Source organism: Telopea speciosissima, chromosome 1 (assembly GCF_018873765.1).
Source record: "Telopea speciosissima isolate NSW1024214 ecotype Mountain lineage chromosome 1, Tspe_v1, whole genome shotgun sequence".
Lineage (NCBI taxonomy): Eukaryota > Viridiplantae > Streptophyta > Magnoliopsida > Proteales > Proteaceae > Telopea > Telopea speciosissima.
In genome coordinates this window covers 83,991,003-84,122,156 of record NC_057916.1, presented here as the reverse complement: position 1 = coordinate 84,122,156, position 131,154 = coordinate 83,991,003, and the positions used below count along the sequence as shown (strand labels likewise).

The 131,154-nt window shown below is 41.5% G+C and overlaps 3 protein-coding genes across 5 annotated transcripts; 2 read left to right on the top strand and 1 right to left on the bottom strand.

The window, feature by feature from the left end:
* Nucleotides 1-19,691: 19,691 nt before the first annotated feature.
* On the top strand, nt 19,692-55,153 carry LOC122668257 (cyclic nucleotide-gated ion channel 1-like). Its single transcript, XM_043864849.1, has 7 exons — nt 19,692-19,858; nt 33,074-33,638; nt 35,062-35,274; nt 45,139-45,416; nt 52,692-52,803; nt 53,947-54,183; nt 54,286-55,153. Exons 1-7 carry the CDS (start codon nt 19,830-19,832, stop codon nt 54,976-54,978), a joined length of 2,127 nt encoding a protein of 708 aa, XP_043720784.1. The 5' UTR covers nt 19,692-19,829; the 3' UTR covers nt 54,979-55,153.
* A 24,807-nt stretch (nt 55,154-79,960) lies between these two features.
* On the top strand, nt 79,961-84,575 carry LOC122659438 (endoglucanase 6-like). Its single transcript, XM_043854550.1, has 8 exons — nt 79,961-80,225; nt 80,435-80,647; nt 81,043-81,243; nt 82,017-82,106; nt 82,234-82,398; nt 82,946-83,230; nt 83,325-83,673; nt 83,772-84,575. The coding sequence occupies exons 1-8, from the start codon at nt 80,013-80,015 to the stop codon at nt 84,101-84,103; spliced, it is 1,848 nt and encodes a 615-aa protein (XP_043710485.1). The 5' UTR covers nt 79,961-80,012; the 3' UTR covers nt 84,104-84,575.
* A 2,148-nt stretch (nt 84,576-86,723) lies between these two features.
* LOC122659444 (spermine synthase-like) lies at nt 86,724-123,340 on the bottom strand. 3 transcript variants are annotated; one of them, XR_006332519.1, is made up of 12 exons: nt 123,231-123,340; nt 121,964-122,184; nt 121,799-121,843; nt 115,138-115,214; nt 114,894-115,016; nt 111,104-111,208; nt 110,920-110,992; nt 110,697-110,768; nt 109,887-110,082; nt 109,183-109,312; nt 93,328-93,521; nt 86,724-86,809 (listed from the first exon to the last, which is right to left on the bottom strand). XR_006332519.1 is itself a non-coding variant. In XM_043854558.1 (11 exons), the coding sequence occupies exons 2-11, from the start codon at nt 122,151-122,153 to the stop codon at nt 93,423-93,425; spliced, it is 1,110 nt and encodes a 369-aa protein (XP_043710493.1). In that variant the 5' UTR covers nt 122,154-122,184; nt 123,231-123,340; the 3' UTR covers nt 93,290-93,422. The 3 variants fall into 3 exon arrangements, 2 of the variants coding, with proteins under 2 accessions (XP_043710493.1, XP_043710499.1); XM_043854558.1 differs by lacking the exon at nt 86,724-86,809 and having other exon boundaries at nt 93,290-93,521; XM_043854564.1 differs by lacking the exons at nt 86,724-86,809; nt 123,231-123,340 and adding an exon at nt 122,630-122,695 and having other exon boundaries at nt 93,290-93,521.
* Between the last annotated feature and the right edge of the window lie 7,814 nt (nt 123,341-131,154).

Sequence of the window (131,154 nt, the reverse complement as noted above, 5' to 3'; positions counted from 1 at the left end):
TATTACATATTATATGGAAGATGGGAACCTTGAGGTTTGAACCCTGGTAGGGTGGGTTTTTATGCTCCACATATCTATCGATTGCGTTAGGTAGATTTTCTCTTCTCTTATACTTATTACCCTATAAAGTGGCTCCTGCGTCTAGACGCAAGGTGGGGCAAAATAATCGCTCTACTCTTCATGAAAGGTAGAAATCCCGCCCTTGTGATGCTTCCGCGCATGTTCCCATTGGCCCTATGCTAGCACAAGGGTCATGCTCCTAGACAAAAAACCTTTGCCCTTATAATAATTGTTCAAATTCTCTATAAACGTGGGAGAAGGTTTTCCGCACACTAGTATGGAGAGGAATTTGTATGCTACACCAACGGCAATGCAAACAATAGCATCATCCACGTGGGTCACACATGAATCAAAACAGGAGAAAGTGTATAAGCCCCACATCTCATTATGTGAGAGGACGTTCACTGGAATTTGCACTCCAACATCGCAAGCTTCATACTTCCTTAAAACCTTGTTAGGAAATCACTCCCGTGTACCCTTTCTTTCTATGCATATGTACTATGGGAATCAGTTTTCTATTCGGGAGTGTGGCCTACGCCTGCACTCCCATGTGTCTATATCTCTCATCCTTGGCAAAGATGTCTTTTCATATAGGGAGGAGAGAGATAGACTCGTGGGAGTGCTTTTTCCCAAACATTACATAGGGATACAAGGTGGGAGTGTTAGCGTAGGCCACACTCCCTGATAAAGTTATTTTTCCCATGTAGTATATAGGGATACAATTCCAACAATCTCACTAGTTTTTATTTTCTTTGAAAAAATATATATATATATTTTCTCTCTTTAACCTTTGAACTTGAAAAATTCAAAAAGTGTCCTTATTTTCATGTATGGGAGGTTGAAGTGATAGGCATTTGCCATTTTGAATTGGCAAACAAATTGACGAGGCATAAAACACCTCGCCTGTTAGAGGCTGCCACGTGGCCGACCCGACCGCTGGCCGGGAACCGATTTGGGCCCGAAGAGAGATTGGGCCGACCCCATCTCCGATAAGTCACCCGACAAGGCCGGACTCGAGCGAGCTAGCCGGTGGTGAGGCCGAGCCCATACAAGTCGACCATAGACTCCGAGCCGAGCTCATGGCCGAGACCAACCTCTAGGGCCTAGCTCCTTGCCAACCTCCTCCTGTCGACCCCCGAGCCTACCTCCGAGGCCGAGCCCTCCTCCATTGAGGCTCCCATAGCACCCCACCGGGGATCTCCGGCCACGCCAACACATCCCGAGAATCACGGGATAGGGATCGAGCCACGATCCCCGCGCAACACGGAATCGCACTCTACATGGACTCTTTCCTTAATAAGAGTCCGACCAAAAATAACTCTCCACTCCGCTCTACGCGAGAGAACCTTCAAAGAAGGACTCCTACCATACTAGGACTCGCCAACCGTCTCGTCTCCTCCTCACTCTATAAATACCGGTATGGAGCACCATTCATCATCTTGCTTTTACTACACGATTACGCTATCGCGCTAGAGACCGACTTGAGCATCGGAGAGTCCTAGGCCGGAGCCACACCGACCCTCTTGTGCTCATTGCTTGGTTTTTGCAGGTTCATCCACGGGCGAACCAAGTACCAGAGGTTTTCACACGCAACAGATTTGGCGCCGTCTGTGGGAACAACATCGAAAGCATCGTCGTTTCTACCAATTCCCGAGCAATAATAATGGTGCACACGAGGTCGGGCAAGCATGGCTCGACTTCCCGCACGGAGGAGCCGCCACCGTTGTGCGAGCGAGGCGATCACCGCCCGAAGCCTCTCGGCGGGGATAAACAGAAGACCCCCTAGGGCGGGTGGTGCGCAGCCCATCACGGGCACCATTCCCCCACCGGAGAGTGGGAATGGGGGAGGTGCGCTAACCATGGCCGAGGCTAGCCGGAGTGCAGGAGCCAAGCTTGGACCGGAATGGCCTACCAAGACTGCCACCCTTGCCGGAGAGTTTGGACCCGAAGCCCCGGCAAATAATCGACAGTTATGGATTTGCAACTCGCAGATGCTCCACACCAACGAGATGCGCGCACCTTCATGAACCGATGGCCCGAGGTGGGCTGATGGGCCAACCACTGCCGCGCCCCGGCTCCGATACGCACGGAGAGAAACTTGCAAGCAAAATGGTGGGCGCGTGAGCCGAGCCGAGGTTGAGCCGTGTCCTCACACCCGCTCGTCAAAGACTCCACCTCCGTGCCCTAGTAGAGGCGCTCGGCGGGATGAACAAGAGCATCGCCAAAGCCCACGAACAGGCGGTGAAATCGAACGCCGCCTTGTAGCGAGGAGGTCGGTATTTTCGGACGGATCGAAGAGGACGAACAGCAGAGGAGAGTTCGAGAACAAAGGAAAGAGCCGGTTGAAAGGCGCACGCCGAGACAAGGAGAAGGGTCTCGTCATACTCCCCGGCGTCAAAGCTCACCTCCCCGAGAAGAACAATAGGGGAGCCCCCGTGGGTCCAACTTCCAGGAGGAAAAAAGAACGAGAAAGGATGGTGAGGACCGAGCTGACCAGAATGGCCGACCACAACGGGACGACCGACCCTATCGACCCTGGGCCGAGGAGCCGGTTGGCCGAGCACCTGAAACCGAGCTGGAGAAGCGACTAGGAGACTTGGCGGAACAAGTGGAGGGGTTGAAGAAACAAGCGACCCCGAACACCTACTCTTTGGTCGGATGTCACCCTTATCCTCCCGAGATCATGACCGCACCGCTACCAAACGGGTTCAAACCTCCCCCGTTCGACCGATATGACGGGACGACCGGCCGGCGGATCCCATCAACTACTTTAATGCGATGATGACCATGTACGGGAGCGAGATCGTTTCTTGCCGAGCCTTCCTGCATCCCTTAAGGGCGCGGCGACCTCATGATTCTCCTGGTTGCTTGCCGAACTCCATAAAAGCTTCGCTCAACTCTGCCGAGCCTTTGTCACGCACTTTGAGTAGTATGAAACACAAGAAGACAACGGTCAACCTCCTCGGCGTGAAGCAAAGGCCCGACGAGTCGATCCGAGCATTCGTCTCCCGCTTCAACAAAGAATCCTTAGACATCAAGGATTTGGATGAGGCCACGGCCCATACGGCTATGAGCAACGGATTGGCCGACATAGACCTTATCAAGGACTTGGCCCGAAAGCGCAAGAAACCTGGCCGAGCTCTTGGAGAGGTGCAACGAGTTCGCAAATATGGCCGAGGTCCTCCAGTGCCCTAAGGGAAAGCGAAGGCGCGTGTGACAAGAAAAGGCCGACAATGCATTTATCACGGGAAGACAAAAGGCCCGGGACGGATCACCGAGCTGGGGTCGGATTGAGCTTGGAGCCCCGACTACACTCCATTGAATGCCTCGCGTAAGGAGATCTTGATGCAAATACAGGATGGGGGTACATCCGTCGACCCCGACCGATGCAAGCGGGGTCATCTCGGAATCCCAACAAATATTGCCGTTCCCATAAGGACACCGGTCACGACAGTCAGGAGGATTGCTATCACCAAAAGAGAAATCTAAGAGCTCGATAAAAGCGGGCCACTTGAAGCGATATGTCAAAGGAGGCCGAGAAGATCGTGGAGGTCTGCGGCCAAGACCGAGATCAAAGAAGAGCCGAGCCTAGGGCGGAAAACATGCGAGTTGAACGAGACGATGATAAAGTCCGAGCCGAGAATAAGGAGGACGGATCCGGGCCGAGCAAGGTGACAAGGAGCTCCCATATACACTATCCTCGAGGGGCCGGGCAAGAGACTACACGAAGGCTAAGGCAAACGCGCGATTCATCGGAGTGGCCGAGATGCCCGCCAAGAAACTCAAGCCGGCGGCACGATCTCCTTCACCGGCGACCTCGAAGGTATAAGTTTACCTCATGATGATGCTTTAGTGGTGCAGGTAGAAATTGCGAATCAGCCCACCGTGTGTTGGTCGATACCGCGCATCCGTGGACCTTATGTCACTAGAAGCGTATCGACAATTTGGCTTTGGCGACGAGGCGCTCAAGCCGAAGGCACCTCGCTTCACGGGTTCTCGGGAGCTGCTGCGACCATCAAAGGCTCGATCGACCTGGGTCACAATTGGGCAAGCTCCATGCCAGGCGACGATCCAAGTCAAATTCATGGTGGTACGGTCGATAGTGGCTTTCAATGCCATACTCGACCGTCCTTCATTGACCGCCCTCCAAGCCATCATCTCCCCGACACACTTGAAGATGAAGTTCCCCACCAAGAACGATGTCGGCGAGGTCTGAGGCGACCAGAAGAAAGCACGGGAGTGTTACGCTACTTTCGTCAAGCAAAACAAGGGTAATGTTCGAGGAATGGCCATGTGCGTCGAGCATCTCCCCGAGGATCGGCGGATGAGCTTATCGAGAGGAGAGGACGACCGATGGAAGACGACCCCACTTCATCTCGGCGAAGATGACCCGGCCAAGGTGGTCCAATCGGATCACTACTAAATGAAGATCAAAGGAATCGGCTCGGAGTTTTCTTAAAGGCGAACGCCGATGTCTTCGCCTAGTCGGCCACCGACATGTCGGGCATACCCGGGCATATAGCGAGCACCAACTCCACGTAGATCCGGGTCAAAACCAATCGCGCAAGAGAAGGAACTACGCACTTGATTGATAAACGTAATCAAAGAAGAGGTGGAGAAGCTTCGCGATCGAGGATTCATCCGAGAAGAAAAATTCCCGACCTGGTTGGCTAACGTCGTCATGGTCCCTAAACCGAATGGGAAGTGGAGAATGTGTGTCGACTACACCGATCTCAACAAGGCTTGTCCAAAAGATGAGTACCCATTACCTCGGATCGACCTCTTGATCGACGCCATGACAGTCACGAGATGCTTGAGTTTTATGGACGCGTACTCTGCGCTACAACCAAATCATGATGCATGAGGAGGACGAGTCATACACGCATTCGAATCGACCAAGAAAACTTATGCTACAAGGTTATGCCGTTCGAATTGAAGAATGCTTTGGAGCAACATACCGCGCCTTGTGAACTATATATTCCGCGGGCGAGATCGGAAAGAACATGGAAGTCTACGTCGACGACATGTTGGTGAAAAGTTTGAAGGCCGAACATCACTTGGCCGACTGAAAGAAGCCTTTGGCGTATTAAGGAAGAATCAAATGAAGCTAAATCTCGCCAAGTGTGCGTTCGGCGTGACCTCGGGAAAGTTCCTCGGCTTCATGGTCTCTGTCGGAGGCATCGAAGCCAATCCGGCAAAAATCGAGCCATCCAAGAGATGAGCCCTCCAAGGACGATCCGAGAAGTACAAAGGCTAAATGGACGTGTGGCGGCACGCACGATTCATGTCGAGATCAGGCGACAAGTGCCTACCATTCTTTAAAGCCCTAAAGAATATCCGAACCCAAAGGACTTCATTTGGTCGGACGAATGTCGAAGCTTTTGAAGAGCTGAAGAAATATTTGGAGAACCCGCTCTTCTCAACCAACCAAAAGAGGAGCTTCAAGTCTACTTAGCCGCTACTCCCGTAGCGGTCGGTGCGGTGTTGATCGAGGAAGAGAGTCGAACTCAAAGGCCGATATACTACATCAGCCACGTTCTTGTCGATGCCGAGACAAGGTACTCCGGGTTCGAGAAAGTAGCATTCGCTCTTGTTACGGCTGCAAGGAAACTAAGGCCGTACTTCCAAGCTCATGCGATCGCTTGCCGACCAGCCCACTCAAGAAGATATTGCACAAACCCGACATTTCGGGACGCTTGATTACCTCGGGCGGTTGAGCTAAGTGAATACGATATAAGCTATCGTCCGAGGACGGCGATAAAAGGACAAGCCCTTGCCGACTTCATCGCTCAAGTGCACGGGCCCGAACATGAGGTCGGAGAAGAAAAGACATCGAAGAGGTCGGGGCTACGGCCGACCCGATTTGGACCATGAATGTCAACGGCTCAAGCAACTCGGAGGAAGCGGGCCGGCCTAATACTTGTAAGCCCCGAAGGGTTTCGATCCAATATGCCCGAGGTTCAAGTTTCCGCCTCGAACAACGAGGTGAGTATGAAACCCTTATAGCCGAACTTTGAGTCGACAAAGCTATGGGCATAAAGCGGTTGAAAGTGCGAGGAGACTCCCAACTTGTGGTCAACCAGGTCAACGGAGACTATGAGGCGAAAGACGAAAGGATGATAGCGTGCTAGCAGAGCCCGAGATCGATTTTCGAGCTCGAGCACTTTGAGATGATTCGAATACCGAAAAGAGAATGCCGTGGTGACTCCTTGTCCAGGTTGGCCGAGGCCGACCTCTAATATCTGAGCCGGTCAGTATACATAGAAATATTAGAGAAGCCCTCCTTACAAGAAGAAAGCGTAAAGCACATTGAAGCGGATGGGCCGACCTGGTTGGACCCCATTGTCAACTACTTGGAGAATAACCTGCTCGGGGAACCGAGACGAAGCAAGGAAGGTCAAGATCCGAGCTTCCAAGTACTCCATGATCGACGGAGTGCTCTACAAAAGAGCAATCTCGGCCCCTCTTCTCCAATGCCTGGGACCAAAGGGGGCCGAGTATGCATTGGCCGAGGTGCATGAGGGAATATGCGGGAGTCACATGGGTGGCCGAGCTCTTACATACAAGATACTTCGGCAAGGATTCTATTGGCCAAGAATGCAAAAAGAGGCCATAAGGTACGTGAAGACGTGCGAGAAGTGCCAACTGTTCGCGCCAATCCCAAGCCGACCAGCAACAAAGTTAACCTCAATGTTGAGCCCAATCCCATTCGTTATGTGGGGAATGGACATTCTCGGAGATTTCACCCCGGCATCGGGAAACGAGAAGTACGTGGTAGTAGCGATCGATTACTTCACCAAGTGGGTCAAGGCCGAGCCCTTGCCACCATCATCAAGAAATTCTTCGAGATAAGGTCATCTACCGGGTTCGGACTCACGAAAGTTCTCATCACGATAATGGCACGCAATTCAATAACCTGGCCTTCCGGAGTTCTGTGAACACTTCTATATTGACTTCCGACCCATCTCGGTAGCTCATCCGAAGCAAATGGACAAGTAGAAGTGTTCAACCGAACATTACTCGTCGGCATTAAGAGAAGGTTAGATGAAGCCAAAGGGAGATGGGTGGAAGAACTCCCAAGTGTCCTATGGGCATATCGGACGACATAAGAACTCCAACCGGGAGAGTCCATTTCGCTCGCTTATGGGACCGAAGCCCTCGCCTCGGTTGAAGTTATGGCCTCATCGTGCGAGTGCTCAACTTCGCCGAGAGCCAACCTTGACTTCCTCGATGAAGTCCGAGAAAATGCCCTACTTGAACGCGGCGTACCAGCAGAAGACGGCAAAGTACTATGACTCAAGAGTAAAAGAGCGGCACTTCCGTCAAGGGGACCTTGTTCTAAGAAAACTCAAGCATCTCACCGAGGAAGCGTGGAAAGTTAGCACCAAATTGGGAAGGCCCGTACATAGTATCCAAGCAAATTCGCCTCTGGGTATCGCTATGCAGGACTCGGGGAGCAAGAAGGTGCCGAGACCTTGGAACTCGGAAAATTTGAAGAAGTTTTTCAATAATCGAGCATGCTTGTATTCGGCTTGATTCAGACATTTGATTCAATAAAGTCTTTCTCCACCACTTAACGTATTTACAAGCTCCTAAGTCAAAGTTGTAAAGATCGGTCCTCATAGACCGCAGCCGACCTTAAAGATCGACCCTCATGGGTCGGCAGAAAGTCGTAAGACCGGTCCTCATAGACTGGCCGACATAAAAACCGACCCTCATAGGTCGGCAAAGCAAAGTCGTAAGACCACCTCATAGACTGGCCGACCTCAAAGACCGACCCTCATGTGGTCGGCGGTAAAGTCATAAGGCCGGTCCTCATAGACACGGCCAACCTCAAAGACCGACCCTCATAGGTCGGCGGCCAAGTCGTAAGACCGGTCCTCGGATATCCGGCCGACCTCAAAGGCCGACCCTCATAGGTCGGCAGCCAAGCCAAGTCGTAAGACCGGTCCTCATAGACCTGGCCGACCTCAAAGATCGACCCTTATAGGTCGGCGACCAAGTCATAAGATCGGTCCTCATGGACTCCCGCCTCTGAGCCTCGAAGACCGAGCCCTCCTAGGTCGGCGGCCACTAAGTCGTAAGACCGGTCCTCATAGACCTGCCCGACCTCTCAAGAGCATACATCCCCATTTGACCGAGCCTAACAAAGTACAAAACTAAGCTAAGGCATTAGGCTCAGCCAGGAAGGATACTCGGCCACGCGTCCGCTTATATGATAGCCTCTCCAATCGAACCGAAGGGAACGGCGAATTAACCAACCAAGGCGAGGATCCTATTGACCTCGGGCATGGCATGGCCGAGCCGCCGATCACATGAGGCATGGGTAAAAAAAGAGACGACGTTCCTAAGCTCGGCTAACTGTGAACGACTCGACGCTTGGCCACATTTACAGCAAATAGAACAGAATACACAAGGAAAAGAAGGCTAAGGGCGCCGAGTTAAAATACTTAGACAAATTAAGCAAAAATAAGTTGTTTCATTTATTATAAGCCGACTGATCGCACGGTTACAAAATGGGCAATCCGCCCCCAAAAATAAAAAATAAAAAAATTACATCTCGGTCTCCTCGGCGTTGGACTTAGAGGCGACCTCGAAAGTGTCCACGAATAGGCTCGGCAGGGGGGTCTTGTGGTCCGGCTCCTAGAGGGAAGACGTCGGCCGGAGCAGGTGCCTCAGGCGAGCACAGGTGACCTCGGCTCCTTCCTCATCTCCCATCTCCCCGGCGAAGGTAGTCGCATCATCATCAAAACGGAGAGATTAAGATCGAGGTGCGCCGCGCTTGATCTCGACCAAAAGCTCGGCCCGCCTCAAAACCTTCGGCGTGGGGAGGCTTCGATCTCATGGCGGACATCGGCGTACTCCTCCAATTGAAGATAGTTGTTGATCGCCTCGCTCCGAGCCGTGGCCGATCTTCCTTGGCCTTCTCCTTCACCTCGGCAAGCCGAGCTCGCAGAGCCCGGACCTTCTCTCTCTGCTCTGATCACCTCGGCCTAAGAGCTCTCCACTTGGCCTCGGCGGCGTGAGCTTCTCTTGGGTCTCCCGCGCCCGACGGCATCCTGGGCATCCTGATAAGCCTTCTTGCCTTTGGACGTCCAAGGAATAGTTCTCGGTCGAGCCGCTCGGCGGAGCATGGTCTCCATTGCCTTGGCGAAGCCCTACAAAAAAGCATGAGAACAAAAATCAAGACAAACTACACGAGATCATATCTAATCACAAAAGCCGACAAGGAAACTTATCATGTTGAAATCTTGAAATAGAGTGGAGAGGAGCTGGGCGGTCGGAGCGCCTCGAGCTTCTCCTTGTCGGTGGAAGCCGACTGCATCCGCTATTCTTTGGCGTGAGCGGCCGACGTCAAAGCCTAGTCCCACAGGAAGAGACGCTAGGTCGGCCTCACAGAACGCGTTGTTGGCGAGGCCCTCCCAAGATGTATCGGGAGATGTTGGTGGGAGAAGCCACGGGCGGAAGGCCACCACTCGTCGAGTTTCTGAGAGCTTCGACGCTTGATGTCTCTCGGCGGGCTCCTCTCGCCTTTTCGGTCTTTCCCCTTCTTCGGAGACCCGGTGGGCCGTATTCTTCTCGGACTCAAGGCCACCACGACATCCGATGGCCCCGGCATCACGGCCTTGCCCTTGGGGGCCTTGGAGGACTCGCCAGGGGCTTCTTCTCTGCATTTTCTTCTTTCGATCCGCAATGGTCTCGGCCCTTAGCCGAGCTGTATCCATAGGGGAATGTGGCCGACCACTGCAAAGAAACCAGAAAATAAAAAATAAGTCGAGAAAGGAAAAGAAAACCAAGTAATGGGGTCAGGCTCGGACAACGAGACGGGCTCGGCTCGGGCTCCTACCAGGTCATATGCCACCTCACGAGAAACCCCTCGTCCGAAGCTTTGGAGGACATCGAAGGGCGAACGCTGGAGGATCAGTCGAGCGAGGTCATCTCGTTCTCGGTCGAAGGTAGTACCCTATTGGCGTAGTTCGAGTTCATCTCCTTCCACTCGGTTCGGAGAGGGCTGTTGGGAATGGAGCGAAGAAAAATGAGGCTTCTAATACTTATTGAAGGTCGGCGTGCCGACAAAAATTGTGGTTGCCCGAGCCGCACTCTTCCCCGATCGGCGGCAGTAGTACCACCCCTTCTCGGGAGACTTCTTGAAGAAGAGCCGAGAAAAAAGTGCCACGCTCGCACCTCGGCCCATCTCGCGAACAAGGCGTAGAAGCCGTACGGCCAGCCAAGAGTTCGGCACCGGTGACCGGGGAGACAGTGGAAGTGGTTTAAGATCGGTCCACCAGTGAGAACGGGGAGCTGAACGCATACTTGAAGGGTGTCTCGTCTGAGCCACCTCGCGGAGCTGATGAAGCGAGGCCATCTCCCGGGTTAGGAACTCGGAGGCTGAATGTCCTCGGGGATGGCGTGGAGGTCATCCTCGGATAGTCGAGGTTGGCCTCCGTGATCGTGCTCGAAATGGTGCCGACACTTTGCCTTCCTCGAGCTCGGGGCGTCGATGAAGCGAAGGCGGCCGAGCGCCAACCCCCATCTCGGACGAATCTCCCTCACTTGATTCCTCGTCGGATGAGGGCGACCCGAGTTCTTGGCACTGGTCCGCGGCTATGGATTGGGCCGCGTGGTCAAACTCCAGGAGTAACGGGAGGCTCGGCCACCTCGGCACGACGAAGCTCCACTACATCGGGCTCATCGAGGTCGAGCCCACAGTCTATGGTGGGAGAACGAGCGGGGAGCTCTCGGCTCGGACTCGTGCCCTCTGCAGCCACGGGCGAGCGGCTCGCCCATGGGACTACTACCAGCCCGACATGCGGGGGCGGAGAAGACTTACTTGGTTGAAGAAGAGCGGCGCGAACGAAGCAACGGCCAGTCGATCGCGACGAACGAAGCAGCGGTGAGTCGATCGCGAACAAAAACGTCGAGATCTACCGAGTTGAAGGATCCAAGCTTGCGAGAAGTCAATAACTTAAAGCGATGAGGAATGAATAGTTAGGAGTCGCCTATTTATAATCCTTGGGTTTTATTGATCCAACGGCCGACGAGCTCGATGATTCAACGGCCCCGATCAAAGGGCGTTTGAATTCCGAGCTGCCGCCATAATGACTCTGCGACATGGCATCGACACCTAACGCCGGATCGTGCAACGTCAAATCCGCGGCAATAAATAAGCTCGGCTCAACCGCAAGAATCTTCCGGATAAGCGACCAGGAAACTTCACTCATCGATGCACGGCCGACCCACGATGAGTGGGGGGCTGTGATGAGGCATAAAACACCTTTGTTAGAGGCTGCCACGTGGTGACCGACCGCTGGCCGGGAACCGATTTGGGCCGAGGGAGATTGGGCCGACCCCATCTCCGATAAGTCACCCGACAAGGCCGGACTTCGGCGAGCTAGCCGGTGGTTGGTGAGAGCCCATCTGAGTCGGCCATAGACTCCTAGTCGAGCTCATGGCCGAGACCAACCTCTCGGGCCGAGCCCTCCTCCATTGAGGCTCCCATAGCACCCCAGGGGATCTCTCGGACCACGTCAACACATCCCGAGAATCACGGGATAGGGATCGAGCCACGATCCCCGCGCAACACGGAATCGCACTCTACATGGACTCTTACCTTAATAAGAGTCCGACCCCAAAATAACTCTCCACTCCGCTCTACACGAGAGAACCTTCCGAAAGAAGGACTCCTACCATACTAGGACTACGCCAACCGTCTTGTCTCCTCCTCACTCTATAAATACCCGGTATGGAGCACCATTCATCATCTTGCTTTTTACTACGCGATTCTGTTGCGCTAGAGACTGACTTGAGCATCGGAGAGTCCTAGGTCGGAGCCACACCGGCCCTGTTGTGCTCATTGCTTGGTTTTTGCAGGTTCATCCACGGGTGAACCAAGTACCGGAGGTTTTCACATGCAACACAAATGAAAATGGATTGGGACAAAATTAGAAAAATCTCACCAAGTTTGGAAAATTTTCAAACCTTCATTTTTCCCTTTAACCTTCTAACTTGAAATTTTCAAAAGTTCCCTTATCTTGTATATGGGAGGTTGAAGGGATAGGCATTTGCCAATTTTAATTGGCAACAAATATTTTTTTTTTGTTTGGTAACAAATGAAAATGGATGGTGGACATTTACTTAATGAAGTTCACATCCTCTCGTTAGTCGTCAATCATAATTTATCATTAGAAACACAACAAAACAATGAATGTGCAAAGACCCACAAGACGGTCACGTAGTCATGTTTCCTGAAATTTTGATATTTCATATTTCAGAAATTTCATATAGAATAACTCCTACAAAACAAATACATCCCTCCATTCATTGTTACAAAAATAAAAAAAATAAAAGAGAGAAAGTTCTCTATCCGGGAGCATGGCCTACACCAGCACTCCCATGAGTCTATCTCTCTCCTCCCCATATGAAAAGACACATATGTCCCCTTGTTTTAAGAAGAAGAGAGATAGACACATGGGAGTGCTGGCATAGGCCACACTCTCGGACATAAAACTAATTCCCAACCGTGCATCATCCACAATCATACACAAACACATTGCATGGAGACAAATGAGAGGTTAAAATGACCAAAACCCCACCATGTATTTGACAAATGATTTGATCTATATGATTCTTTTCAACTATATTTAATTTTACATCTCTTAAACCCGATGACATTAGAGAGTTAATCCCATTTTAACCAAAAACAAAACAGAGAGTTAATCCCATGACCACCTTGCAGCCTACTCGTAAATGAATCAACATGTTATTAGCTATTTTCGTTCATCCTTTGATATCGAGATAGATAATATATCTAATGTCATTTTTTTTGGGGTAAAGTGGTAAACTCTAATAGTATTTATATAATAACCATTTTGAATTATTAACTATCTTAAATGTTTTTGTTTTTTTTTTCAATTGAGTTTTCTTTCACATGTTCTTTCTTTTTGTAACTAGTGGTGTAACAAAGTGATTGGAATTATTAATTCCAACCACTTATTCTATGGGTCGAAATTACTTTCCTTATGTTAATACCAAAGTTCCTATTAGGCCAAGAGGAGTCCAAGTAATAAGACAAGTAGAAGAAATAGAAATAGCAAAATATAAGGAATAATTATTTTTGGTAGAATTTTTGCCAACTTAAAGTTCAATTAACGGCAAGTTGAAGAAAGTGATGCTACCAAACAATAATACACGAACCAGGTTGAGACACACCAAATAGATGTTATTCTTAAGGTCTAAAAACGCCCCCTATGTGAATGCAACCGGGGTCTCTTGCGCTTTCACCTCCAAGATTACTCAACCTCAAGTCTACTGACTATTGCACAAAAGTATTCGACTGCAGCGGGAGAGGATAGCTAGGCTTACAGAACAAATTGAAGAAGCTCTTTAATGCAACGATGGATGGTAGTGAGAAGCCAAAGCACAACAGAATTTCAAACAGAGGAAGAGAGAGAGAGAGAGAAACCACAAAATGGAATGCTTTGGGTTGTCCATTTCACCTCTATTTATAGTGGTGGATGCATCCCTTTCAAGCACCCCATGGAATGGGTGTCCATTGACTTGAGTAGACAAGATTAAAAGATTCCAATCCAAGCACTTATATGTAAGTGTCTCTTGAAGATATCCCATGGTGTAAGTGTGTCTCTTGGTTCAATGGATTAGATTAAAATATTCCAATCTCAGTGATATGAATGCACCTATACAAATGGATATGTCTCTTTAAAGAGACATGTCCCTTAGCAAAAAATCTAAACCAACTTTGAACCAAAGAATGACCCAAGATCGGGCCAACTTTGAACCAAAATTAAATACACCACATCACACTACCACGACTCGGCTCAACGCGTGCATGCATATGCCTCTATCAATTCTCTTCCACTTCCAATGTGGAACTAAAAGAAACACAGTTGTTTTTTAGCTCACACTACCAAATGCAGATTTAAATAGAGGAGGGATAATGTTTTTGAAACTTTCAAAAAGATATTTTAAAAACATAAATACAACACTTCCTGATCATGTTATGGGGATTCCTCTTTCAGCAAGGGTGAAGTGAAACTCAAATTTTTTTTTTAGTTTGCTTCCATACCACTATGCTTAGTGAAATATAACACGTCACTGTTTGTCACATGATAGTACATATGTTGGTTCATGTGATAGAAGACTAGACAAGTATCTCATTATAAAATCTCACCTTAAAACAAGTAGGGGAAGTAGCAAAAATTATAAGAGATGCCATTTTGTATTTTATATTAAGCTTCATTAAAATTTTAGTAATTTTACAAACACTTTTAATCAAAGTTTGAGCAATTTTCTTTACTTACTTTAAACTAAAATTTGACCATTGAGATGTATGTGAGGTGATTGAGGTCCTCTATTCTGTACTTCATAGACTAACCTGTGTAGTACCAAATGGTAAATCATGAAATTTACACTTCATTAAACATAGTAAAACCTAAAAGGAATTTTTACTTTTTTAAACTCAATCACTTCTCCATTTTATGTAAAATTTTACAAGGTGAAATGGACTGACGTAAGCAGTGGTGAGACTGGTCAATTGGCCATCCCTTTTCCAAGTGAATCAAAAGCATAAAAGCCTAGGTTATACTGAATAGTCAACCAAAGAAACATTTGATAAGCCTAGGTTAACCTTTTTTTTTTCAATAGAAACATTGGATAAACCTTTACATAAATAAATAGGGCATGACACATAGTTAAACCAGTGTAAACTTTGAAGTAGGTGTGTCCACAGGTCGGGATGGGTTGGGCTTACATTAAACCCTAACTCAGCCCTAGGAGCCTTAACCTAAACCTAAGCCCAGTCCGACCCTGCCAGGGCCAAGCATACCCTCAACCCAGCCCGACCTTGGCAGGGTTTTCCCAAGTCCGGCCCGGCCTGGCCCTATTGGCCCTGAATATCTTTATCCACGAGCTTGTGGAACTAACAAAGCCAACTTAGTCTACCCACTTAACAAAGCCCAAGCTATAAAAAAACATAATTTTTCAAAAACAAGTTGTTACTAGACTCAAACCTTTGACCAATTAGTCATGGTAGAAGAATTTTAACTGTTGTACCAAGAGCCTCTCTTTATATATTTTCTAAAGGGTGAAGCTGTTTGTAACCAAGGCGGTTACAATGGATTTTTGTAACCTCTTATTTATACCCTTACCCACATCATTTTACATCCTTTAGTAGATAAGGTCATTTTGGTACTTTCATTTTATCTTCTCCCCCTCCCTCTCTCCCACTCTCCGGTGATATTTTCTCTCGCTCTCTACTCTCCTCCCCTGCTTTCCAACCTCGCTCTACCCCGTCCTCAACTCTGCAACCCCACCCCCACCTCCTCCCTTCAGTCTCACTCTTCTTTGTCCAACGCTTCACCCTCACTCACCTCATCTACTATGCAAAATCAAAGCCAAATCGACTATTTGACACTCTCAACAGATTCATATTATTCCCAACTTGAACAATCTATTCTGGAATGGAGCTAATAGAGCAGCAGCTGAAACAATTCGACCGCTCTATTCGAAGCATACCCATATAGGTCGCGATCAAGGGAGGATCTTTGACTCGTTCGCTAAGAACTTCTATGGTCCTGGTGGTTCCTGCTGCATATTGGCTGGTAGAGATGCGAACTGAGGTCTGGCCAAGATGAGTGAGAACGAAGATGACATCTGTGCTTCTCTTGATGGGCTCTTTGACAGAGAGATGGGAGAGCGGCAGATGCATACAATGATTAATCAAAGCTATGCCTTCACTTTGAAAGAAATCAATTGTTTTGATGCGATCTTAGCAACCACCCAAGTGAAGAACGCAATCCAAGAGGGCACATTTACCTTCCATACTCTTTGATTTGGAAATCTGCATCTGCAATTGGGAGAATAAATGAACAGCATGACCTGACGGAATCGTTTATAGCTTTGGTCCAAACCCATATATCATGCTAATCCGGGATGATGAAAACAGAGTGCAGTAAAGAAAGCAAAGCCGCAACTTCAACAACCTCATCAGAGAGAGAGCAAGACAGAGGGAGCAAATGGGTAGGACGTTGTCACCTCTACCATCATAACCATCTCCCTGTAGCCAGCATCATCTCCTGCAACACCTTTGGTAACCCCATCTCCCTGCTACCTGCATCATCTCTCCACCTGGATCACAACCCGCACGGCCACACGTCCTCCGCCCTGCACGTCTCTCGCCTCCACCTCTTGCCGCCCATACCCATTGAATGGGTTCCCCATACCATTCCGATCAACGAAATTTAAGAGGAAGGAAAGCAACGATTTTACAATAGTAGCCCCTTTAAATCATTGATACACCGCTTCATAGGGGTTAAAATTGTCCGGTTACAACTTTGTTTGTAACCTTCTTGGTTACTAATAGACGCACCCTTTTCTAAATATATAATATATAATATAGAGTCGGGTTAGCCCTGCTAGGGTCGAGGCCTCAACCTAGACACGACCCTGCCAGGGCCAATAAAAACTAAACCCAGTCCGGCCCAGCCCTGTTCGGGCTCAAGGCGGGTTCGGGTTGAACGGTTTTTTTTTTTTTTACACCCCTACTTTTAAGTTTATGCTTTTGTAGCCGTTGGGATTGGGATCTGCGAAAAACAAATATTCGGGACAAAGGGATATTTTTTGTCAAACAGAATTTTTGCTGGGCTGGTTTTGACATTTGACTATCATAAACCACATAAACCAAAGTGGTAAAGTTTAGTCGTGATGGGTCCCACTTCTTCACGCAACCCTACCCCATGTGGACTGTGGACCCCACTGTCATAACTTTGTTGTCTGCGAGTGAAGTGTGAGTGTGAGTGTGAGTGACGCTCTATCTGTGCGTGTGGAAAACTGGAACGTCTAGAACACGACCAACCACGCTTCCAAGCCGTACACGGATTTGCTGCCCTAGAAGTCTCGAGGAAACTCCCCCCCATATGACTAAGCCTCCTGTAGTAAAATGGAAAGTCTTTATGTAAGAGCATGAAATTGCCGAACTTGTTTCTGTCTGTGTAGCAGTTGCAGTTGTCCATCTTTGAACGCCAAAAGAAGCACTTGTTCTTACCATCCGCCATGGTCCATTGATGAGTAGGTGAGTACCAAGCATTTCATTTATAGTTCGTTCTGTTTTTTATGAGTAGGAGAGTGTATGGATTGAATTATTCCCACCCAAACATTGATTGAATTTGGAATCGGTGAAGGATTTGTTCAAGGTTCAGGTTTTTAGGATTAAACGGTGAATCTTCTGTATAGTTCAATTCAGTACATCTAATGTGCAGTCTAATACTCTATTTTAAGTTCCGATAGAATTCGTCACTTACATCCTCCACAGGGCACCTCTTTTCCTTGTTCTTCAACTTCTTATTATTTTATTCTGATGGATTATTGTATAGTAGTGGAGTTTGTGGTTATCATATTCATCTGGGTCCATAATTTGAAATATCACTTCGGAATATATGTTTTGGTCGGGCATTATTTTGGGAAATTTGTCGTTCTCATTCCCAGCTTCTCATTTCAACGTGTTTATGGAGAACCCTGGATCTTGGCCTTCTGTGTTCTAAATCTCCTGATCTGTCTATATTTGGATACTGCATCAATGATGCTTGTCTAGAAGTGAACAGTGTGACCTCTTGAAATTAATAGGTACACCCACAGAAGTAGTCCGGAATTTTAATATATCTTCTGCTGTAGTGTTTTTATAAGCACCCCCACCCCCTCAAACACATATTTCTATTAAAGGTTGTGGTATGGGTTAACCAAATATCTCTACTTTTCCATTCAACCTGCAATTATGATCTTAGGAATTGCTTGAACGTTGAGATCCTTTCATGGTACAGTAGTACAGTTACAAGCTTGTTTTATTTAATTACATAAACATTGATCATTCAAATTCTGTGGTTGGGATTTTTCATGTGAACTCCTGTCGATAATTCACAGAATTGATTGTCAAGCTGACATATGTGATGCACATGCATCAAGGTTTGCTAGCCCTGCATCCTCTTCAGTGGGAGATCCCAAGTACACTCTACCTAAGCCAAAAGAAAAAAAAAATGTATGTTTAACTTTTTGGGGTGCTTGAGGTTCGAATCCTGGTAACTCATGGTTGTACCAGTTTATGGGGGGTCTTATAGCCACTTTGGAAGAATTAAGAGTTTTTTTTTTTTTTGGAAGAGTAGGTGGTGTTTTTATAATTTTAGAAACTTGGGTTTTAGCAGCTCACAGAATTTAGTTGGTATTAGGAAGCTTTTTGCTCTCCAGGAAATCTACAGTTATGGAGTCAATTAGGAGAAGTTTAGTTTCTAATTTTCTACTAGACACTTATTTCTTTTTAAACCACATTGTTCCCAAGTTTTGGTGTATCGTAGGACCCGATTGAATTCAATTTAGAAGAGTTGCTGCCTCTCTCTTATTGCTCGTATAGGTGTTGCTGTGGAGATCCCTAGTTCTCAGGAGTAGCTGGTGCGAGAAAGATTACTTTGTTGTAGCTATGTGATTGAGGTTCTTCTTTTTTCCTGAGCAGGATGGGGAATATTCCAAATGGTTTATAAAGAAACCCTCCATCCCATAAATGCCCTCACCCATTGACAACCCCCATGTGAATGCATGTTTGATTCAGTGTCACTGCTACAACTAGCAAGTGACCTTACCAGGTGAGCTAGCTGGTATCTTCAGAGTGATTAAGGTTTGAAGTTTGAGTTACACACATGCTGTTTCCAAGATTTACATTACAGAAAGCCATTGTTTGTGTGTATCATTTGACAACACCAGCTCCCCCCCCCCCCCCCCCCAAAAAAAAAAAAAAAAAAAAAAACTCAGCCTTATCCCAACTTAATGGGGTTGGCTACATGGATCCAAACAAAACAAAGTAGGGGAAATAGAGTTCTAACAAAAAATTGAAAGAAAAATTGGGAAAAGAGGGATGGGGAAAGAGATGAGAAATGAAAAAAAAGCAAAAAAGACAAATGAAAGATGTTATATAAAAATGAAAGATGTAAGGTAGTATGAGGAAAGAGGCACAGCCCAGCACATCAGGAGATTCTCAGCTAAATGGGATTTGCGACATGGATCCTTGCCCTCCAATAGGCTCTATCCGTGGTGATACTTGGTACAAGACCTAGACTATGCATGTCCTTCTTCACCACTTCTCCTATGACCATTTAAGGTCTGCCCCTAGCTCTTTTGGCTCCTTCAATCAGAATCGTATCACTCCTCCTTACTGGGGGCGTCCCTAGACCTCCGTTGAATATGACCATACCACCTTAAACGACTCTCTTGGAGCTTGTCATTGATCGGGGCAACTCCCAAGTCCGATCTTACATGTTCATTCCGTACTTTATCCTTCCTTGTTCCCACCACTCACCCTCCCCCACCCCCCCCCCCAAAAAAAAAAGAAAGAGTAACCATATTGGGTCCATTACTCACTGAGCTTCGGACCTGTTAACCTAATCCTACATCAGTATTTACAATTTCAATTCTATAAGCTGGACTACAGCTGTTACTTGCCATTGATGTATTGTGCATCAAAGTTATATAGTCTGATCAATTGCATTATTGCTCCTGCATTCTTGAGGCTTGTTTTATTGATTTTAGATCTTAATCTTTTACGAAGATGCTAATTTGAAGTTAGTCTTTTACAGGGGTTGACATTAAAATTTTTCAAAGATACTTAGACTACATCTACCTGATGGAAAAGGATTCTTATCTTCCTTGAGGGAACTCAAGATTGATACTCTCACATTGGACAACTTGTTCCAACTTCCAAGTAAGCTGAAATTATGAATTACCGACAAGAGAAATTTGTGAGGTTAGTAAACTTGAGACTTTGGATGTTTCTCTTAATGCTCAATTATTTATCTTTCTATTAATGACATACTGTGTCGTTCTGTGTTTTCAGTTTCCTTATATGTGGCTTTGATTGCGATGTTTCAAGTATGAAAGGCTAAACATTTTAATTCCTTCTAAATTGACTGAACTAGCATGGAATATTAAAATCATGATTTATCCTTACCAAACTCAAATACTATTGGCCATTAAATGGGTGCTTAGTGATGCATTACTTTTTTTGCATTTAAACTGTCAAGAGAAACATTTAAGGAATTTGAATTGAAGTATTAGAAATGAATAACTTTTACTTATCTTCCCCCTTCCCCCCCCCCCAAAAAAAAAAAAAAAAGAAAAAAAAAAAAAAAAGAAAAAAAAAAGAAGGAAGAGAAATGATTAACTTTGTTGTTACGACAACCAGTTTGAAAATTATTTCTTATTCATAACATTCTCATAATCTGTAAATGCTTGAGCCTTAAAAAATTACTGTCTCTACTCTCTACTAGTAAGCAGCAATTCAAGAGTGAGTTAATTAGTTTCTGGCTTGAAAGGATAATATAGTTTCACCACTACAGGGAGGGTTCAAGAGTTAATAAAAAATGCTAAATGTAACATGTCTGAGATTGGGGTTTTGAACTACTAGGAGTTTTTAATGATTGTTGATTGTTATGAAGAAACAACAATATATCACAAAGCAAAATAAAAGAATATTAGAAAAGGGAGAAAGAAATAACTTATTATCATCAATCTACTATTTCATTAGAATCAGTCAAACACTTGAATGCATTCATTTGGGGAATTTGGGCATCAGTTCTAAATCAGCAGTAGTCGAGAAAAATTTATTTGTTAACTTAATTGGAGAATGAAGTGCGGAGACTTTTTTATGGAGATCTTGCAAGTAGACTTTGCTGTTACTTAAATTTTCAGCATTGAGGTCTTCTGTTATTGGAGGGCTAACTGAAACATCTGTGATAACTCCAAAATCACGCAATGAGTTTCAACCACACATGCACAAAAAAAATTACTTAAACAGAAGTGGTGGGAATAAGTAGAGATACTCAACTTCAACTTCTAAATTTAAAACAACATTAACTCAAAGTAGGAATATGACTAAGGTTACCAAATAAAAAATGTAAATCAGAATTAAAGAAAAAAAAGGGGAGAAAACTAAAATATACACCAGGGAAAACTTATAAATCCAGAATTTCCAATAAAATTTTTACTACCTCAGCTGCCTTGTGTGAGCTCTGATTAAGAGTTGACCTCTGTATTTGGTGTCTGGCCTGACAGAACTGTTACTTTTGGCTTGTGATGTCTGTCAATTACATTACACTCATGCCCTTGCATGAGTTTTTTTTATGCCTTTGTATGTACTTTTTCTTGTTCACATGACTACGTAAGTTTTAAAAATCATCTAATGGAGTAACAAACAAATATCATTTGTTTATGTGAAAAAGTTTTTGATCTTCTGCTTGTTGGTATAGTTGCTACTGCAGTGTTCTTTATTTAATTATTTATAATTTTTTCCTTTGCGGTGGCTGTTTTGGTTCACCCAACTCCCCCGACCACACCTATTTACCGCTTCGTAACATGTGTATATGGTGTATGAAAAATGGAAAATTAGCAGAAAAGAGGCAACTATAGATGGATATATTCACTTAACTGATGGATGCACAGTTCCCGTACAACATGCTTGGTTTAATTAATGACTGTCTGATGTGGGTTAGGTAGGAACTCTAGATTCAGATTTCACGCCCCCTCTTAATAAGATCCCAAGTAAGCCCAAATCAGAAAAGTCAACAATGAGGTAAAAAGTCAACCTTATTGGATGGGGTTCAAATTATGGTCAGAGGTAAGTTGATGTTAGGTCAAACTCTTGAAAGACTGCAATGATTCAACAGTAAGATTTAACCCAATCATTCACCCAAAAAAAGATTTAACCCAATTAGAGAAATAGTGAAATCTGGAAAATTAAATCAGAATATGCAAATCTCTAATTACTTTCAATCTGAGACTTGGATGAACACTGAAATCTGATGGATTGTAGTAACCCAATAGAGGAACAAGTTCCAAAAGATGATGGTAATCTAAGGGTTGGATTAAGACTAATTAGAAAAAGAATCAAATCTGGAAAAATAAAAGTACAGAATAGGGAGATTTCAAATTACCTCCGATTAGAGGTCCTGATCAAGCTCATACCCTGGTTGAAGGTGATGTAGATTGATGGATCAATCCCAGCCAAGCCTTTCTGATGCAGTTTAAGGAGGAGAACTGTTCACGTGGTACTGTTCACGGGAACAGTGGTCGTGGTACCGTTTAGTTTCAGTTATGGGCTCCATAGGGACAGCTGGAGTGCAATATTGCATGCTGCCAATATCATATTTTAGTTTCTATTTCAGTACTTACTATTTTCTTGCATTGCTATTGAGTCAATAGCTAGAGTTTCTATGTTTATGTTAGTTTTTTTTTTTTTTTTTTTTTAAGTTTTATTGGCAGCCAAGCAACCTACCCATGCTATTGGGACTTGCTAATTTTACTATGTTAAGTGATGAAATGGGTTGGAGAGAATAATGACTTGTGTCCTTTTGGATCACAGCCAAGCTCTATCTATAATAAAGGAGAAAAGAACGAATTACAAGTATACCCTTGGGGCAGAATATACCTACGAGTATACCAAAATACCCAAATTTCAACACTCCTCAAGTTGGTGCATATATATCACACATGCCCAACTTGCATAAAATAGAATGAAACACCTTACTACTAAGCCCTTTAGTGAAGATATTGGCCAATTGATCACCATATTGAATAACTGGGATACATATAACTCCTTGATCCAGCTTCTCCTTGATGAAATGGCGATCTATCTCCACATGCTTTGTTCGGTCATGTTGAATAGGATTGTGGGCAATACTAATTACTAATAGCAGATTTGCTGTCACAGTACAACGTCATGGGTGAATTGGAACTAACACTAAGGTCATGACGAAGACCTTTAAGGCCTTAAGCCACAACTCCTCACATATGCCATATGCCATAGCATGGAACTTTGCCTCTGCAGTTCACCGAGCAACTACAACTTACTTCTTAATACGCCAAGTCACAAGGTTACTCCTACAAAGGTACAATAGCTGGATGTGGATCTTCGATCATCTAGAGAGCCTGCCCAATTGGCATCAGTGAAGGCTTCTACATGCATGTGACCATGAGGAGAAAACATAATGCCTTTTCCTGGAGCTGGCATCAAGTACCTTAGAATACGATACACAACATCCAAGTAGGTAGTGTATGGGTCATGCATATACTGACTGTCCAGACTCACAACATGAGCAATGTTTGGTCGAGTATGGGAGAGATATATCAACCTTCCTAATAATTGCTGATAGCCTTCTTTGTCACTGAATAGTAAAGAGACAGAGATTGAAGAGAAAAGAGCTATTGATGAAGCTGTGAGATACGGCAACGGTGAGATACCGTGGGTGAGAAGCCCTGGGTGGGAGGATGATGGGCTGAGATAGCTGATCTATCCTTCCTTCTATATTCCTTTCTTCTTCTTTCCTATACTTTGATGTTCTTCTTTCATATGTAAACAAAAAATAACAAAAAAAAAAATTCAGTTTCAGTTATTTAGCCTTTTCTTTTATTTTATGGGAAATTTACGTCTACCACCCCCCTGGGGTTTCAAACAATTACATCTACCACCCTTGAAATTTCATCTATTTCATTAACTTCCCTTGTATTTTGAAAGATTCTTACAAATATACCCCTACCATTAGATGAGAACAGTTAAGTGATGATGTCATCGCCCAAATATTAACTAAATGCAAATAATACCCTTAATGAAGGTGTTTTTACATATTTACCTCCATTTGTTTGTAGCCCTAACCTCCTGGTTAATTTCTGTCTCCTCTCTCATTCCTTCCTCTTCTGCTGCTGCTCCCTCTACGGCTATCTTTTCCTTCCCTTCCTTTTACCCTTTTTCTCCTTCAACCTCTGGTTCAGTCATCTTCTCCATGTTTTCTCCCTTATTCTCCTCTATTTACGGAGACACCATTTGGATCAACCACGCTAAGGAGATGATTGTTTAAGGTGATTAGCAGGCAAAGGTGGAGCTGCCGGAGTTGCAGCGGGGGAAGGGGGGCATTTCCCACTCTACAAGTTACCGTGTGTTAGATACACGCGGATAGCCTTCTTCTGTTTCTCACATGTCTCAAAAATTCCCAACTTTGACTGCTTTTCCTGTAATCGATGTCGCCTTGTAGTGTTCTCTTCTTCACTTGTTTTATTTCTGATCTCATTCATGGCGACATTTGAAGCAGACTGGTCTGAGCTTCCAAAGGAACTCTTAGGTTCAGTCCTACAACGTCTTTGGTAGTTTTCTTGGTCTTTGAATGGGACTCAGGAATGGATAACGTTCTCTTCTCTACTTCTGGATCCTTCTATTGGTGTCTATCCTTTAAGATTTTTTCTTTTTATTCAGGTTGGACATGTCAATGCATGAGAAAACATTTCAAAGTTTTCTTCTGCTTCAACGATTTGAGCTCTGCTTCAGTTCCAACAATATGTTTGCAGAATAATGGGTCATTGAGCTCAGCTTCAACAGAAATATGAAAAAAAAAAAAAGATGGAGAAAGGAAAGAGAAACACAGAAGAGAAAACCCAGGTTTCCAGCAACAATAATGCTCTTCGATTTTAATCTTTGGGCGATTTGCTCTCTGGACGTCTATTTCTGTGCTCTGATTTTCTATCTCTGAGCAATTTCAATCTAAAGAGGCTGCTTTGAATCTCAAATATTTTGATTAAATTAAAACATGTTAATTTATCATGATTTTAAATGGTTTTTTTTTGTTTATGGGTTTTTCGTTAACGGGAAGACAAAAATTGTGTTTGAGCATGGGAGGGAGCAGGAGTGGGGCTGGGGAGATGGGATTGCAATGGCAACATGGAGATTGGGCTGCGCTGGCAAACAAGAATATGGGTGGGCCGGTGGTGTGGTAAAATTGGAACAGAGGACGGTGATTCTGCAGGGAGGGGGTGGTGATGATCGCAATGGGAAGAGAATGGTGTGGGATGGGGCTGCATGGCGGTGATGGTGGTAATGGTGGGTGGCAGTGGTGGTGGTGGTGGTGGTTGGGTATCTACATTTGTAAAAGAAGAAGAAGACGATTTGGGGAAGAGGAGGGCATTGGGTATCTACATTTGTAAAAGAAGAAGAAGACGATTTGGGGAAGAGGAGGGCATTGGGTATCTACATTTGTAAAAGAAGAAGAATAAGACGATTTGGGGTTGGGGAAGAGATTCATCACATCAGATGCGTTGGTTCCTCTTTCGGTGTTGCAGAGTTGATTGTGATGTGTCTTGCAGACAAGGCCGCAAGAGATCTGCAAACGGGGTGGCGGGGCGGGTGCTCTGATGGAGCCGGGGGGGCTGCTGCTATCGAAAGGGAAGAAAGGAGCAGGGTGGGGGCAGAGTTGCAGGATGAGGAAGAAGAAGGGGGTAAAAGGGCAAAATTGTCATTTATTTCCAAAACTAACATAGTTAGTACTCAGGGGTACGAAAGTAATTTTTGAAATTCCAAGGGTGGTAGACGTAATTGTTTGAAACCCCAGGGGTGGTGGACGTAAATTTTCCTTATTTTATTGATCCTGCTACAATCGATTTCCCACTGGTTTCCCTGGTTTGAGGTCGACTTTTGCATTACTTTGCAACCAGCCTAGCTTTATACTGATCCATTGTTCCATCGGTTCTCTGTTTCACTGTATATACCCATATGCAGCCTACAAGTCTCTTGCCTGGAGTAAGAGAGACTAGATCCCATGTATCATTTTTTTTCCCAGGGCCCTCATCTCCTCTGTCATAGCCTCTTTCCATCTCGAATCTGCCATTGCATCCTGCCAAGACTGGGGAATAGCAATAGAAGACAAGGAAGACACAAAAACACGATAGGAAGAAGAGAGGGAATCATAAGACACAACATGCGAAATATGGTGTTGAGTACAACTTCTTTTTCTTTTACAGACAGCGATAGGCAAATTCAAAGAATCAACATCACTAGGAGCAAGAGGATTACCAGGTTCAGATGAGATGATGGGTGGTCCTGGGTCTGAGGAGAGCGGTTGGCTTGGTAGAGCAGCAGTGGTAGTGGTAATTGTTAGAGAATATAGATGAAGAAAACCAGAACCGAGAATGGAGGAAGAAGAGAGAAAGAGAAGAAGATGAGGAAGAGGAGAGAACTGTTAAACTTATCAGTCTCCCTCATAATGCTTGTATTTATAATCTCAAATTACAAATTTATAATAGAAAGGGGAACTCCTAATCAGATTAGGAATTCCTAATCATGATAGGATTCCAAGTTACAATAGGAAAAGAACTAGAACTAACAACTCAAACTGAAACTAAGACTAACAACTCATAGTAGAATTAGGACTTGACATAATTAGAAACTAGGACTCCAACTAGGACTAGGAAAATAGAAGAAACATATATCAACCAAATCACTGTTCACGTGAACAGTGTCACATGAACAGTACTTCAACACTCCCCCTCAAGCTGGATTATACAAATAAGTAAAGAAAGAAGATCCAGCTTGAACTAAAAGGAAAAAAAAGAACTCCATAATAATGCAAACACTCCCCCTCAAGTTGGCACATACAAGATATCAATGCCCAACTTGAACAAAATGAGAAGAAACTAAGTTGCAGCAGAATCTAGCTTGATAGATGAATGTAGCTCCCAAATAAACCTTCAAGAACTTGAAATAATTGATCTTCAAAACCTGGACAGACATGATCAGCAAACCGGGACTAGAATTTCTTTCAAAAAAATGCAGCTTTTAACGATCTTCAATAGCTAACCAGTGATGAATCTCAGATTGTCATAATGACATAAAATTTTGAAGTTAAATAACTAGAGCAGCAAGTAGCGGAAACGAGCTGAATTAGGCAGCGGAAAAACACTGTATCAACCCAAATAAAAGTCCTCAAATAGGCAACAACCAAATATCTTCAATACTCTTCAATACTTCAATCTCCCCCTTACGGCAAACTCAACCCAATAACGAAGGATACCCAATGGCAATGGTGGAGAAAACTGATCTTTTATGTTTTGCACCAATGTTCCTGCAAGTTTTGCGTTCTGCAATGTCTGCAGGTGTATTGTACATAATCCCCCCCTCACGTGTAGTAGTACACGTGGACAAATAACGGAGATTATGTCAGAGATAGTGCAAAAGTATAAACTTCCAGAATTCTCCAAAGGTGCTATAGGTATGAAAAAAGGAAGGAATGGCAAAATTGTAATTTATTAGAAGTTTCCAAAGGTGTTATGGGTAAATACGAAAGGTATGGGATATGAAGGGAATTAGAATTATTGAAAAAGAACGGTGTTGAAAAAAAAGGATGGCATGGTTGTAAGTTGGTGGAAATCCACTTTAAAATACAATCCAAGCTAAAGGGCAAACTGGTAATAAACCAGAATTTTCAAGGGTCAATTGGGTAGTCAAATAGGGGAATGGCAGAATTGTAATTTAAATGAAATCCATATATATATATATATATATATATGCATAAGCAAGGCCAAATTTAAGGGAGGAGTGGCAATCTGGTAATAAATTAGAATTTGCAAGGGGTCAATTTGGTAGTTAAAGAGGCAATGGGACATGATGGGAATTAAAATTATTGCAAGGGGACAAACTAGGAAGGGACAATAACTAAAGGATATGTTTGAATTAAGGGTTAAAGGAGGGGCATATATGGAATCACAGAAATTAGATAAAGACATGTAAGGGGGAGTCATCTCCTACCTCTTGATAGAAAGGAGAAGGCAGAGAACTGGAACCAGCGTATATCGAGAGAACTTCTCCATTCAACCGCCAATCACCTTAGAATTTTGGGTGGAGAATCGCAACACAATGCCATCTTGAATGCAAGCAACAAAAAGTTGAATAACAAAGGTAAGGTTGAACAAAAAATTCCTGAAACCAGATAAAGCGGTAGTTATGGTTTCAGGTCTGATTTCAAGGACATATCTCACAACTCCCTTTGAGTTTCGACCTAAAACTCAGTATACTGGGTCGCCTCCAAGAGAGGTAATGGTACCCCAAGCCGCGGGAAGAAAGAAGATGCAACTAACAGGATCAACTCGATTCTGTTGATCGACTATTACTGCCACAAACAGAGCACAGTAAAATTGCTGATTCAGCAACAAATCGAGTAATGACAGCAGATCAGCAAATAGCAGCAATCCATAGAAGGAAATAAATCGTAACTTGCAATAGCAGAATAGCAGCGGAATAGAGTAGCAAATACATATCGATGGAGCACAACATTAGTTCTTCAGCAGAAATTAATAGCAACCAGATTCAGTAATCGATGCACACCCAACTTTAGGTATGATCTTCAGACACTATTTCAGTTGTCATCGAAACCAGTATGTGAAACCCTAGTTCCTCTTCGTCTTCTATGAACTAGGGTTTCCTTCTTCAAACCAGAATTTAAAATCGACTCTCAAAACAGCAATCTTGGAGAGAATCAGCCACTGGTAACCTAGCTCTGATACCATGTTAGAGAATATAGATGAAGAAAACCAGAACCGAGAATGGAGGAAGAAGAGAGAAAGAGAAGAAGATGAGGAAGAGGAGAGAACTGTTAAACTTATCAGTCTCCCTCATAATGCTTGTATTTATAATCTCAAATTACAAATTTACAATAGAAAGGGGAACTCCTAATCAGATTAGGAATTCCTAATCATGATAGGATTCCAAGTTACAATAGGAAAAGAACTAGAACTAACAACTCAAACTGAAACTAAGACTAACAACTCACAGTAGAATTAGGACTTGACATAATTAGAAACTAGGACTAGGAAAATAGAAGATACACATATCAACCAAATCACTGTTCACGTGAATAGTATCACATGAACAGTACTTCAACAGTAATGTCTGTTGAATCTTTGCCAGATCGAGAGCGAGTAAACACCTACTGTTTGTCAATATATAGTTGTTCCCCTTGAACAAAAGGGTATACATCAAGCTCAGGAAGAGATAAGGAGGGGCTATCAAGAGGAACAATCAACAGCACATCGTCACTAGAATGCTCCCCCTGAAGAGGTGACAAGGAAGAATAATAAGCAGCAGATTCATGGAAGACGACATCCATAGTGACGAACATACGACGAGAAGGTGGATGGTAGCACTTATAGAACTTTTGAGTGGCAGAGTAGCCAAGGAAAATGCACCGTAGCCTTCGAGGGTCAAGTTTGCTAGCAAGACGATGATTGCGTGCGAAACAGACACAACCAAAGACCCGTGGAGGAAGAGTAAAAGAGGACCGGTGCTGGAGAACATCCAAAGGAGACCGGGAACGCAACACGCGAGAAGGCATGCGGTTGATTAAGTAAACAGCAATAACTCCAATAGTGTTTAGGGACATGCATTTCAAACATTGGAGCGCGGGCAACCTCCAACAGGTGGCGGTTTTTACGTTCCGCAACATCATTTTGCGCTGGAGTATCCACACAACTAGTCTGATGAATGATGCCCTCAGCAGCTAGATAGGACTGAAGAGACCCTTCAAAATATTCCCGACCATTATCATTGCGGAGAACCTTCACAATAGCACTAAACTGGGTTTTAATCATACGATGAAAAAGTTGAAAGCAATGAAACATCTCACTCTTATGACGCATTAAATAAACCCAAGTAGTACGGGAATGTCAATCAATAAAAGTTACAAAATAACTATAACCAGAAATAAAAACACAACGAGAAGGACCCCAAATATCAGAGTCAATTAAAACAAAATGTTCGGTACTCATATTCTCTGCAAGAGGGTAAACAACACGAGTTTGCTTGGCAAAAACACAAGCATCACAAAAAAATTTGTTAGGAGTATACTTCTGAAGTAGACTAGGAAAAACAAGAGATGAAATCCTAAGAGGTGAGTGACCCAAACGCTGATGCCATCGATGTAACTCTGATAAGGCGGAAGCAGAAGTAGACAAATCCAACTGATGAGCCTGAGGAGCAAGAATTGAAGCTGAAGGATGACTGTCCTTGAGCAGATATAGACCACCAGTCATTCTACCATTGCCAATCGTTCTCCCCTTCACCAAGTCCTAAAACACACAATGAGATGGAAAAAAAGTAACCTTCTAATTTAAGTCCCGAGTAATACTACTAATAGAAAGAAGATTTGTAGAAAATTGGGCACATGGAGAACAGACGATAAAGTTAGAGAGGTGGAACAGGAAATGGATCCTTTTCCAAAGACGAGGACAAAGAACAATCAACAACCCGAACATGTTCCTTACATGAACCTGGATAGAAGGTAGAAAATTGACTAGAAGAACCAATCACATGGTTTGTCGCACCAGAGTCAATTATCCAAAGATGTGGCAATAGCAGAAGTACAATGACCAACAAAAGGGATACCTGAGTGCACAAAGTTGGAGGCAGAAGAGGTCGAACTAGAGGTGGCAGAGGCAGCAGGAGACCGAGCTGATGAAGAAGTGGGTTCTAGCCTAGACATCAGGCGATGGAGAACGAATAGCTCATCCTGTCACCTTCGGTAGGTGCAGGAGTTACCTCAGTGTGGTGAGCATGAGCAGGGTCTGAACCACCACGTCCATGTCCTCGACCACGTCTACGTTTAGCGGTGGAGGTGGGACATCCATGTAACTTCCAACAATACTCCTTCGTGTGGTGCATGGTTCGAAAACTCGTCTCGACCAGGTCGAGATCTCAAGATCTTGTTGAGACCGGGCATTTTTTTTGGGTTTCAAAATGATGTTTCTGTGGGCAGTTGGGCATTGTTGGCTCCTAAACTATAAGGGAAGCTTGTTTTAGGCTTAATAAACAAATTTAAATCTTCAAATTGAAAAAAAAACACCCAATTTGGTGTTTTGGATTTGCACCCTTGGTTGGCAGTAAAGGCCAAATCCTTAATGTAATATTGCCTATTCTACACATTGTTTGAATGATACTATGCTAGGAGACATAATTGGCAAGTAAAACAAGTAAATTATGCAATAATGGATGACGACACATAATATTGAGAAATTATTTAAGAAATAGTTAAAAGACTTAAAGTTGTTACTACAAACCACAAGATACAGTGAAGTGTTCACAAAGCATATTACATAGACATCCAACCCAAGTAGAATGAATAATACATAAGCCATAGACACCTTACTACCCTAGTCTTCCATGTCTCAACTCCCAAGTCCCAACAATACAATATTATGAGTACTAAGGAGGTCAAGATTCTTGAAATATTCGAGATTTCTCCGAGATTCTCAAAATATTCAAAATTTCTGTCAAGTTATTTGAAACTGTGTTTGTGTCTCGTATGTCATCTCGTCTCGAGATTCTCGAGATTCTCGAGATATTGCCGAGTTTTTGAACTATGGTGTGGCGTTCCTTCCCACAATTCTCACATTTCATAGGGTCATGAATGGGTCCATCCCGATCAGATGAAGGACGACTGGTAGAGCGAATACAAGCATCTCTGGACTGAGAACCAGAGCCAGTGTGGAGAGCTTCTCTCTCCTGAGAAACAGGCCAAAGCATGGCTGTCTGCCGGCTCTCCTCAAGCTGAACAGGAGCATAGGACTGCTCCAAGGAAGGGACTGGATCCCGACTGAGAACCTGAGACCGGATATAATCATACTCTACATTCAGTCCTGCCAGAATATCATAAACACAGATCAGATCTTCACGTTTCTTGAAATTGGTAGCATCAATAGAGCATGTAGCCTGAAAGGTCTCATAGAAATCAAGCTCTTGCCACATGCTGCGCAGCTCAGAGTAGTACTGGGACAAGGACATCTCCTTCTGGGTGGTTCCATGAATTCTCTTGCGCAACTCATAGACTTGAGCAGCATTTCTAACCTGAGAGTAGGTTTCCTTCATTCCTTGGCTGCTTTCCAAATCTTCTCAGCAGAGTCCAAGAGAAGGTTGCGACGAGCAAACAAAGGTTGCATAGAGTTAATCAAGAAAGACCATTTCTGTAACGAAGGACCACCAGTCGTAGGCTTCACAACCTCACCCGTAAGGTATCCGTTAAGACCACGGGCAACAATGGATTGGAAGCAAGAGTGTGACCACATCAAATAGTTGCTATCTCCAACTTGATGGAGCTAATTGGAATCAAAGGAAACCCACTAGTGGTGTTGCGACTCACTCCTTCAGTATTGGTGGATGTGGTACTTTCGCCAAACATGATTGCCGATCAAAAGGAAATCCCAACTGCTCGCTACAGAAGTGGTAAGGTTGAAAAAATGGGTGAAGCAAAGGAGCATCACAGGAAAAAACTCCAACGGAAAAGAAATCGCTGGTTTAAGCCATTTGAAGCAAACCAAACACAAAAAAAGGACCCTCTGTGGGAAAAAGAGAACCACCAAGGGTTAGATTGTGTAGAAGACCCCCGGAGAAGAGGAAGAGAGCTTTAGAAGAAAGAGGAAAGGAGGTCGGAGCTCTAGTGGTGGAGAAAAGAGAGAAAGAGTAGTGACTTGTGTCATTTTGTATCACAGCCAAGCTCTATTTATAATAAAGGAGAAAAGAATGAAATTACAAGTATACCGTTGAGAAGTTCTATGGCCCTGGTTGTCTACCTAATGGACAGCTGCGTCAGATTTATCTACCCGTTTCAAGGGAAACCAGCTTCATGTTCCATATTTTTAGCCATTCATTTGGAGACAGTTAACAAGAAACAAATAACTGAAGAACTAATCACAACATGAGCATGTTCTGTTAGATTGGTCTGTAGTGACTTTATGTAATTATGTCAACATAGAGGGTCTGATTTTGAATATTTTATGCATATTTCTGATTATCTGTGCATGTGACACATGCAAGACTGATACCGTCCAAGGATACATTACCTTGTTAAAGATCTAATTGGTAGATGGCACAACTGTTGTCAATAGGTACATTTCTGGGTTATTTGCCATAATTTTCTCCTTGCCCATCTAAAATAATGCTGTAGATCGAGTGGCAAGGGTTATGGAATTGGCTTTATATTTTATTTCTGCTTAGGAGTTGTTAGAGGGATGGGGGGAAAATAATGTGGTCTCCTTCCTAATTTTTTTGGTTATTTTCATGTGAGGAGTGCGGTTTGATGATAAAGTAGTCTACTAAAATAAATTGGTTAACCTGTTTTTCTTAGATTGCATGGTTTTCTGACCATGTTTTTTTCAGGTTTCAGGATTGTAGTTCAGAGAGATCTCCAAGCTCTGAGAGGCAATTTTCCGCAAAATATTCAGGAGGAATTAGAACAGCACTTAGCTCAGTTTCAGAAAGGATTCAAAGAGGGTTTGAATGGGCCTCTGAAGGGATTAAGAGCCTTAGGAAATTGTTCAAGGCCCATTCTCTAGATGATCCATTGATAAAAGACTCTGGGTCTAGGAAGAAAATTCTGGATCCACAGGGGCCATTTCTTCAGAGATGGAACAAAATATTTGTTTTGTCATGTGTGATTGCAGTGTCCTTGGATCCGTTGTTCTTTTATGTCCCAGTGGTTGATGGTAAGAACCATTGTCTTGGCTTGGATAGGAGGTTGGAGATAACAGCTAGTGTTCTTCGTTCGTTCACTGATATTTTTTATATGCTTCACATCATCTTTCAATTCCGTACTGGTTTTATTGCTCCTTCTTCTCGAGTATTTGGAAGAGGTGTTTTGGTTGAAGATCCATTGGCCATAGCAAAACGCTACTTGTCATCGTACTTCCTAATCGACATTCTTGCAGTTCTTCCACTTCCACAGGTACAAGAATCGCTCCAGCTGTCAACAAAACTGTGTATAAAATTTTACTGTCGTTTTGGTTTATAACTGTAAGGTTATGATTTATTAAATATGTTGGTCGTTAAATAAGTGCTTATGTTGGGATGGAAACATGCATTTAAGGATCAAGATTGTCTCAGCTGGTCATATTGGGATTGGCTGGGTCCCATCCCGGTTGACTCGGTGACTCGGGATCAGAGCAGGATTTGAAGTGGGCGGTCTGATCTCCGAGTCTCTAGCTAAATCCTTGGATTGGAAGCTGGGTAAGTTTTCTGGACCTGGACTTTACCCTACAAATGGGTCCCATCATAGAGATCCTTCTGGGGTTGTTGGGATGGCAACAGGATGGATAAACCATCCAAGCCTTCTAAAATATTGCAAAACCACAACTAACACCTCCCCCCACCCTGCACCCCCACAAAAAAAAAAAGAAGAAAAAAGAACGTGAATGGGGCTCACAAGTCACAACTTGTACCTGGTAATCAGAGTATATGCTCATGTGGTGAAGCAGGGAGGGGTGGGTACTTAGGGTTTTTCAAATGCAGACTGACCCTAACCTGATAAGGGTCACTCCATAACTGAACCATTAGGGGGCAGTGTAGGTACCTGCTTAAACCTTGTTCCATTTTATTCTCCATCCAATAGAGTGGATGATGAAGAACTTAGAATCTTCTTGGATCTCTCAGGTGGGAATCACAGGACGTTGGGCCCTCAGTCCTCACATGTACCACTTGTAGGATATAGTGCTATTTACTGTATCTAGTGTATGTAATGGAAAAATAATTTCTAAAATTCATTGTTAGATGCTTGGAAAGCTCCTCTTCTAATGAATATCTTAAACAAGTAAAAAAGCACTTCTGTTGTGCATGAAAAATTTGGGAGTACGGGTGGTAAATGGTAAACATTTATAGCCATTAGCAAGTATTTTCTATTCATTTAAAGGAGTTTATGAATAAAACTCCTGATTTCTTCTATTGATACTATGTATTAAGCCAAGTGTGCCTTTACTGTGACTTACATGATGTATTGGCTCCAGAGTTTTCTTTCAATTGTCTCACTTTTCCACCTTCTTTCTCTCTTCTTTTGCTTTTTCTCTCAAGCTGCCATCTACATGTTCTCTTTGACTGTTCCCCGCTTTCCTCTTATGTACAATGATTAACTTTTTAACATAATCGAACAGAAGAATAGCATTGCAGTTTCTTGAGCTGTAGACTTCAAATTTCTGTAGGTTGATTTTTTTATTGGAAAAAATTCTATACATGCGTTTTTATTGTAACTGAGATGCATTCTTAGTTTTTCATTGTTACTGTGATGCTTTCTTAAAATTTTCCTTGTGACTGATGCATTCTTTTATAGAAGATGATATCACCCATGTAATTGAGGGTTGACTGTTTAATCTGTTCAGGTGGTTATTTCGATTGTCATACCAAAATTGAAGGGCTCAAAATCTTTAAATACAAAGGACTTGTTGAAGTTTGTTGTTGTGTTCCAGTATGTACCAAGGATCCTTCGAATCTATCCACTCTATAAAGAAGTGACAAGAACTTCAGGCATACTTACCGAGACAGCATGGGCTGGAGCTGCTCTGAATCTTTTTCTTTACATGCTTGCTAGCCATGTAAGTTTTCTTATCCATCCGGCCTTCTTCTCTATGTGGTGACTATATGATGGAGCCAATCAAACCCTAGATTTCTATTTAGAAATTAGGGCTATGAATGGGGCAACGAGCCCAGGTTTAGGGGGTTTATCATATGATTCCAGGTCTGGAAAGCTTGCTGGTAGGTATAGTTCCAGGAGCCTGCAATTGGAAATAGAGGGGAGAATAAAGAGGAAGAGAGAGGAGATGGGGAAGAATGGGTGGTCGATGGGGAGTGAAAAGAGGCGTGAGGAGAGAGAAAGAAAGCAGTCCAAAAGGCAAGAGAGTGACAGCCGATAGGAAGGAGAGAGCAAAGAGAGGAGAGACAAGAGAGAAATATACCAGTTCGATAAGGAAGAGAGGGATAGATCTTTTAGGGGGAGAAAAAGGGAGGGAGAAAAAGGAGAGAGAAAGAAGCCTTCTCTAGGCCAAACTCTTCAATTCAAATTTTTTATTCCATCACACACGTTGGGGAGGGGGTGTTACATGTATTTATAGAGCTCAAAGACTAAAAACTAGAAACTACCTAGAAAGGAAAAAGAATATTCTAGCACTCCAAATAATAGAAACTTCCTAACAAAGAGACCAAAAATAGTAAAACTTTCTAGACTAAATTACTTAGCCCCAAGACTACCTAAAGATATATCTAAAAGAGGGTCCCTCACTCAAGATTTCTAAATTAAAATATTAATTTTGTAGACCCTCTAGGGACCTACAATTTGGGCCTTATAATTGGGCCCATTACAAATAAAAATACTTAGCTCAAAAGTCTATAACTAAGTACTAACAAAACAAGCCCTAATGTTGCACTGTGACTGCATTATTATCACTTTACTGTAAGTTTATTTGACCTTCTCATTGTGTGTATGTTTGTCAATAGGCTTAACTATTTTACATTCTCGAGGTCTTTGTAACAGGGGCATTGAGATGGGTCTTGGGTTGAGTAAACACAGTGGGGATGGACACAAGTAACTCTTCAGTGGTGTTTGTATCCATCCATCAATGGATGTAAAGTCAAGTGGTATAACTAGATTTTATTCAAAGTATGAGAATACCTTATTGAGATTGAATAAAATATAAACGGTAAAGAAATCATGGAGTTAAAACTTGGGCAGCCTGCAATAGGTGATGGTCCAGGCTAAGCTGAGAATTCCAATCCTCAGTGAGACTTACACAGGTTTTGAGTTCTCCTGGTTGGCACTTGGCTTGGCCTGGTGCAGTTATTTAACATGTACATGGGAAAGGTTATTTGGTTTTTCCATTTACATGCCCCTTGTGATGCAGTTACCTTAGCCTGGCTGGACAGAGATGACCCACTTTGCCCACTTTGGAGGTCCAAATCAAGGACTGGTCCTACACCAGTTTTCTGGTTTGGCAAGGGCTGGGAGTTTACTTAGGATGCAATCTCTCAATTTGTGTTATTTTGTTGTTGAGTGGGTAGATTATGTAGGAGTTATTTGGTACTTTCTTTATTTGAGAAGTTTCCTAGATTTCTTAGTTTCCTTTTTTAGTTAGTTTTTATTGTTATGGTAGAAGTTTTTCTTTACATTCAATGTAATACAGTAGAAGAGATGAGAATGAAATTTTGATTTTGAAATTTTTTTTTTTTTGATGAAAGTGTGATCACACAAACCACACACCAATCCCAAAAGGTTAGCCGACTTTTAGGACCGTGGAATGAAATTTTGATTTGATAGAAGGTTTTGGCAGAGTTGCTGTACTGTGAGTTACTATTGGTTGGCATGATATTACTCTCCCCGCTCTTCCTGGTTCTTCTTCTCACTTTGTTTTCCTTCCGTCATTCTCTCTCTTTCTTCCAATCGGGTTGTTGTTTCCTTCTTCAGGTAGCCTCTCCTGATTCTTTTTCTTTTCCATATTTCTTCTGTGATTATCTTCCCTTATTCCTGCTTTCCCTTCTCCTATTTATCCTTGTTCCCTGTCGCTAGCGGTATTGTTGGTTGAGAAGCAGATCGCTGGAACTCCTCGGTACCTTCAAGTTGTGGGATGATATTTGGGGGTTTGTTTCTACTCCCAAGGGTGACCTGAAACATAGGAAATACTGCTTGAAAGCTCCTTCTATACTGAGATCGAAATCAGAGATTGCTGCTGGTTTTTTTGGTTACGCTAAACCTAACTTGCAGAATTTATTCTGCTTTGATTCTTGATCCTTTATTTGCTTTTGGTGTGAGTTTGATGAAGAAACAAATTTCGAACCTACCCTTAAATTTTTCTTTGATTTGGGGTTTTATTGAGAAGCTGGGTTAATGGGGAAGAGCTCCTGGAATCCGCTGGTTCTACCTGATGCAAGCAGACTGAATAGGTATTTTGTGACCTGGGTTCAGCATCAAATTGGTATCAAAGCAAATTCCTGTAGCCATGTTGAGTAATAATGAGCTTCTTCAATGGGTTACCTCCAATAAAGATGAAAGTGACTCGGCCATTGCCGATCTCGTTGAATGAGTGATCACTTTTGAAGTTACCACCAACTCACTACAGGGTAGTGTCAACGTTCTTAATAGCAATGTCAGCTCTCTACAGCAACGTATTAAAACTCGGGTCTCGGTTCCAACTCGGCCCTTGGAAAAACCGAGTCGAGTCGAGATCTCGCCGAGTTGGAGTATTTTTTTTTCCAACTCGAAGCCTCAACTCGGTGGGTTTTAGACCTAGTTTGGGTCTGAAACTTGGTATTCAGCCTATTTTGGGCCATTTAAACACAATGGCACTATCATATTTTGCAAAAACAAAGTCCAAATGTGAGTTTCAATTCGGACCATAGGTTGGTAGACGATGACGTGCTAAAATACCGTACTCTACACATAATTTATTAATAGAAAGCAAGCAAAACATTCAATTAATAGCTAAACAACTTAAATAAGAATTAGAAATGTTAAAGTGATACATCAAACTGTTTAACAGTGTTACAACTATCATCACTTAAAATGACTTTGAATCAAGTATTCAGTCCCCGTAATCTTCCCATGACATAGTGTTGCTGTAATGTTGCATATAGTGCTCCACAGCAAGCATATAAGAGTTCTGTCGAGTTAGGTAAGTAAATACATAGTAGATGGGTCATTTCCATGGGTCAACCTGAGATCTTGACCCGAGATCTGAGATCTCGCTGAGATATGTCGAGTTCTGTCTAGTTAGGTAAGTAACTACATAGTAGAAGGGTCATTTCCATGGGTCAACCCGAGATCTCGACTCGAGATCCGAGATCTCGGCGAGATATTGCACTTTTATGTACCGTATGCCATCTTGTCTCGGTTTCTCAGAAAACCGAGACGAGAGCCGAGATCTTGCTGAGTCGAGACGAGTTTTAGAACTATGCTCTATAGACAATGATGGTATCTTTGCAGGCATCCATTGACATGATGACGCTTAAAAGAAAGGAAAGAATCCGATGCTATTTTGGTTATTCTTTCAACTCTGTCTCATATAATTCGCTAAATGTAACCCCACTGCCACCACCACCACCACCACCACCATATGGAGTTGTTTGATATGATGAGTATGAGCTGAAAAGGGAGTGAAGCTGGATGTCCTCAATTTTTTTGGGGATAACAACCCAAAGTAGTACCTTGACTTCACAGTTTGGAGATCTTTTTTAGATGGTATGGCCTGACAAAGGCCAGAAAATTGTTGTTTGCAGAGGGTAAGTTGAAAGGCACGACTCAGGTTTGGTGGATAAAAAACTAGCAGTAGAATCGGGCTCGAGGTCTTAGGCTAGTTACTACATGGGCTGAGATGCAAGATGCAATGGACCGAAGATTCCTGTTGACTGACTACAAGCAGCGTGTGCACTTCAAATTTGTACAGTTGAGACATGATAGTATGTCAGTTGATAAGTATGCGGCCAGGTCCACTCGTGCCGAGTTTGAGTGGGACGAGGAGGCTTGGTCGCGCAGTCCCGCAATGACTTGCACCCACAGATTAGTGCTGCACTTGCAGGCTGCAGCTAGTAAACTGCCTACTATGGAGGATGCAGTTCAGGTGGCATATCAGGTTGAGGAAAGTCTGAGGAGACCTTACACTCGGAGAACTTTTACTGACACATATTCCAGAGGTGATAGCTCTCACCCACAACAGTCTTCTTCTCAAGAGAAGTCAGTTTCAGTTAGTAAACAACAGGCTAGTGGTTCTTCAATGGCACTTTCACCACTGGTCCGTCTTTACTCCCCACCTCAACGAGAGGTTCAGACAAACGTTACTCTCCATGCGCGGTTATGACAAGACTTCGGTGATGCCGGAGGCAGCTATTCAATGCTTCATGTGCAAAGGGTACGGATATATGTTTGCTCAGTGCCCTAATCGGTTGGTAGCTTACATTAACAATGACTCTTTTATACCGTTTGCACCGGAAGAGCAACTAAAGACAGGGACAGTACATCTGGAGGCTGAGTGTGAGGGTGAGCCTAGTGAGGTCGAATGATGGTGATAGTGACTGTGAGCGTCAACAGTGCTATGTTATTCGTCCTCGCTTGACTACACAGAAGGTTCTCGACGAGTAGGATTGGCATCGTAATAAATTTTTTCAAACTAGGGTGTGATGCAATGACAACTTGTGTACTATGGTGATTGACCCTGGCAGTTGCACCAACGTCGTTGCTGAAGATGTTGTTGCAAGTTAGAATAGAGCCTTATCTGAATCTCTACAAGGTTGCGTGGGTGAACAACACAAATTTAAAGGTTAATGAAAGGTGTTTGCTCACATATTCCATTGGTGGACTGATTGATCAGGTGTGCTATGATGCCCTCCCTCTTGAAGTCTGCCACATTCTTCTAGGACGCCCATGGTTGTATGACACGAAAGCCAAGCACTGTGGTTATGAGAATACATAGTCCTTTTAGCATGATGGACTTGCGATGAAGTTTCTTCCGGCGAAAGATCTTCCATCTATCAAACTCAAGTGGACGGTTGGTACATTTCTCCTTTGGTGAGTTAACTCGGATGGCATTCTTGGACCTTGTCCCAACTCGACGGAGTCAAATTCTTTTCAGAGGAGGCGAGCGATTGCAGTTGTCTTAGCCTGGCTGGATAGAGATGATCCACTTTGGAGGCCCAAATCAAGGACTGTTCCTAAACCAGTTTTCTGGTCTGGCAATGGCTGGTAGTTTACTTAGGATGCAGTCTCTTAATTTATTTTATTTTATTTGAGTGGGACTAGGTAGATTACGTAGGAGTTGTTTGTTACTTTCTTTATTTGAGAAGTTTCCTTTTTTAGTTAGTTTTTATTGTTATGTTAGAAGTTTTCCTTTATATTCAATGTAATACAGTAGAAGAGATCAGATTGAAATTTTGAGCTGATAGAAGGTTTTGGCAGAGTTGCCGTACCTTGAGTTACTGTTGGTTGGCATGATATGTCTCTCCCCGCTCTTCCTGGTTCTTCTTCTCACTTTGTTTTCCTTCCGTCATTCTCTCTCTTTCTTCCAACCGGGTTGTTGTTTCCTTCTTCAGGTAGCCTCTCCTGCTTCTTTTTCATTTCCATATTTCTTCTGTAATTATCTTCCCTTATTCCTGCTTTCCCTTCTCCTAATTATCCTTGTTCCCTGTCGCTAGCGGTATTGTTGGTTGGGAAGCAGATCACTGGAACTCCTCGGTTTCTTGAAGTTGTGGGATGATATGTGGGGGTTTGTTTCTACTCCCAAGGGCGACCTGAAGCATAGGAAATAATGCTTGAAAGCTCCTTCTATACTGAGATCGAAATCAGACATTGCTGCTGGTTTTTCTGGTTACGCTAAACCTAACTTGCAGAAATTATTCTGCTTTGTTCTTGATCTTTGGATTTGCTTTTGGTGTGAGTTTGATGAAGAAACAAATTTTGAACCTACCCTTAAATTTTCCTTTGATTTGGGGTTTGATTGAGAGGCTGAGTCAATCAGGAAGAGCTCCTGGTCTCTGCTGGTTCTACCTGACGCAAGCGGACCTAATAGGGTATTTTTTGACCCGGGTTCCACATCACCTTGGGATTAGGATGTTGTGTATCTTAACCGTGGAACAGGCAGCCCAAAATAATGTTTAATGTTTCCCATGTTATCATCATCTTCTGGCAAATTGCATGGCAAAAATGGCCTCCATTGATGTAGTTTAGCGTAGAACTAATTGGGGATTTATGTAATTGTTTTTTTTTTTTTTTTTTTGACAAATAGTGTTAGAGTCAAAGTTTGTTTCAGTTTTAAGATAGGAATATAGGATTAGGATTAGGAGTTGTTTTCCCTTTATATACTTGGCTGTACCCGATGATTGAGGTTGGATTTTTAGATTGAAACTTTAAGAAACTGCCCTGAGCTGGTGCGCAAATCTCCTCTGCGATTGATATTTTCCCCTTTCTGATATATTCCCTCCCTCTGTTCTTTCTTGTCATTCTTCGACTGATATTTATTCCTCGTTCTATCCTCTTCTCCCTTGTCTCTTCCCATCTTATTACTGATGCAAAAGTTGACCTTGAACCAGGGAAACCAGTGGGAGATCGATTGCAGCCCGGATCAACATAACAAGGATGAACAAATTGAATAACTGAAACTTGTATTGTTTTTTTTTTTTCCTTTCTGTTTACATATGAAAGAAGAACATAGAAAAGGATAAGAAGAAGAGGATATAGAGAAGATAGAAGAAGAAGGGGGTAGGGGATGGCTTTCTCAGCCTGGGTCTCTCACTTGAAACTATCCCAGCTGTTGAAACAAGGATATTCTCCCATAAACGATGGCAACATGGCCTGAAAATTCTATTTTCCAAAATCTGTTTTTATTATAAGAGGGGTTGCCTATTTAACGGAATAGGTCAGCTTACAAAATTGGAAAATTAAGAAATAGTAACTTTTAAAAATAGAAACCTAATGAAAATAGAAACTAGGCTTTATAGTTCTGCCAACATGCAAGGAACAAAATTAGAAACTAGTAAATATAGTAACTACTAAAAAGAAAGAAACAAATTTAGAAACTACTAGATACCTAGACTTAATAACTATGAAACTATTACAAAAATAGAAACTAAGTTTGTTGAGAAGTGTACCACGATAGAGGGAGTGTCCCTATTGTGGTTGAGTCCATTGTGGTTTCCTTTATTGTTTTATGTCTTTAATTGTTAGGAGTCAGTTTCCTAGTCTAAGTTAGTTTCCTTATTAGATTAGTTTCCTATTTTCTCTCCTTGGCTAACAAGGAGTTAGTTTCCTTTTTCTAATGTAACTTTCTATTGATTTTATTGTAAATAAGACAGAGGGAGAAGAGACTACACTTACTTTACTTAGAGCTAACATAATCGGCTTCCCTTCTCTTCTTCTCTCTAAAGTTACTGGTTACAGGTCCTAGGTTTCCTACAAAGTTAATAGCAACTTCTAATAGAATATTCCACCAACATCCAGCAGCTGTCCATATCAGCCCCAAATAACTGTTCACGTGAACAGTAACTCGGGTATTGTTCATGTGATCAGTAACTTTAAAAAAAAATAAAAATAAAAATATTTCTGTCTTGGTCTCTTATCTTCTTCATGCTTCTCTCTAGGCTGGGGCTGCCTTAGGTGATGCTCCATTGAACCAATAAAAACTTGCCACACCATCAGACCAGGCTGCCTCTCACAGCAGTCGAATCCCACAACCTTGCTGGGCTGGTTTTGGGGTTGTTCCTGTGGGTACTATGGACTTGTGATCTACATCAATTACTGTTTCCTTTGTTGTTAGTGGTATCTTGAGGTTAGAAAACGACATCCAAACTCCCTAATTTCTGATCCTTTCGGTCTGAAATTCAGGGAACAATATCGTTTCCCAAGGTGTCTGCAAACCTAGGAGATCGGACCCGAAACCTCCATTGGTCCTGCGAGTTACCGTTAGAAGTTGGTTCAGGCCATTGGCTCTCCTCCATTGCTCTATCTTTGGGGCAAACTTCAGTTGGTCTTCAGTCATCGGTGAGGGAGGATTGTTTGACCGAAATCTTAAGTTTAAGTGGTGCAGCGGTGGTGGACTTCTCACATTCAAAGCTTCCCTGGTCCACTGCCTGGTGTTCTATCAAGAGGAAGAAGAAAGGTGGTTCTTCTGTTGCTTTCTAAGGACCTAATTTCTGCTTATTACAATTAAGCTCCCTAGCCCTTAAATACTTTATTAGGTTTTCCCTTTTTTTGTTTGTTTTCAGAAGTAGCCTTAATTAGCAATTTAAATCCACATTGTCCATAAAGCATCTCGTCTCTTCCTAAGGAACCCTATATTGTTCACATTATTAACCAGATTGCCATTCCCCTTTGTAAATCCAATATATTTACAGCATTGCCATCACATCTCATATCTGAACTATTTTATACTTGTGTGGGTCCATAAGTGAACCCAACAGGGTTTCCGAACCCCCAAGGAAGGAACTTGTGCGGTGTCGTTGGGTCTACACTGTCAAGTATCTACTAGATGGTTTGTTGAGTAGATTGGAAACTCGCTTGGTTTCCAAAGGATATACTTAGACGTATGGCGTTGATTATTTTGAGACCTCCAGTAGCTCGTCTTAACTCTGTTCATGTTCTGATATCCTTGGCTGTTAATCTTGACTGGCCTCTGTTTCAATTTGATATAAAAAATGCTTTTCTTTATGGTGATCTTAAGGAGGAGGTGAATATGGAACAACCTCCCGGGTATGCTGCTCAGGGGGAGAATGCATTAAAGGTTTGCTGTCTTCACAAGGGTATTAATGGGTTGAAACAGTCCCCTCGTGTTTGTTTGACCATTTCAGTAAGGTCATTTGTGGTTATGGGTTCATGCTGTGCTTCTCTGATCATTCTGTATTTGTTTGTCGATGTGGGTCCAAGGTGGTAATTTTATGTTTGTATATGTAGATGATATTATTATTTCTGGTGATGACTCTTCTGAGATTGAGGATGTCAAGGTGTATTTGCATTGACATTTTTAGATGAAAGATTTGGAGATGCTTAGATATTTCTTGCGTATTGAAGTTATTCGTAGTACAAAGGGAGTCAATCTGTCTCAGAGGAAGAATGTGCTCAGATATCCCAGATCTGAATCGAGTGAGAAAGAAGAAGGTGAGATCAGAGATTTCAGAGGAGAGAGAAGAGTTCACACAACCTGGTTCGTACCATTCTGGTAACATAAACCATCAAAATTCTTTTCATTCCAATTGCGTGGTTACAAACTAGTACTTAAAGAAGAAAATAAAAGACAAATAAAAGAGCCTTAATACTAGTACTTAAAGAAGAAAATAAAAGACAAATAAAAGAGCACTAATTATTAACTAAAACTAAATGGGACTCTAACTTGGACTCTAAACTGAATTAAAACTTGGATTCAAACTCTTTCAATACTTAGCCTATGAAAACTAAAACAGAAAATTTCAAGGTAAACTCAACTAATTAAAAACCTTAATAAATAAACTGGAAAAAGAACTGTCCGGGAGTGTGGCCTACACCAGCACTCCCATGAGTCTATCTCTCTCCTTCCCATATGAAAAGATACCTCTGCCCCCTTGTTTTGAGGAGAGAGATAGACACATGGGATTGTTGGCGTAGGCCACACTCCCGGACAGAAAATTACTCCCCTAAATAAATAAAATAAATATCTTACTGAACCCAATGACCAATTGGACCCGGTTCATCTTCATATGGATCCCTCAACGGTTTGGGCCGGTCCAAGGAATTGCACCTGCATCATAGTATTATCCAGTTTACAGGGCTGTTTTAGTTGCCTTTTCAGGAGGTGCCGACTGGATGATCAGATCTTTTTCTAGATCAGTGAGAAGGATAAGTAATTTCTATCTTCATATATTGACTTTCTCGTTGGATATGATTGCAACGAATAGCAGGATTTTCTTTTCTCACAGGAATCCTTCTGACTTTTATGTAACTGAATGGCAATCAGGTACTTGGGGCCTTTTGGTACTTGTTTTCAATTGAACGACAAAATACATGCTGGCGAGAAGCTTGTCCGAAGAACCCTGGATGTGAAATTCGTCGTTTGTACTGTGGTGATGGTATCAATGACATGTCATTTCTAAATAGTACTTGTCTTCTTACGGGTCAGGATCCGCACTTTGAGTTTGGAATATTCCTTGATGCTCTTACATCCGATGTGGTGGAATCAAATGATTTCCCACAGAAGTTCTTTTACTGCTTTTGGTGGGGCCTGCGTAATCTGAGGTTTGTGCAAAATCATTTTGTTTCCTTTTGCTTGGTTTATTTCTCCATTAAAAGAAAAAGAAGAAAGAACAAACTTCTGGTGGATAACTTTCCAACTAAAAACTTTACATCTAAAAAAATTGCCAAGCATTTGTTTGTTGGGTAAGAGGCTTGTAGGAGTGTTGGCCCCATTGCAGAATACTTGCAGTAAAGGGCGTAACCGTGTAAGTTTTTATCAGTCAGCTCAGCTGTGCATAAACCACTTACACCCTTTGGATGTATAAAATGGGCCTGGTGGGGGGGGGGGGGGGGGGTAGGTAGGATGAACCCAAGGTTTAGGCTAAACACCCCTCGGACAGGATCCCAAGTCACCCAAACCAAAAAGTCGACAAAATTCCAAATCAGATGGTCAGATTGGAGCAAAATTCAGGTCTAATTCTGTTTTTAAGGTAAAAGGAACCTTTGCTGAAAGTTTCAGGTCGATCCAATGGTTGGATAAGATTTTATTAAAGAATCCTAGTTGGGTTAGGATAAGGGTATAACAGTCAATTCACAAATCAGAATACTAATTAGACAACATAGTTATAATCCCCAAACAAAATTGATGTTATGGTATCAATTTCAAACAAATCTGACCTGTAATTATAAGAGCATATTTTAATTGCTTATGCAGTAACAAATATCATAAGAGCATATTTTATGATACTTTATTTTAGACACACATGGGATAACAATGGGGACGTATTAACCCTTTTTAGAGCAGTTATCTGTGTGTGCATTATGTTAATACAGGATTCCGTTATATCCTGAATTGTGTTCCTCGTATCGTCACTGGAAGCATGCTGAACATTTACAGCAAAAACTTTAAGAAATGAATTAATCTCGCTATATTTACTGTTGCTAACCCATCTTTTATTTCAATGTTTAGATGGTATGGCAAAGTTCATAATTCCAGATCTAACCATCTGATTTCGATCATATTTTGAGAAGTTATTCTAAACCATTAAAGTGACATCCAACCAGAATTTCATCCCAATCAGAGTTGTTGATTGTTACTTGTTGAATTTCTTCTAAATCTGGTATTTTCCCCTTCACTGCGATTCTGGTTTTCAAATGATTTTCTGAACCTAGTTCCTTAGGCTTCTAGAAACCCATCACTGGCAGTTTAGAAAGGTGACGCAGGTGGAAGGTTCAGATCTGTAATAGAGTGATCAGATCTAGTATATAGGGAGGTTAGGGATAGGATAAAGGGAGAAGACGAGGTTTCAAGATCAGATTTTGATCTTGGATGAAGAGAGAAGAAGAGACGGGGGGAATGAGGGGAGTATCATGAGAGAGAGGAGAAGACGTTGAGGAGAGGGGAAGGGTTAGAAGGTGATCAAACACACCTGCTGATTTCCAATGAAATCCAATATTCAATTCATTCTTCAAATCTTCCTTTCATTGTTGGATTACATGAGTATATAAAGAAAATAAAAATGACTCTTGGACTCGAGCATTAATCACCTAGAAGCTAACTCCAATAAAGCATTAAATTACCTAGAAACTAATACCAAGTAAAATTAATTACTTCACACAAACTTTTGGATGCCTGCATAGAAACTTAAAAGACCCAACTTGAAAACTTAAAAGTCTAATTGAAGCACCTAGAAAAAGAAATCAATTCATTAACTAAGCCTAGGAAAATGAAAAGATACGTTGGAATATTAAAAAACAAGAAAATTAAACTCAGGTTTGGTGGCTCTTTGGAGTCGGCTTAATGGGCCCCACCAGCAATAATATCACAGGTACTAACCCTGGCCAGCTTAACCCACGGCTGGGCTTAATTGGGCCTGGTTCTTGGCCCTTTGGGTTGGTCTAGTTCTAATATGGTCCATGTGGACCAAAACAGCATGAGGGATCTTCTTCAGGCTTGATGCTGCATCAAAAGGTCTTGATAGGATGGATATTTACCATAGTTGTCAAGGTGTCACCTCGACAGGCGTCTGGTTGCCTTCATCGGGCAGCCTAGACCCAACAAAAAGGAAGAATGTAAAATATTCAAATAATGAACTATAAATATATAAATTATGAACTATAAAGTATATAACTATATAACAACAACAACAACATCAACATCAACATCAACATCAACATCAACATCATAGCCTTATCCCAACTTAATGTCGGCTACATGGATCCTAGAATAGACACAAGCAAAAATAAATAAATAATGGAAATAAAGGGGGTGGGGCAAAAACATCGACATAAACTCTAGGTCATCTACCATAGCTACGAACCGCTTCTTAACAACCCAACATTCTGCTCTAGATCTCAAAATGGAGTGTGAAACAGAGGGCAATGTCACATCATCAAAGTCCAGCTAAAAGGGGTCGACCGCATGGATCTTTGATCTCCAATCAGCTCTATTTGAGGTCATACTAGGGACAAGGCCTAAGCAAAGCATGTCTTTCCGCACCACTTCTCCTATGGTTATCTTAAGCCTTCCCTGGTTCTTTTGGTTCCCTCAATTAGGATCAGGTCACTCTTCCGAACTGGGGCATCCGGAGGCCTCCGTTGAACATGACCAAACCACCTCAAACGACTCTCTTTAAGTTTATCTTGTGTTGGAGCAACTCCCAAATCAGCTCTAAGAAGATCATTCCTTTATCCTTTCTATTTCTCCCACACATCCACCTCAACATCCTCATCTCTGCAACACCAAGTTTATTTATATGACACTTCTATACAGCCCAGCATTCCGACCCGTACATCATAGCTGGTCTAATGGCAGTCCTATAAAGTTTTCCTTTAAGCTTCAAAGAGATACAACGATCACACAAAACTTTGATCACATCCCTCCACTTCATCCACCCTATTTTAATCCTTTGGGCAACATCATCATCATCTATGACACCCTCCTTGTTTACGATTGATCCCAGATATCTAAAGTGATCACTTTGCGAGATCTCCCTCTCATCAATATTCACTTCCTCATTATCCAACCCAGTACTGCTAAAGTTACACACCATATATTCAGTCTTAGTTCTACTTATCTTTAGACCTTTTGATATCAAGGTGGTTCTCCATAGTTCCACTTTGGCATTAATCCCTGCGTTAGTCTCATCTACCAATACAATATCATCTGCAAAGATCATACACCAAGGTACCTCATCTTGTATGCCTCTGGTTAAGTCGTCTATGATAAGCGCAAACAGGTAAGGGCTTAAGGCTGAACCTTGGTGTAACCTAATTGAGATTGGAATTCACTACCTTGGCCCCCCATCGTTCTAACGCTAGTCACCACATCAGCATACATATCTTTAATTAGGTCCACGTATAAACTAGACACCCTTCTCTTCTCTAGAATATATGGTGCTATAACTATATAACAATAAAAAGACATTAATTAGAGTAAATTACTCTGACCTCCCCTGACCTTTTTGACAATTCAGTTAACCTCCCCTGCATTTTTAACAATTACTCAAACCTCCCCTACTTTTCAAACTTAATTTCAATTAGCCCCAGTCCGTTAACGGTGTTAGTAAAAAACCTGTTGTGACCAAAATGCCCTTACTTTTGACCAACATCAGCTTACCCTTTCCCTTTCTTCTTCTTCTTCCTCCTACAAACCCACCTGCCCCCACCCCTCTGCAACCCCATCCATGCAGGCTGCAATCCCCACTCTCCTCTTATTTTTCTTCTTTCTTTTTCTTGCAACCTCACCCACCCTCACCCCTCTACAACCCTGCAATCTAAACTCTAATCCAATGAATAGCAGCATTAACAATTGGCATTCATGAATCATAAGAGAAGTGTAGGTCTGGGACTGGGATATCGTCTCCAAGTTTTCTCCAGTTATTTGAATTCAACGAGTACACCATGACATCGTTGTGCTTAATCCAGGATCCATTTTTATACTCAAGATAGCTTTCAACAATCTTAATGACCTTGTAGTCTTTACTCATGGGATCAAACCCACATCCGACCAAAGTGCCACTGTTGTCGCACTGATGATATAATTGATAACAGGGAGAATGTGGAAGCTCCTTGACTTCTCAAGTGGCTGGATTCAACAGTTATATGGGGTTGTTGTAATGAATCACGGTGGGCCTTAACAACAAAAAACATAACAACCCATTGCACGAACCCAAGACTTTGATTTCACGCCAGCAATCCCCCAATTCGGTAGAGGTTAAGAAAGGCATATCAATAAGTTTATGACATGAATTGTCCTCTACTGTATAAATGGCTGTTCTATCGGTTAAGATGAGAGAATTAGAATGATTTTTCTCTGTGGATTGATTGTTGTATAGAGTGATGAAGAAAGAATCACTACTCCAACGTCGCCAATCTTGGGATATGCACCTCAATCAAAGCAGAGACTTCACGGGTAACCTCCTCGATTTCCATTCCTGTAGTCATCAATCATCGCTCATCCAAGTTACATTTTCCCACTCACGAACCTTAGACTTGGATAAAATAGAAGTCTCAATTAATTTTTAGCTCCAAAATAGCTTGGAAGCCTAAAAACTTACAAGTTAACCTTAAATCTTACCGATAATAAAGGCGGTAGATCTCCATCTGCCAGTATTTGATCTGTTCATTGGACGGCCTTTGTAGTCAATGACACCTTCCACCATCTCCGTCTCTCTTAACAGCGGTGCACTCGCATCGCTTGTCGACGCTGTTGCAGATTCCGCCATTTCTTCTTTCTATTTGCAGGTTAGGGTTGAGTTGAGAGGTTCTGGGAGGTAGAAGATGACGATGGGATTGAGACTAGAGTTAGATATTCATTAAGGGCAATAGGGTAACTTCCTAATGGGAAAATAGGTATAATTGTCAGGTTTCCTTCGTTTTTCAAATTTAGCCGTTAACTAACCTTAAAATACTAATGGACTGGGACTAAGTGATACCAAGTTTGAAAAGTAGGGGAGGTTTCAGTAATTGTCAGAAACGCAAGGGAGGTTCGCTGAATTGTCAGAAAGGTCAGGGCAGGTTGGAGTAATTTACTCCATTAATTATATAACTAATGATCTGGAATGTAATATACAGTTCTCGCATGGCTGTTTTGGTTCGACCCCCAATTAGGTGACGCCTAGTTGACCATGACTACTATGGTGGTTCCTCTCGTCTTCTTATGATAAGTTTGCTTGAAAGTTACTCTTCGGTGTGGTTTAGGATCTCCGATGCCCAAAATATCAATCAAGTGAGCATACATTTGATGTTTTTGGGAGATCAAAATGTAAAATTTGGAGGTATCAAGAAGAAAAAGTTTCTCTGTAGTATCTCCTTGAACTTATTTCGAGGCTGGGGCTGGTCCAATTTTATAAAATGGATCCCTCCTAACGGTTCTGTTGCAGTTCAGATTGTTCAATTGGGCTTTAGAAGACTTTATTTTGGCCCATGGATGAGTTCTCTGGGCCTTGGGTTTTTTATTTTGGGTTTATTAATATAATGAGCCTCTTTTATAAGCCCGTATTGGGGGGTTCTTGGCTCTGATAACAAATGATGCAGTGCTAATCTTGAACCAGTGAGATCCAGTGAGATATCAGCTTGTGACAAGATCGCAGATAAAGAATGAAACTAGATTTTCGAATAATTTTTATAACAGAGAATCAAGGGATCAGATTCAGCCAAAATTCTGGTCAAAAGGCTCTATTGGTTGGAAGAATATAATATAAAAATCAGGCTTGATCTAATGGTCAGATTCTTAGGTTAGACTTGAAAATTGATTAAAACTGAAATCAGACTTGTAGTAGGAAGACAAGAAATCAGTTTCAAGTTTAAACTTTGAAACCCTATGAAAGGTTTAGAAACAGAAACCAATTGCTAAGTGTGGAAGCAGAGTTCAAATTCAATGGTTAGATTTGGAGTTTCAGAAAATTCCTAGTTGGAGTAGGAATTCAAGAAACCAGAAAAAGATGGGATATCTATACTCAGAATAGAATCAGCACTTTGAGAGAATGGTAAATAGATTTTTAGCAACTCATATCAACCAATCAAGCATCAGATTAAAGTCGATATGACTGCTCACCAGACCATAGTTGTCAAAGTGTTGCCTAGGTGTCCGGGATGTTGGTCAACTTACCATAGTCATGAAAGGTGAGCACCTTGTTGTCCTGGCTGTCGCCTAGGCTTCTCCTTGGGACGCCTTGGAGCCTAAGCGGTTGCCTTGGCATTGCTTTTTTTTTTTTTCTATCTAAAAAAAAAGATGAATGCTTTTTCTAACCATCTCATTTGTGTGTGTGCAGATAGTATACTTAAGGTCAAATTCACAGAATCATGTAGTTTTTAAAAAAAAAAAAAAAGAATCTAGAATGAAATGAAACCCTAGAGTACCCAATACCCTGTTTTGTTGACTTCTTGTTCACTTTTTCGGTGTTCACCCTTCAACGCACACTGCAGCCCTTTTTCTTCTTTTCTCCCAATTATCTCTTTTCTGTTTAATTCCTGCTGAATGCTGATTGATGATTAATTGATTTCAAGTTTTAATAATCTGATTTGCAGTTTGCAATGTTGTATGAGAAAATGATTGAGAGTGACTATCTATCTTTGTATTTGGTATTCTTAGTATTACAAGTTATATGTTATAGCATACTAATAATGGGATCATGGGATAGAAAGAATGGGGGCGGGAGGAATAACGTCTAGGCGCCTTGTCTCCTAAGCGCCCCTCCACTGCCTTGGGTTGCCTTTACGCCTTGATAACTATGCACCAGATAAGTATGCATGGTACCATAGCACACGAACTCAAAAGTTCAATACAAAAAGCCTTAAATTCGTATAGGATTATAACTCTATTTATAAAGATCAAATAAACTCACTTTAGAACTCCTAAACCACATAAACAACTATCCCTTCAAGTTACCTAAACAAAAACCAACTTGAACTGATCAAACACTTGCTATAGAAGACTCCAAACAACATAAACTACCGTCTAAAAATAATATATAAAGTACTTAACCAAAAAGGACTCTAATTTGACTACTTAACAGCACATGGAACCCACACAATCTTATCCATGTACTTAATCCCGTATTTAGAGCTAAGAACCCCCCCCCCAATATGGGCTTATAAAATAGGCCTATTACATCTGTTCGTGGCCAAAATAAAGTCTTTGGAGGCCCTATTGAACAATCTGAATTGCATCAGCTTCACTCCACTGGCATAGACTTACTATTTAGTTGATGATGGCACATTTTAGATTGTCCGGGGTTCCTTTAAAGCTCTCAATGTTAGTTGCTGCACCATCACATTTTAGAGCAGTCATTTTTGAGCTAATGTGTGATCTCTTCTGCTTGTATTGTTTTACAGTTCTCTTGGGCAAAATCTGGAAACAAGTACTTATGTTTGGGAGATAGTATTTGCGGTCTTCATTTCCATCTTCGGTTTGGTTCTTTTTGCGTTTCTCATTGGCAATATGCAGGTTACTACTGAACTATTCTCTGCATCTTCACTATTTAGCTGGTTTAAATCAGCAAATCCATTGCATATTAGCGACTTGAAATTAAGATATATTGGCATTTCCTATTTGTTAGTTTGTAGGATCAGTTGAAAAATCAGTAGCAATAAATATATTGTGAACCACAGTAGGACAAATTCCTGGTCTCCCATGTATGGAATGTTGGCCAATTTATTTTTGTAACTGGTTGACCTGTTTGACCGGTTAAAATCAATAGTTTAAATAACTGTAAAATTGTTGGTTTCCCTGTTTCCTATTTGCGCCATGAATCATACTAGCAAAAAACTTATTTAATGCATAGGCATGCTATAAATATGATCTTGGGCAATAATGATAACACCATTATTGGTATTTCTGTTATATAGAAATAAGCATGCATGTGGCTGACCACAGGCTCTTGTGGATAATATCAAATTACAAATCTGCTAGGAGTCTTCTGATTTACATTGGCCAAACCTTTGCTTTTGTTCAAAAACGTAATATCTGAAAATCTACTGTAATAGTAAGAAGTGATACAGAGGATGAGTTTGGTCTGTCTTCTAAACTATTGCATATTGATTACTGATTCTGAATGATACACACCATGATACATACTTGCATTATCATATCATGATTCTAAAATAGTAGTTGATGTGGCTGACATGCATCCATATGTGATTAGCATTGATGAATCTTATCACTTCAAAAATTGGCCCCTTGAAATGAGGTTGCTTATCAATCTATATCTTAAGTTATGTATGTGTGAAGACAGCATATGAGGTTATACCTTGCATATGTCATTTACATGGTCATTATCCAAATTTTCCAATCACAGTATTAGATGTGGATACAGGGGTAATACCTTGTAGATGTCATTTTCATGGTCGTTATCCAAATCTTCCAATCACAGTATTAGATGTGGAAACAGGGGAGAATTGTTTTGAAAAATTCATTAGATTGGATGGTTGGGAACTCATCAATTTGTTCTTTTAGTATCATTTGGATGGTCTGATTCTGTATCCCACTTTTCATGCCCTTGGTTCATGATGAAGAACCTCTGATTATCTTCTCATAATACTGCCTTTCACCCTTCTGTATATTAGAACTTATGCTGTTATGCTGGTACAGACATATCTGCAGTCCACTACTGTTAGATTAGAAGAGATGAGATTGAAAAGGCGAGATGCAGAGCAATGGATGTCCCACCGTTTGCTACCTGACAGCCTCAGGGAACGGATCAGGCGTTATGACCAGTACAAGTGGCAAGAAACGAGAGGTGTTGATGAAGAGAATCTGCTCTGCAACCTTCCCAAGGACCTCAGAAGGGACATAAAACGCCATCTCTGCTTGGCTCTACTCATGAGAGTGAGTGCTCTCCGTATATTTCTTAGAATTCTTGGAAGTTTTGGTACTGGGAAATTCATGTACTCTTGTTTCTTGGTTCTTAAATCTCGTTGTCCTCCTTAGGTGCCAATGTTTGAAAAAATGGATGACCAATTACTGGATGCAATGTGTGATCGCCTCAAGCCAGCACTCTACACAGAGGACAGTGTCATTGTTCGTGAGGAGGATCCGGTGGATGATATGCTATTCATCATGAGGGGGAAGCTATGGAGTGTGACCACAAATGGTGGAAGGACTGGCTTCTTTAACTCTGATTTTCTGAAAGCTGGGGATTTCTGTGGAGAAGAGTTGCTGACATGGGCGTTGGATCCCCACTCATCTTCCAACCTCCCGATCTCAACCAGAACAGTGAAGGCCCTGACTGAGGTCGAAGCCTTTGCTCTTGAGGCAGAGGACTTGAAGTTTGTGGCTTCCCAGTTCCGGCGACTTCACAGCAAGCAGCTCCGACACACTTTCAGGTTCTACTCGCATCAGTGGAGGACATGGGCAGCCTGTTTCATACAAGCAGCTTGGCGCCGCTACTGTAAGAAGAAGCTAGAAGACTCTTTACGTGAGGAGGAAGATAAGTTGCAGGATGCATTGGCCACGGGGGCAGGGAGCTCTCCAAGCCTTGGTGCTACCATTTATGCTTCACGGTTTGCTGCTAATGCATTACGTGCTATAAGGCGCAATGGTGCACGCAAAGCGAGGGAGAGATTACCACCTATATTGCTTCAGAAACCTGAAGAGCCTGATTTTACAGCTGAAGATCATTAACTAGGTAATATCATCCTTGGCCATACTTGGTCTGCTATATTTTTGTGTTTAACGTGTAAAGCCTGAGTAACCTGTTAAAAGCGCATGTAAAGCCTGAATAGACGCATCATGGTTTCAGTGAACTAGTTGTGTATTGTATATAATTTATATACATTATAAGAATGTCCCACTGTTGTATTTTCCATTTGTACACTCTTGCAATTGTGGGTATTGATCTGCCTTACATAAGTCTCATGACATTGTTAAGTTTGTTGCAGACCATTCAATGGTTCCCCTGGCACAGGACCGTTGTATATTTGTCATGCTTAATCGTTTCTGCCAGTCCGTCTGTCTTTTCTTCTCTGTGAATTTTCCATGTTAGTTGGAAAGGGATAGGGTGGAAAAGAACTGTACGTATCCTTCGGAGTTGGAAATTGGGTTAAGGCCCTGAGAAGTTGTAATTTCTCCTAACAGTGCCAGAGCTGAAACTTGGTATTAGAAATCGGATCAAGCTCCACCTGAGATGATTCAGGTTGATCAACACGGTCCATTTCATGTTTGATTTTCCCTCAGAGAACCAGCTTAGTTGGTGGATACTGATCTTGATATGTATTGCCCAATGTGCCAATTGTGATGCTTGAGCCTAGGCCAGAGGGCTCTGGGAAAAGTTGTTCTGCTAACCTAAGAAGTCTCAGAAAATTGCTATTTTCTCAAGATGAAGAACCTAAGAATGGTGGTTTGCTCTGTTTAGGCTGCCCAGGTGTTAACCCTTCGAAGGTTCTATGTTTTGATAGATTTTTTCGCCCTCTTCTTTGATCTTCAGTCCGGAAATGGATCTTGGTGCCTCATTGGTTTATGTGCCCCTCCTGTACCCTTGGCTAGAGCTTCTTTTTGGACCAATCCATCTTCTTTTCTCTCTAGTCTTACTTTCCCTTTTGTTCTCATTTGTGATTTTAATTAAATATTCTCTGATGAGGAAAAACTTGGGGGAAAATGTCTATATGCCTCTAACCCCGTTGTTGATGGCCTATTAAATCTTATCTCTTCCTTTAACCTTAGAGAGGTCCCTCTACTGGAAGCTCGTTTCAATTGATCGAACAAACAAAAAATCCCTAATCTAATCTGTGAAAAATTCGATTGGTGCTTTTTGCACCCTTTATGCCTTGAAGGTTGGCATAATATCTCCCTCAGCCCACTTCCATCTTTTAGTTCTGACCATAACTCCTTGCTCATGGATGCTTGTAAACCTTCCCCAAATTTCAAATTTTGTTTTTTTTTTTCATTTTCAGACTTCCTGGTTTTCACATCCTACTTTTATGGACTTTTGTTCCACTCATTGGACCTCTCTGATCCTGATAATTTACCTGGTAAATTAAATGCTCTTATGTTTAAACTTAAAAAAAAAATTGGAATAAGAGTGTTTTTTGGGTCATATCCTGATTTTAAATAATCTCTCTTTTACCAACTAGATACCCTAGAAAAATTGGAACCTACCCTTCATGTTTTGAAGCTTATTGAGGATACTAATAATACCCTTCTCTGGTTGTTAGAGGCTGAAGGGATTTTTTTAGTTTTAAAATTCCTGTCACCTATATATTTCCCTAGGTAACTGTAAATACCAAACCATTCTGTAGCCAAAATCTACTCCCATACTCGATCTATAGATGGTATAAAGAATGATGATGGTTGTGGACCTTGTGGCTAACACCCCCTTTAATGGCTAGAGTCTTCTCTCAATATTTTGATACTCTTTTTTTACTTCTGCTAGGCCATTAGACCCTTCCTTCATTGCTACCCTTTTCCAATCACTGATCTCTTCATCTGATAATGAGGCTTTAGTTTCTATCTCTTCCCCTGCGGAAGTGAAAGACGGTATTCAGTATTGGTCCCTACAAGACTCGGTCGTGGTCACGATGGCATCTCAACTATTTTCTTTCAAAAATTTTGGGACCTTCTTTCTTTGAGTAGTTTTAATTGTCTCTTACTTTTTTGTTCATGGGTCTCTTTTATCTTAATAAAAAAAAAATGTTCTCTCCCTTGATGAGTGTAGAGCTCTATTGGCCTCTGCGCTATTTCTTATAAAAGCATCAATAAATTGCTGACTAAGCGTTTACAAGGCTTCCTTGATCGATTCATCTCCCAATTTCAGGTAGCGTTTGTAAATGGTATGCAAATCTCTGATAACATTATCATTGATCATGAGATCCTTCACTACATGAGGAAGTGCAAAGGAAAACAAGCTTGGGTTGCAATTAAGTTATATTTATCTAAGGCTTATAGCTGTGTTGAGTGGGTTTTACTTTGTGCCCTATTTGATTTTCTCGGATTTTCCCCCCACTGGCGCAATCTCATTAACTGCAGTGTCATATTCTATCAAACTGAAGGGGTTTGTTTTTTTATTTTTTTGAACCTTTCAAGGACTCAAACAAGGATGTCCTGTGAGCCCCTATCTTTTCATTATCGTTATGGAATGTCTCTCTTGTTTATTATAGAGATTTAAATCTCTTTAAGAGTATTAAAATTTCTTGTTTTGGATCAGAAGTTACGAACCTTTTGTTTGTGGATGATATATTTATTTTCTACCGTGCAAATCTTGAGGATATTGACACAATTTTAGCAATTTTGCTCCTTTTTTAAAATCTCTCTGGTTTAGCTATTAACTGCTCCAAGAGTGAAGTCTTCTTTAGTAAAAATACTCCTAGTGCTTTAAAGTCTCAAATCTGCTCTAAGTTGGGAATGAAAGAAATGTCTCCTTCCTCTCTATGCTAGGCTCCCCTTTATGCTCGTACTGGAATTGAAAACAATCTCTCCAACCTATAGTTCATAAAATCGAGTTAAAACTCTCTTCTTGGAAGGCTTCTTTATTGACCCAGGCAGGTAGATCTGTTATTATCAAATCTGTCCTTCGCTCAATGCCAACATATCTCATGTTTAGTTTTCTTTTTCCCAAAACTGTGTGTCAGCGCTTCGACTCTATTAATGCTCGTTTCTGGCATGGTATCCCTCTTAATGACAAAAAACTTTCCTTAATATCTTGGACATCTATGTGTAAGCCTAAAAACCAAGGAGGTCTAGGTTTTCGTCTTAGCCTTACTCATAACCAATCCCTTCTCCTCAAGCTTGGATGGAAGCTTTTAACTCAACCGCCTGCGCTTTGGTGTAGAATTCTCAAATCTAACTAGCCAGACGTTCACCAAGAAAAAAAAAAAAAAAAAGACCCTTGGATATGGAATAGTATAGCACATGTTTTACCTTCCCTGCGCCAGTATGTCTACTGGAAAGTGGGCACCGGAACTAATATAAATTTTTGGGATGACCCATGGATTCCTAAATGGGATCTTTTCTCTCTTAATTCCACCATGACTCCATTGTAAGTTTGTAACCCCTCTCTCGAGTCTTAGACCCATGGATTTTACCTTCCCTCCGCCGGTTGTTTGTTGGAAAATCGGCACCGGAACTAATATAGCCTCAATGAAGGTATCCCAACTAGGACTATACTTAATAGATTTATTCCTATTGATGTTAATTGCATTTTTTTTTTGTGGTGAAAAATCTGAAACCCCTTGGCATCTTTTTCGTTTTTTACCCATTCTCTAAACGCATCTAGGCAGCGGGGTTACTAGGCCTACAAACTGAATTCGTCTTGGACTCTTTTCTTTTTAATCTTTTATTTTCCCTTATCATGCACCCATCTTCTTTGATTGTGGATAAGATTTTTTTTTTTTCTTTTCGTTTTTTCTATTACATGTTATTTTATCTGGAACATGAGAAACTCCATTTTATTTTGCAACTCCAAACCGAATCCCTACAAGATTGCTTCATAAATATAAATAAAAGGATTTCTGATTCGCGACTGGGTTTATTTGTTTTCCATAATAAATAATTTATCTCTGCATATTTGGATTTTGGTCATGCATGGACAACGGAAGAAGCAGAAGCAAAGAGGCTCTTGCATGGATTGCAAAGACTAGGAGATCACAAATCAAATGGCGTTTTCATCTAGAGTGATTGTACAAATTTGGTGTAGTGGATCGAGCAAGATACTCAGGAGTTGCTTAAGGAAATCTTTACTATTTTGTGGGACATTAAGGCTGTGTTTGGTATGCATTCTTGAAAGAATTTTGGGTAGATTTCGTATTTCTCGGATGATAAAAATAGTTGTTTTTATCATCTGAGAATACGAAATTGACCTAGAATACATCTCAAGAATACATACCAAACACACCATAAGACTATTTTGAACAATTTCTCTAATGTACATGTAGTTAAGCAGGATAGATACTTGATACCTCCAGCTCATGATCTTGCAATCCATGCAAGACGAACAAAAAAAGAAATGTCTTTGGATTTTTTCCTAGTTTTGTTTAATTTAAATTTCTGTTATGCATAAAAAAAATAAAAAAATAAAAAAGAACCTAAGAATGGTAATGGAACATGTTCAAAGGGGGTGGGTGGTAATAAAATCCCATAAACCTAGACCCGCTCCAAACCCGGGTCCGGAAAAGGATACATTATTTACTTGGATTGCAGAACACAACCATTATCCGGTGAAACTCGACAAATAAGGGTGAAAGTTTTTCTTCACTGTGGTTGAAGAGAATTTAGCAATTAGGGTGTCACTATTCCTCTATCCCTTATTGAATGAAATCCAAAATGTCCTTGGCAATATGCCAAGCATGGTTCGTAATCTCGGTATTGGTAATGGTATTGGATTGGATTGATATTGCCCAAAATTGGGATCAGATCGATCTCAGCCGATACCAATATTGAACCGATTCAATACGATATTAAGAACCATGATTCCAAGAATCTTATCCAACCACCGGACCCATGGAAAGAGATTATCTCTTCATTGTCGGTGGGGGAAAACAGTCCACAAGTAAATATGATCAGGAATTCAAAACATGGAATCTTGCTCAATCCCGCGCGAGAGAGGAGCTCAATCCCACTTATGGACCTCACATTCTCTCTCCTCAACAAATGCACCCCCTATTGGATGATTTGTCACCCTCCCTTTCTATTGCTGCAAAACTGCATTCTAGCATTGCATGAAACCCTCTCCCTCTTTTCGGGAAGAGCGCGCTCTGTCAGATTCATCAGATGGATTCCCCCACCTCCTTTCTTTGATAAATTCAATGTAGACGGTGCGAGTAAGGGTAACCTTGGTTGTGCCGGAATTGATGGTGTCTATTGCAGCTCGGATAAATCCGTCATTTGTTGCTTCGCAATTGGTATTAATTTTGCGCTTGCTGCTAAAGCCCTTGCAATCAGAAAAGCCATGACTATGGTTCTTTCCTTGAACCTTCAAAAACTCATCATCGAGAGAGACAACCTTCTAGTCATCAGCATCCTCAATAAACTTTCTGTTGTTGTGCCTTGGAAGATTGCTCTTATCATCGTAGACTGCTCTCATCTTGCGCTTCAGTTCGAGGATATCCAATTTAGTCATACCCTTAGGCAAGGCAATTCTGTAGCAGACTGCTTAGCTTCTTTAGGAGTTTCAGGTCAACAAGATCTTGTTTGGCATCATCGCTAGGGCTGTAAACGGATTGGATTCGGCTCGGATAGTGCTATATCCGCATCCGCATCCGATTAGATATCGGACGGATTCGGATAGTGCTAAACGGATACGGACACGGATACGATCGGATATTTTATCCGTTTATGTGTACATATAGCTTTTCGGATAGCTATAGCCTATCTGTATCAGCATCCGTTTAGCTTTCGGACGGATTCGGATAATGTTAAATGAATACGAAAACAAATTTCGACTATTCATTTACACCCCTAATCATCGCCCCTCCCCCCACTGTTTAGGCATTCTCTGATGCTCTCGTCTGGGACATTGTTCCAGCATTAATAAATTCTCCTTACCCAAAAAAAATATGAAACCCTCACCCTTTTTTTGCTTTTCTTTAAACCCTCTAAATTTGGACAACCACCGTGTGATAGATAGATAAATTTGACAATATAATTCTTTATAGGTCCATGTATGTAAATTTGAATCACCCACAGGGAACTCAACTAGCTCACCCGCCCAGCTTTATGATGATAGGAAGAAGTATAGAGCAGGACCGCAACAGTTGGCAACTTGCAATAATACACACTCTCTCCATTTATTGTCATAAATGCCTCCTGATCCTCTTTCCCTCATCTGATTTAGTGGGGCGCCCTAGTTAGCTCCCTACAAAGCCACAATCTAGCCACAATCTCTGGTCACATAAATTTGTAAAGACTCAATTAGATATAATGGACCATTTGAATGATTAACAACTGCCTAAGAGTTATCAGCATCACATCTACAAATTTTAATTTTATATTTGGGAAAGAGAACGCCACCTGGTTGCGCAGCACATGCCGCCCTTGTACCCTAACACATGGGCTGTGATATAACCGTCGCACCCCTTGGAACCCTGGAAATGACTAGAGGTGGGTGATCATTTCGTGTGCCCTTGTGTCAGGCCTGGTCTGACCTGATTATTAAATGTGTAGGGCTTAAGCTTGACACGTTTAATAATCAGGCGCTCCCAATGTAGGGTTCTAGCTCATCGGGCACCCGATCAGACTGATCGATTCCAAACCCGACTTGACCCGCTTGGTTATAGCCCGACCTAGCCTAACCCATTTAAGATTGCTTGAAACTCCCATTTCACCCTCAAATATATTGTCTACTAATTAAGCTGAGTGGATGAGTAGTTGAGGGTAGAACTAGAAAAATGTTTTGTACAAATTAGAGAAATTGATTATTATTTTTAAGTTTTGGGTTGATTGCCCCGTATGTAAATTATATTGTTGAATCATTGCTAAGCAACGAAACAAAAGAAAAAGGCATCATAGGGTGTTCTGGTGATTTTACTATTGATGCTTAAAAAAAAGGAAAAATTTCTTAGATCCACTAGATAAAAAAATTAATTATAGGATAAGTGGGTTTTAAATTCATTTTACATTCATTAATCTTAATTTTGAAAAGATTTACTTAATACCCAGAGTTAGTTATTGGTCATGCCACCTAAGAAGAAAAGCCTAGTGAACTTTCAAAATTACCCCAACTTCACCTTAGCGGCTTAGCCGCACACTTCGGCTTCTGTTCACCCCTGAACTCTGTAACTCACACGCTGCTGTGCCATCTCTGTATCTCTCACCGAACTCACCAACGTTCCCTCAAGAATAACAGAGAAGAGCTTTCTCATTAGTTCTTCAACCTTTATAAGCCAGTCAAGCGTACATGTTGTGGAGTTATAAGCCACAAGCCAAATCATTTTTGTGTCCAAATTTGCAAATTTGAAAAGAAAAAAAAAAAAAAAATTAAAACCACAAACCTGCTACATACAAAATTTAGAGAAGAACGCAAAAAAGGGGATTTACATTGAAAAGGTTCACCAAAGTTACTTATTGCTCAACGTATATTCTATCTAAACCATACAAGAGAATAAAAACAGGAAATGAAATCAGAAATCCAAAAAAAAAAAAAAAAAATCTGTTAAAAAAATCAGCTAGCTTGAAGATGACGAGGGATAATGAACGGAATCCGTCCAGACATTGTCGGAAAACCTGAGGCACCATCAACCCATCATCACAACCATCATGATCACGACTCTGTTATAGATTTATGAAATAATTCATCTATTGATGATTATCGAAAAGTAGAGAAAACGATGTAGAAGATGGAGAAGAAAGTGAAGATTGCGAAGCAGCAGTGTAAGGTGAAGAATATAACATCTGCTCTAACAGACTCGTGGGCTGAAAAATCTAGAGAGCTCTGAAGCAACTGTGAATATTCATAGTAATCCCTCGTTAAGTCAGAAGTCTAACTGATGCTAAAGCACTGGAGACTACATAAATTGCTTATGCGTTTGAGAAGAAGGCAAAAGGGTCGCTAGAGAATCCAAAATGGTCAACTGGAGAAATGGGCGTTGGAGTACTCAATCTAACGTTTTTTTGGAAGTTAAGCTTTCCCTCTAAATCTAAGAGTTGCCTATTTGCCCCATGGCCTTTGTCTCACTCTTCTGTATCTGCTCCTCTTCCTCTCTCCCTCTCCTTCTTCATAAGAAGTTCTGTCTTCTCTAATAGTGGTAATGGATGCCGCTGCAATAGTTGCCGTCAAAGAGCTCTAACCTTCTTCTTTCACTGTAAAGAAGAAAATATGAGAGAGAGAGAGAGAGAGAGAGAGAGAGAGAGAGAGAGAGGTCTAGAACACCCTTTCCTGTTATCTCTAAAGTTGGGCGGTGCTACAGTGGATACGGTAAGATCCAGAAGGGAAGTAACAACAAATAAAAAAGGATAATTCGATAGTGTTCAATCTAGTACAAGTGAAGGGTTGGTGTTCTTATCGTCAGAATTTATACTAGTATTTAGATTCTAGAATTAATAGCTTATCAAACTAATATGTCGCCTCTAGTTTATACGTTTACACCCTGTACATTTTACTGGGTTACAATGGGGACGAAGAACTAATGAGAAGCTCTTCTCTATTACATGAGGAAACGTCGGTGAGTTTAGAGAGAGAGAGAGCACAGGAGCGGGAAAGTTGCTGAGGTCAGGGGCGAATAGAAGCTAAAGAGTGCGGCTAAACTGAAGTTGGGGTAATTTTGGAAGTTCATTAGTTTTTTCTTCTTGTGGCATGACCAATAACTAACTCTGGGGATTAAGTAAATCTTTTTAAAATTAAGACTAATGGATGTAAAATGAATTTAAAATCCACTTATCTTGTAATTAATTTTTTTATCTAGTAGATCTAAGAAATTTCCCCTAAAAAATGATTGGGACCTTGTGTGCTATTTTAAGTGGTGCTCTTACTTTACAGTTACACCATAAGATAAATTTATGAAGGAAGACTTAATGATCAAATTATTCTTTAATTAATGGATTGATTAATATGAATAAATACTAACCATCATCCTATTAGTTCGATTAAACCCGTTTAAAGGCCGTTTAGAATTAAACAGGCCCATAGCCTGGTTAAGGCCTGGTAATAGTAGCCCGATTAAAGTCTGAGATCTACAAGGTCCGGCCCAATTAGCTAAACGGGCGCTCACGGTGTATGGCTTGATATTAGTGAAGCCTGGTTAAGTCTGACCGAGCCCGACCGGTTGACACCCTTACCTCTATATCACAATATACAATTTTGTCTTATAATTAGAAAGGGCAATGGAAAAGAAAAAAAATAAAGAAAAATAGGTATGCAAGGACATTATTTGTGTTTACCTAAAGAAGAAAAAATGGACATTATTTCGTGGAAAGGTAGAGCCCAAGTCCCTTCATCTAGACTCGGGAGTTTATGTTTAGTATTAAATGAATGAATAGAAAAGAAAATGCATAAAAAAAATAAAAATTTTCTTATAAAATCTTAAAATTTTGTAAATAAATGAGAAAAAAAAAAAAAAAAAAAAAACAAATTTCATCATTGTCAAAGTAATTTATAATTTGATTTTTTTTTCTCTAGCTAGGTGAATAATCTTCACATAAAATTTTCTATTAAATCTTTTGAGAAAAGAAAAAGAAATGAATAGAAAATCCATGTGAGAGGATATAAGTTACCTCATTTTCTTCAGAGATGATTCACTAAACAAGTGGTACAGGAAAACGAACTTGATAAGGTGCAACAAAACGATATCGTATATAAAAGAACGTCAAGAACTCAAGATCATTTCATGTTAAAAAGAGAGATAGACATGGATGTGTTGGCTTGATCAAGTTCTCGAGCATACGAGAATGGTTCTCGTAGCAGAACCTGAGCTGCACTCTTGGCATACCTTGCCTCCAGAGTTTTAAGAACCTTTTCTTTATTTTTATTTTTATTTTTATTTATTCATTCATTTATTTTGTTTGAGATTGGATATATATATATATATCTACAAGGGTTCCACCAAAAAAAAAAAATTTTAACTATAGAAGGGGAGTGACTTGGGGAGGGGGTAAGGTACTAGCCAGGAGATTAGAATTTGAGACCTCCTGGGGAGCATGCGCATGAAATGCATCATAGCTCACCAACTGAGACCATGCTTTGTGACGTCAATGCCCACACATAGGATGGATGAAATGACCATCCTACCCGTATAAAATGAAAAAACTCATCCATGTTGGATGTCATGACGTGTATTCTCATTGCCTCCCATGTTGGTCCAGGCCACAGAGCCTAGCAGCAATCCCTCTCCCTTCTATTTTCTATTCATTAATTGTCAGGTCTGATTGACAATGAGAACCGAACGTGGAGACTTGATATCCTAAACGATATCTTCCACCCTGGGGACAGAGAGGAAATCATCAAAATCCAATTGAGCCTATTCCCTCAGCAGGACAGGCAGATTTGAGTGGCGGCTCAAAATGGTAGGTATTCGGTGAAGTAGGCTTACAGATGCTTGTATGAGCACCAGTCCAGCCAACAGGAAGCTAAAGGTATGCCCTCTAAGCAGCATCGGTGGGATGAAGTGAAGGGAATTACTTGGAAAGCTATTTGGTCTTCTTCAACGCTCCCCAAAATCAAGTCTTTCCTCTGGCATGCCTGTGCGCATGGTCTACCTTCAGCTGCAGCTCTTCTTCACCGAAATATTCCGATTGATGCCATATGTCAACGATGTGAGATGGCGGAAGAAACTATTGATCACATTCTTGTTCATTGCATTTTCGCAAGGGCAATTTGGTTTAGGTCGCCGCAGTCGTTATCCATCCCTGATCACAACTATGCTTTCCACAACTGTCTGGAAGCTTTGGCTACAAATGATGCGTTAAGTTCAGCAAATCGAACGAAAGTGAGGACCATGGCATCTTTTCTGGCCTGGCATATTTGGCTAGCAAGGAATGAGCTGATTTTCAACCAAAAAGTTTCGACTGCTGAGGAGGTGATTCGAGCTGCTGTCCGGGCTTTCAATGAATATGACTCCGAAACTTCTAAGCCCCCGTCTCAACCACACACTCAGCAGATCCGACAAGATACTTCCGGTTGGAAACCACCACCTCCTCATTTTGTTAAGATTAACTCTGACGCCTCAATGGCTAAGGACGGGCAGGTTGGTGGGCTTGGTTTCGTAATTCGCAATAACGATGGTTCGTGTTTGCGAGCTGTTTCCAAACCGGCCCATTTCCACAGTGCTCTTGTTGGCGAGGCGCTGGCCTTGCGGGATGCAGTCCTCTATGCCTTGAGTGACTGTTTAGACAAGGTTGTGGTAGAATCGGACTCGTTGCAGCTAGTTACGCTTATCCGAGACACATCCACCACAGTGCCCTCCACGATTGCCAGCATCGTTCAAGACATCAGGCATACGGTTACGTATTTTGAGCAGTATGATATAACCTATATTTATAGGGAGAATAACAGCATGGTTGACTCCCTATCCAGGGAAATGCTGTCTTGTGCGTGCGAAACGATTTGGTCTATTTTCAATCCTTGGATCCAGCATCTGTGTAGCTTGGACTCCTCGACTGTTACGCGCCCCCCTTGAATGAATTTATCCTTTACCAAAAGAAAAAAAAAAAAATAAAAAAAAAATTGTCAAACCTCCAAACAAAACCTACTATTTTGTGGACCCCAGGTGATGGACTGGATGTGTACAATCATGCCACGTGGATACACCCGCATCCCAAATCCAGAAATTATTATTAGGACATGTGCAAGCGAGGCGAGCCATGTTTGCTCAAGACAGTTTAGCTGGGATGTAACTACCTCTACCGGAGGTACAGGTGTACCTCAGGCATGTGAAAGACGTGATTAGACTTACCTGGCCGCGTGCTGTCTTACTATTGGGCCGTTCCCCTGAGCACACTTGCGAATGAGGGTTTTGCTTTGATGAAGTGATCACGTGGTGGGGAACCACGGATATTGTCAGAAAGAGAGAGCAGCGCCAATTCACATGGCCAGAGATTTATAACTCAGTTCGCTTGACAGGTGTTCAAAAATTTTCCGGGTTTCTCGGCCACAGACCGCCGTGGATTGCGACCGCTTCACAAAAGTCTCGAGTGCCACTTTGGCACGAGCGCCTCGTGGTGGGACCCATCCGCGAAGCGCTATTCGCGGGAAGACTGACGGCTCGGATGGGGTTAATGGGCTGGAATGGGCCTGGGCTAAATAAAACAGTAAATTCCTTTTTTCAAACCAAATTCTCTTTGTAAGTTCAGTTCATGAATTAACAACCAAAAAGGAAAATTAAAAAATAAACACGCTGCATGTCTGGGTAATGTTCAACACCTGTCTCGACCCGGCTTCTCTCCATCTCGAGCTGGAAGACTTCCTGCGCGGCATTGAATGGCCACCGCACTTTTGTATTCGGCTTCTCCTTCAATTTGGCCATCCAAATGGTATCTTCCAAAGAAATGGCATCTAACCTAAGCGAGACCGATGAAAAATTCTCTCTATTTTAAGCAGTCAAAAACTTACTCTACTCCCATATAAACATAGTTCAAAGTATTGGTATGGTATACGATATCCGATATCGATTCTATAACGGTGGTATCGATACATGGAAAGGTAAATTGGTCCAAAATAAGCAAGATACCAATATGTTGAAGGGGCAAAATGATTAGATCGAACCTAATACGATTGATACACATCGGTAGCCAATATAGGTGCCAGACACCGATACCTACGATCTTGCATATAATACAAGAGAAAGAAAAATGGATTTTCATTCATTCAAGTGCACCTTTAAAATGCATAGGACCTACAATTGAGAAGATAAATATGTATTGGGCAATGCACCATACTTGAGAGAATACAAATTCAAGAAAAAACGATCAAGTAGTTTGTAATCTCGGGGTTAGTCTTAGAGCAGTGTATTGAATCGGTCTTGGTATTGGGCTGAATTTGGATGTATTTGTCTATGCTTTTTAATAAAAAAAATTAATTTTTATTACCTTTTTACCAATGGATTGGTATTGGATCGGAATCAATCTCGTCTCAGCCAATACCGATCCAATACCTTATACCACTGTGGCAGTGGCATATGAAAGGTAGTAAAGCCTAATACCATACTCCCTGTACGTGCGACAGTACCCACGCGGAGATCCTGGCAGTTAGTAGGGACTAGGGACTTGGAACGCTCTGATACTGATGTGGACTTTTTGTATTTCGAGACAGTTGCTTTGATTAATGGTTTAAAATACTTAAAAAGGTCGGATTAGTTTATTTTATTAGATTAGTTTATTTTATTATATATTTTTTTTTGGGATAAAGAACGTTAACTGGTTGCTGCGCAAGGACGGCGTATACCTGTGCCGCACACAAACTAATCGGGGCACCCCTGGAAAGATGGAAAAGACTAAGGGTACGCCAGTCATTCATGCATAGTTGTGTCTGAATGCATGTACACACCGCGCTGCGTGACCAATCAGCGTTCCTTTTCCTTTCTTTTCTTTTTAAATGCGAGGGATTAGTCCAATAAATATTGTAGATCCTTAAAACTACGTTTCTTAAACATGAATGGCAGTAAGAATAATAATTTTCTTAGATTTTCATTTCGGGCTTCCAACCAAACAACCGTTATTGAGCCGTTTCGCAGCCAACAAATGGACGTGCTCTCGTGGTAGACTAGTAGGGAGATCGTATCGGAGTATACAAACAGGGAAAATTATCTTCTCCAATTCCCTATAGCTAGGCAGTGTGGCTGAGCATGCTAGTGTGGATGTCCGACATGTGGCAGCTTGAACATCCAACGGTTCGAGCTTATTAACGATGTTGAGCTTAGATCGTTGGATGTCCGAGCTACCACGTGTCAGATAATAGAGTAATCATTTCTGTCCCCTCTACTAGAGGAACTTGGGAAGATAAAGCTGCCCAAGAAATGGAGCAGATAAATGTCCCTAGATAGATAGATAGATAGATAGATAGATATATATATATAGAGAGAGAGAGAGAGAGAGAATGATACAAATATTAGGTCTAAACGGCAAAAGTTAATTAAGTTGATGAATTAAAAGAAGTTGTAATAAGTAGCGTTTATTGCAATTGAAAAGTGGCCGACCCTGGCTATACCCCAATACCCAAAAAGTAATTGGAGTCATTAGGGGGATCTTAACAGGGGCCACATTAATTGAGGTGCACTTTTAGGATCCCTTACCCTCTAAATCCCCTTTTCACTTGTAAATTGTCCATACACTTATGTTATATGTTCATGATATATTTCTCAAATTAAAATAATTAACTAAACCCCGGCCATTAGTGGATCATTTGGATAATTAGTTGAGAAAAGTTTAGGTAGCACGTATGGTACGATAATAATATTAACAATACTAAAATAAAAATAAAAACCACAGTATCCGAATTGAATGGATGCATCACTACTAGCTACTGTAAAAGAGAAACCAATTGTAATTATTTAAAGGCAATACAATGAATAAGCCAAATATTTCACTTACACCCACAATTTAGCATGAATTATCAATCAGGACAATAGTAATAGAGGATGTAGATGTTAGACACACATTAGCCATGGGAGCATGGTTCGTGATCTCGGTATCGGTTGGATGGGATTGGATCGGGATTGGATCGGCCGAATCGGATCGGGATCGTCAAAACTCGAGCAAATATGACACTTTTGTCATTGTTTTCTTACAACAAATAAAAACTACTTTTTTACATTTTTATCCATGTTCGTACAGTTGGATCGGATCAGTATCAGGATCAGTCTCGATCGATACCAATCCAATCCAAACAAAATCGATCGATCCGATCCGATACCTCAAACCATGCATGGGAGGGAGGTGGGTACAAGGTGAAACACCTCAAAGCATGCATGCAAGTATTGTCCTCCAAACCCTGCTTGGTGGGTGAGAGAGAGAGGCCATGCATGTAATGTCCTCCACACCCTCCTTGATAAGAGAGAGAGAAAGAGAGATGTCCTCCAAACCCTACTTGATGGGTGGGGGAAATGGGGTCCCCTGGTACAACTCACAAGGTGATGCTCAATCATTCTCAAGAGGGAACATGCAAATATAGGGTTAGATCTTCCGGACCATGCAAGTGTCTCTGGTTGGATCCATGTGCACGTGTGATGGTCCATTAAAAATTTTCTATGCAGTTGTTACCGTGTGCATGTCCATCAAAATAAACTTGGATCTCTCTTTTTCTCTCTCAAATCGTTTTGTTTTAATGCTTTAGGAGGAGAGGGTTCTTTGAACAAGCAACATAGATTCTCTAATGAGATATAGTTCCGTAAGAGAGAGAGAGAGAGAGAGAGAAAAAAAGGGAAAGAGAGGATGCTAATGTACCTTTCACGGACCTGGTTCTCCTCTAGCCATGGCGGGAATTGGAAGATTCAACCCATCAAAAATAGGGGGTTTCGGTCATTTTATAGAGGACCCACCTATAAACCCATATTTTTGCTGGGCTGGATCTTCCAACTCCCACAACGGCTTGAGGAGAACCGAATTGGCTTTCATGACTTAATTGATCCCAAAAACCTTAGAATACCGGAATCAGAATTTATCAATGATCAATTCCAATCTAATTAAATAGACTGTTTCGAACCGATCCAATTTCCATATTTTTTTTTTTTTTATTTGATACAAAACCTTGCAGTGGTGGGTCCATTTATTTATGCTGGCATGTGGCTTTTGTTACGGGAGGATCCCAAAAGTGTGTCTTTATCTGCGCCTAAGAAAACACTTCCCTTAAATCTTTTACTTCTCCCTCAAGGATGTCATATGATGTGTTCCTTTACCTTCTTGGGCTCTGGCATGGAAGCTTCAGGCCTGACTGCGCATATCTTCTTTTCTTTTTTGGACTTTGGATGGTGGATATTGGATAGGATTTCCTTTACTTATATTCAGATTTAGATGTGTTTTGCTAAACTCAAGGCAATGACTTTGATTCATTCTCACTATCTTATTTTAACATATATCTCATAGGATCTGCGGTTAAAACCCTTCATAAATCTATCTTTTGGGGGTTGGATTGGTAGATATAAATGATAGTTGGAAAAATCATTTTTTTATTATTTGATTGGTCCTTTTCAAAACCTGGTGAGTCATCGTGAATCAAGTTTTTCTTTTAACAAAAAAAATGTTAAAGTCATGTTTTTCTCTTATTTATTTAATGGGAGAAAGAACGCTACTTAGGCGCATGCGGTACACTGTCTCTGTGTCCAGACATAGGGGCATGTAAAATGACCATCACACCCCATTAGGAGGCGGAATTTCCTACGAGTGTGATGGTCATTTCACACGCCCCTATTTCTAAGCCCAGGGCAATACACCACATACACCTAGGTAGCGTTCTTTTTTCCTTCTCTTTTTTTTGATAAAGTTCTTTTTTCTTTCTCTGAATGAGGAGGGATTGAAGCTATGGTTGATTCACAATGATAAGAAAGAAAGAAGATAATATTGAAGACAATACACAAAAATTCTATGACCTTTATCTGCTTTATTTCCTCAGCAGGTCCATTTCCCCAAGTTCTTTTAATAGAGGAGGCAGAAATGACCACCCTACCCCTACTCAAACACACTGCACGGGTGGGGTCCACCCTCCTCTCTTAGAGGATCTTGGGGAAATGGAGCGGACAGAAAATGGAGTAGATAAAAATACAAAATTCTAGTGTTTTGTTTAGTTGTAGACCAAACTTATGGTCTATGAATAATATATGATCAAATAAAAAAAAACAAAAAACACAAACTGGGTGAGTTTTACATGCCTCGAACTAAAAGACCAAGTCAATTAAAACTTAGACTGACTCAGACTTGATCTAGTCATTTTTTAAGCCTAGGCTAACCTTCATGATTCCTAAACAAGTTTCATATATAAGTAGGGCGGGAGATCGCTGCTAGATCATGTGGCCCCTGTGACAAACACAGGGAGGGTGAAATGACTACCTCAGCCTCGTGAGCCCACCCCTGTTGGATGCCTGTGCACAAGCTCCAATTGGTCCATGTGCTTAATATTTGGTATTTCGTAATTAGAATTACCTTAGTCCTACAATTATAGGAAGAGGATGGTTGTCAAATTATTGTGGGTGATTATTGAATCTCGAGGAAAAAGATCTCCAAGCACGTGGTGTTAGATGTTTTTTCACATCTTCTCACATTTTGATATAGTCTATTCTATACTGACACTCTCTTTCCTTTCTACAAACTAAGCAAATTCCCCCTCCCCCCTTCTTAGCTAGTGAAGGCAAAATTCTGTCAAAAGACCTTTGTACAACTAGGTGAGACATTCACCATCTACTTTAGCTAGCATCTTCCATTTATTTAAGAAATTAATTTTGAATGGATTTACGATTGCCCATTTACATCCTTAATATTATCTAAACCATGCTCCCAAAAGTTCCAAATTGCTTATAGTGGCAAGCAAGTGACTGGTTTGTAGTTAAAACTCCATGAATCATAAAATAACTTAGTGGACTTACTCTGTGCATATTTGAAAGAAAAAAAATTAGTAGATTTTATTACAATAAGTGACAAAATTAAGAGGAACTTTTCCCCTTAATCCGCTGCAAATTGAACACAAGTGGTCGACAATGGAGATCCATTCTAGAATCCAGAGTCCACACAGAAACTTATTTTTTTGCTTTTCTTCTGTTTCTTTGATCTGAGTTTCCTGTAGACAGTTTTAAAGAACGTTTGAATGTATTGACGCTCCTTCAACAGACCCGCCAAAAAAAACAAATATTTTTTTTTTCCCCTCTTTCCCGCTTTAAGGATCAAAGACACATCCAACCCAATCTCCTCCATAAAGGTTTAGTTGGGTCTCCTCCAATCAAGGAAGAAAAACGATTCCTTTTTCTTTTTCTGGAAAGAGAAGAAGAAGACTAGTAGACGAAGAAAAAAACAGAATTCGCAGAGGCTTGCTTGTAAGTTATAACATGTTGGTGTGGCTCATATTTCATAAATCTTAATCTACTGACAGCCGGTTGCGGAGGAAGTGTGAACATTGCCGTGGCCGTGACAGAACCGGCGTCTTCCGGTCATTTCGGGTGATTGCCCCATTGACTTGTCCGACGTGTCAAATTGTTTTTATTCTCTCTCTCTTCCCGGTAAACATAAAGAAGTTAAAAAAAAAAAAAAAGCTCAAAACGATTTGGGCTTTTTCTGTCCCCGGAGCGAAGGCCGTTAATTGCGGTTGTGGCCTGTGGGAATAGAAAGAGATTTTATTTGGTGCAGGTGCCGGGTGGGGACACACACACTCTCTCTCTCTCTTTACAGTCTTACTGTTCTTTTTGACTTCAAAATTTCTGCTTGAAATCTTCCTGTCCAAATAAAAGTTGAAGGGAATGGGTCAAATGGGCAAAAGGAAATGAGTCCAGTGACAGTGAGGACAAAAGAAACATTTTTTTTCTTCTTTGAATTGTGTGTAAAATTGAGAATCCCTATCCATCCATAACAGTTCAAACTTCTTCAAACCCCTTTCGCTAGTCCTGCGTCCCTGACTCCCTCCTATCGCCAGCTCGGGGTGCTCGCCCGTCGGTGGAGTCTTTATTTTAATTTTTAATAGAGGATGGTATTAATAAGGTATGAACGAGCTCTAAGAAAAGTAAAAATGGAGTATTGGAAAATGGAAAATTTAAATAAGGTGGGGACTGAGAGGGAGGTGTGCAAAACTTTTAGTGCTCTTTGTCGGGTTGTCGGCGGTGGAGTTTTGGAATCTTCCACCAATCGGATCGTACTCTCTCTCTCTCTCTCTCTCTCTCTCTTTTTCTTCTTGTTTAAAATCTCTGACCCCAACCCAGTTAGTTGGGTGTTTGTTCGTTCGATACTTCCCCATCTCATTCCATTAGATTCGTTTTCCCACAGCAAATCTCCTCATCTAGTTCACCTCACCGCCAGACCCTATCTATACCTTATCTCAACCACCAACAAATGAAATGAAAAATCTCTCGCTCGCGCGCGCGCGCGCGTTCGTGAATGCATTTAACGCAGAGAGATGCTTGCGTTTGTCAGGAAGTTTAAAGTTTCCCCATTAAAGACACGGGGAGAAAACGAGTACAACAAGTGAACAAACACAGAAAAAAGGTTAGGGTGGTTTAAAAATTTTCAAGGGAAAATGTTCTCACTGCGCCTAGCTAGACACATGAATGGGCGAAATGACCCCGCCCCACCTCCCTTGAATGATCGAAATGATTGTTGCCCTATTCTGTTTCATGTGTTTGGGCGCAGTCTGTACACCGGTGAATGAGCTCCCAAGCAGAGAACATTGTACCTATTTTAAAATTCGGACCTGACTTTTGATTTGATATGATTTCTATTCCAATTTTCAATTGATTTCATGAAATAGTTGACGAATTTTTTGTCATTAAATTGAAATTGTTTTGGTTGTGTCCATTTGGTAGTTTAGTTTTTGAGAATAGGTTTTCTATTTTCTTTGAGAGGGTGGTGATGGGACCGAGGGCAAAGGCGGTGATCGAAAAAAGGGTGGTGGTGGTGATGGTGTGAGTGTGACCATTAGGACGAGAAGACAGATGATGTTTTATTTTTAATATGCAATTATAACTTTGCCCATAAAATTAATCATGTGCTCATTAAAGAGTAAGAGTAAAAATGAAACAGCTCCTCAGCTATTTCTATTCCATTTTATTTATATTTCACTGAAATAAGGTGTAAAAATCAAATCAAACAATTTCCAAACTAGAAATTATCCCATTAAATTAAAATAGAAATCATACCAAAACAGGCCCAAATTTATTGAATGGACCTCACGGTTTTAGGTATTGGTCTTAGATCCACCTATTTGGATTGGTATTGACGATCCATATCATTGGAATGGTATAGACCAAGGGTAAAACTGTCAAAAAAATGATTTTTAAGAAAAGCCAAGGCAAAAATTGTCTCTTCCGCCGAGTCCATCCTTATCGACATCGTATTGGTTTCCAAGGCGAATGATCCCTGATTTGATACCGTGCACTTAAACCATGATGGCCTATTTGGTACGGAATTGACCTGAGCCTAATCCAATTAAACCAGAGTCTGCTCATGTTGATTACGTCAGGTTAAACTAAGCCTGGCTATCTATGAGATGATTCTAATCAGAATTGATAGAGATTGATCCCATTGAAATGAGCGTACTAACATAACCGGGGTGGGGTGGAGCTAGTACTGCCGACAAACAACTACATAAAATTTGGACCAACACAATGATTCCTGTCTCTTTATTGCCATTGGATGTAGGGGTAACCAACTGTTCCATTTTTGTAATTTACAAGGGGGAGGAGAGGTATTTATGGAAACAAAAAGGACAAGTGGTTGCCACTCACATGTACGTTCACCTGCACATACATGTAGATGATCCATTCTCCATTACCCCCTCACATGAAATGACTTCCTCATTGATGTGCTCGATCTCCCATGCCTAGTCTGAACCAATTAAATCGGACTTAATCGGCTCAAATCAAAACCAAAATAAAGCTTATTGGACCGGCTTCAGATTAGGGTTTTGCAGACTGAACACAAACCGAACTGCATTGAAACCAATAAGAGTAAACTAGGTTGAAACTGATATAACCTGACAATAAACCAATAATAGTCTAAAATTCATAAAAATGTTCCCTTGATTTTAGATAGTTGATCAACAATTTTAGCTTTTGTTTGCAATCTGGCTCCAAAGGTCGTAGAAGAATCTCCTTAAAAACATGTTTTTTCTCATACTTTGAATTATACATGTCAAATTGAACATGAATCGAAGCAAACCAGAAAAGCGAACCCAAACCGGACCAAAACCAATGAAACCTTAGCGAATTGGTTTTGGACTCACCCATTCTCCTAGCAAAACCGATGAAACCGAACTAAAACCGGCCTAGATAGACTGATTGACACCCCTACCTATGATGCTTGCTCAAGAAGCCTCTCCTATCTTATTTGCTCAATCAATGAGTCCTTGGAATTAAACTTTTTCCATGGTGAGAACCATTAATTTAGTTCATGGTACCGTTATCGATTTCAATATTGGTATCGATCACTACTGTTTTGATTAATACGGATCGGCTATATTGGGTTGGATCGAAAGATTTTGGTACTTTTTTATTATTTTATCCTCGATAATTTTTGTAAATTGATTCAATATCAATCGCGATCGACACTGATACAGATTCGCAGATCTGATACCGATTCCTTAATTGATGGTGAGCACTAGGGCTGCAACAGGGTCGGGTTGGGCCGGGCTTTATAGAATCCTAGTCCAACCCTAAGTCCCCTTAGCTAGGCCCAAGCCCGACCCGACCCTGACTCAGGGCCAGAAAAATCCAACCCTGACCCGCCCTCAGGGTCGGGTCGGGGCGACCCTAATTGGCCCTGATCATGGGGAGGGGAAAAGAAATGCATGGGTTGGAATGGATTGGGAGGAACTTATTAATTTTACATAAAATAACAATATAATAAATTATATTATAACACTTATTGTCTTCATATATAGTATATTATATAAAAAAATGTGGGTGAAATTTAAAATTCATAATGTATAATTTATGTCAATAAATATTTTATAGTATAACTTAAATCAGGGTCGGGCCCGGGCCAGGCCAAGCTTAGCTTGAGGCCTCAACCCTAACCCGACCCGACCCTAACTCAGGGCCAGAAGTTTCCAACCCTGACCCGCCCTCAGGGCCAAATATCTCAGCCCAGACCCTGTTCGGGCTCAGGGCGGGCCAGGGCGGATTCGGGCTGGCAGGGCCAAACTTGCACCCCTAGTGAGCACCATACGATACTCAAACTAAATAGTATCGAAGTAGGCTCAATCAAGAGTGATTTATTAGACATAAATAGAACCAATAAGGTAGTTGGCATTCATGCATGGAATCCTCAACCAATTAGGGGTTGTAGCTTATTACCGTTTTCTAATTTTTCAATACTTTGTTTTCCACTTAGGCTAGATCGATATATAATAAGGGTACATCTACCCACAAAATTTTAGCCCCACTGAACATGGAAAATGTGTTATTTTACTTTAGGGTGCAAGCGTAGCAAGACCCTGCGCTCACTTATATAAAGGATATAAGAAATTACAATAACTATAAAAAGTTAAGGGGAAAAGATTCTCACAACATATTTTTAGTGAAATTGCACGTGGGAACCTCCCTCCTGGATTGGGCTCCTCTATGGCGTAGGGCTACGCTGCATATCTTGTGGTGTGGCACCACAGCTTGCCATATGGACGAGTTCCCCTTTGGACGGCCTGAATCGAGCTGAAAACCCAGATTTCAAAATCCAGAAATCCTCCTATACGGTGCATGTGCACCACGCTCAGCTTTCCCAAATCAATCCAATCCGTCCAAAGGGGAACCCATCCATGTGGTGATCTATGGTGCCATGCCACAAAATATGCGGCAAACCCCTGCACTGTAGAGGAGCCTATTCCCACCCCTCCTCTCCACTAGCTTAGATCATTGTTCGCCCTCCCCTTAAAAGATCCTAATCATATTTTATTTTTAGGTAATTTCTGTAATACTTCCCTCTAACACACAAAACTATACATGGGCGTCAAAGGGAACAAGAATAGCAACGGTCATTACGCACATCCCCGTGGCTAGGCACAAGAATAGCGCATCTCATGCACCTAAGTAGTGTTCTCTTTCCCTTGAAAGAATGTGTCAATGTTTTTTTTTTTGGTGGGAGAATGTTTCAAATTTTAAACACCTATAGAGGTGACATTGAGATATTTGGATGAACGAACTTAAAAATTGTGCAACTTACAAGTATTACTTAATTTGTTTTGCCACGTATTTATGAGGTACTTTTTGTCTCTATTATTATTAGCTCATGTAGCCTTGTATTTCAAGCAAGTGCTTGTGCGAACCCTAGAATAATTCAAAGAGAAAGAGAGAAAGAGAAAAAGAGAGAACAGGGCATAAGCATGGGATCCCCAAATCCATATCCGTTAGGATCGCTTTCCTCTTGGGCTACTGATGTCCATATAAGACATTTTCATCGTCAAATGCCCATAATAACCTCCTAGGGCCAAGGTTTTAAAAAAGGGGTTTTTATTTTTAAGGGTAATGGTACCGGATCAGGCATATCAGTCGATCCGTATCAATATCAGACGTGTCCGATATTGATAATGATCGATCCTATATCGATGGTACGGTTTTTTTGTTTTGGTAATGTGGAACGGTTCTAATTAGGGGTAAATATATCAAAAATATTTTTTTTAATTAAAATTGAAGGCAAAACCCTCCGATTTGGGTTGATACAACAATCCATGTCGATATCGTATTGGTCGAGATGGATACCAATCCAGATTTCATTTTTTAAAGCCACATTCAAGACTTGTTTAGTACCATTATTACTTCGAAAAATACAAATCGTGAGAAACCTGTACACTCTAATCATATGCATTCGTGGTTTGTAATTTGTGTAGGTCAATATCGATACGTATTGAATTGTATTTTATCGGAAGAAAAAAAAGAAGATACGTATGAAATTGTAGGGAAGCTTATATGGGAATGTGGCCTATGCCAGATTGCCAACGCTTCCATGTGTTTATCTCTTTCCTTTTCAAAATTAGGGGTTAGAAGTGTCTTTTCATATGGAGAAGAGAGAGATAGACTCCCAGATAGATTTCTTTTTCCCTAAAGTGTATTAGTGTGATTCAAGTAGTCTATACTTTAGACCATGAATTGCAAGATTTTTACCCCATATCAAGTCATCAAGACCAATTCAACCGATATTTCACGATATTGTGATTGATATAGTCAATGATCAAGGTATCGGTTTGATAACGACTACCAAAATTATTGGTACATGCCAGCTGATACGACTGGTAAGATACATAAACCTAAATCCATGAAGAATGAGTTTCATTTTCCAGAATACGTGGGTTACACCATGTGATAGAGGATCATACACACATGACCGGATGAAATAGCTAAAATTACAAATGATGCCATATTATATTTTATATTTATTTTCTTTTGAAGGTATTTTGATAAATTTACTAAAACTTTGAGTCATAGTTTGAGCAACTTCTTTTTTTTTTTACTTTGGAGTTTGGACTATAATTTGGTCATTAAGATGTATGTGGTGTCCCCTATCACATGGATTAACCCATGTACAAGGACAAACAGGGCATGGTGACCATGGTTTTAGTGTACGGTATCGGAATGGGTATCGATTAACCCAAAAACCGATATGGTATTGGATTGGTATCAACATGGATCGGATAAATTTGCCCTTTGTGTCTTGTTCGTACCATATCATCTATATGATATTAACACGGTATCAAGGTCGATCACTTATAAAACTTATACATATCGTCTAATACGAGCGATCCGATACCGATACCTCAAACCATCATTGATGATGCCCAAAGGACTCCTTTAGTAGTTAATGTGCATGTCAAAGGACATTTGGGTTCAAGGCCAGAGCTCGGGGGCTATTTAGGTACTTCAAATGGGAACACCGAGAGACAGTTTCTCTTTCTCATGAGTTTTTAATTTTTGGGAGACTCTGCAACTCTTTTTTCCTTCCTGTTTAGGTAATTTTTTTACTTTAAGATACTCGCCGAAACCTGCAAAGCTTCTCTATAATAAAAAAGATAGGGAGACGGTTATAAAAATTCCCACAATAAGTGGCAGTAAATTCTCGGGGGAGGAGCTAATTAAAAACGCACCGACCCTTTCTGCAAAAGCACAAACGACCCACATGACTCTGTTCTCTCTTTCTCAACCGTTTTCGACCTCTGGGAAGGAAAATGCATAAGAAATTAGTTTCATCTGTGAAGTGAAATTAATTTTTTTGAGTGAAAAACCTAACAGTTATTAATCTCTGCCAAGTTTCTAACCTCTTTGGAGTGGGGACCATCCTTATTCCTTCCCTCTTCCATATATAGAGGATTGAGTTGTTCACATTTCTCCACCTTCTCTCCCCTGTTCCTCTCTCACAGAAACTCTGTTCATTGTCTTCCTTTCTGGGTTTATCAGGAATTTTAGCTGGTAAACCACACCGGCAACATTGCCATTGTTCCTAATCAATCTACCATTCTCAGTAGAGTTTTGTAGAGAACTTATGGTTTTCCCCATTTTGTTGTAGTAATTGTTGCAGCCCAGATCTGTATTCCCATTTTTTTTTCCTTTAATTACCCAGCAGATCAGGTTGCTTCTGCATTTGGATTTTGCTCTTTCCACTTGAAATTATTTCATCTAGATTGCATGGAAAGTTTTCTGAGACTCACTGTCATGGCTCCTCTTCTTCTGCAAGTACTACTTGTTTGTCTTCCTTGTGCTCTTGCTGGGCATGATTACAGTCAAGCTCTGAGTAAAAGCATTCTCTTCTTTGAAGCCCAAAGATCAGGGTACCTTCCCAGTAACCAGAGAGTTACTTGGAGGGGTGATTCTGGTCTGCATGATGGGAAGACTAATGGGGTTAGTTCTCGTTTTTTCTCAGAAATTGTTTCAGTCTTTCATTTCTGCTAACCCTTATAGCTAAATAAATATTTAAGTTCTTTAATAGTTCTGCATTGTCTGCAAATGCATTTCTAGAAGTCCGAATTCTTGATCCTTTCCAGGAACAATTCTAATTTTAAGTTAATGTTCCTTCATCGTTCATTGCTCATTTAGGGTTTGTATTTCAGGTGGATCTGGTGGGAGGTTACTATGATGCAGGAGACAACGTGAAGTTTGGGCTCCCCATGGCCTTCACCATAACAATGATGTCCTGGAGCATAGTTGAATACAGAAAGCAAATGGCTGCAAATGGAGAGCTTGGCCATGCCATGGAAGCTGTTAAGTGGGGAACTGACTACCTCATTAAAGCTCACCCAGAACCCTATGTCTTGTACGGAGAGGTGGGTTCTTGTATCTCCTTATCTTCCACTTTTCTGGAAAAAAATTTCATTTTTAAGGAAAAAAAGCTCTCCAGAAAACCTGTACAAGGAAATTTAATTCTTCCTAAGAGCTTCAACTAAAAGAAGATCTGATGCTACTGTGATAGCTCAATTACCCTGCTTTTATTTATTTCATCTGGGTTAACCCTTTTAATTAATTGAGAGTCTGAAATTGAAAACTAATTCTATTACAGATTATAATAGGTTCTGTTATGAATTTGTCTTTTTTTCTCTAAATGAAAAAAAAAAAAAAAAAAAAAAAACCTGAAAACAGGAACATGGTGGGTTGATGTTGATGGTGATAGTGATTGTAGAATGTTGGTGAGATTATTAATAGTTTTTTATTATGGAAACAGGTGGGAGATGGGAACAGCGACCATTACTGCTGGCAACGGCCGGAGGATATGACGACAGATCGGCAAGCATACAAGATCGACGTGAACAACCCGGGATCTGACCTCGCCGGAGAAACTGCAGCGGCAATGGCTGCCGCTTCTCTCGTCTTCCGCCATTCTGATCCTTCTTACGCCAACGAGCTACTCACCCATGCTAAGCAGGTCCCCAGTTGTTACTCTAGTTTTCTAAGTCCAAAGTCCAGAGTCCAGAGTCCAGAGTCCAGACCTCTTTTCTCTTTTCACTAAGGTCGGGGTTCAGGCGCAGGTTAGCACAGCCTAACTTGCTCAAGGCCGATTCCGATTCCGATTCCGATTCCTATCCCGATTTGGAGCTCTGATTGTAAATCATTTCTTTCTAGGGTTAGGGCCCAATCCGGGAGCTTCTGGACGATTTCTGTTCATCCCGGATCGGAATCGACTGAAATCCGATCCAGAGTTTAGGGGATTGGAATTTGGCCTTTAGGTTTTATTCGTCTCCCAACAAAATGTGTAATTAATGTCGGTGAGCCGTTCCAGCGGAGACTCTAGTGAGTAGCCGGGGGACCTCTTCCACTTCTCACGGATCGATCGCGGATCTTAACCGTCCAAGTCCGTACTTAATAAAGGATCTTAGGTTCGTTGAAATTCCGAGTGGTCCATACTTTACCCTACCTTCGACGTGACCGTACTGTCGGTGGAGATTTTGTACGGGGTAGGCATGTGGATAGTCTCCTTCTGGAGTGAATCCTGTCCTCCACATTGGAATCTAATTACTTTCCAACCCCCTCTAAGTAAACCTAGTTTTTATGAATTTACCTAACCTCCCAAGGGATTTCTCAAGGAGAAAAACTCAACAGGAGACTGGCCCACAGTCAGATTTACGAAATTACCCTTCATTTTATGGTCCTTTTCTCTTTAAGTTTTTAACATGAATCTTTGAATAAATACAAATGCAGCTTTTCGAATTTGCGGATAAATACAGGGGCAAATACGACAGCAGCATTCTTGTGGCACAGAAATACTACAGATCCTACAGTGGCTACGCCGTATGTACCTCTTTTTGTCATTTATGTAATAATAATAAAAAAAAACTTCGAGGACCCCAGCCATCATGTGGCAGGCCTTGCCTGATGTTTGATCACTGATCAATTGAGTGGTGTGATTGTTGTGTAGGATGAGCTGCTATGGTCTGCCGCATGGTTGTATCAGGCAACCAACGAGGAGTATTACCTTGACTACCTGGGACAAAATGGTGACTCTTTGGGTGGGACCGGTTGGTCTATGACTGAGTTCGGATGGGATGTCAAGTACGCTGGTGCCCAAGTTCTGGTTTCCAAGGTATGTATGTTCTCTTCTAATAAATAATCATCAATTTCCATTATTCTCATGGCTTGAGGTATCGGTATTGGTATTGTATGATTTGCAAGTGACCGAGCCTGATGCCGTGCTGATACTGCATCGCATCGCATCGTTATTATCATGGTATAGATAAGGAGGGGTAAAATGGTCTGAAAACCCATTTTTAATGGAGAATAAGGGGTAAGATTTTTACAACACGGCCGAAAACAATCCTATATCATATCGGTTTTTAGGTTAAACGATACCATGAACTAAAACCAGAATCCAGACCTCTGTTGCTGAGCTGCCCGACAGGACTCTGCTGCCTAGACATGGTGCTTTACGCAATATCCACCTTACCCTTGCCTAAACGCTTTGCCCTAATGGGGGTAAGGCGATCATTGTGTGCAGCACGGTCTTGCCGGGCAGTTTGGCAATAGAGGATCCAAATTGCTAAAACCATGATTATTCCATTTGGGGAAGAGATGGGATCATGGTTCCAAGTATTGGTATCAACCGAAACTGATACGAACACACCAATTTGCAGTTCCTAATGGAAGGGAAGGGAAAGAAATACGCGTCGGTGTTCGAGAGATACCAGCAGAAGGCAGAGTACTTCATGTGTTCTTGTCTTGGAAAGGGAAGCCGTAATGTCCAGAGGACACCTGGGGGTCTCCTCTTCCGGCAAAGATGGAATAATTTGCAATTCGTCACCAGCTCTTCTTTCCTCCTCACCGTCTACTCCGACTACATCACCTCCGCCCGTAAAACTGTCTCCTGCTCTGCCGGCTCTGCTTCGGCTTCCGATCTTCTCAACTTCGCCAGGTCTCAGGTAATCCATCAATGACTATAACCAGAGGTTTTTTTTTTTTTTCATTCAAGTTTTTAAGCAAACATCTTAGACCCCTCTACCTTTTGTATCACAGGTGGATTACATACTTGGAGACAATCCAAGAGCCACAAGTTACATGGTGGGCTACGGAAACAATTACCCACAACAGGTTCACCACAGGGCATCTTCCATTGTCTCCATTAAGGTCAACCCAACCTTCGTTACCTGCCGTGGAGGCTATGGCACTTGGTTCAGCCGCAAGGCCAGTGATCCCAATCTCTTAACCGGTGCCATCGTTGGTGGCCCTGATGCCTATGACAACTTTGCTGATCAAAGAGACAATTACGAGCAGACAGAGCCTGCTACATACAACAATGCTCCCCTTTTCGGTGTTTTGGCGAGACTTAGTTCTGCCCATGGCAACTACAATCAGCAATTACCTGGTAAATTTGACATCTTTTTTTATTTTTGTTCTTTCTTGATTTAGTTTTAACTATCTTAATTGGATTGATAAATCATGGATGTGTTCAATGATCCACAGAGGCTTCTCCACCAAAGGCTGTTGTTACTAAACCAAATCCAACTGCTCCATTAACAATTGAGCAAAAGGCAACAGCTTCATGGACCTCAAAGGGAAGAACCTACTACAGATACTCAACAGTGGTGACCAATATGTCAGGGAAGACGGTGAAGGACCTCAAGCTTTCCATATCTAAACTTTATGGTCCTCTTTGGGGCCTTTCAAAGTCCGAGGATACCTATGGATTTCCATCGTGGCTCAAGTCTTTAGCTGCCGGCAAGAACCTCGAATTCATTTACATCCACTCGGCATCTCCCGCCGATGTATCAGTCTCGGGTTACACATTGCAGTAGAGAGAGAGAGAGAGAGACAAGGAAAAGAAACTCACAAAAGAGAAGAAAAAAAAAAACAAGAAAAAGGAGTGATTTGCTTTGGTTTTACATCTGGTTATAGACTAAGAAATTGTGCAGGTACATTGAGATAGAGAAGTGGACAGTCCAAAAAGGGTCCTTGTCCTTCTCTCTTCTCTGTTTACAGATTATGAATCCTTCTTTTGTTGTGGGGTTTTTAGTTATGAGGGTTTTAGCTGAAGCTTATGTCTTCAATAAGAATTGAGGACCAGAGGGGAGAAAGGAGTGAAGAGACAGAAAAAGGAGTGCTCATCCTCTTTCTCCTCCACCTCATTAGTCCCAGTGAGAGAGAGAGAGAGACTTTGTTTCTTTGTATTTAAAACAACTTCACAGGTTTTTGTGTACTGGTTGTATGCTTTACAACTTTTATGTTTGTCATTTCAAATGAATATAGTTTGTGCCATGAAAGCTTCTTCTATCTAGTCTTTTGCCTTCCCTCCCCACTCCCCAGATTCCCAGGGCCCTATTGAATAACTTTTACTAATGAGGAAGGAAAGCTATACAAGCAAGCAATTAGCAGGTCTAGCAACTCACCAAACAAAAAACCCCATGACCATGGCCACCATTGGAAGGAGATGAGGTTCAGTTGGGCTGCCATGTGCCTTGCATCTCATCCTTCACTCATCTGATGTCATATTATCTTGTCACTGCTGCGTAAACCTCCAATCCCAATTGAAACTCAAAAGAATGTAGACCTGTTACTGAAGCTTTGATCTCTGCTTCTATTAAATCTTATTCATATCAGGCAGGCTTGTGCAAGGATTTGATGACGAGCTCAGTTATGCTCCTTCCTAACTTGCCTCCTATGTCTACAGGTTCAGAATTCACAATGTTGGGAGTCATAGAGATATAGTCCTACATCGGTTATCTGGGACCATAAATATGTCTTAATATATACCATTTGATTATTTCTACCTAATGCTTTAAGTTTTGGGTTAGATCTCAGCCCCTCTCCAAGGAGCCCAGCATGCCCAGGGGGCATCCAGCCGGAGGACTGTGCCACACATATCCCTGGGCGCTGAGCTCCCTGGAGAGGAGCCGGATCTGGGTTATCATGGGTAAGATATAGGAGTTGAGTTCCCTCTCTATTGGTAATGTGGCCCTATGATTAGAGTCTTTTTTAGTCGTTACACTCTCACCTCTTATTTACGAAGTCGAAACTACCCCTTCCTAATGCAATCCTACAATATCGATGGCCATGGTGAAAGAATTCTTCCTTTCAATACCGATCTTAAGATATATAGGCCACCAAGATATGCTCATCCTAATGGTCTTTTATAATTTAAGGATGTGTTTGGTTGTGTTCCTTGACATATTTTGGGGAAGGGAAAAGTGAGAGATTATTCTTAGATTTGTGATTTGCATGGTAGATAGTGGCAAATAACAGACGAAAGAAAATGCAGAGAGTTTTCCTAAGTCGTCGGCAAAGGAAAACTACTCATCTAATGTTATTAATTTTATGCTTTGTCCCTTATAGTACAAAGTCAATAATACCTTCCCTACTGTTCACAATACCTTCTACAGGCCATTTGAACCCCTCGGCCAAAATATTGTGGATGAAGGAAACTGCTATCGATTCCCCTTGAGCCGGATCAGTCGGCAGATCAGAATCAGCCGAGGCTGATATCGATTCCCCTTGATCCGGATCAGGCCGATTCTATATGATAAAAGCCCTGGATGCCTAAAATATATCAATTGTAGGGTCGATTAGGACAGATCCAAACCCCAATTCTGGGTTTTTAGACCTTGTTTGCTACTCTGTATCCTACGCTACCGCCTGCCCGTGTGGCCGGCATGCAGCCTAACACAGGCAGAGTCAAAATGAACACCCTATACACTGCCCGAGCCCCTTGCCGAGGTGGGTATGTAGGTCATTTTGCCCCTGCCGGTTGTTGATGGTAGGATGTACTAAAGAAGAAAACGGGTTTTGTTGATCAACCCATATGGGGAAAATCCATTACATCACCTGAATGCCAAGTCCTAGACGATGCCTACATTTTTGTTTTTCATGAAATACACCATTTTGAAATGAACTTGTTTACTGTGTTGAAGGTGTGCTTGGTGGCCTTGTAGAATTGATCATTTTGGTATTTGTAGGAAAAATATTTCATACTCTCCATTGGATGGATGGACACACCTAATCGTGCCCTGTGGAAAGGATGATGTGGCAACTAAAACTATTTGATATCTAGAGAATAGTTTGAATTGGCCACATGAATAAATTCAAACATAAATTCAATCAATTTTCTTTGTCAATTATAATCTCATTCACCGTCTTCAATGACCAGAATTTGTTTGGTAATTTATTTTACCACTTGGCCAACTCTTATTTAAGCTGAAACTTAACATGTGAGCAAAGGACATTACTGTCTACTTACCCACAAAATCCCACCACCATTAGTCCTGCCACAAGGAAAAACTGTATGCCCACGTTGGCTCCGTTTGGTTGCAAGGGAAATGTTTTTTTTTTTTTTTTTTTTGGGGGTGGGGGAGGGGGTGGAGTGGAAGGGATAGATTCTACAGAAGAAAAAAAAATCACTTTTGATGTTTGGTTGATGTCAAAAAACAAATCCAGTTTCACATGCAAAAAACATAACAAGAATATTGTAGGATCTCAAATAGGTCATGACATTTACACTAGCGGTGTAAGTTGAAATAGTTATATTGACAAAGAGAGCCAACCAATACTTACAAGTTTAATCGAGGAGGAATCGGATCAATTTATCAGTTTCTCAAACTAATTTGTTGCTAATCTTAGATTCTGTGACCCAACCAACCCAACAGTTTCATTCCCTGGCCTGGTTCTGGACTCAGATCTCAGATATTCTGCTCTGGATTTCGCTTACCTCTCTGTACAGCTCTAGTCCTAGTGGAAAGGGCCCATGAAGCACAAGGTTGTTTAGATCTTTCAATCACCACCTGCATTCAAACTTATTACCAATGGATTCAAACTTAGAAATCAAATTTATGTTTCTTATAATAATGTAATTACAAGACAAGAATGATGAATCAAGATCCTAAACCTATAAACTTATTTTAGTAGATAACAAATAATTTAGGGCATAGTGTAAGATGTAAAATAAACTACAAAAACAAGCTCCAAAAGAACAAACTAACCAGCACAAAGGCAAAGTTAACATGCAACCATATATGGTGAGTAGTGTTTTTAAGGCTAAACTGAAATGGGGCCATGCAAAACTAAAAATGACTCTCTGCAAGTTATGAAATTTTCAGGTCATTCATGAACACAGATGAGCTAGAGTTGAAGTATATACGGAAAAATCTCACCAAGAATTGATTCGTAATGATAGAACTTCAAAAAAAAAAAACTAAAAAATAGAAATTAAAATAACTAAAAATGTTAACAGCAAGTGAAGAATTTACCTGGTTATCCACTATTGTAGATATCGTTCCACCATCCATTCAAATGGAATCTTTCTTTGAATAAAAGGTTGTAACGAATTATTAATTGTTGTCTAGAAGTTTTGCTAGGTTGACTACCGACGAGCACTACTCTGATTTTTTTTTAAACTTCCTCTTATCTCAAAAAAGAAAAAAAGAAGTTCAATAGACAAATATAATGGTCAAAACCCACCGCAAATAAATTAATCCTCAACATCTACTATATGGACAAATGTTTAATACAAATGATCAGGTCGACGCCCTTTGAAATGATTTCAATACTGGATCTTGGACATATAATAGCTCCGAATCCCTAAATTACAAAAGAAATTTTTTCAACAAAAGTGTGAAGGAAAGATTGGTCGACGAAAAACAGAGAGATCCATATACAACTTATACACCACCCATCCACTCCCTACATTAAAAAAAAATAATTAGAGTAGTGCTCATCGGTATTCAACCTAGAACTCGAAGAACCTTGAAACCCTGAGACGGCAACTGTAACTCTCAAATCATTATTAAAAAAAAAAAAAAAAAAACAAATTTAGGCCACAGATAAGCTAACCAAATCTGGGAATCCTAAAAACGCTAGGTCACAAAATTCACAGGCCATGCTCAACCAAGACGAATCAGTGACCAACATCGTGTCAAGAACCAGAGCTTGTATTAAGAAAAATCAAACCACAAACATTTACCAGGAAAAAAAAAATCCAGACAAATCAAATCATTTCCTGCTGCAAAACGATGAATCAAAACCAAGTCAATTGAATGAAAACCCTGAACATCGAATAAAAACTGAAATGAAATTACTAAAATTGCTACTCAGGTCGATTCAGACCCACATAATCGAAAACAAGACCACGGGAAATCGATGAATTCTACACTACAGAGACAACTGACGACACCACCAAAATTAGGGTTTCAAAGATAAGGCTTTTAAATGGAGTTTGGGTTCTCTGTTCTGTCCCTCGTATACGAATCTTTCGGGGATATTTTCAGACCGTACTATCTAAACGCATTGATATGTCCGAAGATGTCACCCGCCAACAGAATGTGACACGTGTATATAGAACGAGCCGAGGGCACATAAGTCAGGCGCTCGCTAACCAGGCACATAAAGAGTGAGGTCTTGGTGAACACCTGGCCGCGCAGGGGCGCAGGGCGCACGTGCGAGGACGGACCTCACGTGGTTGCGAGGAGTCGCCAGGTCGACTCTCTTGCGAGAACGACCTGACCCATATGGGAAAGGGGTGACCTGAACACTTCACTCTAATTAATGCAAAGCCTGCCATGAACTACCGTGGCCCGAAAATATCACTCACATGTCGCCTAATGAGACGCAAAGGGGATCAAGGGATCAATGCTATCCCTAAAATCATTCTTAAAATCTCTCACTCCATGCCAAGGACTCTACATTCCTATCAAGGCACGATTCTGCCCACCGTCATCTATAAATAACGGGATAAAATCTTTCCATAATCATCTGATTTTCTGCTATCATTATCTGTTGTTAAGAGTTCTGACTTAGACATCGGAGTGGAGTCACCGGCATAGCCTAGTCTTCTCTTGCTAATTCTGTCTTGTAGGAACAGGACGCTCTGGTACGGTTCTTGACGCAACACACATGAATTTAATGGCTCAAAATGGATCCTATCACGCTTCTATTTCATGATTTTCATCCATTATCTATATATTGCGTTTGGCCGGCCCAAACCCAGCAACCCAACCATTTCACGAGTTCGGCCTAGCGTGCCTAAAGTTTCTAGCCCAACTCGATCTTGTCGCACTCCTACCCAGTGACCGGTGTTTTGGCTTCGGCCTAATGCTTTTATTGCACTCATGACCGTTTGCCCTTGTGAAATGATCAAAACACCCCTTGTTTTGTTGGGCTGGACCCTCCAACTTCCGCCACGGTTGGAGGAGGGCCAAATTGTAAAAGAAGGGATCGAGGCCAGGGTGGATTTTTAAAGATCGATTCGGTCGCCAATCGGATCCAGCCGATTTCAAACCAAGATAGAATTGGGATAGGCCGGAATTGGTTCAGAAGTTGTTGGAATACGTCAAAAACAAGCGGAACCCTGGAATCACTATACAGATAGGCCAATTTAAATGGCAGAATCAGGATCAGCCGCAAGAAATTCTGATCTGAATCGTCATATTTGTCCAATCCAATTCTAATTTTTTAAACCATGGTCGAAGTGGGTTCTAAACCTAAACTTGCATATTCCAAGTAATCCGATTCCATGCCTCTTGAATCTCAAAGAACCCAATCCACAAGGATTCAAACCCAAACCATGTTAGTGAATACGCACCATATAATTGAGGGGATATGGGGAAGCGTGTCTGGCGCAGTGGCAGTGACCATCTAGTTGTGTATGGTGTCAGCATGGATTTAGTGCACGGTATCGGCCATCCTGAAAACCGATACGATTCCGATATGCATAGACAGGCACAGATTGGCCGATATTAGACAATTTTGCCCCTAATTTTTCCAAAAAATTGGGATCAGTTTTACTCATGGTCCGTACCATTCCATTGATACAGTATCAGACTATCAGTCAGGTATTGGGATCAAAAGCTAGCAAAACGTAAAGGACTTCAAGCTTTCCATATCCAAACTTTCGTGGCTCAAGTCTTTGGCTGCTGCCAACAACCTCGAATTCATTTACATCCACTCAGCATCTCCTGTCGATGTATCGGTCTCAGGTTACACATTGCGGTAGAGAGAGACATGGAAAATAGACAAAAGAGAAGAAAAAAAGAGTGATTTGCTTTGGTTTTTCTTCTAGTTATAAAATTATAAACTAAGGCCAAATTTGATATGATTTCTTTTTCAATTTTGGATTGACCTTTCATGAAAAATAGATCCGAGTCTATTGGTACTGTGGCCTTATGATCGGAGTGTTGTCTAATCATTACACTCTCACCTCCTATGTACAAAGTCGAAACTCCCTCCCTATTGCAATCCTACAACATTAATGACCATAGTGAAAGAACTCCTCCTTCACTGTGGGTTAAAGGAAACCTGATCATAAGATATATAGGCCACCAAGATATCATCCTAATTGTCTTTTAGAGTTTTAGAACGTGTTTGATTGTTTTCCTTACCATTTTTTGGGGAAGGGAAAAGTGGGATGAATTTGGTTTGCAATTTTTTGCGAAAATTCTAGCTTCCGAAAGAGAGTGAATTTAAGGAGACATCATCGTTAACGAATAAAAAAAGGGGAAAGAGAGAGATCATCTTTAGATTTGTGATTCGAATTGTACCTAGTGGCAAATAACAGACAAAAGAAAATGCAGAAAATTTTCCTACTCTGTGGGTGAAGAAAAACTGGATCCAGATCCTCTATTGTCGAGCTGCCCGGTAGGACCGTGCTGCCCAGACACGGTGCTGCGTATAATGATTGCCTTACCCCCACTCGGGCAAGGCATTTGGACAGGGGTAAGGCGGACATTACACGCAACACCGTGTCTGAGCAGCACAGTCCTGTTGGGCAGCTCGACAGTAGAGGATCCAAATTAAGAAAAACTACACTCATCTAAGGTTATTAATGCTATCATCTGGGCTTATAGTACGAAGTCAATAAAAAGACCAAACGAGTTTTATGGGTGGGGCAAAATATTTTATAGGGTAAATTACAGATCACCCCTTGATTCTTGAAAAAACTCAAATCACCCCCTGATTTAGACCCCAATATGTCAAATTAGTCCCTGACGTTAGTTTTATGCTGTTAAGCGATGATGTCACCCAATTAAATAAATTTAAATCCCTAAATTACCCTTGACTAGTGTAGATTTACTATTTTATCCTTGAATCTAAAAACCCCAAATTAATCATCTTCTTCACATGACCTGCAACTCAAAATCCATGAATGTTCTCCATAGAATTCTTGCGCTGTCAACCATAAATCCATGAATGTTATTCCGAAATATTCTGAAGAGAGATCGATTAGGTCTAGTGGTCTGCGAGAAACTTCTGTGAAATCGCCCAATGGGTCAAGAAAATCTACAAGCCGAGATCTTCCCATGTCTAAGAAGATAACCGAGGTACTCTAATGACGAAAATACACCGGCATTTGTTGACAACAAGGCCGGGCATAATCAGGCAGAACTATTGGTTTGTCGTAACGGAAATGATTTTTTAGATAAAGAAATTTCTTCTGAAGTAACCTAGAATGCAAAATCGGGGAAAAACCGGCCAAGAAATGTTGGAGTGCAAAGGGTTTTCACGAAAGCGGCAGGAAAAGTTAATAAGGCCGTTAATTCGTCCAATGAATTGGCAAAGTACAGGGAAGGCATTGAGAGAGAGAGAGACTTCTACAGGTTCTCCATCAATGATGCCAATGGGAATGGGAAGGATGAAAAGGAGGAGCGATCTTTGAATGATATAAGCGAAGTTGTCAATCTGCACCCCCCTGTAATTTCTCGTGATTTTCATTTGAGACCGTTTTCATTCTTTTAAAGCCAAATCCAACTGAGTTTATAGCTGATAAACTGGAATTTTTTTTCGTTTTTGTGCGGTCATTTTGATACAATTCAAGGTGGATTTTTTTAGGGTTTTTGGGTGAATAATCTGCTTTCTCTTTCATAAGAAGTCATATGTAAGCAACACTTGTCATAGAACTTCAGTTGGGTTTTGGGGGGTTTTAAAGCTCCGCTGTGGTTTTATAGAAAAAAGAGAAAGAGAGATAGAGAGAAGAAGCTCGTGTGTTCTTTGTTGTAGCTTCAGTAGCCTTCTCCAAATATGTTAGGTTTGAACTTTGTGGACCAGAGGATTCTGTAATGGCCTTTTGATGGGCAGATTCTCCAAGAAGACATCTACCAATCTCTCATTTGGAGTTAGTTTTTAGGATTCTAGCTACTTCCCCTGTTTTAGTTATTCGTTTATTTTTGCTGGTACGGTCGCAACAGCAGAGGAAGAAGAATAGGAAATCATACTGGTTTTAGATTAAAACCTTGTCTTTTCAAATTTTTATTGTTTTATTTGTTTAAGTCTAAAGGGTAAATATGTCATTTTATTTTTTGATTTGATATAAGTTAACACCATTAGTGTAAAGGGAAACTATTGAGTTTTTTCAAAAACCAAGGGGTGATCTGAGTTTCAATTGAAAACCAAGAGACGATCTGTATTTTATCCTATTTTATACTTTCCATTGGATGTACAAACCTGATCGTGCCATGCGAGAAGGCTGATGTGGCAACTAAAACTAATTGATATTTAAAGAACATTTGAATTGGCCACATGTCAAATTCCTACCTTAAATTCAATCATTTTTCCTTGACAATTTACCCCTCTAGTCCCATACACCCTCTTCATAGACCAGAATTTGTTTAGTAATTTGTTTTGCCACATGGCCCACTCTTAACTCTTATTTAGGCTGAAGCAAGGGGACAGTAGTGTCTACCTGCCCACAAAATCCCACCACCATCAGACCTGAGATGGGGTAAAACTATATGCCCACCCATACAACCTGCCCCAAGAATGGCTCCGTTTGGTTGCAAGGTAACTGCAAATATTTTCCAGGGAAGTTATATGTTCTACAGGAAAAAAAAAATCACATTTTGTGTTTGATTGCAAGGAAAATACAGATATTTCTCTAGGAAAAATATATTTTACAATAAATGCAAATATTTCCCTTCACTTCCCTTCCAACCAAACGGAGCCTTAATCATGGTAGATGTTAAAAAAAATCCAGTTTCACGTGCAAAAACATAACAAGAAAATGGTAAGATCTCAAATAGGTCGTGACATTTAGGCTAGAGATGTAAGTTGAAATAGTTATATTGACTGCCCTTGTAACAGACCTGCATTTCCATCTACTAAAAAGATAAATGGGGAATGATTTGCCAATAGATTAGGCTACGACGCGCAGATTCCCTGTACAGAAGATTGGGAGTCATGAAGAACACTCACTTCCCTCCTAACGAATGACGGCAAGGCAAAGGCAGCTGAATGCATCTGTCAATTAGACAAGAAAAACTACTTAGTCTATCTTCCACAGAAAGATAATAAAAACACAAACACAAAAAGAAAAGATACATACAGGAATGCATGTGTGGGTGAAACAAAATGAGAGCCAACCAATACAAAGTTACAAGGGATGCATAGTGACCAAAACCCACTGGTGAACCAAGAACAAAAAAAGGAATGGAATGTAATGAACCATGAATAGATATCACTCAGGTCAAGGCAGTCACAGGAGACGGGCAAAAAAATTCACCAAGTCAATGGCCATGTATGCCTTGTTGCAGGAACCCCCAAAAAATGCTATATCTAATCTAACGATTCAAGACATCCAAAAATTTTGATGATAAAACCTTTTAGCATACCTAATAGTTTTTCTCCTTTTTTTTCTCATGTTGCTTCTTATTAACTTGGTTCATTCAAGCTTTCACTGATTTTTCCCTATCTCAAACTAATTGTTGCTGATCATAGGTTCTGTGACACAACCAACCCAATGGTCCCATTCCCTGGCCTGGTTCTGGGCTCAGATCTCAGATTCTGCTCTGGATTTCGCTTACCTTGTTGTGCAGCTCTAATCCTAGTTGAAAGGGCCCATGAAGCACAAGGTTGTTTAGATCTTTCAATACCCACCTGCATTACCCATATAAGTGGTGGCTGAAAAAATAACTTTAAAAGAAAGGGCTTCAAATATCGAGGAAGCAATCAACCACCCAGGGTACAATGTCTGTAATGGTTGTCTGAGATGGCAAACAAGTACTGCGTAGAGTCTATGACTTGCAACTAATGGATTCAAACTTAGAAATCAAATTTATCTTTCTTGAAGAACCAGGCAACTAATGTAGTTGCAAGACTGGAATGACATCAGGATTAAAATAGATCAAGATCCCAAACCTATAATTTTATTTTGGTAGATAACAAATAATTTATTGTGAATCAGAAATGGCATAAAGTGTTAACAATGCTATAGCGTGCCACGATAGGGGGGAGTGTCCCTATCGTGGCTGTATCTTTGTTTGATAGTTTTCCTAGTTAGAATAGGACTTCTCTTTGTTTTCTTATTTCTTAGCTGGGTATCTTGTCTTGTTTTGTCACTATGATTCCTACTGGTTCTCTAAGTCTGGATTCCTAGTTGCTATCTGAGTTGTAAGCCTTTTTACTTATTATTGGGGGAGCTGCAAGGTATCGAGCCTGCTGGTATGCTTAGCAGTCTCACCTCTCTCTTCTTCAATCTTCTTCACTTCTCTTGAATGGTTGCTGGGGTTTAAAGTCAGGCACTGCCACATGGTATCAGAGCAAGAATACCAGTAACGAAGCTTCTCTCCATTGCCGTTTTGATAGGCTGTTCTACAAGTTTTCTCAGTTCCTGGTTGCAGCACCTCTGTCTAATTACTGCATTGTGCTCTAGTTATTGATCATATGGAATTAAACTAGGGCATCCTTGATTGATATATTGCTGATTATGAAGATTATTACTTCCAGACATCAATATCCAAGAGTTTGATGCCTGTGATTTCTAAATCTGAGGTTACTATTCCAGATTTCTGAGTTCTGCAATTAATATGTATATCCAGCAGGCTGATTTGGGTGATCTTTTCAGGCTTGATTGCTCCCATACTGAAGTAAACTCAATCCAGGTTTGAAGGAATATTATGGTTTGATTTTCTTCAATCAAAGTTCTCCTGTTATCTCCTGCGATACTATTGGGATTATTTTCCCCATCTCTAGAGGGACCTTCGATCAAATTCTCAGGTGCATCTCATATTATTTACACCCAGCTACTTAATATCTATCAAAACCTGGATCATTAGCTTTAGGTTTGAAGAAACTGCTGCTGCCGGCTGATTTGATTTCTCAGATTAGTTCTGCTACTGCTATATTGAGTTTTACTGCTGCTGGTTACTATTTTACATGCTGCCTTTGATCCCTATATTGCCAATTTGCACGATGGCTGATCCCAAGGCTCCAGCTGACAATATTTATTCAAATTACCAGTATCAAGCTTAATGGTGTCTCCAACTACTTGTTATGGGCCCAAGCTGTTCAAGTTCAGCGAAAAGTAAGACGAAATATCTCACCTCTGATCCTCCTGCTGATTCCAACGATTCCAGTCATTGCAGCCTATGAAGAATGGATGTGTGAAAATTCCCTACCCAGGATTTGGTTGTGTAATAGTTTGGACCCCACCATCGCAGCCATTGTTATGTTTCATTCTACTGCAAAGGGAGTTTGGGATGATCTGAAAAAAACTCTCGCAGCCAATTTTGTGTTTCATCCTTCTGATTGCATTCATGGATTATGTTGTGTGTGCTTGCATGGTTTAGCTGCTCATTGGGCTCAGTGGAGCTCACTCCTCGAGGAAATATTCTTTTAGATGATGCAGGTACTTTGCAGTTGGTTGGATCGGAGTATGATGCTCCCGATAGTAGCAGTAGTGATGTGTGGCCTCAGGAGTACGAGGAGCACGGACCAAACTGTTGCTGCGTGGATTGTTCCTTTCGGGAACCTTGAGTCTCAGCCTTGTCCTCTCTCTCTCGCTCTTTTGTTACTTTTGTCTATTTATGTTTATCCTTTGATTTTCCCTTTCATAACCAATGTATTTAGTTATCTTATATAGCCTCTATATCGATGGAATTGAGAATTTTCAGGAGACAATGAAGCAGCGGGAGAGGCGCGAAGTCAGACCTACTAAGAGCCAAACAACCAGGATATGTTAAGCTACTGGTTCGATGGGGGCAGAATTGAGGTTTTAGGTCAATTTTAGGGTTAGGATTAGGAAAATGGGAATGTGTCTTATACGGTAAAGCTAGGCAGGTGTAGGTGAGTCTAATGAACTAGGTTTTTGAGTTTTGGATGCGTAGAAGTAGGTTAGATGGATTTGGAGTTTTGGACAGTAACTAGGGTTAGGGTTTTGGGTTTTGGAAAAAGAGAAATAGATGAAACTAGGGTTTATAGTGGAAATTACGGTGGTGGCTTTGGATCGAGTTCTCCTAGGGTGGAGATGAACACTCGGCCAAAGTATGGAGGGTTTTTTATGGCTGGAATTGTCTAGGTGGATTTTTAGGGTTTTGGGAATTTAATGGAGATGAGGGAAATTAGGGTTTTAATGGTGGATGATGAAGGTAGAAAGTATTAAGTATTGGCAATGGGGATCGATGGGGCTGGGTTTAGAGGATTAGGAGAAGAAGGGGAATGGTTGATAATATTAAACACTTACTCGGAGTTGCAGGTCTTCAATGGCGCAGTTTGAAGACAAGTAGCAGATCCTCCCGGTCTACAAGACGCAAGGAGTCAACTGGAGATCCACCAGTCCCTTCACCTTGATATGACTCACAAGGCAACACTCAATAGAGCAGAGCAGCAGCAGCAAAGGCAGCAAGCAAGAGTTGTTTTTTTAAATTCTGAATTGTGGAGGAGCCTCCCACGAACTACTTTATTTATAATATGGCCAATAGCTTAATTCCTATTCAGCCTAGGAGTTTGATCACTAGGCTGACTCCTAATGCAAGTCACTCCCTCTATAGAAATCGTGGAGGGTTGTGGGGACTAAAAACAACTTAAACAAGTATAGAAAATAAACTAAGTATGGAAACTACTAATGCAAAAACAAACTAAGGCTCCAAACACTTGGCCCTACTCCTGCTTCTTGTTCTTCTTCTTGTGGATGTAGGCCCTTGGATCTGCATCACCTTCGTATCAAATGGACATAAAAAATGCCTTTCTGCATGGTGATTTATAGGAGGAGGTTTATATGGAGCAACCTCTTGGGTATGTTGCTCAGGGGGATTTTGGCCGTGTAGACACAAGGCTATTTGCAAGTTGAAATAGTCACCTAGAGCATGGTTTGACAAATTTAGCTTTATTGTTACTCGTTGTGGTTTGTCCCAATGCTATTCTGGCCACTCTGTCTGTCCAACGACATGGCTCGAAAATGGTTGTTCTTGTTTTTTATGTGCTTCAGGTATTGCTACAGTAAAGTCGTATCTCCATCAGCATTTCCAGATGAAGGATTTAGGTCCTCTTTGATATTTTCTTGGCATTGAAGTACAAAGGAGTAAGAATAATCTATCCCAACGGAAGTATGATACCAATTTACATACAGAGGGTCGATCCTTATCGAAAAGGAGATCGAAGAGAAAGAGAAGATCAGAGAGAGGGGCGAGAGGCGGAACTCGAGAGCTGGCGGAGCTAGGTCTGCTTTCTCTGAAGAAATGAGCTGCCTTATATAGAGGGGGAGGTCGGCTACGGATTCCAAAAATTTTTAATTCCGGAATAGTAACTGCTGACGTGTGCTGACGTAGGGCGGCTGGTACTATTCAGCACTGTTCATGGGTCCAGATGACGTCATGGGTGACGTAGGGCGGCGGCACTGTTTGTTGACGTCAGGTGACGTAGGGCGGCTGCACTATTCATGGGACCATGCTGATGTCAGGGATGACGTTAGTCTGATCCGAGATTGATGTCATCGTCGTCGTGACCGGCAAAGAGAGGATTGGGCTCGTTGAGGAGAGCTTCATTGGCGGCTTCCTGAGCAACGAAGTTCGGGCGTCGGCTGCAGCCATGGTTTCAATCGCTTGCAACATCGGCAGAGAGTGCCAGGATGTCGAGGACGGGAGAGAGTGTCTGGAGCTGGTCGATCAGTTGGAATGTATCGGCAGCAACTTCATCAGGGATCTCGTAATCCATCATGAACTGGGTGACGAAGAGTCGTCTTCCGTCTGAGACAAGATAACGGTATCGTGGACAACCGTTGGGATGAGTGAGTCCGAGAGCTTCTTTGTGTAAGGCGATCAAGGACTGTTTGTACGAGGCTTTCCGCATGTATCGCAAATTAGCAATATGCAGAGCTTGGCTTCATCTCGTAACAAGAGAAGGTTACGCTAAAGAGTAGCAGGAGGCGGGCGGAGATGCCGAGCGATAGGGCCGGAAGAAGCATTCTAGAGAAGACCAGTTGGCCTACTAGTCCCCATTCAACAGCAGCAATACTCCATGGTTCGGAGCCAGGGTAGAAGATAAGGGCGGTACTGATTATGTTGTTCAGTCCGTATTATATTTTTGGGAAATTCCAGCATAAAATCTTGATAGCGCTGGTATTGGTCATGATCCAAATGACGTAGAATCATTGGAAAATTTTCCGGGAAGGATTTCTTTAGCTTTTAAATATAAGCAGATTTTGTATGCTTTATAGAAGAGAGCATCTTTTAAATGATCTTCAATACAATCCGCAATCAAGAAAGTCGTGTACTTTCTCGGGGAAGTAACATCGTCCCCAATCGGTGTCTCTAATTGAGTCGAGTACAATAGATCATGAGGCGAGCTGCTTGGCATAGAAAGATCCAAGAGCCTTTGCGAAGGTGGTAAGAGCAATGCATTAAACGGCTTTTTCTGCCGCAACTCCGCGCTCTTCCACAAAGGGTTCAACCGATGGTACCACTTGGTAGGTATGCCATCGTGATGAAAGAAATCGGTGGTGTTGAGACCGATCCGACCAAATTGTGAAGGCGAATATTAGCCGATTGTTTTTTGCACAACTGGGAGTAGTCGGTCAGGGGTATATTCCACAAATAAAAGGATCTGACTGTCTGTTCTTGACTATTTCCGGGAAGAAATAGGGACTAAATGGTGAGAAGGGGAAGGAGAGAATTCCATTGTGTGGCAGAACTCGAATGTAACCAGGGGGAGTCCATTGGGTAGGTATCGCATACTTGGGGTTCTCTAATGAGAATACCACCACGAGGGGTAGGGAGTAAGCCTAGAAGAGGCTTGAGATTTCTTTTTGCTCTTGCGATGTGGTGTCGCGTGAGCTTTACCTTTCCCTTTATCGGGGGAATGCCGTGGATTCATGGCGGCTGCTAAGATAATCAGCCAAAAATTGTCGAGACCTTTAACATGTACAATTTCATACTCGATATTGATTAATAAGATTGGCCCAATTAATACGGCGAAATTAGTTTCTTTGATTTTGGTTTTAAGAAAATCACGAACCGCTTGATTATCGCCTAATAAGAAACTTCTCGGGTAAAAGATAAATTCTAAACCGTTGAATAGCATGTACAATGGCAAGAATTTCTTTTTCATAGATATTATAATTCATTGAGCCGGTAAATTTGCGAGTTGTATCCGCAAATTTGTTCATCGAAGGGTTTTTGAGGGGTCGGGCTTTAAGAACACAGCCCCAATGTTCATTGCTAGCATCTGTCTCTAAGATCAAGAGATCACCAAAGAAGAGGGAAATAACAGACGGACAAGATTGGGTAATCTCGGCCTGTATGTCAAGGACTATCTGTGTGTCAGATGGGGTCCAAGAAAAGTCAACATCTTTTTTAGTTTTGTCGCACATAATTTTGTGCTTTTCTCCGATGACGAAGACGACGAAATTCTCAACGAATCGTCCTTCGACTCGGCTTCGCGACTCGACTTTGAGTCACCCCGAGTCTATCCCCGACTCACCTCCTGCTACCCACGCACCCAACTGTCGGTGAACCTTCTTCTAAACGCAAGGTAGGTCCAACAGACCATCTTGACACCGATGCGGACTTTCAACCCCACACTGGGGCCCGCACTTCTTTTGGTCTCGACGAAGTCTTTACCACCAACCCCGAGGTTCCCATCCTTACCCGAAAGGACGACCTCCATAAATATGGGTTAGCCTCCTATGACACTTATTTGGATCTTACCAATATTGCCATTAAAGATTATGATAAGGCAATCGCGCAATGGGCTCAAACCTTTTCTTTGTTGATTACCAATAACAAGACCACATGGAAAGTAGAACAATTCCTTGAATACTTTTGTGGTTCCCTGCAAGGTGATGTCTTGCAATTTATTAAAAAGTTTGACCAAACTGACGATGGGAAAGTTGCAAAAACAACCCTTCTGACCTATGTCTCTAACCCAGAGAAGGTCTTGGTCGAATTCACGAAGCTCTTAAAATCTGAGTTTTGTGGTTACCATCACCCTGACAAGCTTGCAGAAGATGTCAGTTTCAACCTAACCAAGATTAAGCTAAATAATTTAAATGAATTTGAAGCTTTTTCTAAAAAATACATCTCTTTTTCAATTATTAGATCCATCCAAATCTGATTATTGGAAGGAACAATTCTTTCCTAAACTCCCTCCTCCTTGGGATGAACTATGTCATACGACATACCCAGGTTTTATCAACGATTCCAAATCCGTTGATACCCTTGGCAACCGAATCAATTTCGTGTTTCGCCACATCTTAGATCACTGTTTAAAGGCCCGTGCTGCTAAACAATTGAAACAGAAGGTCTCCCCCGGCCTCTGTAAAGATCTTCTTCAAAACGAATTTGAGTTTGGTACCAAGCCATCTCATTTCTCTAAATCCAAGTCTTTCAAATCCTTTCCTTTTCGTTCCAAGAAAAAAAGGTATCATTGGAAGAAATTCCATAAAAAAGACTTTCCAAAGGACTTTTCTTCGTCCAAGAACAAACGTTTTACCAAAAAACGCTTTGTTTCCAAACGTACCCCTTACACTGGTAAAAAGGACAAATCTCAATGTACCTGCTACCTCTGTAATGAAAAGGGCCATTTTGCCAATGAATGCCCTAACAAATCGAAGAATGCTCGAAAAATGATTCGTTACCTCGACGAATGTAACTACGAGATTCTTTTCTTCTCCGAAGTCTCTGACCCCACAGAACTTCTCTATGAAGTCTTCTCTGAATCGGATTGCTCTGATTCTGATGACGACTCCTCTGATTTCATCTTTATGGAAGACGAATCCACAACCGATTCGGCTCCTATTGAAATCCAACCGATTCCCTCTTCTGAAAACGACTCGGTTTCTCTCAATCACTTTATTCGTGAAGACGTCTCTTTTGACCCTAATCTCTTCACTAAGCTAAAAACCATTAAGCATGACGAGGTTTACAAGCTTTCCAAGCTTAACCTCTGGTCTCGACGTTTCTTTGACCAAGCAAGTAGCAATTCCACTGCTCAATCTACAGATGACGCGTCTCTTGAGATCTCCCTGTTCAATCCGGCTCAAATCCAACGATTAGTAGCCAAACATCCTCGTTTGAGATACATTCGCATTGGTCTCATTCAGATTGAACTCACGGCTCTCTTTCGTCAAGGCATCGACACCCCTGTTGTCATTGCTGTCTTTGACAAAAGATTCCTATCCGATCCAATTAATGCCTTAATCGGAGGAATTGAGTCCAACCTCATTCACGCTTCGTCTGGTTCAAACTTAGACCCAACTTCTTCCTCTCGGTCCAGGATCCACATCTTTGTGATTCAGGGTTCTTAAAATCAAGACCCAATGGATGGCATGAAAGCCGATACCATAACCTCGTTAGCTGGAAATGTTTGCACGAATTAACTAACGTTACTTCAACCAAACTATTGCCTCTTCCGGATAAACGGTTCGTCGAACTTTTCGAACCAAAACCTTTCGAACACGAGATCCAACCTCCTTTACTCGATTGGCATGATATCCAACTTCCCCAGGAATGGCTGCTCTCCGATATTCTTGATACCCTCAAAATATCACGCTCCTTCTCCTCCTACCTTTGAACTATCAAGCTTCGAAATAATCTATATTTCCGCCGACGTTCTCCGGTTCTCCTTCCTTAGCTAGAATCGCTAGTACTCCTTCTCTTAGATCCGCCATACCCGCTCATCTAATGCCTCGATTGGCTCTTCTTCTCGCCATTCGCTTTCTTTCTTATGTTCCACGCAATATGCTCGATTCAACCCGAGCTCGGATACCTCCTTCCGCTGAGCATTCAAAGCTCCCTTCGTAAAGATTTTTCCGACACCGATTCTACTCTGTCATTAATATCTTTCATCGGTATGTCACGACCGACACCGATATTTTCTTTCAATCTAATCAAAACCCCAAAAACTACTCCTATGTTAAGGGCCATTTTGATTTTTCTGTTTCAAACCATATACTCGATGTCCTTATGGATACCGGTGCTACCGGATGCATTTGTAAAACAACCGCACTTCCCGCCATCTTTGGGAAAAATTGGAACAACCCACGTATATTAGTGGTGTTTCGGGTCCCACAACGACCCTTGAGTATCGTGCTCACAATATCCCAATCTTCTTCCAAAACAAGCGATTTATAATTCCAAAAATTACTTGTTTTCCCACTATGCATGGTGATTTCATCCTTGGTACGAACTTTATGCATAAGTATCTACCGTTCATCCCGCATTCGATTCTCGTTCAAATACACCATCCCTCCGGTGATGTTTCTCTTCCCTTACTCCTATCTCACAAATCTGTTTGTGATGATTTCGATTTTACTCCCAACGGATTTCTTCTTCCGTTCTCCAACAAAGTTACCTCTGTTGATTGGTCACATCTGTCGCCTCCGCCATTTCCCATTGGCTCGACAAACTCTCTTCTCATTTGGTGACCAACCCCTCCTTCATTGGGAAAAAAGCCCTCGTTGGTGTTCTATCCAACTAACTAATCCTAACACGATTATTCGGGTAAAACCCATCCTCTACATCAAAGCCGATATCAAGAATTCGATAAGCGATTTCCAATTATTGGCTCTCCGACTTATTGAACCTTCAACAAGTCCTCACTCTTGCCTGCTTTGTGGTACGCAATCATGCGGAAATAAAAGCGTGGCAAAGCCCGTATGGTTATAAACTATAAACGTTTAAACCAAGACATTGTCTTCGACGGATATTTCATTCCGCGAAAAGACGTTCTTATCCACGTGCAAACAAGCTAAGATTTACGTAAGTTTGACTTAAAATCAGCTTCGGCAAATTAAGCTCACTAAGGAATCCAAACCTCACGGCTTTCTCCACTCCTTTTAATCGCCATTACCAATGGACGGTTATGCCCTTCGGATTATGTCGCCCCTCGGGTTTTCCAACGTTGGATTGACTCCATCTTTGGTTCCCTCTCTTTTGTGTGGCATATATAGACGACATTCTCGTCTTCTCCGATTCCCCTCTTGAACATACGAAACACCTTCGTATCATCAGTGATTTATTCCTCAAACATGGAATAATCCTTTCTCCCACGAAAATCGAACTCGAAAAAACTCGAATCGAATTTCTTGGTCTCATCCTTAGTGATCAAGGCCTCCAACTCCAAGATCACATCCTGATTAAAATAAAGGATTTTCCTTCTGTCCTCCGTGACAAACAGCATCTCCAACAGTTCTTAGGAATCTTGAACTATGGACGCAATTACATAAAAGACCTCTCAACTAAAGAAAAAAGTCTTTTATTAAAATTGAAAAAAGATGTTGACTTTTCTTGGACCCCATCTGACACACAGATAGTCCTTGACATACAGGCCGAGATTACCCAATCTTGTCCGTCTGTTTATTTCCCTCTTGCTGGTGATCTCTTGATCTTAGAGACAGATGCTAGCAATGAACATTGGGGCTGTGTTCTTAAAGCCCGACCCCTTAAAAACCCTTCTGATGAACAAATTTGCGGATACAACTCTGGCAAATTTACCCCGGCTCAACAGAATTATAATATCTATGAAAAAGAAATTCTTGCCATTGTAAATGCTATTCAACGGTTTAGAATTTATCTTTTACCTGAGAAGTTTCTTATTAGAACTGATAATCAAGCGGTTCGTGATTTTCTTAAAACCAAAATCAAAGAAACTAATTCTCGCCGTATTAATTGGGCCAATCTTATTAATCAATATCAGTATGAAATTGTACATGTTAAAGGTACTGACAATTTTTTGGCTGATTATCTTAGCAGGCCGCCATGAATCCACGGCATCCCCCTGATAAAGGGAAAGGTAAAGCTCACGCGACACCACATCGCAAGAGCAAAAAGAAATCTCAAGCCTCTTCTCTAGGCTTACTCCCTACCCCTCGTGGTGGTATTCTCATTAGAGAACCCCAAGTAACAGCGGCAGTACCTACCCAATGGACTCCCCCTGGTTACATTCGAGTTCCTGCCACAACAATGAATTCTCTCCTTCCCCTTCTCGCCATTTAGTCCCTATTTCTTCCCTAAATAGTCAAGAACAGAGACCAGATCCTTTTATTTGTGGAATATACCCTCACCGCTACTCCCAGATTGTACAAAAACAATCGGCTAATATTCCGCCTTCACAATTTGGTCACGGTCTCAACACCATCGATTTCTTTCATCACGATGGCATACCTACCAAGTGGTACCATCGACTTGAACACTTTGTGGAAGACGCAGTTGCCGCCGTAAAAGCCGCTTTGCATCGCTTCTTACCACCTTCGCAAAGGCTCTGATCTTTCTATGCCAAGGCTTCACCTTCGCCTATCAGACTCGACTCAATTAGACACACCGATTGGGGACGATGTTACTTCCCTGAGAAAGTACACGGCTTTCTTCGATTGCGGTGTATTGAAGATCATTTAAAAGATGCTCTCTTCTATAAAGCATACAAAATCGCTTATATTTAAAAGCTAAAGCAATCCTTCCCGGAAATTTTTCCAATGATTCTACGTCATTTGGATCATGACCAATACCAGCGCTATCAAGATTTTATGCTGGAATTTCCCAAAAATATAATACGGACTGAACAACATAATCAGTACCGCCTTATCTTCTACCCTGGCTCCGAACCATGGAGTATTGTCGCTTTTGAATGGGGACTAGAAGGCCAACCGGTCTTCTCTAGCGAATATCGTCGTCCTCGACCAATTGCCCATGATGATCCGAACTATGATCGCCCATGCGTCGCATTGGAGATTCTCTCGTGGACTTGAATTCACCATTTGCAAGCACCTCGGCTAGCGTGAACGCGAACGCTTCTTCCAGACCCTATCGGCTCGGCATCTCCGCCCCGCCTCCGCTACTCTTTAGCGTAACCTTCTCTTGTTACGTATGAAGCCAAGCTCGCATATTGCTAATTTGCGGATACATGCGGAAAGCCTGTACAAACAGTCCTTGATCGCCTTACACAAAGAAGCTCTCGGACTCACTCATCCCAACGGTTGTCCACGATACCGTTATCTTGTCTCGCACGGAAGACGACTCTTCATCACCCAGATTCATGATGGATTACGAGATCCTGGTGAAGTTGCCCGATACATTCCAACTGATCGACCAGCTCCAGACACTCTCTCCGTCCTCGACATCCCCGCTCTCCTCGCCGATGTTGCCGAAGCGATTGAAACCATGGCTGCAGCCGACGCCGCCCGAACTCGCTGCTCGGAAGCGCCAATGAGGCTCTCCTCAACGAGCCCAATCCTCTCTTTGCCGCCACGCGGCGCCGATGACATCAATCTCGGATCGGACTAACGTCATCCTGACATCAGGCATGGTCCCATGAATAGGCAGCCGCCCTACGTACCGGGACGTCAACAAACGATGCCGCCGCCCTACGCCACCATGACGTCATCTGACCCATGAACAAGCTGAACAAGTACAGCAGCCAGCCCTACGTCAAGCCACGTCGGCAATTACTATTCCGAATTAAAAATTTTTGGAATCGTGGCGACCTCCCCCTCTATATAAGGCAGCTCATTTCTTAGAGAAAGCAGACCTAGCTCCGCCAGCTCTCGAGTTCCGCCTCTCGCCCCTCTCTCTGATCTTCTCTTTCTCTTCGATCTCCTTTTTGCTGACTGAAACCGGTATGCTTGCATCCAATTAATACTCCTTGGATCCATATTGGAAATTGGAAGCTTCTAGTGGTGAGGGTATTAAAGATAAACACCGGTATAAAAGAATTGTTGGGAAACTTATTTACCTTACTGTGACACAACCTATATCTCCTTTGTTGTTGGTATTATTAGTCAATTTATGCAATCTCCTCAGAAGGCTCTCTTGGAGGTAGCATGTCGTATTCTGCAATATTTGAAGGAAGCTCCAGGTAAAGGACTCGCTTATCATCCCCATCAGAGTGTTGATTTGGTTGGATTCTCTGATGCTGATTGGGCTGGATCAGCTGGTGATAAGCGATCTACCATGGTATTGCACATTTGTTGGTGGCAATTTAGTTACCTAGAGAAGTAAAAAAGCAGACACTTGTAATGTTAGGGCTGAGTATCGAGCTAATAGCTCATACTGCAGCTGAGTTGATGTGATTAAAGTCATTGCTTCAAGAGTTTGGTTTTCCTGTAACGTTACCGAATAGATGTTTTGTGATAACCAGGCAGGCTATCTATATTGCTAGTAATCCGGTGTTCCACGAAAGAACTTAGCACATTTAAGTTGACTGTCACTTTGTATGGAATGCCGCCATGAACAAGCTAATTGCAACTCCGTTCGTTTCTTTTGTAAATCAATTGGGTGATGCATTCACCAAACCTCTATTTGGTCCTACTTTCCGGCAAGTTTGTTCCAAACTGGGCATGGATGACTTGGGGTCAACATGATAACATTTATGTTTCTGGGCGATGTTTCTATTCCATAAATGACTTCTTGTATTTCTGTTACTGGGCCAAATTTTTGGACAAAAAAAGGGATTTGGTAAAGCATAGTAATTTATTTTTTTGAGGCAAAAAAGAAACAAAAACGCGTTTGTTATGCACAATCATTTCAGTTTTCTATAACTTCTATAAATTTTCAAAAATACCATTGAATACCCAAAAATTTGGTGGTGACAGTGGCCGCAGAGGAGGTGGTGGAGGAGATGGTGGTGGCGGTGGTGGTTGTTGAAGTTGCATTGGAGGTGGTGTTTTATTTTGAACATGAAATTACTGCTTTTCCCATCAAATTAACCATGTGCTCATTAAAGAGCAACACCCCCCCCCCCCAATCTTTATTTCTGAGAAGCTTCAAATTGGAGTTTCTTTTTTTCTTTTTCTCAGCTACTTTTTGTCCCAGATCATTCCCAGGAACAAAAAAAGGAACTAGTGTTTACAAACAGATTTCTTTTTCTTTTTTCGTTCCCAGGAAAAAAAAACAGAAAAATAGAGGAATAGAAGTGTTATCATGCAGGCCCTTGTATGCTCCCGCTTGAGGGGAGTGTTAGCAATTCCATTATGTGCCACAATAGGGGAAGTGTCCCTATTGTGGCTATGTGTCTTCGTTTGATAGTTTTCCTAGTTAGATTAGGACTTCTCTTTGTTTTCTTATTTCTTAGCTGGGTATCTTGTGTTGTTTTGTCACTAAGATTCCTACTTACTATCTGAGTTGTCAGCCTTTGTACTTATTACAAATACAATCGGTAGGGGGAGCTGCAAGGTATCGAGCCTGCTGATATTCTTAGCAGTCTCACCTCTCCCTTCTTCAATTTTCTTCTCTTCTCTTGCATGGTTGCTTGTGTTTAAAGTTAGGTACTGGCACAGTAAGATATAAAATAAACTATAAAAACAGGAGCCAAAGAACAAACTGACCAGCACAAAGATACAGGATTAAAGGAAAAGAACCTTAGCATAGAGCTCCCTTGATTAACCATCCCTAGCTAACTCATCAGCCAAAGAATTGGCTGAACACATTCTTCAAAAAATCATGAAGTTTCCACAACCACAGAGGCCTTTCTTTTCTAACCAAAAGCTAAAATTTAAAATTACTTCATTTTGTTACTTAATTTTACGACAATCTGACGGAAACAATCCCTCTGTATTGAAACTAATAATTCAAATTTGACTTGCCTTGACCAGAGAGACAGCTAAGACTCCAATCAAAATTGATATTTGATTTGAGCAACAATAGAACCAATCCCCTCCTACGTATGATGTCACCCTAAACTGAAGACAGGACAATGACGCCACACATTTTAGACGTGCTTTATTCTGGAACTCAAGTTAGGTATAAGAATTTCTTTCCCCCATCACCAAGTTCAACCAGAATCCGATGAGGTAGGACTTCCAGCTCCCTTGTGGTGGAATATACAGATATCAAACCCCTTGCCAATGCAGGATGGGCCGCTTAAAAGCTTTAGGTGCTCCGATATCAAAGAATATAAGGCATATTTAACATGCAACCATGCATGGTGAGCAGTGTTCTCAGGCTAGACTGCAATGGGGCCATGCAAAGCGAAAAATGACTTTCTGCAAGATGAAATTTGCAGGTCCTTCAGGAACACAGATGTTTAACACACTTGGGCCATATTAGATTTCTGACCATGAGAATTATCACTGCTCTTGTATGTAATCCATTAGATTCTTCAGTTTGAGAGATCGAATTCCCCACTAAAGATAGAATCTCTAATGTAACTTAGATATTTGCAGTAAATATTAGCTACAAACAAAAGACAGGCTAAATAAGGAAGGGCATTATACACAGCACAGTAAACATTCTGAGCCCAGAATACTAAATAAAAACATTGATTAAACCAATGACTCTAACCCAATAGCAAAAAGAAAACCTTTAGAATATGCTGAAAACCAAGAACGATGGAGCAAGGAGGTGAAATAATCCTAGGCTCCTAGCACCCCCTGGCAGGCTAAAATGATTGCAGACCACCAAAATTGAATTTACTCAAGAAAAATTAAAGTAGAAGTTCAAAGTAGCATCATCACATTTCTAACTATTTCCACTAAGTACTTCTAAAAGGAATTCCATAAACATCTATTGCTGCAAAAACATCACCAACAGTAAAATCTGATGTTTTCACAGGAGAAGAATGCAAGCTTGATTAGCAATATCGATGTACTTGCAGAAGCAGAACGGAGAAATAAAGTGAAGCAAACTAAACAGTGTGCAGCCTATTGTATGCAACTCCAATGGGAGCAACTAAATATTGAGAGAAATAAAGATCTAACCTCTGAGTTGTAGAACCTGAGTTCCCTCCGGAACTTAATAGCTCCTTCTACTTTCTCTATGGGATTAATAGGATTCAAAAAATCAACAGGTGGTCCATTCGTTGAGCATATCAGAAATCCAATCACACCACTGCAAACAACAGAAGAAATATTCAGAAATGAGACATAATTTCATAGTATATAACACAGATCAGATTACAAGAACCATGCAATCTTATCAGCTAATGAAATACAATACTAAAACGTATCCTAACTGTTGCACCCATATTTTGACCAAAATACTCAGCTTTCTAGAGTTACTTTTTGTTTACAAACAGAACAGAAAGGAGGTTGAGTAGTATATTAATGGTTTCCTACTAAACTCAAATAAGCCTTCTCCCAAATACTGCAGTTGGCTACACAAATCCTGATAAAAATGGATTGCCCCATTTTTCATATGTATAACAATGAATTGAACTTTTTATTAAAAAAAAAAAAACACACCTAAATTCAAATCTATACTTCCTGCTAATGCTGGGTTATTTAGGTTACTCCTTAAAAGTTTCAGCCAGGACACAGCACTAGACCCAAGGGCCATAAATGCCTTTCAGGACTTCATGACTACACACCATTTATGTTAGACCTCTGCTAATATTTGTTGAACATAAGAATTCATTTTTTAAAATAAATTATGTATTAGGAGAGTCCATAGTACAAATCATTACCTTGGATAAGTAGGAACACTAGCCCAAGCATAACGAACAGAACCCTTGAATGTTTCACGGCAAATAGAGATCATATCTTGAATAAGGTGTGTGTGGAGCCACATACTTTCTGCCATGCTACAAAGAACACCACCAGGCCTTAATGCCCTTGCTGCCGTCTCAAAAAAAGGCCTTTCAACTAATTCTTGAGCAGGACCTGAATCAACAACCCAACACACACCCCCGCCCAAAAAAAAGAGGATTTCAGTGAGGAGATGCTTCTTCCAGTCTCAGTTTATTTAAATATTGAAACATGTCTTAGGAATCTCACACAGTTACACTAAATAACATAATGTTTTAGGAGTCAATTTTCCAGTAACAAATAGCCTTTTTCTGAACTACTCAGTATGAAAGCAGCCAAGGACTTGAGCAAAAGGAAACATAATCACAAAATGATTGCCACTGGAAGAGTTTCCACAGAATCATTTCTGATAGCTCCACATGATCCCATCACCACTGTGAGAATAATAGAAATTCAATTTCATATGTTTCTAGCTACCAAAGATTGTTGTTCACATTCCATTGTTGCTGCTGTCTCTATTATCATTTTTTAAAGCGTGTTGTTTCCAAGATCATAATACTGTGTTAGACCCCTCTCACAAATCCCAACATAAACATATTGAATTTCATTAATAGAAAACATCATCTTCAAACAAGAAGAAGATTAAGATGTCTATTAGTGTATGTTGAAACAAATGCATTTTTATGTACATCCAAAAAATTATATATATTTAAAACAGTCGGTAACTCGGTATATAGTTTACAACATACCCACAGGATCGGATGAATCCACAATAATTGCATCATACATCCCTTCAGGTGTATTCCTTAAAAATTCTGCAGCTGTCAAAATCATCCATATGTACACAATAAATTCAGTGGTCACAACTTCATTGTAGGTTAAAATTCCACAAAATAAACGGAAATTGAAGGCACAAATATATGTTGGTTAAATAACGACACGAACAACCAAATAGACAACCGTCCAGCATACCATCACCAATATGAAGTTGGACACGAGGATCCTCAAATCCAACAGATAAATCTGGAAAGAACTTCTTAGACACCTAGAAGAGAAGAGTAAGAGTTAGGCCACAAGAAAATATTTTATAATAAAAAATTGTTCATGAACATGAACAAAGTGACCATCTTTCTAAAATGTTTCAGAACATACTTACATCTATCACCATCTTATCTATCTCACAAATATCAATGTGCTCTACAGAGCTATGGCGAGAAATTTCCCTGAGAACCCCACCATCGCCACCACCTACAACCAGGACCTGCATTAAGCAGTTCCAGTAACACTTAGCAAATAAAAATAAACCCTTTTTTGTATTCAATAAGACATAATTCATCATTTAGTACTTGATAAAGAGTAACCAACTCAGCTCAAGATCAGCTTAAAATTAATATATAAGGTACAACTTATTTTCCTCTCTTTTGACAAATAGAAGAAATTAAGTCATTGATGGGACCATATCATACATTCTGGTGCATGATAAATTGCTTGGAAAATATCTAGAAACTGACGACACATAATCACATGCTGGGAGTCTTGATAATGAACCCTGTCATTAGGATGGAAAATATCTAGAAATTGACGACACATAATCACATGCTGGTAGTCTTGATAATGGACCCTGTCATTCTCCTAGCATTGCTCAAGTGCTTTTCAAGAATCTTCTAATAATGCAAAAAAACTCAAAGGTTAGATCGGGTCTAACATTTGAACTAGGCTGATGGGAATCTGATCGTGGGGTTTCACAACTGAAATCGGACCGTCGTTCAATTATTCAATTGCAACCTTGTTCGGACTGTGTACTTCAGTTTGATTGTCACTTTCGTTGTTCACATTTTCTTCCATATCTGCTTCACCTTCTGAAGACTGTATCATGCTTGACACCGTATCATAGAAGCGGTTCTTACTATTGGCAAGATTCCGAAAACCTGTCTTCAAATTAGAAAGTTTTGTCTGCAGTTTACGGAACCCATTACTACTCGAAAGGAGTAAATCGTATCGATCAACCTCCATGATGTAGTGGATTTATGATAACAATGGTAGAATTGCAATTTATTGGACTACAAACTAAAGAGAAGAAAAGAAGACTAGTGTAACGTATTGGTGGGAAGGGGTAAACTTGGAAGAAAATAAAAATAAAGACAATATAGAATAAGAATAGAAGGGAGGAGGCAATTCTGGAAAAAAAAATAGAATAAGAAGTAATTAACGACTACGTGGAAGAGGGGGGGTTAATTCTGGAAATTGAGAAAATAGGATATTAGAATGAGGCGGGGGGGAAAGGGGCTAAATCTGGAAAGAAGTAACTAAGACGTAAGGGAGGATGAGGGACAAACTTGGAACAATCCAAAAATAAAGCAGAAAAGGAGACGAGAGGAAGTAAGTGGTATTTTGGGAAATTAAAGAAAATAATACAAGAAATAAACTGAAATCGTGATTCGTGAGTGGGCTGGGTGGGCACTGTAGTTGACTTGAAAACCAGCAGGGTTTTAAGTTTGCAGAGTATTTTTTTTTTTTTTTTCACCACGCGACTTCTACAGAGAATATGGCGGAAGCCTCAGAGCAAGGAATTCGAGTTGGACCAGGCTGGGGAGTTCAACTTCCACTTGGGTATAAAACCAGCAAGGAAGCCGGCGAAGGAAAACCCTGCGAAGAAGACGTGTTGAAGCCGACCGGCGGAGACCAAGTTCGAGTTCAATAAGGAACCAGCGGCTGGAGATGGAGTTCGAGTGCAACCCAGGTATGGCTTCTCTCTCTCTCTCTCTCTCTCTCTGTTGCTCAATGTCTCTTTTTCTCTCTTCTTTTCTCTCTCTTTTTTATTTTGGTTCTGTCCTCTCTACTCCCACTCCTTCTCTTCTTGCTTCTTCCCTTCTTTTTGTTTTTTAATCGTTGGCGGAACACCGGGCAAAGGGGAAAATCAATTGGAGTTGTGGGGAAAAAAAGAAAAGGAAACGGTGGTGTAACAGAAGGGGGTTCTGAATTTCTGGTTGATGTTAAGGGATGGGCGGGAATCAAAGGAATGGGTTTCAACTTCTCTGTTTGTTCAACAGAGTTCCTTTTTTTTTTTTTGGTTCGCTGTTACAGCGAGGAAGAAAGGGAAAGGGAAGGTGGGTTGGGTTTTGCTAATAAGGTGGAAACGAAGGGGAGGTATGGTCACTGGAGTCGAAGGGTGTTTTTTTTTTTTTCCACTGCTGCTGGTCGTATTGCAGAACAGTAACGGAAGAGAAGGGATAGAGAAGAAGAAGAAGAAGAATGGGGTGAGAGAGATTGACTGGGAGGGATATGGGAATTTTGGCTCTGATACCAAATTGGAGGTAGGCTGGTAGCAAAGAAGAGGAAGCCTGAGAAGAAATCAGAGCTGCAGGGGAGAGAGGAACGCATAAGAAAAAGGAGGGGGGGAGAAAGCTCTCACACAGCCCGCAGGCTACTCAAACCACAATCAACTATACCATTCTATTCAATCTATCTCCAACGATGGGGAATTACATCATATATAAAAAAGAAATAAAAGAGTCCTAAAAATAAAGGCCAACTCTAAATAACATAAATTCCTAAAATCCTAGGAAATCCAAAAACTCAAACTGGACCCAGTTCATCTTCGTCTGGATACCCAACTGGGTTTGGGTCGGTCCAAGGTAGTGTATCTGCATCATTTGCCTTGTGTGGGAATGGTTTTTAGAAGATCTTGTGGGCCCATTGGAGATATCAAATGGAGAAATATTCTATCCTAATGCCGCCATAGTTTCGTTTCTATTTTCAGTTTTAGAAAGTAGATTTCATTTCATTACAATAGAATCTTAGGTAGTTTCTAATTTTAGTCTTTCTATTTCATGTAATAGCAATAGGGAGATTTGGTTTCTATTTTTGTTTCTTTCTGTCTTTGAATTAGTAGTCTAACAAGCAACTAAGTTAGAGTTACTTAGGCAGCAAGTTTTTCAAGTTTTATTTTTGGAAAAAAAGTCCTATATAATGTAATAGACTCCAAGGGAGTCCCCCACGATTTGAATGATGAATAGAAGCTTGCTTTTGCAAACCCATTGTCCTGAGAGAGGCTGAGAAAAGGTGAGATGCCCTGGCTGAGATAGCCATTCTATCCCCATCCCCCCTTTTATTTTCTCCATCGATTTTTGTTCCCTACTCTGACTTTATTTCCTGTGCACAACTGAGATCATCTGATCTCCATTAGTGCTGCTGAGATCTTCTACTTCAGTCTATATCTAAGTAACAGTTCCTGGTTCACAGAAGCAGGAACTCCACTCTTGCGGATTCCAGATCTGGGAGATTACTCCCAGCCACTGCTGCTGCTATATTTATGCAACTAACCACTGAAATTGAGAGATATTTGGGCCACACCAACCCTTATTGTGGCCTACAATCGACCCAAACTTGGAGCAATTCCACTGGCTGAATCTTAGGATATACACTAAGCTTCTAATTTTGAACTTCGTTTCTATTTTTGTTATCCTGACATATCTCAGTCTACAGCCATCAACTGAAGCTGATTTTTGGATAACTGAATAATCTTATTGTTCCTTCCAATCGGCGGTAATATCTTCTTTAAATTCTTGGCTGGTGGGTTGCTGTCACATATGTCTTTAGGAGGGTTATTCAATATGTTTGATGTTATGGGAGGGTTTAAGGGACTGTTATGACCTTGTGTATTTACTATTTGGATTTAGTTTATATACTGTTACAAGTCTGAACCAGTACCTATACTTGAGTTGTGCCTGTGATCCTGACTGTGATTGGATAGCTCCTATCTAGCCTTACATGATGATGGTTATTACAAACAATGTAATAAGTTAGAATTTCTGTTAGAAATGCACCAGTAAAAAAAAAATTTAGATGAGGTGAATGATAGGGACACAAGCCAAGCAACTTCCCCACTACAGGTAGCAACATCAACAAAGAATAGAAACCTATGCTACTGAAAATTAGTAAATTACAGTTTTAGGAGATGGAATCGAACAAAGTGGAAGGTGAGCTATCATCTCCTGGTAGGCACATTCATCTTTCTCAGTCAACTGAACTATACCATCAAGCACGAGTACTTTTCCATAAGTTGAGGCCTGCAACAAAATATACATATCCTCATTAGGAAATATAATAAGAACACTTTAAGATGAAGAAAAATGTGAGATTTGAATCATCACTCCGTATATTCCAAGATATAAATTTGAGAATATGAACCTCAAAAACCAAGATCTCTTGGTACTCTGATGTGCCTCTGTATAAAATCTTCTCTACTTTAAGAGAATGTGCCTCCCCTACAAATTGGATTCAAAAGCATACAATGAAAATAACCAAAAAAATCCAGTTTCATCTGTTGCAAATCATGATTATAGTCATTTTACGGTGAAAATTTATTTAGGCATCAAAGAAATAAATTGCATGACAAAAAAATCTGTAATTAATCATCCAAACACCACCACCACCTGTAGATCCCTTTGAAAATGTGAGCAAAGAAGCCAACCACTTTGAAGCATCCTTACATTGTTTTTCTAGCTATCAATAACCCATAACAATAGTCCATCCCTTCAAGTAGATATGGAGGTACATGGTCCAATCTTGTTAAGATTCTTCTAGCGTGCAAAATTAGTATTAAAAAAAAGAACTCAAAACTTTATAAGACCGTTTTTATGCTTCTCTTTTTCATTCTTTTGTTTTTTTTTGGTAAATAATTATATTACCGAACCCCAAGAGGGGGGCAGGGAAGAGCGAACCAGAGAAACAATATACAAGAAAGGGAAGAAGGGAAAAGAGAGAGGGGGGAGGGAGGAGGAAAAAAAAGGGGGGGCGATCGACCAACCTACACAGAGGAGGAGGACTGCAAAAGGGCAGAATCAAGGCCCCAAAAAGTCAAAATATGTCTGTTTCTGTGGCTGTCCGAGAAGGGCCTCTAGCGAATCCTGCTGAGGTTGGTGGACACATCGAAGGAGATGGCTTTCCAAATCACATCAAACGATCTAGATTGGAAATCCATCTCCTGAGGTTCCTTTCCATCCATATATGATGAATAGCGGCGCTAAAAATTAGCTTCCCTATACTGTCACAAGTAGAGTTCCCAAAGAAGGTTTTGAGCAACCATTGCCATTCACGATCAAAGCTTTTGAACCTTCTGCTACGCGGCCAGATGGAGGATAATGCCTTTTTTCCATATGGTGGAGGTAAAGATGCAATCAAAGAAGAGATGGGGGATATCTTCACGGCCAATCCAACAAAGGTTGCAGGAGGGGGGGGCTAGGATGGTGCGATGGATAAGCAAGGCTTGAGTGGGCAGACAAAGTCTTAGGACTCTCCAAACAGTTAGGCTATGGCGGGGAATGTGGCCTTTGAACCAGACTAAGTTGTGCCAGGGGACAGAGGGACAGCGGTCTCTGGAAAGGTGCCAGGCAGAAAAGGAGGAGAAGGTACCGGTGGGGGAGGGTAGCCAGGTGACCTTATCCGCACGGGGTGAGGGGTTATGAGGCAGCGGGGGAAGGGTTGTCCAGATCTGAGAGATGATGTCTGGGTTGAGGGATGGGTGGGGGGTCCAAGAACCAGAGGAAATGAGAGAGGAGACTGGGGTGGCCTTGGGGAGGCTAGAGGAATAGATAGCCCTGGGGCCAAGAAGATTAAAGAGGATTCCTAAGGGGTGCCAAGGATCGAGCCAGAGAGAGGTGGAGGTGCCATCAGTGATGGAAGAGGAGATACCACGGAGGGCCAGAGGGCGGAGGGAGAGGATCTTACGCCAAATCCAAGAGGAGTTAACATGGATGGGGACAGTCCATATGGAGTCAGATTTAAGAAGATGAGAGTGAACCCAAGAAACCTAGATAGAATCCTGACGAGAAGCGATTCTCCAGATGAGCTTAAGAATGCCCGCCGTGTTGGCGTCACAAATACGGTGGAGGCCCAGGCCGCCCTCGGATTTAGGGAGGCAGATAGATTTCCAACTGACAGGGTGGAGAAATTTGGGGGTGTTACTAACCTTCCAAAGGAAGGTGCAGAAGATGCGCTCAATGGCCTGTATGGTGGACTTAGGAATGTAGAAGATACCAGTCCAGTAAATACAAGTTGCTTGGAACACCGAACGGATACATTCGAGTCTTCCCGCGTAAGAAAGGAGCTTGCCTTTCCAGAGCTAGAGGCGTTTACGAATGTTGTCAAGCATAGGAGTGCAGTGGTGGCTGGAGAGTCTGGCAGGAATCAGGGGGAGGCCAAAGTAGGAGACAAGGAGAGACCCAATGGAGAAACCTGTTAAGAGACGAAGGGATTCTTTGGCAGAGTCCGGGACACCAGAGAGAAAATTTTTGGATTTGAGGAGATTGACACGGAGGCCAAAGAGAGACTCAAAAAAATGAAGGGAATCCATGATGGCAGAGATGGAGGAGTGGGACGCCTTAGAGAAGATCATCAGGTCGTCAGCAAAGGCCAGATGGGAAAGATTGATCTACTTGCATTTAGGAGGAGGGGAGATGAGGTGGAGGTCGGTTTTGGTTTGGAGGCTCCTGGAGAGGACTTCCAAGGCAAGGGAGAAGAGGAAAGGGGAGAGGGGACAACCTTGGCGAATTCCAACTTTGGAGCGGAAAAAGCCAGCGGGGGATCCATTGACCAAAACAGAGAAGTTAGGGGAGGAGATACAGGCATAAATCCAACGAATGAAGACTGGAGGGAAACCCATGAGGGAGAGCACATCACAGATGAAATCCCAACGGATGGAATCAAAAGCTTCGTGGAGATCGATTTTTAAGAGGGCTGCCGGCTAATGCGATTTGCGGTCGAAGCCTCTGACGATCTCAGAGCAGAGGATGATATTGTCCGCAATGCTCCGGCCGAAGATGAAAGCCGATTGGTTGGGACTGACAAGGGAGGGAATGACTGCCTTGATCTGGTTGGCAAGAATTTTGGCAATGAATTTGTAAATGAGATTACAGAGGGAGATGGGCCGGAAGTTAGTCAAGGAAGAGGCCCCGTCCTTTTTTGGGATAAGGCAGATGAACGTTTGATTGATCTGAGCAAGCTGACCCAGCTTGAAAAAGAAACTGTGAATGGCTTTGAGGACCTCTCCTCTGACAGAGTCCCAACAGCTGAGAAAGAAGCCCATACTGAAGCCATTAGGGCCCGAAGCCTTGTTGGTCTTATGGGAGAGGATAGCTCAGGAAATTTCCTCATCTGAGGGGATGGCGATGAGGGAATGGAAAAGGGATGGGGGAATAAACTTATCAATGAGTGCTGGGGGAATAGGGGAAGGGTGGGGTAGAGAGGGATTGAACAGGGTGGAGAAGAAAGAGGAGGCAGCTTCCTTGATATCAGAGGGAGAGAGAGAGGACCCATCAAAAGCAATAAAAAGGGTGATGGAATTCGAGTTATGCCTAGCTTTAAGGGAGTGATGGAAATAGGCTGAGTTCGAATCACCGAGTTCCAACCATTTGGAACGGGATTTCTGACGGAGGAAGCTCTCCTCGGAGAGGGAGAGAGAGGAGAGCTCTTCAGAGAGACGCTTCTCATCAACGGCAAACGTCGAATTGAGAGGGTCGAACTGGAGCTTGAATTGGACTTGAGAGAGATCGGATCGGTAGGAAGAGAGCCTGGAGGGGAGATTACCAAAGGTGGAGAGGTTCCACCTTCGGAGAGTAGCTTTTGTACTACGGAGTTTGTGAGCCAAGGTGACCAGAGGGTGAGAGGGAGAAGAAACCGGCAGACGCCAAGCTTTCTTGATGGTGGGCAAGTAGAGGGGGTGGGAGGTCCACATATCAAAGAACTTGAAAGGTTTGGGGCCAAAAGAGGAGTAAAGCTAGAGGGAAATGAGGCAGGGGGAATGATCAGAGAGGCCTTGGACAAGAAAGGAGGCATGGGAATGGGGGAGAGAGGAGAGCCAGACTTCATTGACGAGGAGTCGATCTAACTTGCAGGCAATGCGATCAGGGCCTACGACGATTGTGCTAGTAAGAGGGGAACCTGACCATCGGAGATCATCGAGGCCGAGATCCTCAATGCAGTCATTGAAAGGGTTGACCACCATAAGACCGATGGGCCTACCACCCAGCTTTTCAGATTGAGAGCGGACAACATTAAAGTCCCCTCCAATTCCCCAAAGAAGAGAATCCAATCCGGGCTTAAGGAGTGAAAGATCAGCCCAGAGGGAAAGACGATCACTAGCATGGTTGGAAGCATAAACCACAGTGATAAAGAAGGGAGAGGGAGAGCTGTGGAAAGAGAAGCATAGATGGACAAATTGGGAAGAAGAGTGGGTGGAAGAGATATGGAGTTTGGAAGGATCCCAGAGAACCCAGATCCAGCCTGAAGGCGAGTGGGTGTAATTTGAGAGGAAGGACCAGGAGGGAGCGATGGAAGCGGCAATGCAGGAAGCGTTATCCTGGAGAACACGAGTCTCAAGGAGAGCACAGAAGGAGGAGTTGGAGGATTTGATGAAAGAACAAAGCTCAAGATGCTTGGCCAGGGAGTTGAGGCCACAGACATTCCAAATAAAGCCAGACAGCATGGGAACTAAGAAGAAGGGGGCAGCTCAAACCTAGGGGGGAACTCTTGCGTCGCCTACGAGCATAGGCGACCGCTGGGCTTCTCACTAATGGCCTACGAGAGGGGAGGGGCAGCGCCACCCCTAGAAGGAAAGGGTGGAATTTAGCGGATAAGGCCAGCTGGGTAGGGGAGGGGCGGGACAAAGGTGGTGAGGCGAGGGGGTGATTGTGGGGGGGGGGGGGGCGGCTCAAAAGGAGAAAAGAGGGGATTCGAAGTTGATTGGGAGAGGGTTGGGTGGGAGGAGAAGGGAAAGGGAAGAGGGTTGGGATAGGATTTTTGGTAGAGATGGGCTGGGGGTTGAAAGATGGGTAGGTTGTAAGTAAAAAAGGATTTGGGTTGGGTATAAGGGTTCGGGTGGGCCAAGGGAATGGGCTGGGAGGTGGAGATGAGCCGAGGAGATGGATTTAAAGGAGGGTGGGCCAAGGTAATGGGCTGGGAGGTGGAGATGGGCCGTGAAGATGGGTTTAAAAGAGGGTGGGCAGAGGGGGTTCCAGCTAGGGGGGACAAGAGGGCATTTGGGTCACGTGTGGGAAGCCATGTGGAAGGGGGGGTAGGTAGGAGGGGGTAATTTAGTAAATAAAGTGTGTGAAAGGGGTGGGGGTTTAAAAGACGACAAACAGGGGGGTTATATCGTAGCGCAGCATCCAAAAGTTTTTCACGTGAATGCCAAAGTTCTCGGTTCGGGGAGCTCGCAGAGACCAAATCATACTTGCAGACACCCAAATCTGGAATGGGAGGGCCTTCGATGAGGATGCCAAGCTCTGCCAAATCTTCAGAGCGCGAAAGGGGAGGCGATAGCAGTAACTGATCAAGGATCACAAGCAGAAGATTACTAGCTTCATCGGCTTTTTCAGGTTGACCGGAGCAACAGTCGAGATAGGTTGCAGGCCCAGTCTCAGAGGTCAAGCCAGTAGGAAAAGCTGAGATTCCAATAGCAAGAACCAAGGGCTTCACCGAAGAGGCCTGCACACAGCGGAGCTTTGGACGATTTGAACAACGACGGCGGAAAGTCAATCTGCTCCGACGGGGCGAAATAGACAATGCTACAGGGAGGATTACAGGAGCAGGCGCAGGTGCAATCTCTTGAGCAGAAGCAGGCGCATTCACAAAGGCAGAGGCAGACGCAATCACTGAAGCGGGGGCAGGCACAATCTCAAAAACAGGGGCAGACGCTACCACCGAAGCAGGAGAAGTCTCGATGATAGGAGTCGGAACAAACACTGGGCCTGAGGCTGCATCGCAAGCCACCGAGAGGGGAGACAAAGGGATGGCATCCGGAGAGGCTGCAAAGGAGAGAGGAGGAGCAGCAGCACAGGTCTTCGAAGAGTGTCCAAACCTCTTGCAGTGTTTACAACAAGGAGGTATCCAATCGAACTTGACGGGCTGAGCGAAGCTAAACCCATCATCTTCAACTACGGTGATGATCGAGGGAGGAGCAGACTCAGCAGAGACCTCCACGTAGATACGAGCGAATGAGAGGCGGTCCATCTTGAGAGTGCGGGCGTCGGTATGCATCGGGAAGCCAATGACGGAGCCAAGACAGCTGAGGCAATCGCGTGACCAATAGTGGAGGGGGAGACCAGGGAGAGTGATCCACAGGGGAACAGAGCTGAAGTCGACCTTGTGGAGCAGGAGATGGGGAGTCCATTGCCGGAGGAAGATAGGCAAGGTGCCAACCATCCAGGGGACACCATCAAGGACTCGGGCTTTGGTCTCATCGGAGAAGAAACGAAAAACAAAAACCCCAATGTCAAGGAGGAAGGTATCAAAGGAGCCCACAGGTTTCCATTGCTTCGAAAGGGAGGCTTTGACTATGTTGAAAGGAGGTCTAGGCCCAAGAAAATGGCCAACAAGGCAGGAGTTCCACTTTGGAATTTCAGGGGAAAGGAGAGAGTCAGGGCAGTGGGCAACCGGAATCCCATTTTCCAGCGTAGGGGGTTAGAAGAGCAGAGATGAGTCAGTTGAAGAGGGTGGCTGGAAAAGGGATGACCAGGTTTTGGTACAGTGGGAATGCGGGATCAGGGAGGAAGGAGGGGGAGGAGCAGAGGGGGAGATTGCCAGAGGCAGGGAAGGGGGAGGGGAGCCGAGGGGGTGACTCATCTCATGCTGATGACTGAAAAATGATTTTCATTCTTTTGTTATATATACTTCACCAATACGGGTCTCAGAATCAGGAAAGTGCACATGATTTAGGTGCTTAAAATAGTGCAAGCAAGGAAGCAAAGGAAAATGCAAAGTGTTCAGTGAGAGAATGTTTCTCAACATATATATCACTAATGCTAAACATCTAAGGGAATTCTGTACAGAACAGGATTAAGGTAATGCTTACCAGGCCACATAGGATTGTTGTAATAAAGCAGGTTGCCAGTCCCATCTGTAATGATAAAAGATAGAAAAAGGAAACAAAAAGGTTATGAACAATACCTTACATAGACTAATCAAGGTCCAAAAGAACTGAACTGAGAACCAAATGATAAAAATCATTGATCATGACCAGAACAAGACCGAGGTTCTGAAAACCACCCAGAAACGACTGTGGAGTGGCATTTTGCTTCAAGTTCAGGTGCTGAGGCCCTTGCTTTCAGGCAACAAGAAGGGATAGTCCTTGCCAGACCATTATCTTTAGTCACCTTCCCACCCATAATCTTCTGGCATGCCAAATCTTTTCCTGCGTCTCCCTCCATAGATTATTCTTTTCTTTACCGTCTCCAGTCTCTGAACACCAAAGAGATTAAGAAAAAGAGGGATGAACAAAAGAGATATGAAACGAAAAGATAAAGTTAAACCAATATTAAATCTTCATTAGAAATTAAAAATCAAGTTAAGAGTATAAACTTCTTGATGTTTCAAAAAACATGCAAAGAGACAGCTGAACTGAAACTAGTTTACTCCAGAAAAACAAATTCTCTTCCTCGTTCTAAGTTCTTAAATCTTAGCATTACGGCATACAATAATTCTTACAAGAACCAAAAAGAAAAAAGCAGGATAAGAGAATTATACAAAATATAAAAAAGAAAACGGACAATTTACTCAAGAGGAAACAGTAATGTCAGAAGGAATAAAGGACCCACAGATAACGTCAGAAGGAAGAAAGAATCCACATTTAAAACCAACAGATAAGGCAATATAAATTCACACAATAAAATACACGGCAAGTTACCTAAAAAAGACCCTTTTACCAAACTAACTTAATCATCCACGTCCAATTAAGTCTAAACAATAAACAGAAAAATATATATACATATAAAAGTAACTACACAATATCCAAAATGTTCATTAATCAATCGAAGGGAAAGTGAAAAAGAAGACTGGTAGGACGAAACGTCAGCACACTGCACATCATTCAGAACATCGATAACACTTATCTCTACCAACAGTTCTTCCAAGAGAGAAAAGTTGCACCAAAGAAACACGCTGTGAAACCTCTAACCTAGGGTTTTAAGTGACCACAGGAAAAGGATTTAACAATTAACACCTCAATACTTCTATCATTCTTCGGATTAAAATGAAGAGTTGCAAAGAGAGAGAGAGAGAGAGAGAGGGGGGGGGAGAGAGAGAGAACAATTCATTTGAAGTTCTGCGATTGCACCGCAGAAAAATACAAATACATGGTCTACAAAACGTCGACCTAGGGTTCAAGGACTGAGGATGCTCTCCAAGTTACAAACTTGAAGATTTCTTCCATTACCTTTCCTAACGACAGTGAAGAACACGAAGAGGAAGAGAAAGCATTTTGCTTGGTAGGGGGGGACTTCTGTTACCTGATTTTAATGGCGATGAAGATTTCCTTTTTTTCTCTGAGGGACTGAGAGAAGCAGTAGTAGAATGCTGCCGAGCCTTTTATTGAGAACGCTTCTCTCTGTCTCTTTCTCTCTCTCTCTCTCTCCCTTAGAGACCTCTCTGTTTTCCAGTTCGGAACTTCGGATGTAAATGCTGAAGCGGGTGATGGTATATATACCATACATACATATTCATTTATCATGAAATGACTAATTTATCCCCATAACGTTTGTACTTTCTCTTCTCTTCCACTTGTAATTAACACGAGATTCATCTTTCTTAAATTCACAAAAACATATTCACGAGAATCACGACTTCCTAAAAGTTTTTAAGTATCGGTATCTGCATCTGTATTCTTGAACCCTTAAAAACAAAAGGTTTTTGTATTCATATCAAAGGCCGTATTGGTAAGATTAAGCTCCTCTCCACGGAGCACAACGCCCGTGGAGTGCAAGAAGAGAAAGGGAGGGAGGGGGGGGGGGGGGGTTGATCATCTAGCTGTTGGCTTGTGCTGCACACATCCTGATGGTTGACAAAGCACACGTCGAGATGTGTGTGACACAGTCCAACCCTTGGATGTCCCTTAGGTATTTCTAGGCGTTGAGTTTTTTGGAGAGGAGCCGAATCCGTATTGGTAACTGGTGTCGATATTGATGTGATATGAATCAAGTTGTATCAAGTTATATTGAGCATAAATTAAAAAATAAACCATTTATTGTCTGATACTCTCAATTTGTATTAGTTCATCATATGGTATTAAGTATCGACTGATACAATACTACTACCTTGATCCATGCTTCCAAGTTCTTACCAAAAAAAAAAATCCATGCTCCCAAGTGCACAACAACTTTACGAGTATAATATGTCATTTCACATATATAATGTGTACTCTTTATTTTGGATAATAGATTATTGGCAATGACACAATGGTAAGTAGGGGGGGGGGGGGGGGAATAGGCCGGGGGGGGGGGGGAATAGGCCCCAAGGTGGTTTGAATTCATGACCTCTTATTTGAGGAGTTGGTATTTTGCCTTGGGGTAAGTAAAAAGTTTCTCTTTACCCACGATGAAGGAAATCAACCAAGTATGTCAGCCCTCTAATTGTCTGAGGTCGTTCGTACTCCTAAGAATCTAATTCAACGAAAATTAAAGTGCGAAATCTATTCATTATGGGTGAAGGGAGACTCAGTCCAATAAGTAAATATACGTGTAAATTATTTTAAAATCCTTTTCTAGCTACTCATAGCTAAAGAACTTTTGTGAATAATATAAGGGGCAAAGTTAGAAGCAAGTGATGCTAATTAAGCATAAACTAGGGTAGTATTTTTTGGAGTTCATACAGTTTAAATTGTATTTTACAATAGGTGATCATGCATATATATTATGAATTAACATGAAGTTGTTCATTTTGATAATTGATCGTGGCACTCTATTTCTTATGGAAATTATAAACTCTATTATATTTTTGAATGTCAATCAAGTGGTATGTCTAATTAGTTTTAAGATGGTTCATTCAATTATGGGGTTAAATTAGATTGATTGGCTTCCTTTTTGGTTGAATGATACGGTAGTAATATGGTAATATAGCGAAGAGTTTCCTACACCAATAGTGTGGGAAGTAGTCGTCGACTTCTCACATAAACATCCATTTTTGCGACACGTAATTGTTTTGTGGAAACCAAATTATGTTGATATATATTTTTAATCATCATCTAATCACATGTTAAGTTTTAAACTATTTTATTTTTTATACATATTGATAAAATGTTTTAAAATTGGGAAGACCTTGTTGTAATCAATGTTAATGAAAAAGAAATTGTAATCTTACTTTTTTTTTTCCTTTTTAGTATTAACATATTTTCTTTTTCAATAATAAGGGTAAATCTTGTTGTTTCACATGGACATTTACGACTCTTGAAAATAATACAATAATAAGTTAGTGTCAAATTATTTTGAAATATTTTGTTTACTAGTCACTTAAATAACTCTTCTTTGGAGGATTTGTAATGAAGCTATTGCTTCGGGTGATGGCCTTAAAGCCCGGCAGATAAATATTGATCCGAGCTGTTCTAGGTGTGGAGCTCATTCTGAATCGGGTGACCATATTTTGTTTGATTGCCCCTTTGCTCGTAGTGTTTGGTTTGGGAGCCCACTACAATTTCACCCTCCTGTTGATGGTCCGTGCTTGAAGGATTGGATTCAAAGCTGGAATATCTGGTTCAAGCAAGACAAAAAGATTGCTACAGAGTCTCTATCAAGAGCGTCTTTTATCTGTTGGTATCTTTGGCGCGCCCGTAATGATCAGGTGTTCAATGACAAGGTTTGGACTCCTTTGGATGTTCTTCATACTGCTGAAATGGCTTACCAGGAGTTTTTCAATGCTACCTTAAAGCCGAATGCTCTTTCGAAAACGGGAGTTATTGGCTCTATGCCTGGTTTGAGATTTAGTGGTTCTCAATGGTCCCCCCCCTCCAGTGGGTGTTGTGAAGGTGGACTGTGATGCGGCTTTCATTAAGGATACTGCTAAGGGAGGTTTAGGAGTGATCTTTAGAGACCACACAGGTGTTGTCTTAAGGGCGCGCTCCATCCCCATTATGCTCAGTTCGGTGATTCATGGAGAGATCATGGCTATTCGTAGTGCTCTGTTGCTGGCTCTAGATCTGGGCTACAACAACTTGGTGGTAGTTTCGGATAGTAGGGATGCCATCCTATTTATCGAAGGCAGTAAATCTCCTAGTTGGGAGATGGAGGGTTTAGTAGATGATGTTGTTAACTTGAAATCCTCTTTCTCATCTATTTCTTTCTCTTTTGTTCCTAGGGCTATGAATATTGTTTCGGATGCCCTAGCCAGGAAGGCCCTGTCACTTGGGTGCGTGACAGATTGGCCAAATTCTATTCGGTGGCTTCAGGACCTCTGTGGGAATGAAGTCACTGGTTGTACTCCCCTTTTTCATCAATAAACTTCCCCTTTACCCCCAAAAAAAAAAAGGTGTAATCAAAATAATGTTACAACTTTTTTCACTTCCACCACACTGGTGACAACAAGGTGCATCATTTAAAATTTGTTTGAATACGTCTTCTTCTTCTTCTTTTTTTTTTTGGGGGGCGGGGGGAGGATAAACATGTTTGAATATATTTGACATCATTGAAAAATAGGAGTAACATTATTGACCAAATAAGAATAATTGGAAGAAAAAAAATTCCATTGTAGAACATTCAGTTAAAATGAAGTACCAAATTGACATGTAGCTCACTCAAAGAATTTATCACTTATCAGATAAAAAAAACACCATTTGCCTACATGAAAACTAGTTGTCCATGTAAGAATATTTTTTTTTTTATCACCAATGTGCACATGTGCATGCTCTTTCACATTACCATGTGGTCATGGTTAAAAAAAAAAAAAAACAGAATCAGGATCAAGATCATCTCAATCGATTCCAATCCAAAGAATCAGAGGAAATCTGAAGAAAAAAAACCCTAAAACATAATTTCCATAAAGAATCGGTCTGATTCAGATCGACCAAAGTTGGGATTGGTCTATGCCAATCCAATCCAATTTTTCAAAGCCTACATTTGGTAGCTATTAGAATCATCAAGATAAACTAAATTGCAAAGTTTGTTTTGTCAAAAGTAAAAGAAAATGAATGTAAAATATCGCAACAAATCTCATCATTTATGCCTAAAAATGCCATGAAATATTATGAATAATAAAAATATTTGCTATTTAGTTTTTCTTTTAAGCATTTATGTGGATATCTAAAAAATTAGAAAATATTGCACTGTAAGTGGGATTTGTATCGGTTAGCCCCTGCTAAAAAAGAACAAACAATTGTATTGTTTTTGTTGAGTGTTGATCGGGTACATAAAAATAATAATTAAATGGGTAAGAGATCGTTGTCTGATCGAGTAGCATTTGCATTAGCGTGGGGTTCAATAAGAATGCAAGTAAGGGCATCAACATAGATGGGATTTTTCATTTTAAGGGCGGTACTTTCACACACTTTGTGTCTGATGCACGAATCACATGACCAAATACCATTATTTTAATTGACAAGAGATCATGTCTAATCGACGCTACACTAGCGTGGGTAATGAGAGTGCACGTAAGGACATCAACATAGATGTGATTTTTCATTTCAAGGGCGGTACTTTCACACACTCTTGTGTCCATATGCAAGAGCCACGTTACTAAGTACGCTTCTTTTTCTCTAATTAATTTTATGAAGAAAAATGCTGATTAGTCACAGACTCACATGGCCCTGCACCAGTGCAGGGGCAATGAGGGGACACATATGGTCATCGAACAAGATGGGTAGGATCACTGGGATAACAATTTCACCCCCTTGTGTTTGGTGCAGAGGAACGTGACTAGGCATCGTTCCTTTTACCATAATGTTAGAGGGAATAAATTGGTTTTAGTGAAGAGGTAAAATCCATATGGGACTTCATACATTACATCTTTCATTATTGCCGACTTCATACATTACATTTTTCATTTTCGGCAATAATATAAACTGAGGTGGCACACCTCAACCAACCTAACATCATACATTACTTCTTTCATTTTCATCTTTATTGCACGAGCAGCAGAGCAGTGGCTTTATCTGACCACAATTGAGAAGTGGGAAAAGAAAAAAGAAGAGAAAAGTAATGTATAGGCTAGGAAAAGGATTCTATCCAATCGTGGTGGGAGATGGAGCGCCCAGCCCCACTAAACTACCACAAAAACAGGGTTGGGGTGGTCATTTCCCAGGTGGATTCCACCTGAGCCCCACGTGTGAAATGACCACCCCCTATTATTGGGGTGGTTTCCGAGTGCAGGATCGTCCAGCTCCTGCCATGGTTGGACAGGAGCAATGTCCGTATAGGCTAGGGGTGTCAATCGAGTCTAATCCTCCCCACAGGCTTCACATTTTTTCCTTAGGTAATCAGACCTCGTAAGTTCAAGCGTGAACACATTTCTAATATGTTAGTTATTGATCCATAAGTGGGCTTTACTAATCGAATTGTAAATGATTCATAAATATGATTAAGTCAGGTAAACTGAACTTAAACGAAGCTAATTGAGCTATAAATAGTCGATTATTGGGCGATCCCATTTGGACGACCGTCAGACCAATATCTTTCATTGAGATTGTCCGATTGATCAGTGCTTGAGTGTGACATGTTCACTAATTGATTAGGTTGATCTTAGGTTTTAAAATATTAATCTAATTCGAGCCTATCAGTATGGACCAACTTTTGACACCCCCAACTAGCAGCCCTCCAAAAAAACTTTTTCCTTTAAATGTGTTGTTTCATTAATTGTTTAAAAGAAAAAAAGTTGGACAGATTGCCAGGTGTCCAACATATGTCATTCTCTCTCTTCCCTTTTTGATTGGGCTAATCATATGATTGATATATGCCACTAATTTACCGAAAATTGACGACGTATCCAACCATCACCCTTGTTGAGAGAAAGAGAGAAAGAGAGAGAGAGAGAGAGAGAGAGAGAGAGAGAGATTTTTTTTCTATCATAAACAAAGACTTTTTTTGGTAAAATATCATAAACAAAGACTGATTTGTTATATACTTGTACCATGTGATAAACAAAGAATAGAAAAGAAAAGTAACTCATATTCTCAATTATCACAAACAATAAATTGTGTGCAATTGAAAATGTTGAAGACCATCAGACAATCTTCACAGGGAAGGCAATCTTGTTGCAGACTCTTTAGTTTCAAATGGGTTGTTCACTGACACAATGTAATCTTGGATGTCCAACCACCCACCTTTCTTTCTCTTCTTTTTACTCAGATACGTGTGGGACTCATTTCCCTTCCTCGGTTTAATATAAATATTTTCTACCAAAAAAAAAATATATGTGGAATTGAAAATGATTGTATTCTTCTGATTTTATTCTCATGTTGATGTTGATACTTGATAGGAAGGGGAAAAGAGAAGGATTGAACTCCTCTCCCACGTGGGACGATGCGTCCGGTTAGGGAGGTCTAGATCCACACACCATTGCACCGGGATACATGCAACAATGTGGATCGGAGATCTCCAGCCGCACGATGTGCACTGGAGAGGAGCCGGATCCAAAAGAGAAACCTATGCCTGAAAAAGAAATAAAGATTGGGATCAGGGTTTTAAGGATCAGCCGATCCAGCCGATCCCAATTCTCTCATATCCAGCTTGGGCTGATCTTGCATAGAGAAACCCTAGATGATTGGAGTATGCTGATTTTGAGGCTGATCTAGACTGATCTAGGATAGATCCGGCTCCCGATTATTGGGTTTTAAACCCTCATTGGGAGGTCCTTCCAAATGGAGTACATTACAGGACCATGGAATTAAATATTGGTATCAATATCAGTCGATCGACGAAGGCTGATATTGATACCTAATCAATCAGAACGATTCTTACCAAGGGCAAAAGTGTCTGATATGGCCAATACATTTCAGTGTCAATATGCATTGTTATCCGCCGAGACTGATAAAAATTCCTGATACCAATATTAATAAACATGTTAAGACTTTCATCACAGCTTATGGCAGGGAGTCATGCTTTATTTGATACGAACGATCCTTAAGGTGTGTAACGAATCTTCTTTTTAACTAAAAGTTTCATTTCATTAAAAATAATGATGGTTACGAATTAAACATCCTAATATAATCAATATGTATTAGGGCTAAGTTTCCCTCCACCCATGGATCCTATTCACCGAAGGGCGAGAGAGTGTGGAAATGGGTATTGGGAGGGTATTTTAGAATATAATAAAACACTATGATGGTGGATGAACCAACCTCTATGGCTGGAGAAAAATTTGTCCTATGTATTATTACCATTTTTTTTTTAGTAATGTATTATTTCCATTAGATTATATAAAAGTAAGATGTAACTGAAAAAATATTCATATTTGTTTAGTTAGTTAAAGTAGTTTAGTCATTAGTGCACTAAGTATCCAAGCATGTCTTTTGTGTCTTTTGAAAAATGAAGTACAGGAAAAAGATTGCCACACGGTTCACATATCTTTTGGGAAAAAAATAAAAAGTCGAAAAGGTAGGGTGGCCCATACACCCAGACACCAATGGGTGAAAAGATCATCTTATCCCCATGAAATGTGGAAATCTCATCCTTGTTGATGCTTCCACGTTTACTATCAGTGGACCTCATACTGACGCAAATGCCAAGTTGCCTCTCAGAATCCTCTCATATATTTTTCTAAGGCAAGAGATCGTTGCTTGGTCGTGTAGCTCCTCACCCACGAAGGGGCCAATGAGAACGTGCGTAAGCGTATAAACAAGGATCAGATTTTTCATTTCAAAAGGGATTGGGTAGTTACTTCGTGCGCTCTTATGTCTAGGTGCAGGAGCCCGCGACTAAGGGTGTCAATTGGGACGGTTCCCGGTACTTGGGACGGGACGGTACCGGTACCGGTACCAAAAGTGTCAATCCCAGTACCGTCCCATTTACTTAACGGGACCAAACCTAGATCCCAGTCCCGATTACTAGCGGGACGGGACGGTATGGGTTCCTAAACGGTTCTAGGCACTATAGAAAAAGGAAGAAGTTTAATTGTTCCTAATGGAAAAATCCGATTGTGTTTTCCTCTTTGATTTCCCAAACAAAACCTTATTATCACACATATTACTGTCACATGGTACTACTGAGTGGAAAAAAGAAAAACCTGGTACATGAAGTTGCTTGCAGGAAGAGAGAGTAGCACTGAACCAGGATTTTGAGAGGCGAGACTTCAAGAGCTGCGGCTGTCCCGTCCCTAATGCATGATAAATATAATTCTTATATCCTATTTTTTCTCCCAAAAAAAAAAAGATCTTATATATTTTTTCTTTTTTAAACGGTACTAGTATGTCCGGTACCATTCCGGTACCTTATTGGTATTTCGGTACTGGTACCG

Bases quoted from the DNA above. Each gene is read 5' to 3' on its own strand.
- LOC122659438 (XM_043854550.1), top strand. From the start codon at position 80,013: ATGGAAAGTTTTCTGAGACTCACTGTCATGGCTCCTCTTCTTCTGCAA. The intron at 80,226-80,434 runs GTTAGTTCTCGT...TTTGTATTTCAG, and splicing joins ATGATGGGAAGACTAATGGG to GTGGATCTGGTGGGAGGTTA. The intron at 80,648-81,042 runs GTGGGTTCTTGT...TTATGGAAACAG, and splicing joins CCTATGTCTTGTACGGAGAG to GTGGGAGATGGGAACAGCGA.
- LOC122659444 (XM_043854558.1), bottom strand. From the start codon at position 122,153: ATGGAGGGAGACGCAGGAAAAGATTTGGCATGCCAGAAGATTATGGGT. The intron at 111,209-114,893 runs GTAATTTACTAA...TGCTTAATGCAG, and splicing joins CGATTCCATCTCCTAAAACT to GTCCTGGTTGTAGGTGGTGG. The intron at 109,313-109,886 runs GTAATGATTTGT...TGTTGTTTGCAG, and splicing joins AGTGTTCCTACTTATCCAAG to TGGTGTGATTGGATTTCTGA.
- LOC122668257 (XM_043864849.1), top strand. From the start codon at position 19,830: ATGAATTACCGACAAGAGAAATTTGTGAG. The intron at 35,275-45,138 runs GTAAGTTTTCTT...AATGGCAATCAG, and splicing joins TTTACATGCTTGCTAGCCAT to GTACTTGGGGCCTTTTGGTA. The intron at 52,804-53,946 runs GTTACTACTGAA...ATGCTGGTACAG, and splicing joins TTCTCATTGGCAATATGCAG to ACATATCTGCAGTCCACTAC.